The 144,179-nt window shown below is 43.2% G+C and overlaps 1 protein-coding gene across 1 annotated transcript; it reads left to right on the top strand.

Moving 5' to 3' along the window:
* The first annotated feature begins 65,951 nt into the window (after nucleotides 1-65,951).
* Nucleotides 65,952-140,439, top strand: KCNU1 (potassium calcium-activated channel subfamily U member 1). Its single transcript, XM_054019623.1, has 24 exons — nucleotides 65,952-66,008; nucleotides 67,869-67,980; nucleotides 69,515-69,590; nucleotides 69,944-70,019; nucleotides 71,006-71,176; nucleotides 72,824-72,915; nucleotides 74,652-74,762; nucleotides 76,270-76,375; nucleotides 76,816-76,898; nucleotides 78,212-78,281; nucleotides 79,078-79,233; nucleotides 83,440-83,552; nucleotides 83,902-83,970; nucleotides 89,292-89,378; nucleotides 89,515-89,615; nucleotides 94,402-94,501; nucleotides 110,544-110,643; nucleotides 114,174-114,398; nucleotides 114,983-115,160; nucleotides 123,749-123,826; nucleotides 131,913-132,052; nucleotides 136,789-136,983; nucleotides 138,815-138,921; nucleotides 140,257-140,439. Exons 1-24 carry the CDS (start codon nucleotides 65,967-65,969, stop codon nucleotides 140,435-140,437), a joined length of 2,769 nt encoding a protein of 922 aa, XP_053875598.1. The 5' UTR covers nucleotides 65,952-65,966; the 3' UTR covers nucleotides 140,438-140,439.
* Nucleotides 140,440-144,179: the final 3,740 nt, after the last annotated feature.

Genomic DNA, 144,179 nt, shown 5'->3' with positions numbered 1-144,179 from the left:
GACAGCATGATACTATCTATATAGTTACAGCTTCCTTCAGCTTCTGCCTTTCCTTATACTTTGTTCACCTGCTTTTTGTACAGCTGGTGAAGAATCACCTAATATTGAGTATTTACTTTCCAAGTTCCCCATTTTTGAATAATAAATCACAGGGCAAGGGTAATAAATCAAAAGCACATCCTCATACAGATTTCAGTGGAACAAAAAGCATCTGGTACACTAGAAATGAGAGTCTGTTTTAATTGATTATTCACCAAGAAAGTTTTCTTCATAGCATTAACACAATTAATACTTACATAGTGAATTATATATTCAAGCCACCTTACCAAAGCTAATCTCTAGTTCTCTCCCACCCATATGGAGTCTCATTTTTAGTAATAATTCTGAATATCTGTTTAGTGCTTTTCTTCAGTAGATCTCAAAATATTTTACAAGGGAGGTCAGTATAATTACCTCCCCCCCTTTTTTTTGTTAAAGATGTGGAAAATGGCACAGGGAGGTGAAGTCACTTGCCCAAGGACACCCAGTGGACCAGTAGCAGAGCCAGAAATAGAAACCAGGTCTCCTGAATCCCAGTCCAGTACTCTAAACCATTAGACTACCTTACTTCACATTAGAAGCATAATGAAAATTTGGTACACCGTAAAAGTTAATTTCTGAAAAATATGAGGTTAATGTCATATCAATTTTCATATTTAATTCAATCAACTTAAAAAAAAATCTGAACTGGAATGCTGCAGAAACCAGAGGACCTTGCCAGTGTCAGGTCAATCTTATCAACAGACACCATGGTCTCATATATTGTGCCCAGGAAGTGAGCTCTAGGGCCTGCAGATCTCAAGCAATCTATAAGCTAGTGGGAAATGAACGAACCAAAGTCCCTTTCTTGTGCACTTTAGAAGCTCAAGGATGGCATCTTTATGCACCTAAGTGGCAGTGAGATCTTCATCCTCATTTCAACATCACACCACAGTCTGCCAAAAAATGTAATGCAAGAGAAAAATAAAACTTGCAACATTACAGGGTAGTTACTTCCAACAACCATATGAAAATGGTAAAAAGAGATAATAATTAAATTAAAATTAATGATAAAATCTTCACAAGTTTATCAGATTCCTTTTTGTTTAGCCAAAGATAGAACAAGACTAAACTCGAATGTATACAATATATTACTTTAATTACATACATATTAATAAATATATTAATACAGAGTTACAGAAAGCAAAGTAAGGTGATATGACAGTCATAAAGTTAAATCTATGAATTTAACGTGGAATATTCCAACCTGTATCAAATAGATATAATAAAACCTAGTTCATTCATTTCTCACATCATAAAGTGGTGATTTTAGCAAAATCATCTTAGTTGAGTCTGTGCTATACTACCAGTATAAATCTTTTAATACAGGTCAACATGTAACTGGTAGAAGTAGAAGTTAAGAGTTTTCTACAATTATTACACTTTAAAAAGCTCAGTAAGGTTTAAGGGATCCCCTAATGCTGCAGAAATGCTAAATTCTTGAAAGTATCTGGAGATATCTTTATTCTGCCAGGTCATCTTCATCCCAGATTTTGAAATTTAGGAATGACCGTAAGAACTGAGGTAGCCAGGTAGATCCTGGATCCCTGTTGAACTTAAAATTCAAACCTAAGTGATTTCAAACACCTACCCTAAATTAACTTTCACACCAATAAAATTGCACCAAACAGACAACTTCAACTTTGCCCTCTAAATACATCTAATAATGTACATATACAAAAACATCTAAAATTTTCAACAAGTGACACTAAACCAAAATCTGAAAAACAGCCACAATCACAATTCTGCACCTCTACAAAAGTACTAACACTTCATAGAAAAATACCTACATAAAACATCCACATCATCATCCTCTAGCATCCACTTAATTCAATAAGCGTAAAAACCCATTAAAACAGCACTATTACCACGTACATCAATATACACAACTACCAAAAAATACTCTAACTGTTCTGACACAATAGGTGCAAAGTTAAAATTGAATGTGTGGCACAGTTTGGTTTGTGTGACCGTTTAAGTAGAGTAGGTGTTTGAAAGTTGTGAAGTAGGGGGAATAACTGCCAGTTTCCAGAATAACATTTAGTTTTGTTTGCTTGTTTTTAGCAATGTGTGAGAGATACAGAGCTTTAAAATTATTGTTAGATGTTAGCTGGAGTAAACGTTAATCTTTTCAACTTTAACCATTTTTTTTTTGTGGGGAGGAGCCTTGGAAGTGAGTGGAGAATACAAACACATGCCTTCCCTTCAGTTACATCTTTGCACTTAGAGTAGGAAATTATGATTTATTAATAATAGTAAGCTATGATCCTATAGTGCTTCTGTGTTTAATGTATTACAGATTTACAATTATTCCTTGGTACCTAGTGACAAACCTGTTAGTAAAAACAAAGAGTACATAAAGCATTAGTCACCCAACTATGTAAGTCACACACTTAAGTCAAAAGAATACATTTTCTAATATGTGTGTAACTGTTTTGCATATAATCAGGTAGTCACCTTGGTAAAACATACATTTTAAATACTTGATTATGTATCTACATGAAATCAACATTTAGATTCAAATAATTATTTGGTTATAATCAGTTCTATTGACAATTTCTCATTAGCCATAGGTAGAAACTTAGCTCAGTTCCATATGGCATCATAGCTATGGTACTGATTTGGTATCAAAAATGGACTTTTTCTGGGATGAGAGAAAGGAGAAAGATTAATAGTGTGCCTACTGAAAAAGGTTTTCGAACCCCCTTCAGGGTGGCCACCTACATCTCAGTGTTCTTAGATCCTTTTCAAATAGATCTTCATCTTTGAACAACTTGCTGTAGGCATCAGACTTTAAGAAAAGTAAAACTGAGTGCTTACTAAACAGAAGACCAAATCACCAAGCAATGACATGAAAATGACTCATGAAAGAATGGTAAAGATTAAATTTCATGAATTAAATAAAAAAATACATCCTGCTTTTCTACCAGCATAAGAAAGTATGATACACAAAAGCATACTTTATGGACTTATTAGTAAAAGACAATTTGAGAGGACATACATGATTATAAGATAAGATGACATATCAGTTCTCATGTGGCACAGGTAGCTACAGAACTGAAAGGTCATAGCAGGAAACCATTCTCCAGTCTTCATGCAGTGTTGTGATTGAGATTTAGAATTTGTTATATACTGTCTATTAACATTAATCAGCATTTGACAGGTGACAGGTGCTAGTCATTTTGTTCAATTTGTCCTTCCAATGCACTTACATATTATGGTGCTGGATATGGTGTAAACCTGAAGAGAAAACAAAAATATTATTTTAATGCCATGTTAATTATGCTACACAAGAGATATTTAATATTATGTAAGGAAATCTATTAATGTACTATGTTAGATGAATTTATATTCATTACGTGATTTATACTATGATTTACCTTTGAAAAAATTCAGACAATTATACTCTGCTCTCAGCATTTGTTTCCTTTCTTATTTTTCACAGGCCTTTAGCTTCTCTTTTCTTGTTTTTCGGTTGGGTATTTCCATTTTGTCCAATTCTCCTTAAGAGGATATTAAAAATGTGAAAAACAGTTATAGCAGACGTGAAATTCTATTTGAAATTCTAGATACAAATAACAGACATGTTAAATATTTAAAGACAGTACAAAATAAATTTCAAAAAGAAGTAGACACAAGGATAAAGTATTGATTTGGTTATTGAAAAAGGAGACTGATTTTCAAATTACTGGTAATGCTTTCAAGCTCTGGAATGAATCAACGAAGTGGACATAGCTATAGAACCACAAATGGAATAAATGTATATTCACAGAGAAAAAATCCCTCAAATGTAAAAGGGGAATAACTAAAACTGACTATCGGTGTATTTAAAGAAAAGAAACTCTGGATGGCACACTGGATTAGCACAATAAAGAGAAAACAAAAAGGCACAGGAATGTAATTAAATACACCCTATTTCAATACCAAAGGCTCCAAATTTCCTACTAATAACTATAGGACTAAGAGTTTCTCAAACTTTTTAATACAAGTACTGGCTTCCTTCTTAAATTGTGTCAGGGAGATCTCAGAGACAAGTGCCGGTCCACAAACCTGGTTGTTCAGAAACACTGCACTAAGCAGTTCAAAAGTCTTCACACACACACACAAAACAAACAAACAGACATGGATACCATAATGAAAGGAAACATTTACATACACACTTATTACAAAACTGACATGTGACCCTCTGTAGTGAGCCGGTGTGGCACCCCTCCGTCTCCAATAGGGCCGAGCTTCCTCCAACCCCAGCGTGGGAGGAGCCACCGGGTCCGGGGCCCGCCCCTCCAAGGTTACGGCCCCGACCCGGAAGTATAAAAGCCCGCCGGCAGAGTTCAGTGAGGCCCAGACCGCCAGAGAGAGCAGACGTCCTGGGCCGAGCTCCCACTTGGGAGCCAGCCGCAGGCCGGGAGCCGCCTGCTACCCCCCCCGCGCTGGTCGAGCCTACCTCTCGCCAGCTACCCCGAGGAGGACTGGCCAAGCCTGCCCCGTGCCAGCTACCCCGAGGAGGAGCCAAGCCTGCCCCGTGCCAGTTACTCTGAGGGAGAGTTGCCGGACCGGCTCCCAAGCCCCGCACCAGAGGAGCCAATGCTGCTGGACTGGCCCGAACCCGGAATCGCCAGCGAGGTAGGCCCCGAGGGGGAAAACGGAAGTAGCCCGGAGGTAGCCGACCCCGGTCCAGCTGCAGACGCCTGTGAGCCGATGTCAGTGTGTTTCGGTCAGGATACCCCACTGACCAGCAGCAGCAGTAACTGCTGCTAGGGCCACGGGCTGGAACGCAGTGGAGTGGGTGGGCCTGCGTTCCCCCCTGCCTCCCTGCTCACGGGTGGCAGGCTTCCCCCTCACCCAACGCTCAGGTGTAGGACCCTGGGCTTACCCCAACTGGTTGTCTGCTCAGCCCCTGCACCAGAGGGCCTGAACTCCTTAACTGCTTGTTTGCTCCGCCCCTGCATCCAAGGGCCTGAGCTGTGATTGTTTGTGCCCCTCCCTGACCCAGGGCCTGGGCCTGCTTAAACGGTTGATTAGCGCTCAGCCCCTGCGTAGAGGGACCTGAGCTTTGATTGTCTGCGCTATAGTGAGCCGCTGTGGCACCCCTCCGTCTCGGAGGGTAGAGCCCCGGCGCGACCCTACTACATCCTCCCTTTCTGAGCTTACCAGAAACAGTAGCTGGATATCGGGTCTCCAAAAGCCCAGTAAGTGGGGAAGAAAGAAGGAGACTTGGCAGCAGAATTCCAGGAAAGTTGGAAGCGCAGTACGAAGGGCCAGGACTCTGGACACAGTTACATGGGGCACCAAAAAAAAGTGTCTGATGAGACCTGTACCCTGTTTACAGGGTGCTTATTCAGAACAGTTAGCTGGATTTCTCCTAGTGACAGATCCCTGATTACAGGGCGGTCACTCGCCTCAGGCTGTGAAGAAAGCACAATTCCAAGACACCAAAGGGCCTCGGAGACTCAAACCCTAGTTACAGGGAGGTCAAGCTGCCCATGTTAGACAAATGGTTCTAATCCTCCAGATTTCAAAAAACAGATTCAACCTGTACCCTGATTACAGAGTGGTCACTGGGTTTAACCAAATAGCAGAGACCGTAACCTGAATTACAGGAAGGTTAAGCTCCTCAAAGTATCAAAGGGCTCAATATGTCCCATTCAGTAGACACTTGTGACATGCACCCTGACTACAGGGTCGTCACACTGACTAGTGGGCGTAATGCCAAACGAGCAAGTGGGCAAAGACCCGGACCCAAGTTACAGGGCGGTCACATTGCTCAATTTACCAAAGAGCTCAATTCCCTCGAAAGCGAGAGGGAGGTGACTTGCACCCTGGTTACAGGGCAGTCACTCTCACTAGACAGCTAATGGAGCATAATGTCAAAAGGACAAAAAGCAAACAGACCCAGACCCTGCTTACAGGGTGGTCACGCTGCTCAAGGTATGAAAAGGCTCGAGAGCCCCATACAGTATCATTACATGACCTGAGGCTTGGTTACATAGAGATTACTGTGTCCAGAGTCTCTTTCCTTCTCCTCCATCTCCAGTAATTTGTTTTTCTTCCTCCTCTTTGCTTGACACTTCTCAGACGCTTTATTCTTCTTGTGTTTGGAAGTGTTGGAAGTCCCAAGTTCTCCCAGCAAAAATCAGGTGCATTTTATTATTATTTCTGTTAAAAAACCTTTTTTGTACCATTTATTAGGTAAAGCAGTGTTTATTTAATTATTGTAAGAGTCTCATAGGAACCGACACATTTTATTTTTCTTAACATTAGTGCGGATTCTCTTCACTCCAGGTAAGTTATGCAAAAACATGAGCATTTCCACAGTGTTTAGACGCCCCTTCTTCGGTATCACCTTAGCGTTTCCTGTCCCTCCTCCAGCATCACCTCAGCCTTTCCCACCCTGGCTCTGAGCCCCCTCCGCTGTTACCTCAGCCTTTCCCGCCCAAGATCTGAGCCCTTCGTCTGGCATCACCTCAGCCTTTCCCGCCCAGAACCTGAGCTTCTCCTCCAGCATCACCTCAGCACTCCTCCCTACCTCACTTGATCTACCTCAGATCTTTCCCGCCTCAGCCCGAGCCCCATCCCCCAACTCATGCCACCTCAGGTCTTTGTCCAGCCTGCTACCTTGAATCCTCTTCCTCACCCCCTCCGGAGAAGTCGGCATTTCCTGCCTGAACATGAATCCCCCTCATGCCCTCACCTCTCCGTGCCTGGCTGGAGCCCTGCCGGCTGGTGCCCCATCAGACACTCCCCACCCCCCTCCTCGAGTTACCTCAGCCCTTCCCTCCGCTCGTACCCCCTCTCTGGGTTTGCCCCCAGCCGCCTCCTACCCCCTCAGCATCGTCCCTTTCAACTCTGCAGCAACCTCAGCGCCTCCTGCCTCAGTGCCCTGCGTCGCGCTTTACCGCCCAACCCACGCTCTGACTCCCGCCACCTCAGAGCTTCCCGCCAGAGCCCAGCCGCTTCCTGCCATCTCACTCCAGCCTCGCCTTTGCCCCTCCTGTCACCTCCTCACAACCCAGACACCCGCTCCTCTTTCTCAGGCGGCACCTCTCGCTGCTTCCCACGCCCCTCCTCATGGCACTTCCACCCCTTCCTGCCTCAGTCGCAGCCCCGTAGTTCTGCCCCCATGTGGGAGCCTGGTCCGAGCCCCCCTGCCCAGCCTGCGGCGCTTGTTCCATCTGGCACCAACCTTCCTGATGCTCCGGGGCAGGGGGCTCCTGCACAGTTCTGCTGGCTGCCCGCGGCTCTGAGTGCTGGGGCGGCCTCCCTCTGCCACTTCTTCCCGTTGGGCTCCCCCTTCCCTGAGGGCCTGGAGCAGCGTCAGCGCTTCAAAGACCAGGGCCCCCGCCTGGGCATGTGGCCCTATGCCCCTGTGCCCCGTCCCGGCTTGTGTTGCCTCCGAGGTTCTCTCTCAGTGCCGCCTCACAGTTGATGCCCGCCGTCCTCTCACTCTAAGTCCCACCCCGTGCTTGAGGTGACTCGGCCTCCCTCACACCGAACGCCCTCCCTCTCAAACCCATTCCCACCTGGTCTGATCCCCGCACCCTGGTGGCCCCGTGTGGGCTCCATCCAGCCCTCGTGCCCGGGGCTGTTTTGGTGCCTTGTGCCGTGGTGGCAGCGGGGCCCGTGCTGAGCAGAGCTGGCCCCATAGGTGCAAGGGGGAGAGCTCACCTCTCAGGCCATTTCCCACTGCAGCCCCTACACTGCGCCCACCTGAACTTTTCTATGGGGAGGTGGGGACCAAACCATTCCCTGCTGTCCCTCAGCAGCTCACAGAGCCTGCCTGCACCTGCTTCCGCACAGCATCTAGCCTGGCCCCATCCCTGCTGCCCAGGTTGTAGTACCAAGCCCACCCTGGCTTCCTTCATCCCCAGCACCACGGTGCCATGCCAGGCCCTTTGGCAGAGCCCATCACCAGCCCAGGGAGGAGTTGGGCCTCTCCCAGCCTTAGGCAGCGATTTCCCATTTGCACAGCAGGACTCCACTGATGGGAAAGAGAAGCCAAGAGACAGCGGCCAAGATCCTCCAAGGCTTTTAGGCCCCTCACTCCCGTGATGGCTAAATACCTTTGAGGATCTGGGCCAGTATGGGCAAAAGATACAGCAAAAGTTTTTAGTGTAAATAGATATCCCCTGCATGGGCATCAGAAAGGGAATTAGCTGCTTGCTGAAATGTGCTAAGGTGCTGTCAGCACATCAGTGTAGTGTGTTCTCAAGGTTATTCTTTTTATCCATAGAGGCTTAAATGAATCTTCTAGGCAAAAGACTTTCAACCTTGATTTAATTATGTGGATGTGTTTTATTGTACACAAAAAATAAAGTGCTTACAGTTTTACAATATATCTGCAAGAGACAAAATGTCATAATCCAGTACCTTTAATTTTAAACCATACTAGAGTTACATGGAAATTCTGTTCTTTATTCCCTCTTAAGAAATAGCATACACACACAAACCGTATATATGTGAATCTTTAGTGATAACATAAAATACTATTATAATAATCCCAATTGATAGCAGGGAATAAGTGTTTACAGAGGACATATGTAGATTAGTTTAAAAAATCACATACAAGATGGTTTGCAAACTTTGACCTTCCTATTTCAAATAGTAGCCCTGCCTGAAGTGTAGTGGAAAATAGGGTTAGAAAACAGCAGCTGAATACACATCCACAGGTGCCGCTTTGAATTCCTTCAACTTATCTCGGAATGCCTGTCATGTTTAGCTTACCTATTCTGCAGTTATATTATCAAGCAGAATTCAGCTTGAACTATAGATAATGGGTTGATAGTGTAATTTATTTGTCCTGCTGGTAGTTAATAATGGATTTATGGAATGACTTATTATGCTAGCCTTCAGTATTAAAATTGCATGGTATTAGAAGGACCTGTTTTCTTATTCTGTCCAAATGGCAATCCTCTGAATTCTCTTCTGTTCCCTTCCAACCTAACCCAAGGGATCACTTCCACAGCCCTGATTTACTTGTGCACCTTTCCTGGGTATGTTGATCAAGGTAACAGCCTGACAAGGAGAAGGAAATAAAGACACTTATCACAGTGCATACTGTGTGTTGCCTGATTTAAGCCATGTTAAAGCCTCAAGAATGTTTTTTGGTCCAAGGTAAATTACAGCCATTTACATTTGTACTGCAACCAGGCTCAAATACATTTTGCTTTTCTCCCTTGGATGATAAAAAAACAAAATGACAGGTGACCTTTGTGAAATGAGTTAGAAGATCCTAGTCCAGTTCCTCGTGGACGGGTGTCCAGATGACAGAAGCCGTCATTGAATTTGGCATTAATTAGTATTTTTTGTTAGCAGTTCCTGTACATTTACCTCTAGGGTGAAGTATGACAGCTAATTAAGCTAATGTATAGAGCTGGGTGAAGAACAGTAATTTTGCAGAGGATTTTACTATTTCAAAATCAGATTTCATTCTGGTTCGGAATGATAACCAAAAATTTTTGAAATTCTCTGTGAAATGGAATTACTGATCTCCATCGAGCTCTAACACAGCCTGGTGGGCTGCCCCAGAGCTGAGGAACCTGGGAGCCTTTGAAGCCCTAGATCTGCAGTAGTACAACCTGGTGGGGTGTGCTGGAGCCAGAGACCCTAACTGCCCTGCCTGGCGAGGAGTCACGAGCCTGGGAGCTGGGGCTACCACAACTTCCAGGCTCCTGGCTTCCCATCAGCCCACCAGGCAGGCAGCTGAGGAGCTGGGAGCCTGGGTTCCCCACATCCTGCCAGACGGTCTGCCAAGGAGCCAGGCAGGTTTCTGATGGAATCCTGCCTGGCAGGCAAAGGTCCATTGGAAACGTGCTTGGTTTCTGTTGGGATTTTGTCGTGTGGTTGATTTATATCATTGTAGCTGATCTGATCCAGTGGAACTAATCACTTCAGTAATGTAAGTATGATTTGGCTCAATGTACTGGACAACTAGCTCCTACTTTTATTTTTTTATACACACACATATATATAACTCCCTACAAATGGGTTTAATTTGGGTTCCCTAATGAGACTAGATGATAATGGAGACTAGGATGATGGATTTTGGAGATTCTCCTTTGTTGGCTACCATCTGGGGTGAAACATGGTTGCTATTTAACAGTGCACTTAAAAATCAAAATGTCTTTTGAAAATTGAATTAGCAGCTCCTAAGGGGAGGAGAGGTTGTGTGTCTGTGCGTGCATGTGCGTGCCCACGCACAATATATCTAGTGCTTAATGCTGGGAGTCAGGGCACCTGAATTCTTTTTCTGGCTTTCTGACTTGGACAAGTTTCTTGCCTTTTCTGTGCCTAAATTTACTGTAAATATGTTTTAACAGTACTTCCCTGCCAAAAGGGATATTGTAAGGCTAAATTAATTGTGTTCCTTTAGATTAAAGGTGCTATATAACGGCAAAATATTATTATTATTTGATATTCTGATGAGTTAAGTGCTTAGTTCAAGTTTTAAAAAGTTGAGGGCAATAATTCTAGATTTAGAGTGTGTGTGTGTGTGGTATACTTTACTTAATTTAAAATTTAATTAACTTTCAGCCTTTAGCAAGCAACAAATTGTTATAACGTAATGGTATCAACCTAATATTTTTGGCTTTGAAATTTCACTGTGTTTGAAACTTTATAAATATAAATACATTTCATGAAGTATTAATACTCCCAACTCCCAGAACAGGAAAAACAGGAGTAATGGGTAAGTAAGGGAGAACCAGACAGCATTTGTGCTTCCATGCTCTTAAAAAGGGGAGAACCCATTAAAAAAAAAAAAAGAAATAACTATCAGGACTTTTTTTTTTTTTTTAATCATAGAAACACTTCTATTAAAGAACAGAAAATCTCAGTCATCACAAAACCAAGACTTATTCACTGTGGGTGGGATTCTCCACTTGTTCACTTATATCACTCTTACACTACTTTCGGTTTACATCAATGAGTGAAAAGAGAATCAGGCCCTGTCATTCTTCCCTTCTCTTTCATATATACAGACAGAGAGACAAGGTGGGTGAGGTAATATCTTTTAATGGACCAACTTCTGGTGGTGAGAGAGACAAGCTTTTGAGCTTACCCAGAGTTCTTCAGGTCTGGGAAATATACTCAATAAAGGTGTAAATCTGTGTTGTATATGTACTACAAAAGGCATTACACACTCTTTTTTTTTCTAGCACTGGTAACAGTCCTGCAAGTCAGGCTTTGACGTTTAAAATAGCCCTGGGCAGATTACAAATCATTACAGATATTTTAATAATTCTCTGTAGCCCATATCTTAATGATACCTATCTGTATTTTCATTTGAGAGGCTCAGGAGAGAAATTAGGGCATCAAACTCATTATAAATTAGCATGAAAAAATAAGAGACACTTTATCTGAGACTGGAGACCTAGAAACTCAGAGAATGGAGAATCTCACTCCAGACAGAAAAAAATCTGCCTAATTTGAATGATGAAATTATTGCATACGAATGACGCTGAAATGACCAGGTCTAAAAATCTTCCAACCCAAGGCATGGGAGACAGACATTAACATTTGTTCCCCACATGATGAATTACTGAACAGGTAACTTGTTCTGAGAGACCAATTCTGAGTGAATTACTACAGCAAGTGTGTTTGAGCCTGTTTCTTCTCCTCCACATCCTGGATTTACTTTGGATGAAATCCTCCTTGACTTCAAAGGAGCTATTTCTGATTTACACCTATGTGAGAGGAGAATAAGATCACGGGAGTTAATGTTGCATGCATCTTTCATTTTAAAGGGTGAATGTGGATCTGAATGTTGGCAGAGTCAAGCTATGGGAATGCATTAGTACAGAAGAAACTTGGATTTAGAGCCTGATCCAAAGGTCATTCAAGTCAATAGAAGTCATTCCATTGACTTTAGTGAGGTTTGGATTAGAACTATAATCTGTTCCTTTCAAATAGATACATATAGTGTTTAATGTAAATGCTTGTCTTCATTTGTCAGTGTTTTTTTCTATATAGAACTGGGAACAGGAATCCAGGATTTCTGGGTTATCTACCTATTCTGCCATGCATTTGCTGTGTGATTTGGGCATGTCACTTCCACTCTGTGTTTACCTCAGTTTCCTGATAATGGGGTAATGTTACTTACCTCTTACAGTTCTTAATTAATTACAAGTTTTATAAAGTGCTTTTACTCATGTAAATAGCACAAGTTGGAGACAATAGTACAGTTCTTTGCAGCACCCTGTGAATTTATTGCAGCATTTGGAAAAGTCTGACAAAGGAAGTTCTTTATTAGGGTACAGCAGCCCATATCACATATGGCAGTTCTGACACATGCCTCCTTCCAAATTCAGATTCGGTTTCAGTAAGCCATGTAAATGGCATGGTCTGTGTCCTTTGGAGGTGATATTAGAGGCATCCTGAATTGACTCCTCACTTTGACAATGAAATGTTCATCCGGTGGGTTTACCCTGTGAGCAGTATAGTGTGCTCTGTGTAGCAGTCCCTTGTGACTCCTTCCTGGTGGCCCTGTATGCTTCTACAGCCTATACTGTTCTTCTCCAACTCCTCTGGGGCAATTCCCTCAATGTGAGGGCTGCTGTAGCCACAGAGCAAAAACCTCAAAGAAGCTTCAGTTCTTTACTCCCTCTTCTCTCCTGACTTACCTCCTGCATCCTCTCTGCTCTTCCCAGCTCCCCTCCTGCATATCATCCCACTGTCAGGGCTCATCTCTCACATTCCTCTCCTGATTTGCCCCCTATTTCACTTCTGATCATAATGGTCTCATCATGCATAATTTCTGACCCCACAGGGTTCCTAAAACAAATGTCTGTGGGGAAGAAAAGTCATCTACACCTTTCACACCTTAATCACGGTTTGGAGGACATGTGATGGAGGAGGAGAGGAGAAGATGTTGGTTGAGTTCTGGCCCAAGGTTCAGCTTGCTTCTTATTTTATAAGACCTGGTTTTCCCCCAAGCATGGAGAGGAAGCACAGCTGATATTAGAAACTAACTGAACTAGAGTCTTTCAAGCCTGAATGCACAGCCTGGCTAACACTAATCAGAGCTGGAAACAATGCAGTAATAATGCTCAATTTTCAAACAGCAGATTTGATTAGAAGGAAGAAATCTGTTCTGCAGATAACAGCATTTCCCAGTTCCATGTCAAACAAGGACTAAATAGCATGAGTTAATGAGCATGAAAAAGGGAGCATGAAATCAGGAAAGAACATTATCTGGCAGGGAGGAATCATAGTGGGAGAAGGAAAACAAGGTCCTGTGTGACATCACAGGAGGAGATTGTTTGTTTGCTATGGCACCCCATATGATAAGTATGCAGGTAAAGGATTCCTGGAGTACCATGTGTTTGTTGTCATTATTGTTATTTAATAAATATTTAGCCTACCCTATAATCGGGATCACGGGCCTGTAATTATAGTACAGAGCACGCATATGGTTGGTTCCCATCCAAAGAGCTTACATGTGTAACAACTTGGGCCTGAGGTTCCTCTCCATGCTCAGCATGGTGTGTCAGTGTGTATTCACCTCAGACCAGATCCACTCAGACAAACCACCAAGAACAGTTTTACTCTGTAAAGAAACAGAGAACAGGCATGGGCAGTGGGTATAATACGCCAAGGGAGGCTCTGCCTCCCCTGGCGCTGCCATGTCTGCCGGACCCCTGGTTGCAGAATTTGGCAGGGAACAAGTTTTTGCTTTATTATGTCCCATGCAGGTTCCGGGGCAGCTGAGGAGACAGTATTTTCTACTCAGCTTCCTTCGTTCATCAGTAATCTCTCTGGAGTCCAGGGAGATTACTGATGACCCAGGAAACTGAATAGCACATACCGCCTCAGACACCCCAGAACTTGCATAGGGCATATCAAAAGCTTCTTTGCGAGAGTGAGAGCTTTCCCCCAGGGCAGCTTGGGGTCTGGGAAGAGGAGGTGCGGCTGGCCCGGGGCTCCTCTGGGCAGGTGGGGAGTGGTTGTGGCTCTGGGGGCAGGGGGCTTGAGGCTCTGGCCAAGGGGGGTGGGAGGAAGGGGCAGAGACAGGGACTAGCCTTCCCAAAGGGGGGCTCCACCTGCTGCCCATGTGTCCAGCAGCCTCCTCTCTGCTTGCCTGCCTTGTGCTCCCAGCTTCCGTCAGTGCTGAAACTTTCCGCTGGGAGAGGAGAGGGTACTTCCTGGCAGGAACCTGGAAGTTCTCCCGACATGTTGCAGTTTGTAGTCCACACCTTGTAGGTCCCTCGACTGCTGTTGAAGCACACTGGACCTTGGGCTGCACATGCTAAGAAGTTCCTGGTGCCACACCTCAGTGCAAATATCTGTGAGGCATGATAGTGTATTTACTTGTGGTGCTCAGGAAAAATAAACACACAAGAACAATCACAAAGAAAAATAAGAACATAAGAACAGCCCTACTGGGTCAGACCAATGGTCCATCTAGCCCAGTATCCTGTCTACCGACAGTGGCCAATGCCAGGTGCCCTAGAGGGAGTGAACCTAACAGGCAATGATCAAGTGATCTCTCTCCTGCCATTCATCTCCATCCTCTGACAAACAGAGGCTAGGGACATCATTCCTTACCCATCCTGGCTAATAGCCATTAATGGACTTAACCACCATGAATTTATCCAGTTCTCTTTTAAATGCTGTTATAGTCCTAGCCTTCACAACCTCCTCAGGTAAGGAGTTCCACAAGTTGACTGTGCGCTGCGTGAAGAAAAACTTCTTATATTTGTTTTAAACCTGCTACCTATTAATTTCATTTGGTGACCCCTAGTTCATGTATCATGGGAATAAGTAAATAACTTTTCCTTATCCACTTTCTCCACATCACTCATGATTTTATATACCTCTATCATATCCCCCCTTAGTCTCCTCTTTTCCAAGCTGAAGAGTCCTAGCCTCTTTAATCTCTCCTCATATGGGACCCGTTCCAACCCCCTAATCATTTTAGTTGCCCTTCTCTGAACCTTTTCTAGTGCCAGTATATCTTTTTTGAGATGAGGAGACCACATCTGTACGCAGTATTCGAGATGTGGGCGTACCATCGATTTATATAAGGGCAATAATATATTCTTAGTCTTATTCTCTATCCCCTTTTTAATGATCCCTAACATCCTGTTTGCTTTTTTGACTGCCTCTGCACACTGCGTGGACATCTTCAGAGAACTATCCACGATGACTCCAAGATCTTTTTCCTGACTTCTTGTAGCTAAATTAGCCCCCATCATATTGTATGTATAGTTGGGGTTATTTTTTCCAATGTGCATTACTTTACATTTATCCACATTAAATTTCATTTGCCATTTTGTTGCCCAATCACTTAGTTTTGTAAGATCTTTTTGAAGTTCGTCACAGTCCGCTTTGGTTTTAACTATCTTGAGCAGTTTAGTATCATCTGCAAACTTCGCCACCTCACTGTTTACCCCTTTCTCCAGATCATTTATAAATAAGTTGAATAGGATTGGTCCGAGGATTGACCCTTGTGGAACACCATTAATTTACCATTAATTCCTACCCTTTGTTCACGGTCTTTTAACCAGTTCTCAATCCATGAAAGGACCTTCCCTTTTATCCCATGACAGCTTAATTTACATAAGAGCCTTTGGTGAGGGACCTTGTCAAAGGCTTTCTGGAAATCTAAGTACACTATGTCCACTGGATCCCCCTTGTCCACATGTTTGTTGACCCCTTCAAAGAACTCTAATAGATTAGTAAGACACGATTTCCCTTTACAGAAACCATGTTGACTATTGCTCAACAGTGAACTTATTTCATGGGCTATAATTATGCTGACTCACTATGAGTGTGAAGTAGCCATGCAATCATGGAGCCTTAAAATTTCACCTGTCTGCAGCGTGACTGCCGTTGAATTACACTGAGTTTTTGTAAAAAGGAGATATTCACTTAGTAATAAGGAGGTAGAATTTGTGAGCTCTTGAATAGTCATTCAAATCAGCAGAGGTGATAACCACACTCTGGCCTCCAGAGTTGACTCCATATTGCTAAATATCCAAGAGTTATAGTTAATCGATAACAAAAAATGTGCATGGATATTAAACATCTTGCTTCAGGGTTTAAGCCAATCTGTAACAACTAGAGACCAGGTTCAGGCCTAATGTTGGGGGTGGATTATCCCACATCTGCCTACTGTGGATTTCCTACATCTTTTTCTGCAGTATCTGATGCTGGGCATTCTAGGAGACAAGAATTCTATACTGTATCAGACACATCTAGTCCAGAATCCTATGTTCATCCATGTTAACACCTCTTCCTGATCTGGAGAAAATGCTGATGCTGATTGAGAAATATTGATTGGTCCCTACCCAATATCACTCTCTTTCTTTGATGTGAGAGCCCTAGGAATGGCATACTGCTAGGCATATATTAGGCCACCCACATATACCACTCACCAATGTCAAAGTGCCTCTCATCTGACCTGAAGGATCCACTATAAACCATGCCTTGACCTCTCCAATCGTAGTACCAGCACCAGTGACAACAGTTACAGTTCTGATTATGAGGTTTCTTTGCAGACAATTCTCTGGGAAGAAACTGAGCTGAGAACCCCAATTGAAACAACTTACCCAAAATTATTTCTATTTGAACAAGTGCAGATCTTTCAGAAAAATTTTCAATTTTGATTTAAACATTGTCAGTGATGGACAATACATCACAAAATTTGGTAAGTTCTCTGGCCTGTGTTATGCAGGAGGTCAGAACAAATTATCGCAGTGGTCCTTTCTGGCCTTGGAATCTATGAATCTATGAATTCATTTCACACAAGCCAGCCAAGAAGTAATCTTTTGGTACACAAACTCTTGGGCTGAAAGGATTTCTTTTACATGCCTTGGCATAAAGGCAAAATTACATCCTGTGAGATCCTCTGTATAGACCTATAGTAACTCCTCATTTAATGTTGTATTTATGTTCCTGAAAAATGCGACTTTAAGTGAAACGATGTTAAGCGAATCCAATTTCCCCATAAGAATGAATGTAAATTTGGGGGGGGGGTTAGATTCCAGGGAATTTTTTTTTTTGTCATAGAGTACAGTACAGTACTATAGTTGGGAGGTGCCCCCGCCTTACCCCACACAGGCACAGTCCACTGACACTGGAGACAATGAGGCAGGCAAGGAGGCTGAAGGTGCTGTAGGCTAAGAGAAGCACATTGCGCAGCAGCAGCGACAGCTTCCCCTACTCTGCAAGCACCAGGGGTGGGGGCTCAACCCTCAGCCTGCCCTCGCCACCCCTTCCCCCAAGCCCCAACCCTTAACCTGCCTCTTCTCCCTCCCTCCTCCCCCTTTACTCTGCATGCCTTGTCCTTGCTTCGCCCCCCTCCCTCCCCTTCCTCCTGCCCGCAGCAATCGGCTGGTTTGTGGCATTCGGGAAGCAGGGGAGGGAGGGGTGCGCTGAGACCTCGCTCCTCCCCCATCCCTCCTGAACACCGCAAGACAGCTGATTGCCACAGGCAGGAGGTGGGGGGAGGAAGGGGAAGGCGCTGATCCGTGGGGTCTTTGCCGGCGGGTGGGAGGCACTGGGAGGGGGGGCATAGGGGAGCTGATGGGGGGCTTCCAGCTGTGAACAAAGCAGGCAGCCAAATGACGTTATAGCGAAGTATTGCACAACTTTAAATGGAGCGTGTTCTGTAATTGAGCAGGGACGTAAGATCGAAACAACGTAAAGCGAGAGGACATTAAATGGAGAGTTACTGTATTTACCATGATTTGCATTGACAGGTTGCAAGGAGTTACTCTATAACATAGGAGATAGAATGAACCCCTGACAGGCTGCTGGACAGTGAAGGAATCTCACAATGAAGCATATGAGAGCAGGGGGAGAAAGTGGCTTCTACATATATTGTATATTAGGATACCATAAATAAAATAAAATAATAATAATAGTGCTGTGTATTACTATACTGTGTGTGTGTATATATATATATATATATATATATATATATATATATATATATATACACACACACACACATACATACACACATAATAATAATAATAGTATATACACACACCTGAAGCAATATGGTTCAGTGGGTAGTGCACAGTACTGGAAGTCAGGAGATTTGACTTGTATTTCCTGCTCTACCACCAACCTGCTGTATAATCTTGAGCAAGTCCCTCCACTTCTCTTGCCCCTCCCATGCTTTTGTCTGTTTAGATTCCAAGATATTTGGGACACAGACTGTTTCTTACTGTGTGTATGTATGGCACCTAGCACAATGAGGCCCTGATTTTCTTTGGGGACTTTAGGTGCTACTGGAATATTATTAATAATAACCCACACAAAACTTCCTACGGAGACATGCAGATTTATACATGTAGACTGGTAGTCATATAGGCTGATAGAATACATAAATATTGCATAGACATATTTTCATGCAGTATTTTACCCCGCTTTCACATTCAGCTACCTATCTTCTTCTTCACTATATTCATTCATTCTGAGCATAAGTTAAATCTGGAGATGTGGAACGCAAGATATCTCTTGAACACACTGCATCTATATTTTGGAGCTGTATGCCATGTGTGCAGTGTGTCTCTTTCATTCACTTCTTGTTGCACATCCATCCATCTTTTTCTATTATTTGTGCTGCTGCTTTTGATACAGACAACAAGCACCTTGTACATTGTCAGAACAGAAGGCCATTCTGATTCCAGCCTCTGACTCACTGCTGGCTTCTCTAGCAAGCCGGGTCACTAAGTGTTTATATGATTACTATGAAAGGAGAGGTTGGTGGCTTTTGTCATTCATTTGTCTCAAACATTCTACCATCCGCCTACAGTTGGCATTTCTTAATTTTGTTTGATAAAAGCTGAGGCAGAGACAATATCTGTCCAATTAGGGGTATATCCTTGAACATGCACATAAGCTTTTTGGGGGCAGTGACTGTCTCTCTGTCACAATGGTTCCCTGGCCTGTAGGTACTACAGTAATGCTAATAAATTATTTATTGTTATTAATATTATCTCCTACTTGAAAGGGCAAGACTATCTGCAGTGTTCTACATTACTTCTTTTTGCAATGGTAACATGAGTGAAAGGCACCTGATGGATCCTTTATTTACCCATAGGACTTGTACAGGCCTAATTTTCCAAAGAGCCCAGGACCAGATTTCCATGTGCTCAGCATGCACAATTGAGACCAAATCTACAAAAGAGCTCAGCTCCCATTTAGGCACATGAATAAGGGCTATTTTTTCAAATGGGTGCTGAGCTTGTTTGAAAATTCTGGCCTTACAAGGCAAAGTCTTAGCTCCCTCCACACTGTCCGTTTAACGTGCCTCAGCCCAGTCCTAGAGGGAACATTGCTAGAAGTGAAATAAATACACCTAGCCATGTGCAGAGCTGGACTATGTTAGCATATGGTCTTGTTGCTGTTACCTTCATCCTAACCCTGTTCATGCGCTAAGCCACCACAACTTCTTTCCCCACCCTGATAGGAGCATCTTTGCTGGCTTCCATTGTATGTATTAAAATCCCAAGCACATTTTGTAAGTGGAGGACAAGCCATTTGCTAAAACACCATCATAGTAACAACAGCTGGTTTTTAAACTTGTTCTTTCAGAAAAAGTAATAAATTAAAAAGTATTTTTTCAGCATTCCTGGCAGATCTGTCATCTCCTCCTCAATCCAAGTGACAAGTCAGTTCTACAATGGGGCTTCACAAAGTTCAAACCATATTGCATGGCAGATGCTCTGATACTATTATTCCGTAACTCTACATAGACTCCTCTCTGTCATCTCCTTCCCTTGAGGCAATTTATGACCTGCTCTCTGGTTATATTAGCATTATGTTATGGTTGCTTTAATTGTAAAGATGCATTAGCCTTACCTCTGGCTTAACCATTTTTTTCTGACTTTCACATCATACACCCTCATGCCATGTCCCTGCAGTTGGCTTGTTCCACACTATATTTTCTTATTAGCTCTAAAGTGATCGGTTTGATATATTCTTAAAAAAATCCACCTTTAATTCATTATTTCTGGTCCTTTCAGATTTAGCTTTCCCAAAAATCCCACAGCAGCAGAGTCTTTAGAAGATAACAATCCTGCACCTCTTTCCATTTTATCTTGTTTCCCAGTCCATCTTACCTTAAAATTAACATTGGTTGGCATTTCACTTGGCCTCCATTCTACATAAAATACCAGATGTTGTCCATCATCCTTATAACAAATCTTTAGAATTAGTGAGTCTTTTTTTTTTTAAGTCAGCTGTGATCTATGGGGTTGAACATGGACCTAAGAGAAAGGTGCTCTGGATTTGATTCCCAGTTCTGCCAGTGACCCACATAATTTGGGTAAGTCACTCAACCTCTCTGGGCCTCAGTTATCCCATCTATAATATGGGGACAATAATAATGCTAATCTACCTTTCCAAAGCATTTTGAGATCTATAAGTGAAAAGTGCTGCATAAGTGGAGAATTAATTTATTATTTATGATTCATTCTTATTGTTATATATTTTGATTAATATTCAAAATCTGCCCTTGATATACAGTATCTGTATAAGTCAGGTCCATTTCTTCTGTACAACAGTGAATGGTAAGTTAGACATAAAGAAGGCCCATTTGGTCATTTATTATTTGTGTTGTGGTAGCACTGAGGAGACTCAGTCATGGACCAGGAACCTATTGTTCTAGGTGCTGTATAAACAAGAGACAGTCCTTGCCCCCAAAGAGTTTATAATCTAAGTAGTCATTTGGCCTTTCCTGTTTAGCCAGTACAGGATTGTTCCTTATAATATATTATTGTATTTATTCTTACTATGAAGTTGCAATCTCCACTCAGGGTGCTGGGAGGGGGTGAGGGGGGAATGTGAGGGAAGGAGAGTAAGATGGTTGGATTGGAGCAGAAAGTCTCTTGTAATGGGTTTTTTTTCACAAGATTTAAAACAGGATGTGCTTGACACACTACAGAAAATGCAGTTTGGTGCGTCATTCCAAAGCACAGAACACCTGCTGAGTGTCCCAAAGGGTGGAAAACCTGCTGGGTCACTGCTGTGTATTAAGTTGCCAAGTTTGTTGCAGTGGTCCCAGCACAACTTCATGCAAAAGAATGGAAAGTCTTTAGCTGTTTGGAAAAAGAGCAACAGCAACAGAATTTGATTGTTGCCCTTTGTGCCTAGAAATCCTTTTCTGTCCCAGTGCCCCAGCTCCCATGTGTCAGGAGCTCAGCTGACTCTGGGCTCAGCTGCCTAGCAACCCAATGGTCTCGCAGGACCCAAGAAGCCCCCACTAATTGACTGCTACCTGACTGGAGAGAAGGGCCAACAGATCCAGTGAGTGTTCGTGTTCCATACTTGAGCTGTGCCAGACCTGCTTCCTGCTCTGGTCCTTGTGCCAGGCCTAGATCCTGCCATCCCCTGAACACCTGGCTCCAACCATTGGCTTGTCCCCTGACCACACCTCTGGTTCTTCCTTCTGGTTCTGCACTGGCCACTAAGCAAGACTCATGTTCTGACCACTAGATTGCAGCACCTATATCCTGGTGTGTGATACCATGCAACTGTCTCTCTGGGTCTTCTACTGTGGTTTGACTTGTGTATCTATGTAGACCAAAGGGCTGGAGTGAGGCTTTGCCATATAAGCAGTGTCTACTTTATGACATACCTCTGAGATGCACAATTCCTCCCTGCTTGCCTCCTTGCTCTCGAGGGAGAGGAAAGAAGTAATAATTTGCTGGCATGTTGGGAGCGGAAGGGGTGGAGCAGGGGGCAGTAGCAATTGTACTGCACCCACTTACTCCTCTGTGCTGTACCAAGGTTTATATAGTGCATACAAGGATGTCCATGGAGGTTTCTACTACCCCCTAGAGCTCTGTGCAGGAGTGCAAGCCTAAAGGCATTCTAACCCTGAGCTGTTTGGGGCAAACACTTTGTCTTCTTCTGTGCTTTATCCTCAGCAATATGCTATTAACAGTAATAATTGGGTGGGGCAGTGGCAGGAGTGGGGGAAAAACAGATCAATAATTACCATACTATGCTGCGGCTAGGAACGTGAGTTCCCAAAAGAAGACAAGTACCAGCAAAAAACATACAAATATTAAATGGTTAGGTAAGTACCATGTACAGATATCTGCCTCCAGTATCTCCAAAATCTTGTCTCTTTTGAGATAAATGAAGGTTGATCTATTATTTATGATGACCGGGTTAACATTTCTAAAACAAGCTTATTAACATTTATCTTTGGCAGTTCTTTGTTTCAGTTTTAGCTTTTTGAGCTTTTTTACAAAAAATTGAAGAACTCTTGTAATTTTCTACATAGTAATGGGTAGGAAATATGATTAAGATACTAGGTTGGGATGCATAAAGATCTATGCTCAGTTCCAATCTCTTTCCTACACTGACACTTACCACTGATATAATGCTTGTCATCCATAGATCTCAATGTGCTTTATAATGGAAGTCAGCATCCTTACCCCATTTTGCAAAATGAGGAAACTGAGGTGCGGGGACAGAAGTGACTGCCCGAGTTCATCCAGCAAAGCACTGAAGTCTCCTGAGTTGTAATCTCGTGCCCAAGCAACTATGCCACACTGTCAGTGTGGGTTAAGTTATGTAGGGCCAGTTTCTCAAATGTTAAGCACCCAAAATTGGATCCAAACTTTTTTTTAAAAGCACATCTCCCATTTAGGCACCTAAACAGGGCCAGATTTTCAAAAAATGCTCAGCGCCCAGAAGCTCCCCTTGTGAAATGTATAGTCAGATTTTCAAAAGATGACAGCACTCAACATGCTGAGCTCTTTTGAAAATCTAATCACTTATTTTGGAGTGTAAATGGGAGCTGAGCTGTTGGAAATCTGTCCCCTTGCGTCTCTAGTGCCTTAATTCTCCATCTGCAAAATTGGGACACCACCATTCTGTTTGTCTGTTTCATCTGTTTAGACTGTAAGTTTTTGGGGTTAGGGACTGTGTGTGTGTACGGCACCTAGTACAATGGGATTTTGTTTGAAATACAAATAATAATAAAGAATTCTGAAAGCTTAGTTCAGAAACATATCCAGTCTTGTTTAATAAAGCCTTCAAACACTTTGGATCAGCAAAACTGAACTGTATATCTAAGAGATGAAATGATGCTGGTGCATTTCAGCCCATCTCACATTCAGTCCTGAACAGAAGCAAGAAGCAAAAAATGAGAAAATACAGTTCTCTAAACTTTTTGGAAGTTTTTACTGAAGTTTTCCGGGAGTTTCCATAGAAGCTTCGCATTGGTTATGATTGTCTCTGAACTGCTTCAACCATTCCTAATTGAATCCCCCTGAACCAACCATTAAAACTGAAATTTAACATGCCGCCCTCCAGTTGATCTCAAGAATGGTATTATCCCATCAATTTCCTATCAAATTATAGTGCTTTGCAGGAATGCATTAAACTATCAGATCTTTCTCATAATGGATTTCTCATAGGGCTTTTAGTTCCAAATGAGCTTTGAGCCCAACTAAATCTCTAATGAAGCTGCTTCTCTCTCCCACTGCGCAAAATGAAAAGTACTGTAATCTGGGGACTGTGCAGCTTTTGTAAAGTTATGCAGCTATAGGTACAGGTTACTACATCTCAGTGAGTAACTGAGATGGAAAGACACAGTTAGCATTGCTAAATAGTGAGTTGGATAGGAATCTGGAGGCCTGCTGATATGATAAAAACATTGAACTAGTGTATGCTTAATATTCTCTTTCTCTCCTTCCTCTTCACAATCACCCCTAGGGGAATTCTGTAGGTATTTCTGGCAGCCTGGAGCTTTCGCCAGGTAATTATTGGGATGGGTAGCTAACGTAAATACTCCTGTTCCAGAGGGGATGTGAATCTTTCCCAATCAACTCCTGGCACCTTTAAGATTTTGGAAGTATTTAAAATGTAAGAAGTCCCAAATTGACAATGCAGATTGATTTAGAGTCCACTTTAAATCTCTGCTCCAGCTAGCAGTGTTAGCTTTATCACTTAAAAATGACAGCTATTTCTAAATGTGCAGCTATGGAGCCATTGCAGTTTTGCTGTCGGGAAAAAATGGAATCCTTTCTAGGATCCTGCTGGTCCATGCAAATTACAGGTTGCGCACTCCTCACATTTCACCTTCACTGGCAGCTTACAGCACAAGTGCTGCATATTTTTGGGAGCTGCAAACCTAAAAGAGACAAGGAAAGAGGGGGCTGTCTGCAGGATGGCTGTTGCATTTGCTCTGGGCCTGATCCTGCATGGTGCTGAGATCCCACTGAAGCCAGTGGGAGTTGAGGAGGATCAGTATGTCTCAGGAGGTGCTTAGCACCTCAGAGGATCAGGCACATTGTTTTGTTCTTATTGTAATGGTGACGGTGCTTAGTGGGCTACGTCCTCATAGGGGCCAAGCACCTGCAAATCACATGGGCTTCAAGGTTGTGCTCAACACTTTTCAGGATTTTGTCCAAAGTGCTGTATATTGCTACAGTGCTGTGCAAGCATTTAGGGCTTTATTGTACCTTTTAAGGCACAGCCCAGTGGTAGGGGCAGAGGCAGAATTCCTCACTGAGCTTTTGGGTATGCAAGAGGAGCACACTCATTGTTAAAAGGGGGCTCAGCACACTCCCTACTGTACACCCAGCCGGCTTTGCCATGACCTGATCTCCTCATGCTTCCCTATTCTCTGGAGACTGCATTTGTGCCAAGGGTGCAGCTCTGTATGCCTTTCCCCTTTGTGCTCATGGGGTCACAATCTGGACCTAGCTACCCTCAAAAAACACCAGAGAGAGAGCAAGGAAGGGAAACTTAGACACAGAGACAGAGAAGCTATTGCTTCAGGACCACACAGCTAGTCAGTGGCAGAAGAGATTGGACAGAGCATGGGACTGGGACCCAGGAATTCATGAGTTCTAATCAGCATTCGCTAATGTATGCATGGGGCTGGTAGACTGTACAATGTGCATCTACTGCATACTCCTACATGTGCATAGGCACATGTGGTAGACACAAGTACATTTACACATGTATTCTCAAAGTGAATGTAATGTGTAATAAGTGGAGCAGTGATGTCCAGTGGCTAGGGTACAGCATGGGATTTCAAGGGATCTGGATTCTAACCCAAGCTCTGTCTCTGACTTGCTTTAAAGTGCTTTCATTTAAACTCTCGAGGGGAGATTTTCAAAGGCACAACTGAGAATCAGGTGACCTTTCAATGAGCACGGGGAGCTTCAGTGCCCTTTGTGCCTTTGGAAATCTCATTCTGTGTCACAGCTTCCCCCTCGGCTAGATGGGGATAATGAAGAGCACTTTGCAATCCATAGTGACTAGCCCAATAGAACTGCTAAGCATTATTATTAGTATGAAATGATATATTTGATGGATAATGTGATCTAGAATATGTGCATTACATGAAATATGCAGTGTGTGGCAATACAATCAGGGGTAATGGGCATCTCATTTTTTATGGGTCCATTCAACAGACTACATCTCCCCTTATTGTGAGCTAGATAACAATCCTGCATTATACCAGCTCTGGTAACAGACATGCAAGATGGAATGATTTAAATCACTCTCCATGAAATCTCCCCAAGGTTTGCAACTGGTTTAAATGAAAAAAACACAAGAAAAACCAATAACAATTTAAAAACTTTTAAGTCAAAGCCATAAATTCCCCTCAGCTTGTTAAATTTGCAGAGGCATTGTGCTGTGAAAAGGGACCAAATTAAAGAGTTCAGTAGCCAGACAAATCTAAGCAGAGTCACCTATTAAAATATCTCTTAGCTGTGTAGAGAGCAGCACACACTTGACTCTTGAGAGAGGCATGAGGGGAGCATGCTGCTCTGATTTCCTTTCTGGCTGATGCTCAAAAGCATTCTCCACCAGCCATTCTCTGATATCATGAAGCAGGGACTTTACATCCTTGGGAGGAGAAAGTGCAACAGGAATCATCTGGATCATCACTGGGGAATGGATGCAGGCTCTCCAAAGTTCCACACAGAAGTTGTACACATTGAACTTAAACCGGTTTAGTTAAACCAGTGCAACTTCTCTGTGTAGACTTTCTTATATGAGTTTAAAACTAGTTATGTCCGTTTAGCTTGCAGCTGTAAACATAGCAAAATAAACTAAGTTGCTATGAGCCAAAACTGAAATCAGCATAAAAGCATTCACCCACAAAATTGCACAAGTTTAACTAAATTAATATTCAGTCACTCCGTTAGTTAAAATGGCACAACTCTGTGTGCAGACCAAGCTTTAAGAGCATCAGCCTTCACATCTTGAGCTAAAAAAACAGCTCCCTAGCTATCAGTTGTAGCAGACACATACCCTCTGTCTATCAGGCACAGGGACATGCAACACACACTGAACAGTGGTTTACATCAAGATGGGAAAATTGTGCAGTACCCCCCAATACAATCAAGAAAAAAACATACCCTTTGTCCTCTTCTGAGCTTTATCGGGGTAGGGGAGGCTCAAAGCACTTTGCAAACTTTGAGAAGCACAATAGCTCAGTGGATGAGGCACTCAACTTTGTTTCAAAAGGACCTGGATTCAGGAGCGGCACCAGGGTTTTTGGCACCCTAGGCGGGGGTCCTTCCATGCTCCTGGTCTTCGAGGCACTTCGGCGGCGGGTCCAGGAGTGAGTGAAGGACCCGCCGCAGAATTGCCACCGAAGACCCAGAGCGCAGAAGGACCCCCCATCGCCGAATTGCCGCCCCCCCCAAATCCTGGTGCCCTAGGCGACCGCCTAGGTCACCTAAATGGAAGCGCCAGCCCTGCCTGGATTCTGTTCATAGTTATGTCACTGGCTTGCAGTGCTGGGTGACCTGGGGAAGTCACTTCCTCTTGATGTGTTTCAGTTTCCCTGTGAGTAAAGTGGGCAGAATGATACTCACCCCCTACTTTAAGAGCTATGGATGAAAAGTACTATATGAAAGCTTGCTGTAGTTGGGTAAGCCTTGTAACAATGCCCTGTGAGGTGGGCATCAACCCCATTTTACATACAGGAAAGTGAGGTGCTTTGGAAGCCAAGATTTTCAAAAGTGACTAGTAATTCTGCGCACCTCAATTTTTGGGTGCCCAACTGGAGACACCGTAAAAGCGCCTGATTTTCAGGAAGTGCTGATCCTCCACCCTCTGAAAATCAGGCCTTTTTAAAGTGTCTCCAATTGGGCATCCAAAAATAAGGCACTGTAAATCAATAATAACTTTTTGAAAATCCTCCCAAAGAGGGATATTTCCAAAAGCAGAAATTACAGCTAGGTGCTTATTTCCCATTCACTTGGGCTGTGTTTACTTCAGCTTGATTTTCTCTAAGAGTTAGGTACTAACTGCCATTTGTGACTTAGACAATCTCCCCCTACTTGACTGACACATGTGGGAGTGGAACCCAGTAATCGTGACTGCCCAGTGCCATGCTCTAGCTGCTAGAGTGCTCCCTACTGAACCAATGCAGTTTGATTCTTTCCTTGCATGAATATGAAGGGACTGGTCAGTAATGACTGATGTGATGGCAACCTGCCAAATCATTAGGAAAAAAGTTTGCAGTGTGCAAAGCTCAGCAAGTTGGTTACATCAGCGTGGGGTGCAGACACTTCGACTCTATGATCAACAGCACTGGCACTTTGCTACTTCTCTGCTGAATATGCCTGTGCAATATGATCCCCTCACTCAAAAAAGCTAGAACCTGTACTTAACACCACCTGCCCCATATAACAGGATACCTTAAGCCTACACACATCAACAGCCTCTCTCTACATATTCTAGGAAGTTGTTAGTAGAGAGAGCACAGATGCAGGATATTCTCTATACAATATAACAGTGACACTGAGTTGACCAAAGTCACAACAAAGTTTTCTTGCAACGGTTAAAGGTATAACATTGTCACCGAAACAGAAAAGGGTTCACTTATGACAAACAAGAGTAGAGAACAACCCTGTAGACTGTGCACTCCGGCTCCTACCAATTGAGCACCTAGCATCCGGTGCAGATCAGCCATGGACTACATGGTGTTGCCTTAATGAACGCCACACTGGAGTTGGCTAGCTTAGAGATGTGATGATCAATACTGTGACTGTGGCAAAATATGAAGCATGCCCGTGATGCCAGCTGCTTTAGCATGAATGCTCTACTAGTGACCTGGCGAAGTGCAGTGATAGGGCAGCTGTATATTCACAAATGTGGCAGGAAGCAGTATGAGGACACAACAAGAAGTGTGAAAAACTCCTTCTCAGTCGACGTGTGTTATAAGTTGAGCATCTCTCCCTCAAACTGCTTTTCATAACAAGCTGTTTGGTACAGGCACTGAGCTCTTTCATTCTGCTGGTCCACTCATCAAGCTGACAGGCCCACTCATCACCGGGGTGATGTTCACCAAAATCAGGCATTCTGGACAGGTTTCATCTGCTCCATATTACAACCGGCTGTACTCACCTTAACGTTCAAAGATCTGTGACATGCTGTCACCTTATGGGAATAGAGGGAACCTTTAAACACGGGCCACAGGGCGTTGGTCCCTTGTAATCACTGTGGAGAGCTTTGCAGACTCTTTAACTACAAGAGAGTGAAGTAGCACAGTGCCTGTTCTGCAGCTTAGTGCATACCCAGAATGGATTGTGCTTTACTCCTCTCAGTCAGGACACAGTAGCAGGTAGGCTCTGGATAAACTGGAAATGGAACCAGGTACCATGAAGAGCTAGTGTGGGTATTCAGGCATCATTCAGTGTGTAAGCAGCTGACAGGTCTACTGAGGTTCATAGCCTGTGTAACCATCGAGCAGCTTGCTTGACAGTAATGCTCGGTGCAATATCCCATTATAACACTGGTTTGAGGCGGTCAGGGCCGGTTTTAGGCCAATTCACCCAAATCGGGACCCCCGCCTAAGAGGGCCCCGCTCCCAGCCAGAGCACGGCAAGCCCCGCGGCCCCGGCTGGAGTCCCGCAACCCCGGTCGGAGCATGGCAAATCCCGCGGCCACGAATTGGGCCCCGCACTTGCTAAAGCTGACCCTGGTCTAAGGGGCTGTTTAATTGCAGAGTAGACGTTTGGACTCAGACTGGAGCCCAAACCATGAGTGGGGAGGATCCCAGAGCTTGAGCTCCAGCCCAAGCCCAAATGTCTGCACTGCAATTAAACAGCCCTTTAGCCTGAGCCCTACAAGTAGAGTGACCAGATGTCCCGATTTTATAGGGACAGTCCCGATTTTTGGGTCTTTTTCTTATATAGGCTCCTATTACCCCTCACCCTCGTCCTGATTTTTCACATTTGCTGTCTGGTCACCCTACCTACAAGCCAAGGTCAGCTGACACGGGCCAGCGAGGGTGTTTAACTTCAGTGTAGACATATCCTTAGTTTTCTTCCAGAAACTGTGGCAGCCTAAATCAATATCCGCTTTGGAAAAGTTTGCTCTTACTCATTCAAATATCAACCCACCATAGTACCTTTAAACAAACCTAATTGACAACAGTACTGTCTGGGTTAGTGAATGGATCCAGGCAGTCAGATACTACAGGATGAGGGCCACGTGATTGGATGGAGGGATAACTGGACAAACAGACCACATGGCCTTTTCCCGGTGAAAATGTTATTGCTGGTATTTATTTTTTTCAAGTAAAGACCAGAAACTGAATCCTAATGACTTTGTCTAATTTTACATGCAGCCTACTTAGATTTGCATTCTGTTTGAGCACTGGAGAAGGTTCAACCCTTTGATGGTTTGATAAGATCTTTTTATAAACTTAACGTGCAAAAGCAGATACTGTATCTGGCTTTATGGTAATTAGCTTTACAACTTAATTAAAAATAGTTCTGTTAAAAAAAAATCAAGTACCTCCTGGTTTCTAAATTCCACCTTGAAAAGCCTCTTCATTCCTTCCTTCCCTGGGCTGCAATCATTGTATTTTAAAGACAAGCTATTTAAAATCTAAAAGCAGGGATGGAAGTGAGCAGAATGCAAAGTCTTCCCTTCTGGAGCCAGCTAAAGAGATTGATGAAATAACAGATAGTCTTTAACAAAATAGCAAGTCTACCTGACAGGAACCACACATCCATTCAAAGGGTAGAACAGCAAGAGTGATGCATTTTAAACATACTCCCAACTGGTCTGTCAGTAACAAATTAGACTTGTCACATTCTCCAAACAGATTTAGTGAGAACATTAACAATGTTAATGATCTGTGGTCTTAGCAGGAGAAAGAGGTTTGAGTCTAGTTCCAGGAAAGTGCAGAATGGATCACAATTGTTTTTTTGTTGAGGTTGTAGGGTTTTTTTTTAAAAAAATGTAACCAATTTCTTGGTTTGGAAACTTAGTGTAATTGGAAATAATCATTGTGGCTGAAATTCTACAAACACTTAAGCATGTGTATAACTTTACTCACCACGGCAGGCCGCATTTTCAAAAGAAGGCAACTCCCGACTAGGCACTTAAGTATGAATCAGATTTTCAAATGTTCTCACCACCCAATTCTGGATTCTGAGCTCTTTTGAAAATTCTGGCCAGTGTTTTTTTTTTTGTTTTGTTTTGTTTTGTTTTGTTTTTTAAGTGCAGCGCAGGGGCAGAGTGGTGTGTGTGTGTGTGTGTGTGTGTGTGTGTGTTTGTGTGTTGGTCAGTTTGGATTCATGTGCATTCCTACCAAGTTCTCAAGGAGGAGATGAAACAAATATATCATGGATTGATTTTACACATTCAGAGGTTCTTCAAGAAATAGGCTAAATATGTTTAGGGCATCCAGTGTCATATTGCTAATACTGATTATAAAGATTTGTATAAGTGTGGTCTCATTAACAGACCAGTGGCTAGTAATCAAAGTTTAGACACAACAAATCCTGCATCTTGGCAGGAGGTTAGACTAGATGACCCTTGTGGTCCCTTCTAACCCTATGAGTCTATGACTTCTGGTTTGTGGCTCTGGATTGACATTGACTTGCCATGTCATTGTGAGCAGGTCACAGGGAAACTGAGGCACAATAATTGTATATCTATAATGAGGTTTCATAACCCTTAGCTTATGGTTGTAAAATACTTTGAGATTCTCAGATGAACAGGACTACACGTGCTCTCTCTGAATCAGGAGAGCATCTCAATGCAGCACTATATACTTAACTTTAAACGTATGCTTATTGAAGTCAATGGGACTTAAGCACATAGCTAAAAATAAGCACCTGCTCAAGTTCTAGTCTGAACAGGGATAGATTTAGGCATGTGCTTAAGTGCTTTCCCAAACTGGGGCCTACATGCAGGATGTACAATTTATTCACATAACTTTACTAGGCACCATTTGTTCTTGAAATGTGTGACTCACCAGTCATATGTAATTTACACATGGGGCATTCTAAGGCTAAGTTGGAATATACTTGTGGCTGGAAAGAATGAAACCTACACTAGCCGTCCTGTTGTCCTGATGCGGCCATGAGCTCCATACAAGAAGAAGACTCTTCCCTCGTGGTCCTCCCTGAAGCAGTGGGGCTCAAGACTGCAAGCTCTTTGGGGCAGAGACTTTTTCATAAGTGTTCCTACAGCACCTAGTACAACAGGCCCTGATTCTTGGTTGAGGCTTTACAATAATAACTAACAATAATAGTAGACAATAATAATAATCTCTCAAAGATTTTTCCCATACCTGAGTCAACAGACCTCAAAATATATGAATAGCAGTCAATAGATAAATGTCCTGTATAGCCTTCCAAGCTGCTTAAAGCCCGCCGTAAAAACGAGATAACTTGCCTTTCTTCTTTCAACAATCTTATTACATAAAATGTTTTGTCCAAGGATCTAATTCCAGCTGGAGTCTTTTATAAGAAAATGTTTGTTGTCAAATATAGTAGAACACACACACACACAAATCTCTACCTGTTCCTTCTAATCTCCGGTAATTATTGCAATGATCTGGACTTAGAGTGCATAGCTAGGGGAAGGAGAGAAGAGGCTGGAGTGATGAGTTTTTCAGATTGAAGTCAGTTGGTAATTAATTCTGCAAAACAAATGCTGTAATTGCTAAAAAGTAATAAAACTTTATATTACATTAAAGAGTATAATAGGTTTTCTAAGAGGATTCTATTAAGGTTAGCGCTCTGGAAATATGCTATTTATAAATGTGAGCCTTGCAAAATGTCAATAGTTTGGTATTTACCTAGGAAATTAGGCAACCACATACAAAAATTAATAATTATATTAAAAAACACATTTAGAGATTCTCTCGTTAGTTAAATTAATTACTTAATCTCAATAGCGGGGGTGGTGCATAATGGCTCTGATTCCTGAAGCTCTGAAAAATAAAAAGTGATCAAGGGAAAATGGGAACAAAAAATGACAAGTTCTTTCCACCTGCTCATTTCATTTTTTAAAAAACGTGTGCTTGTTAATTTAGTTTCCAGTTCTGCTCCCAATGAAAGAAACAGCAACACTCCCACTGGGGTTGCAGAATCAGGGCTTCGGGAGCAGTGGAAGGTGTCCACCTATATGACCTGAGTAGAGGAAAGCAGAAGAGGCCCCTGAAATAGGGCATGCCTTGGTACAACAATTACCACCCTCCAAGATTGGGGGCATCAACTGAGTTCAAAGGTTGTGAGTAGTCAATAGCAGAATGCCAGTGAGTGACACCAAACTGACAACCCCAGGGTGAAAGACTGACAGCCTGTCTCCACAGAGCAAATATAGAGCAGTCTCCATGCCCATTCAGCCTTGGGACTCTTTGCTGAGACTGAGAGTCAAAGAGTGTGTTAATTGTGATGGGCAGTAATTTGTGTAACTGGGACACTTGTTCACTAGGAACGGGACTGAGACCCAATCACATGGGCCACCACACACTTATATAATAAGATAGTTTGGTCACCACTAATCCTAGCTTAAATGCATTTCTTAAATTGCAAGATCTATCTATCTATCTATCTATCGTTTGCTTTGCCAATAATTGCCCCATGTGCATAGAGATCAAGTAATGTATCAGTGCCTGCTATTTATGAAGAAACACAGAAAACTGAGATGCCAAGTCTGTTAGGAAGGTTAAATATATTCACGGGCTCCATAGTCATTTGTTCTGGGAACAATTCCATTGCTTCCTTTGCAGGTGTGTGAAGAAGCTTCCAGAAAATATCCCAAGTGCATCTGATTATTATTTGTTTAATTTGATTTTTTATATTTCCAACCAGTCATAACTTTAGCAAATGCAAATGCTTTTGTTGTTTACTGCAGGCATGAGCAAGTAGGTTAGTTCTGCATATGGGCTACCAACTCCATTGGTGTTGATCAGTTAGCTTGCTATGTTGTATTAAAGATGAAGCCGAGGTAGTAGGGGGCAGATTCTACTAGTCTTTGTGCCTGTGCACCCAACATAAACACCTTGCCAGAAAGGAAAGATGGAGGGAAAATGTTCTGCTTCAGTCACTGATCACATAAAATCCATGCTAGGACATAGGGCAAACCCCATCATTGATCCCATGCCTTGGTTCATTTCCTTGCCTGTTTGTGGCACAGAACTGACATGCTAAGTTGCAAAATGTAACCTGAGTGGGTGTAGCGATACACAAAAAAGTTAGTCATCAAAGCTACTTAGGCTTCCTTTATAACAATACTTTACACTTGTACAGCATCTGAAATTTTACAACTGTTTACAAACATTAATTAGTTTTAACTTCAAAACATCCCTGTATGGTAAGTAGGATCTCTTCACCTACAACTACAATGCATCTACCTCTGGTACTGGGCATGGCAGCTGTTTAGCAGAGTGAAACAATACCATGAAACACTTTAGGACAGGAAATGAATAATATTCTATCCACTTTGCAAGTACAGCAGCAGGGGGCAGAAGATGTTAAGGAAGAAGAAAACAGTTATCTAGAGAGGATTTAGGCTGGCACACTGAGGCGAACCCCCTATTCTTCCAAAAAGTGCCAGGGGATGCTCAGTAGCTTAAGGAGGCCAGAGTCTCAGTTTTATGTCTATGTAAAAGACAACACTTCCAGCAGGACAGTGTCTCTTTGCACCATTGCTAAAATGTTTGCACAGACAGAAGAATGACACACATATAGTAAATCAACACCAGTACCCAGAGGCGCTTTGGAAGTCCTCTGTGTTCAGAGTCTTACTCCCATCCTGCTTAGGCCCTTATTCAGTAAAGCACCTAGAACCAGATTTTCAGTGTGTTGAGTGAACTCTTTTGGAAAATCTAGTTTATGCAACCCTAATCCAACACCCTTGGATGACAGTGGGAGTCTTTCCATTGATTTCAGTGGTAGTTGGATCAGGCTCTAAAGACTATACATATCCTTAAACATGTGTGTTGTCCCATTGGAGCCATGGGACATCTCACATGCTTAAAGACACATATATGCTTAAGTGCTTTAATTTATAAGGGCCTTAGTTTTGGAGACTAGATGGAGAGGAGCATCATCTGGAAAAAACAACAGAAACTTGTGAGTTTAAGGAGTGTGTGTGATGTGTGTGTGTAAACGCATCAAAGCAGAACAGGAGGAGTGATTTACTGTTTTTCTGATTAGGCTTGGAGGGGAAAAAAAGCAGAGAGTCCTTGTAATACTGGAGAAAAGCAGAAAGAGGAAGCCAAGGAAGGAAAATTATAAACCACAGAACCCCATTCTGAGCAAACATATCATCCGAGTAGAATACCTTGTAGTTCTTGCTCAGAGACAATAAATGTTACAGCTTTAGCACTGAGGAGAAATGAGAACTGCCATTCCCAAAGGATACAGAATACATCTCCACATATGACAAGCAGTTAACATTATGGATAGCATCTGCCTGGGCTTTTATCATGATTTAAATTTGTTTTCCATTCACCAGGCTGAATTGCAGGAAATTATATTGAAATGTGTACAAACCACCGGTTACAAATTTTATTATAGCCTCTGAGGTGATCCTACTGCAGGGAGAGAAGTTTATGAGTGAACATGAGTGCAGGGTACTTAGTCACCTCTGATATTTGCAGTCCGGATTGGAAGGTGTAATTGATTTTCTAATAACAGGGAGAATTCTTGTCTGGAAGCATAGTATTGTGGCTTAGTCAGTGTCTAAGTGATGTAATCCGCATGATATAGTCACTGAACTGCTTTATAGTGTCTGGTTTGCAGGATTATTTGCTAACAGTCTTTCAGATGATGTGTGATGCAAGGGGCCTCCCAGCCATCAGGGTCATTAAAGAGTTCATGGTATTTTTCACAGGAACAAGGCTGTCAGGCCCTTTGAAAAATGTCACAGTCCTGGTGGGCAACTGTCTTACTGGGTAAATTCCAGAGAATATCACTGAGTCCCTATATCATAAAAAAGGCACTCATTCCTTCAGGGCACACAGCCTGATTCTCTTCTACTTAACAAGAGTGGCCTGAATTCTTGTTTACACTAAGGCCCACTTATCCCACTTCTGGGGTGAAATTGTTACCTATTGATGTCAATGGGAGTTTTGCCATTGATTCGAGTGGGCTCAGGTTTTCACCTGGCAATGGAAAGGGGCATTAGAATGGGTGTAAGTGAAATAAAGAGGCTTTAGTGGAACTGAGGCTTGTGCATGCCATTGATGTCAATGGTGTGACTCCTGATTTACATTGGTGTGAGCAAATAACTGGGCCCCTTGTGAAGTAAATGTGAGCCTTTACTTCATCCCACTGAGGTCTGTAGACAGCCAGGCACTGTACCTGAAAAAGAAGAGGTAAATACAATGCATGTTGAGAAATAAATAGGACTAGAGAAGGTTGCACATTCTGGATTGGTTTTGTTTTTAGTTTCTACATATAAACAATTCCCCACCCCCTCATCCCACCCCCACACACTTCTTTTAGAGTGACTATTTGGGTCAGGGTGAAAGTTGCATGACTGACAGAGTTGGAGAAGGACGCTGGTGCCTTTTGTTGACTGATTGATTGATTTCAGTTTCAGTCGCACCAATCTCAAACACCAGGCAACTTGCAAAATTTAAAAACCAGCACTATTTGTATATATCAAGAGCTGACTTTTCACTCTACAGAGAAACAAATGCAGCTCAATCAAATGATTTTCAAAAGACAGACTGTGAAGGGTCTTCCCATGGACTTTAACAAGCTTTGGATCAGAACCTATATAGACTGCACCCCTAAATGCAGCCAGTGGATCAATATTTGCATGTTCACATTTGGTCATAATGTTCTTATTGATATGTTACAGATTTACCATAATTCTGCTGTTGGCTAACTCACATGAACAGGAGTCAGGACTCCTGGGTTCTGCACCTGGCTCCCCTACAGACTTGATTGTGCAACTGTTTGCAGGGGTGGGGGTGAAGGTGGGGTGTCTATCTGTATGTACTTAACTTAGCACAATGGGATTCTGATCTTATTTGGGGTCTTAAGTACAATAATAGTGCATGCTATTTTCTTCCCTTTCCGGCTATACAAAGACAATGGACTCCCACAATTTGGCCTCTTAGGATCTGATCTTGCAAGTGATTCCATGCAGTCACTTGCAGCATCTGGCCACAACTGAGTTCCTCTGACACAGCGAACCTCAGCAGAGATAAACTCTTCAGTACAGGTTTGCAGCCTTCCTTTGAGCTTCTTCCTATAGCCTAATTCTCCCCCCCCACCTCTCCCAGCAATGGACAGGAAGCTGATAATGAAACAAACAAACACTCCCCCCAATGATTAACTGACAATGAGGGCCCAGGGGAAGAGGGCAGGAGAGAAACAGCAGAAAGCGTTCAAACACCTTAATATAAGGGTATGTCTACACTGCAATTAGACATCCGCCACTGGCCCATGCCAGCTGACATGTGCTTGCGGGGCTCAGGCTAAGGGACTGTTTAATTGCTGTGTAGATTTCTGGGCTCAGGCTGGAGCCTGGGGTCTAGGACCTTGCGAGGTGGGAGGGTCCCTGAGAGCAGAACACCTTTCCACCCGCTCCTGCTGGCATTGCTTTGTGGGGCCTAAAGAGAAACTGGCTGGTTGGAGACTCTGCCAAAAAGGCTTCCTTAGGGAATGCAGCAGCTTCACATGGCCTCTCGCATTACATATACCTTTGTCTTCTTAACCTTGGGCTCCTTAGGAGCTCCTCTGAGCAACCCACAGTATGTGGTATGGGCTTCAGTTAAAGTTATCTATCTAGATTTTTAATTGTATCTGAGCATAATCCAAAGTGATGAGTTTACCACAAAAGGCTGATGAGTTAGGTCTGTATAACGCATCCAGAGCATCTTAGATTGAAAAATCAAAGCTAGAACAATCGTGTGTGGATAGTTTTATATTTTGGCTTTTATGGCACACACTCATGTCATCCAGGGAGGGTGAAAATCCCAAGAGCATCTTGAGCGGATATCCTAGCTGAAAACAGAAGTGCAGACATAAGTACAACCAAAATTTTAATAAAAGTAACCAATTTCTTTCAAACCTCAGACAAAAGTTATCTGAGCCACTTGGTCTGTGACTATATCTTTGGGCTAGGGTGACCAGATAGCAAGTGTGAAAAATCGAGAGAGGGGGTGGGGAGTAATTGGCGACTATATAAGAAAAAGCCCCAAATATCAGGACTGTCCCTATAAAATCGGGACATCTGATCACCCTACTTTGGGTGCTGAGTAGAGTCTAGGCTATGGAGCTCTGTGGTGTCAGGGCTATGGAGTTCTTTGGAGTCATTGGGTTTATAACAAGCAAGCAAGCAGCTCTGCACCAGTAGCTCTCTGTACCCACATGTAGCCCCATAGCTTTTAGATTTGGTTGCTGCTGAAGGAATTTTCTCTTTGAGCACCACCTCCAATTGTTTATGTCTGAGTACAGGGCTCTGTGAAAAATTGCAGAAAAGTTATACAACCCAGTCACACCCTCCCCACTATGCCTCTTCCTAATCCAGCGCTGCAAAACCTTCCATTGTTATGGAAAGAGCTGTGGTTGCAGTATGAAACTGATAGCCAGGACCCCAGGCTGACATTTGTACATGGCTTCACCACCACATGCCTCTTTTCCTCTCTGTATAATGGCATAACAAGATATTGTCAGAGTTAATTATTTAAGGCCCAGTTGCTGTTGGTAAACTCTAATATGAGGAGTCCACAGTGAAGGAGGGACTATCCTAAGCATTTGCAAAATGCTTGATGGGATTCTTAGATGAAAGGCCTAGATAAGAGGGAAATGTTATTGTTAGGAATTGCATTGAACTGGGTTTCTGTGGTGGTTTTCTACAACTTGCTAGATTCACACTGGTGCAGAGACTGAGGTCTACACTTGGATTTCCTGGCCCCACCCACACCCAGATATGGGTTCTCATCACTATTCCCGCTACATGAGTTGGTATCAATATGGTTCTCATTCCTTGAGCTTAAAAACCTCCCCGTTTCATCTGCTGACAGCTTTATGCAAGCAGCTGTAAAGTTTTTTCCAGTGCTCATCTTACCTGCACCAGTGAACCTGCATCTCCTGCTACAGAAAGATGGATAGTGGGCTATATTTATATTTTGAGCCAGATTTATGCATGCCTCAGAACCACATGAAGCCAACCATGTAATAAAAACATGTATCAACAAATGTGAGAAATGTTATGCCAAGTCTTTTCTGAACCTCTCCATGTATATTTCTGATATTTCAGGTTTTAACCTTAAACTCATAATAGGCAGTTATCAGTGTCATGAATGTGGAAGGCATGAAATAAATCATGTCTCAAGTGAAATATACTTAAACACATACACACGTATATATGGATGTAGCAACATGTACACACATACATATATATATATAAACATTTAAATGCACATACATTCATGCATAAATATATGCACATACACACATATAAACATGTATATGTGTATGTATACAAGTGCATCCATGTAACACATGTATATGTACAGATATACACACAAATACGTATACATACATGTGTATACACAAGCATTTATATATACACATACATATTCTTACAAGTATAGATATATATTCACACATTTATTGAAACTGATCTGAGCCTTTCTCAATGAAATATAAAGTACTTAGGGGGAGAATATCTTTAACAAAAAGGTTGCTTTTCATAACCAGTTTAAAGCTCTGCCAGTAACTCTAGCATTAGTGCCAAATAAAAAAGAGAAAAATAAGATTAGGTTGCAGAGTGTAGAGAAGAAAAGTTTCTTTTCCCCCCCCCAGCATTAATCAGAAAAGGCTGAAATGCAGAATATCATTTCTCTTGAACAAAATTGACAGAATATAAATCACTCTTAATACCTCCAATCCTCCCAAAAAAAAAAAAAAATCCAAACCACAACCTGAACCAGGGAATAACAGCTTCTCTGCTTTGCCCACACTTTGTATGCTCCAAAGCCTCTCGTCTTGTCTAGCGATTCTGAATAATACAAGAAGCTGAGGCGTGTATATGAAACCTGGATTAATGTGTGAAATTTAATCTGTGGTTTGCAAGTACCTGGCAAATTTTGGGGAAATCAACTTTAAAAATTGCTCCCAAACAGGAACCAGGTATCAGATCTAGCCATAATACGTTGTTCATGACACATTCCTTCTTCCAGGCCATTCTTTTTATTCATCACTGAATTTAATGTTAGTGAAAGGTGGCAGGTGGGCACTGTAGAGTACTATGCAGACCAAGGTCTTAAATTTATCAGCACAACGAATATTAATCTTATGATGGTAGCTCCTAAAGGCCCCATTGGGGAAATCAGGATGGTATTGTGCCAGGCACTGTACACAGGTACCGAAAAGACCCAATTAGCTTACAGCCTCTCCAAGAGATATGACTGACAATCACAGGAGATTCAAAGAAATAAATGGGCAGGGGTGAGGGACAAGGTAAACAGTGGAAAGCTTTTTGTTGGCTTAATGAAGAGAAGTGTCATCAGAACAACTGCGTAGCCACCGTTGAGTGATTTGCAGGCATCTCCAGAGAGGTGAATTTTAAAGGAGGGATTTGACAAGGATACAATGCAGCAACTGCTTTTTTTTTTTTTTTTTTTTAACAGGGATATCTCTCTATGAGTGGAGGGCAACACGGGTGTGAGCATGAAGGTGCCTGAAAGAAAACTGGAATGAGGAGGAATGATCTTCAATTGCCACTCTCTCCGCAGTCATTGGTGAAGTGTGGGTGTGTGTGTGTGTATGTGTTCGTTCCTCATTTTTTGATCAACGTTTCCATACCCTGATTTCAGGGGAGACCTGTTGACAAGAATGCAGTGGCCAGAGAGGACAGGTTGTGCACCACGCTTCTGGGATACAAAGCTTACACTAGAAAAATTATTATTCTTCAAAGTTCCCCGAGAAACAAGAGTTTAAGGTGTTTAATGATTAAAAACCTGATGTCCTTGAATATAAAAGTCAGATAAAAGAACTGCCAGGGACCCTAATGCAACTGAAATGATAAACATAAAGGGAGCAATAATGAGTCAGCCTGAGGTGATTACATTCTCTAATTAGAACACATGTATCATTTAGGCATGTTAATCTTTGTCTGTCTGATGCAGTTTGGTTAGACTAACCTATATGCCATGTAAGTTGTTTTTCCTTTTATTAGCATAGCAGTACATGTAGCAGGCCAAACCATTACATGTATGGATGGTCTTCCAAATTACTCTGTTCTAAGTGAACAGCAAGACCAACAAAAGCATAATGGAGGAGGTTTTCAGAAGGGACTAAAGTGATTTAGGAGCCTAACTCCCATTGCAATTCAGTGACATATGGGCAGCTGACTACATTAGTCTCCTTTGAAACCTCACACCAGTATCTCTGGAGCAGGGAAAGGGGTTTGATTTAACAAAAGGACTGACCCAAACTTTCATCCCAAACCTCAAACTGAACATGATGCAAAACGTGTGCTCTTTAAACATTTCAAGTCACTCTGTGTAAAAGTAGGGCTACAGAACTGGAAGCTCAGCTGGTGTAGATCAGTGTAGCTCCACAGGTGTAACATTGTTGAAATTAATGGTGCTGCACCATTTACACTGGCTCTTGTCCCAGTTCTATGAGAGTCCTGACAGAAGACTGCTCTTAAATTACCAGCATTGCTTTCTGCAGCACCTAGATGCTCCTTGGAGGTTTCTTATGCCAGTACTCAGGAGGCAGGATCCTGCTTAGCCAAATACTTGCAACTGAATAACACAGACTCAGGTATGTAAAAGCTAAAGCACTTCTCCTGGATTCCTTGCAGGTGCCTCTGCAGGTATTACAGTACTAGACAGAATATCAGCAAGCCCCTCTTCTGGATTGTAACATCAGCATCACTGAAGCCAAATGCCTAATCATTTTTACAGTCTATACTGCTTTGCAGCCATGTTATTTAACAAACTGCTTGCCAGTTGGCCTGGTGAGATCAGAGATTGGCTTGGAAAAAGTAATGGAGATCCCACTAATAACATTCAGTGCCATTCCAGGCTACTTTAGGATTTTCATGCAAATGCTGGTCGAGTCTGGTTCTCACCAGCACTCTTGTCAATATTATTTACCCATTCTCCCCTGTTCCCCCCATGCTGTAATGACACTCACTCATTTAATTTTGACTGCTGAGTAGTTTGAAAATGAGATGATTCACTCTTATTTCTTTGGGATATTTAAATGTGGGTCCATATGAACTTCTGGGCATTTTTTTGGATGCAGAAGGATAACAAGGACCCTGCACCCTTAAACCCTTTGGTTCCTACTTTAACACTTGTAGCCATACCATCCTCCTCTTCTCCTGGAACAGATAACTATGCCTTATCTGCTAAGGGTACCATTAACATAATGACTTCTCTCATAGCACACTTCCCTACCATTTGAGCTTTGGTGCTGAGAGTTCAAACACTGCTGATGACCTAACAGTTACTGTGCTGTTACCTTGTAGTGGTAGTAGGTTGTTGTGCCTTCCTCACATGGCTAGTTCATATAGAAGATAACAAACACTTGACATCAGCTCCTTGGAGGCCTCACTGCATGTTTGGTTTAGATATTCTGCCTAAAGAAAAGTAGATAGAGTTTTATTGGAGCACAGTGGGGATTTCCCATTGGGAAATCTGGTTCACGTCAAAAGAGAAGTAAGAAAGTCAACGTTGTAATAAATAGCCTATGATTGTTCCCTGCCAGCCCAGTTCATAGAGTAACTAAAAGATATAGTATATTGTTCCCCAAATCCAGCTGTGCTCCTTGTCCACGGAACAGCATCCCTCTTCTTGTGCACCAAGGAGTAAATTCTGCCTAACCCACAATCACAGAGGGTCCTGTGCCACTGAAACTATTGTGAGTCTGCTGCGAAGAAGTTGAGAGGGAAAGAGAGGGGGTGGTCAAAACAGATGCCTCTGAGCCTGATTCCCCCTTCCCTTTCTGTTTGTTTGCTCATTCACACCCATGCACAGAGAGTGCCAGATGCTACTGGATCAGAATGGTCATGTTTTGACACTCTGCCCAGATGTAAATGATATCACAAAGTACAAAGTGATGGAGAACTGGTCCCTGGGAGTTAGGACTTCTGGGTTCCATTACCAGCTCTGATGCTAACTCACTGCATAGGCTTAGGAAATTCTCTCCACCTCTTCATGACTCAGTTTCCCCATCTGTAAAAGGGGGCAAAACTAACTCACTGCATAGGCTTGGGAAATTCTCTCCACCTCTTCATGACTCAGTTTCCCCATCTGTAAAAGGGGGCAAAACAATACCTCACAGGAGGATTGCTAGTCAGTGTTAGTAAAGTGCTTTGAGATCCTTGTACTAAAGGTGCTATTTTTAGTAATAAAGTTAGCAATAATCATAAAGGGATATTAAAATCCCTTTATCCACAAATTCCTGGTACTGTATGCATATGAAGGCTCTAGACCCTGTAGACTTAAGACCTAGCCAGCAGGGTCCAACTGAAGACTAAATGAGCAAGAGGAGAGAGAGAGAGAAACTTCCTCCTGGAGAGCCTGAGAAGGCTCACAGGGTTTAATTTGCAGCTTCGATGCCTCAGTGGATATGTGGAATGTAATCATAGCTCTGAGTATACACCAGCCCCTTGCAATGAACATATAGTAATGTGGTAATGAAGCAAGCAGGGATCTGGATTGACACTGACACTGCAGGTAGAAACCCCATAAAACTCAAAGGTGAAGGCAAAAATGAAAATACCTGTAGAAGCCCGTTAAGTGAGTTTGATGAGTAGAGTCCAATTGTCACCCAATAGGGTAGTAAGGATGGCAGTGGGGACAGAGCTCTGGGACTCAAGAGACATGGGATTAATTCCACTCACCCACAGATTTCCTTTGTGACATCAGGGAAATCACTTAATCCTCCCGGTGCCTCAGTTCCCCATTTGTAAAATGGGAGAAATAGCACTGCCTTAGCTTACAGGAAAAGTTAATGTTTGGCAGGTGCTCAGATACTACAGTGACAAGGGGCCGATAAACAGCTAGACAGAGGCTTCTCTTTGAGCCTGTTTCATCCATGTACCATCCTTTGCAAGATTCTTCTCTTATTCATAGATTCATAGATTCTAGGACTGGAAGGGACCTCGAGAGGTCATCGAGTCCAGTCCCCTGCTCACATGGCAGGACCAAATACTGTCTAGACCATCCCTGATAGACATTTATCTAACCTACTCTTAAATATCTCCAGATGATTCCACAACCTCCCTAGGCAATTTATTCCAGTGTTTAACCACCCTGACAGTTAGGAACTTTTTCCTAATGTCCAACCTAGACCTCCCTTGCTGCAGTTTAAACCCATTGCTTCTGGTTCTATCCTTAGAGGCTAAGGTAAACAAGTTTTCTCCCTCCTCCTTATGACACCCTTTTAAATACCTGAAAACTGCTATCATGTCCCCTCTCAGTCTTCTCTTTTCCAAACTAAACAAACCCAATTCTTTCAGCCTTCCTTCATAGGTCATGTTCTCAAGACCTTTAATCATTCTTGTTGCTCTTCTCTGGACCCGCTCCAATTTCTCCACATCTTTTTTAAAATTCGGTGCCCAGAACTGGACACAATACTCCAGCTGAGGCCTAACCAGAGCAGAGTAGAGCGGAAGAATGACTTCTCGTGTCTTGCTCACAACACACCTGTTAATACATCCCAGAATCATGTTTGCTTTTTTTGCAACAGCATCACACTGTTGACTCATATTTAGCTTGTGGTCCACTATAACCCCTAGATCCCTTTCTGCCGTACTCCTTCCTAGACAGTCTCTTCCCATTCTGTATGTGTGAAACTGATTTTTCCTTCCTAGGTGGAGCACTTTGCATTTGTCTTTGTTAAACTTCATCCTGTTTACCTCAGCCCATTTCTCCAATTTGTCCAGATCATTTTGAATTATGACCCTGTCCTCCAAAGCAGTTGCAATCCCTCCCAGTTTGGTATCATCCGCAAACTTAATAAGCGTACTTTCTATGCCAATATCTAAGTCGTTGATGAAGATATTGAACAGCGCCGGTCCCAAAACAGACCCCTGCGGTACCCCACTCGTTATGCCTTTCCAGCAGGATTGGGAACCATTAATAACAACTCTCTGAGTACGGTTATCCAGCCAGTTATGCACCCACCTTATAGTAGCCCCATCTAAATTGTATTTGCCTAGTTTATCGATAAGAATGTCATGCGAGACTCTTGAAATGCCCGTTCTACAGATGCAGGCTCAGGCATCTCTGTGGCTGCCCAAACTTTGTGTTTCCTTCTGCCATAACCCTAAGGGGATTGCCCCAGTGCATGTCCACCTCACCCACACCCCTATTTCCCCCAGTATGCCTACATGCAGCGGAGAAGTCCTGGAGGCAGCACAGAGCCGGCTCTGTTCAGGGCAGATGGTTTTGGCTTTATGCCAGGGGGACTCTACCAAGGAGGTCATGTGACCTATTTGCACTAGTGTAGCTGGCAGAAAGTAACTGGAGCACAGGGGGTGAATGTCCCCTTGAATGGGGTGAGTATGGACAACGGCAGCACAATTTTCGCCTCTCCTCCTTCTAGTGTAGAAGGGGGAATTTTCAATGTCTGCATAATGCAGAGATTGGCACCTTGGTCATGAGCTAAACCACATGCATGCAGCCTCGGGGCTTAGAATATAGGAGCTTTGGCTCCAGAAACATAGGCCCTGGAAAGGAAGGAAGGAGACTTTCCCTCAGATGCTCCTCAGGTTCCCTGCACCTGGCAGATAAAGGCAGTGGGAGGATGTGGGCCACATTCTGGAATTGCACAGGATGCTGCCAGGCTCTATCATAGGGGTTCTCAAACTTCATTGCACCATAACCCCCTTCTGACAACAAAAATTACTACATGACCCCAGGAGGGAGGACGGAAACCTCAGCCTGCCTGAGCCCCGCTGCCCCAGATGGGGGGGGGGGCAAAGCCGAAGCCCAAGGGTTTCAACCCCAGGTGGGGGGGCCTGTAACCTGAGCCCCAGGCTCCAGCATGTCTAACTCCAGCCTTGATGACCCCATAAAAATGGGGTCGCAACCCACTTTGGGGTCCTGACCCACAGTTTGAGAACCGCTGCTCTAGCACGCAACCTGTATTTTTCCTGGCTTTTGGAGGTGCCATGCACCTGTCTTTATAGCGCCACTTCTCCCAGTCCAGTCTCTTTCTTCGAGAGCCCTTCTCCATGCTACCAGAAAAGTGCTGCTAATTAGGAGCTGTGTCCGCCACCGTCCCTTATGCACTCAGTCTCCTATTATCCCAACACTTTTTGTACCCTCATTAGTTTTAAGAGCCCCCATCAGATAAAACATGATTTCCAAATCAGTGTGATTGAGCCAATCAGGCAGGTTGCATAAGGCTGTTAAAACCCTTTATTAGCCTCAAGTATCCCTTTGTGATGACTGCCGAAGCTGGGAAAGCTTTGAAGACCAATTGAAAGGAGATTGTCAAGGCCAGAGACTGGTGGACATGGTTCAAGATGCTCATGGAGGAAGAACAGATCATCCTGAGACAGGCCATTGAGAGCACTGAAAAATCAAGCAGATGGCATGTCCAGGAGCTGTCCATGGTACTGACCCTATATGCTCATTAAAGAGCCTGTGGAGCTATCTGCAACATTTGCGGAGTTCGCTGTTTTTGCTTTTTTAATGAAAATATAAGACTGACATTTTCAAAAGCCATCTTGGGGATTTGGAGATGATTACAAATAATCAAAATCTGGGGTCCCTTAGAAAGCTTTGAAAAGATCTTAGGGTTTACAAGTGGTCTCCAAGGGCACCGTGCCCATCCAACAGGTCATGGTAACAACCGGAAGAGGACTCAGAACCTGCTGTTCCTTAAAGCACAGGCCTCAACCAGCTAAGCTAAGAGACAACATCCATTAGCAGTTAGCAATATAGGGCCTATGACGTCCAATAGAGCAATTCAGATTCCTTCCAGTAGAGGGCAGTGGCTTGTTTACACACTGGCCACTCTGCAACAGTATTCTCACATTCCTCCTTAGAAGACACTCTTCTTGCCTAGTGTCCGGGCTCTAATCCGCCACAGAGGCAGCTGTGTCCCAGCAGTAGGTGCATCAATTGCCACCTGCTCATTCAGACAGAGCCTATAAAGCTGCTGGCGGCGGCTGGCTCTGGCAGAGAAGCAGCACTGCAGGAACATGAAGGATTATTATTATCATCAAGAGAAAATGAGAAACGATCTCATTCCTAAAAAATATGCCGCACTGAATATTCTCCACGCAAACGCGCTTGATCCTCTGTCACGTCGGGCAAGTTTCTCATATTAGGTAGAATAATGGCCTTTCTGAGGAGATATTAGTTGGTTATTTTCCTTTTGGTGCAGGTGGTGTTAAGATGAGAGGCCCTAGCTATTGCACTGTCAATTTGTTTAATGATTATTAGAGGAGCAGGTGATTTCTATTAAAGGGAAGTGACAGACTGTTCATTAGGTGTAGATGCATGTTTATTAAATTGGAAGCCTAGAGCAAGCAGCCGGGCTCATTCACATCCAAATTCCAGGCCGATCCATTTTATTTTGCACCTGGAAGGTTCAGAGCACAGCTAAAGCAGAAGCAGTTCACCAGGCAGGGGATGGGAAAAGTGTCACGTTCATGCACAGACGTCTCTTCTCTGCAAAATGGAGACTGAGTTGGGGAAGTACAGCCTCTGCAGCAAGTTTCCCCATTTAATTTTCCAGCATCCTAGAGAGAGGCTTGGGGATGGAGGGAGGGCACAAAGACGACATGAGGATTTTGTCTTTCAGCCCAGACCTTCTGCTACTGCTGTCAGGGTGTGTCCTGGCTCTTGACCTAATAGGAACATTGGAGTTATTCTATGGATCCATCTAGTTCAGCATCCTGTCTCTAACAGTAGCCAGCACTGACAAGAATTGTGCATGCGATGGACAATTATACCATAACCTGCCCATAGGAGAAGATTCTTCTCAGCCTCCATCAGTTAGTGCTTCATTTGTGCCCTGGAGCAGCAGAATTTATATCCCCTTTTTTCTTTTATCCACTCTAATGTAATGGTGGATGTTCCCATTATCCAAACAGAACTTTAATCCCTGTCAGTCCCGGCACCCAGTGCTTCAACTTTTGTTCTTCCCAGTCCAATACCAGATAATTAATGTGTTCCAAAATTAAATTTTTTCCTTTCAAGCATCTAGTTTATTAATAAGCTTACAGCTCGATCCATTAGCATTAGTGACACCATTGTTAGAATGCTGTGTCTGGTTCTGATGTCAGCACTTCCAATAAGATGTTGAACTATTGGAAAGGGTTCAGAAAAGAGTCTTTCCTTTGATAGATTACATAGGTTGAGCTCCTTAAATCTGTCACTATAAGGCAAGTTTTCCAGACCTGGAATCATTCATCTGGCTAAGGCCCTGGCTACACTGGCGCTGTACTGCGCTGCAACTTGCTGCACTCAGGGGTGTGAAAACGACCCCCCCCAAGCGCAGCGAGTGCAACGCTGTAAAACGCCAGTGTAATCAGCGCCTGCAGTGCTGGATGCTCGCTCGCAGCGCTGCAAGCTACTCCCCTCGGAGAGGTGGAGTACATACAGCGCTGAGAGAGAGCTCTCACAGCGCTGGCGGCGCGACTACACTTGCGCTTCACAGTGCTGGCAGCACTGCTGCAGCAGTGCTGTGAATTCCCAAGTGTAGCCAAGGCCTAAGAGGTGACTTGATCAGAGTCTGCAAGAACCTACATGGGAAAGAGGATTCTGGTAGTAGAGGGCTCTTAAATCTAGTAGACAACGGTAAAATAAGATCCAATAGCCAAAAGCTGAAGCTAAATAAACTTGGGACAGAAATAAGGTGCAAATTTTTAACAGAGAGAGTAATTAGACACTGGAACAATTTATCAAGGGAAGTGGGGGATTCTCCATCACCAGAAGCTTTTAAATTAAGACTGGATGCTATATCCCAAACAGAAGTTATGGGCTTGGTACAGAAATTACTGGGTGAGGTTCTCTACTTTGGGTTATACAGGAGATCAGACTAGATGATCATAACGGTCCCTTCTGCCATTAAAATCTATGGACCATTGAAAACCAGCCAGCCAGCCCTCCCTTCAAGGTTTAACAATTCCTCCATCTCTTCCCCCCAGGTTCTAGTCCTGACCCTTCCTGCTCTCTGAAGCTCTCTCACTGTGTGAAAGGCAGCCCCTCAAATAGTAGGTACCACTTCTAGGCTACGATCATGTGATCCTGATTCATGTGCATGTCAGAGCTGGGCCTCAATTCCTTGCTCACCCTGTGATATTTTATTTTTTTCTGAATCTTGTTAAGCTTCCGGCTCCAGGAATACAGTGCAGCAGTGAGTTCCACAGGCTAATCAGCAGTTTGCACATCTGATTCTAGAAGTCAAACTTTCTCTGCTGTGTTGCACTAGTGCTTAGATACTTCCGTGATGGAGTCCATGTAAGTAGCTAGATAGCACTTTGCCAACAGCCCCAATGACTAGCAAGAAAGAAGAAAGCATACAAGCTCCACTTATGGTTGGCCAGGCTTCAATGTGATGTAAAAAAGAGTAGCACTGGTTTAAAAAAATGGATTTTTCATTTCAGTTTTCCCAACACTGCTGGGAAAGAGGAGCCAATGTTTTTTAAGCTTAATGCTTTATAAAGAAATGTTTGTCCTCTCTAATGTCCTCTTTAGGAACGGAAGATTGTGATGAACTCTGTGTCTGTATATGCATGGACATGTGCATACTAGTCTCTTAATTGGATGAATCAGATATGCTCAGGCGTGGGTCATAGGTTCTATATTGTTAGTACCTAATGAAGATTCTCCTCTAGCCCAAGTGGTAAGGCTCTGTGATTTTGGAGAACGCGGACCTGGGATCTATCCTCACTGCTGCACTGAAGTTCTGAGTGACCCTATTTTGTGGCATGGTGACAATCATCAAGTCCTGTACAGCCACACAGATTTGTTACCGCAGAGATCATCTGACCATGGGAAATATGGTTAAGTGACTTAAGCACAGGCCTGGGCACAAGGGAGTCATAAGCAGATCTGGTCAATAATTTTTCAACAAATGTTTTTTCATTGGAAAATGCAAATTTGTCAACACTGAAATTTTTTGTGGGAAATGGTCAATTTCAATAAATGTTTCAACTCAATTTTTTTTTTTAATAAACCTAGTTTCCAAATGGTCAAAACATTTTGTTTTGACATTATCTGAACAAAATGTCTGGTTTGCCTGTTCAAAACAACTTTTAGCTAATTATAGTAGAGAAAAAAATGTAATGATCAAAATCGGAAGAAAATATTTTGAGTGATCTGAATGGAAACATTTTTTGTTTTGTGAAAATTTTCCAGAGTTTGACTTTTCATCCTAATTTGGGATGGGAATTTTTTTCAATGTCTCAAAAATGTTTTGTGGGACAGGAAAACCATGTGCAATTCAGATCTGCTTCTGGGGGCTGATCTCAGCTCTCCCACTGACTCCTTGAGTGGCCTTGAGTCTCTCTTTTCCTCAGTTTCCCCAGTTGCAAAATGAGAATAATACTGAATTATCTCCCAGCAGAGGAGGTTATAGATCTTGGATAATGTTTATACAGCACTTTGCACACAAATGCCATTCCCTCTCTGCTGGAAATGGGCTGCAGCCCATCTCTCAGAGCATTTCCACTATGTATTTAATTTTGTGTGTCCACATCAGTGAAACATAAGCTACAATTTACTTAAAAAAAAGAAAAGAAAACAAAAATCTGCTCTCCGGTAAGCTCCCCTTCCTGGATTGTGTACCTGTCACTGTGAAGGCAGGACAGTGCACTGCTGCATGCTAATAAATCACTTTCTTTCCTTCTGCAGCTCTGTACTGTTGCTGAGTGATTGTGATTTGTGACTGACTAAGTTTCTGCTCTGGGGACACTTGACTGAGAAATGAGCTGAAGTTGTGTTTAGCCAGCCCTTCACCCGGCTGGATGCAAAAACATGCAAATGCTGCCACCCGGAGGCAACACCTCCATATGGCAGCACAGCCTCTTAAGGCATGTCTACACAGCACACTTCTTTTGTTGGCATATAGAGTACATACACTGGTATCCCGCCCAGCACAGGTATAAACATCAGTGTAGATGGTGGGGCACTGCATAGGCAAGTTCCATAAAGACATGCCTAAAGCCAGTGTGTATATACCCTGTCTACACTGCTATTTTTAGCAGCTTAGTGTCCTGCTGCCTCCCGACTGCTGCAACCTATCCCTGCTGCAGGGAAAAACTCTGGCAGCAGGGAAAGCCTCTGGCACTTTCCTGTGACCAGAGCCTTTCCTCACCACAGGGCGCTGGCAGAAGGAAGCTGATGAAGTCTTTCCCCGCTGCCTCCCCACCACCAGAGCCTTTCACTCTTGCATGTAGCTATGCATACCAGCATGCAGTGTAGCTGTAGCTTGAGGAACAGGGAATGGTTTCGGAGCCAGAATAATGTCATTTTACACCCCACAGATTATAAACACACAGGTATCACTTCACTACTGAAATGCAGCTACCTCTGGAGTGGACGAAAGATCGGTTATCTCTGTTTTACAGATAGGAAGCTGAGGCATAGAGTGATTAAATGACTTACCCAATGTCACATAGTAACCTGTGGCAAAGCCAAGAACTGAGTCCTAACCTGGTGCCTTAATCTCAGGACCATCCTTCCTCCCAAGTGTTCTGTTTTAGGTCACCTGGGAGGGCATCTGCCTACAGTCTTTGATGCTTCTAGATTGAAACTTGGCTGCAGTAATATGCAGGTGACATACACAGAAAATCTTGCCACCAGATGAGGTTACCCCTTAGAGAAATGCCCTTGGAGAGTTCTAGTGATGGTAGATCTCATACCTGGCAGTTCCAAGCAGGGTCAGAACTTCAGACAATCTTGGACTGATTACTCCCTGTAACCTGTGATCTCAAAACCCTTCCAGAAAAGCCAGGCACGGAGAGAAGTTGTGAGTACACAGCCAAATTCAGCGTGTGTGAACAAAACACGCAAAACCAGGGGAAAGTTACTTAGCTTAGGACAATAGTCTTTTTATCTCCCTCTGGGAACTTATTTCAACAGCCTTCAATTCCTGGCTCAAGCATTTTGGAGTCTTAGATGGGTAGCTGATTGTAATTGTGGCGTGTCAAAGTGCAGAGGCACATACACAAATAACAATTCTGCCAGATGACAAACTGTCCAAGTACAGTCTTCACCATTCAAAACACGTCCCATTAGTTCCAATCACTCACAGTCCCTTTTGGCGCTCAGATGGGGGAGGGAGTATTAAATAATGACTGTACTTAAAGGCCACAATAATACATTCTGTGCCCACCAGACGACGAGTTGCTAGGCTGTTATTTTGCCATTCGCTTTTCATGAGCATGCATTCCCCCATTCAGGAGAAATCATCACTTTCACACTCAGCTGGCCTGATTGCATGAAGAAGAATCTGATTGCATTATTCATCTGAAAGACTTTAAAACTCTTGAGGAGCCCTAGAGCTTTTGATGAAATTATATTTCAGTGAGGTGGAAAAAAAAAAAAAAAAAGAAAAGAAAAAAGTACCGAGTTAACTGGTTGCATCTGAACCCAACTTAGCAGCTGCAGATCTGATGGCTGGGCCTGAATGGAAGAAGATGAGGTGTTGTTTTTATTGAGCAATTTATTGACTATGGCATATTGTGCTACTCCTCTTCTGTTCTTCTCTCCTCTGGCCAAGGCCTGGCTATGACACCAACCCTTCAAAGAATCTTTCTTATATCAGAATGCAATAGCTTGCCAGCTATTAGCTAAGGAAATGCTGCCACCTTTGGACAGAAAGGTAGAATAGCAACTTCTCCTGAAGAACAGCTGTGTGTAGATCACAAGTTTGTCTCTGTCTCGTCCACCAACAGAAGTTGGCTCAATAAAAGATATTATCTCACCCACTTTGTCTCTCTCATAGCCTAGCATCAAAACAGCTACAAGAACACTGCAAGAAACTTTTCTAGTGTCAATCAGATCTGCTTCCCATTCTTTCCTGGATGGTTGTGAAACTGAGGTCTAGAGCGGAACTTAGTTTTTCCTTAAAATATGTTGATGAAGAAGTTTAATAAACCAGTCTTCAGACAGAAGATAAAGAGAGTTCCCTTGTTCAATTCTGGCCATCTGAGCCCCTTTTCATCACCTCTTGTTTTAAAATACAAATGTCCCATTGTTTGTATTTCTCTTTGAACTGATGGACCCAGCCAAGAACTCTCAACTGATCACCCCTGCCCCAAATGTTATGGATGCCCCAAAGTTGAAGCTTTTCTGGATCCAAATTTGGCAAATAACCCCAATTTTTATGGCATTATTATTTATATTACAGTTATGCCTAGAGCTCCAGACTGAGATGGTTCTGTACTGAGAAACAGTCCTTGCCTTAAGGGTTTACAATCTAAATAGACAAGATGAACAAGGAATGGAAGAAAGGAAGGATTTTTCTCCCTGTTTTGTAGATCGGAAACTGAGGCTCAGAGAGACTGTGAGATGCCCCTTTTTTATACTGTGCTAGAGCCAGCAATTGAACCCTGATTTACTGAGATCCAGTCTAATTCTTTAATCACAAAACCATCTTTTCTCTCTATACTAATATTATTTATTAAGAAGAAGAAGATCAGAGTTTGAAAGTAGAATTGTTTGAAAGATTTTCAGTGAAAAAGCTAGGGGTTATTTATGAAGTGAACAGTACTACAATGTGTCAAGTATCAGAGGGGTAGCCATGTTAGTCTGGATCTATAAAAAGCGACAAAGAGTCCTGTGGCACCTTATAGACTTACAGACGTTTTGGAGCATAAGCATAAGCTTTCGGGGGTGAATACTCACTTCGTCAGATGCATGTACTACAATGTGTTATGACTGCAAAAAAAAATACACCCGTATCCCTAATAATAAGAGACATCTTTTTTGCATCTCCACCTCTTCTCTTCCTGTAACAGCAGTGACATCACAGTGCTGCATGTTGATAACGATGTCACAATGATACTACAAAAGCATAGTGTGTCTTAGAATGTCACAGCTGAGCAGTGGAGGAAGCTGAGAAAGAAGCAGGCAGAGGGAAATGACTAGTACTAACCTGCCTGAGCACAGAACCTTCTGTACAAAATATGCGCAGTTCGCTTTTATCCTCTCCTCTTTGTCAGTTTTCTTAGGAGGCCTGTTCCTCATGGTAGCTGCCAGGATAGGCAAATATGCTTACAATTTCATCTCCAAGTACATTCTCAGCACAAAGGTAAATATAAAGTCTTCTTGAAGTAGTGCATGTTTGGGTGCTGACATGGGAAAATCTACATTTTGGAAGTCCTGGGCCTTTTAAATTTGGTTACAAAAGAAAGGGAAAGGAAACTAATAGACAATCAGACCTAAAATGCAGGTGTCTGAATATTGTGGTGGGAGGAGATGCTCACAGTTTTCTACCCACAGAATAAATCCGCATTGGGTATATGTTCTACTGATTAATAGCAATACCTGTAGGACAAGAAAGAAGCCCGCAAATGTGGTAAGCTAATCAAAGTTAGATGATGCTTCAAGGACAATGAAAGTCCCAGTCCTGGGTCGTGTTGGGGTCACACAGAAGGGAAAAGCAAAGGGGTGAATCCTGCAGGTCAAATTAAAGCAACAACCCAGAGCTGGGATATTCCAAGGCATACGTGAGAGCAATGTTTAAATGATCCAGAGTTCATAGGTTGAATTCATTCCTGGCGCAAGCAGGAGCGACATCTCACAAACCCCATAGAAGATATGCTGGCTTACTCTTGGGTGAATTTGACCCAGTTTCCTCCAGTCCAAGGTTACAAAGGGCCATAACATAAGTGTTGTTGACATATGTCATCCATGAGAGCATAAAATACTCCCTCATCAGACAGGCCACTGGTCCAGGCAGTCCTGTATCCTATCCCAAACAGTGACCCAAACAGAAAGGCTAGCAAACCTAGCATAATGGATCTGGTCAAATTCACAGTGCTATGCATGGGGGTAAAATGTCTTTTCCATTCCCTGCAGGCAGTCAACTGATATCTTGAATCATGAAGTTTGATTACTCTGGAATACTGTTTACTCACATTTAAGTTGTGCAGTTATACGGCTTATTGACGGTGATAAACCTACGTGGCTGTTTGCAGGAAGAATACTTTCACTGCTTTCTTTTCAGAATAGTGTATGTGCATATGAGTATTTGTGTGTATGTGTTCTGTGTGTTTGCGCTCAGGTGAATATTTGTGGGTTTGGGTTTGTGTGTTGTGGGGGTGGTTTGTGGGGGTTTGATTTTCTTCTGACAATTTGTTTTCATTAGACTCCAAACAGTTATTAATTGACTATGCGGTCATGTGACTACCATGTGGCAGAGGAGAAACTAACCTATATGCTGTTGTGATGTGACAGTGGGATTCTGTCACATCTGACCAGCATGACTTCTAGCAAAGTGAAGCTCAGGACAGCTCCGGCCACCTCATCCAAGGGAATTCTTCCCATTAGCTAACCTGGGAGAGCTGCAGACTAGGCACCATCTAGGTTTTCTTTCTAGTCTGGCGTATTGTACTGGATGTATGTTGCAGGATCCCATTCAGTGGCTTTCATGATCCTAGCAAGCCATGTAAACTCTGGTACTTCCTAGGGTCCCAAACTATTTGTGTCACTCTTAGGGGGAGCACAAACAACGTGCTCAGTGGCTGCCCAAAACAAGACAAATTTCAATTCGCTGGAAAGGAGCCTTCCTGGAGTCAGTGGAGATGATGCTGTCAGCTCAAACATGTGTGGGGCGTGTGCTGGTAAGTGGATTGGTTGGCAGGGTTTCATCCCCTGCTAGGGATGATAAGGTCAGTTGAACAAGTTTTCTGAGACTTTTGTAACAAAGCGAAAGCCCATTGGTGGTGCTCCAGCAAACCACACACAACAATTCACCCTTTTCCTCTAACCAGACATGATTGGGCTGGGCGCGGAATCTGAAAAGTCTCCCTAAGCAGAAGGAACGCAAAATGAAATGGTAGATATTCACAACCCTGGGGTTACTCCAGGTCAGGATGGAGGCAGATTGCTGGGTCAGGTTGCATAGTCACTCTATCCTGTGGATAATCAAAGGGACTCAGACCTCATGGCCCCTGTACTGGCAGTCTCAGTTAAGGGGGCAAGCACCCAACGGGTCAACTATGACAGCAATTTATTTTTTTATTTAATGTCACTCCACTAGACTGAAAGTACCTTTTCCTTCCATCAAAGACCTTCCAAAGGGTAATGATCTCTGTTCACCAATGCAGATGATGATGACTGCAGAAGAAATGCCTGTAAATGAAGTGGTCTAAAAGTTATTCCAAATTAATACACAGAGAAACTTGCATCTACCCAATTTTTTAATATACACAGATCCTTAGATGTACCTGGGACTTTATTGCAGAGTGCTGCGTAAATGTGCATACTGCTTTACATAATCATAAAAGAAAACACATCTCCCTCCCAGGATGCTTACAATCTAAGTCAAATAAACATTATGAACTAGACAAAATCAGGCAAAAACCTGGACCATATAGTACTGGGAAGAAGATCCATCAACAGTCACCCTTCATTTCCCCAAATTCTGGGTCAAATTACTGCCACTTGTCATCAGAACTTATTGCCTTACTTATCTGACCTTACTCTGTGTATTAGATAAATTGGCATAATACATTAGACTTTACTGCAGCTATGTCGATTAACAACATCTGAGAATCTGTTGTAACTGATCTAAATTAAAACCCATTTCCCACCTTTGTCACAGAGCTCAGGTAACTGATTATTTGTTTCCTGACTTTCTCCACAAAGTCACAGATAAATTCCACTGGGGATGCTTTAGACGTGTTTTTGGAATCTATGTCAGTTTCAGACAAGCAAGTAACATGACATCTCCTGCTTGATGCCTATGTTTTTAGGTGATACTGGTGTTCCTACTGAGTATTGGATCCCTCATCATTTACTTTATCAACTGTGCCTTGTAAGTAGAATCTAGGCATTTATCCACAACGTTTATTGCTTCCTTATACATGGGAACAAGCTGTAAAAGCCCAAAATGATATATGTTCTTAAAGGGTGGTCTTGTGTCTACAAACACAGGCAAAAGGAGCCTAATAGAGTTGCATACCCAGCTCCTGCTGAATTTCAATGGGAGTTGGATGCCTAACTCCCTTAGGCTTATTTGGAAATTATAGCCTTATTTTAGGGAGGAAGTGGCCTTATAGTTAAAATCCAAAAATGGGACCCAGGAGTCCTGGGTTCAATTGGCAAGTCTGCCAAAGACTCCCTTTGTGGCCTTTGCTGAGTCACTTAGGGCCAGATTTTCAAATCAGTTCCCACCTAAGTAGGGTGACCAGATGTCCCGATTTTATAGGGACAGTCCCAATTTTTTCCCCCTATATAGGCACCTATTACCACCCCCCATCCCCTGTCCTGATTTTTTACACTTGCTGTCTGGTCACCCTACACCTAAGTAAAGTGGCCAGATTCTCCAAAGTACAGTGCTCAGCATCCTGGAGCTCCCACCTGGGCCCTGGAAATCACTTCTGATCATCTGACCTCATTTCTGGGGATGGAGCATTTTTTACCTCTGACCCTGAAACTCTCTCTGCCTTAGTTCCCTTGCTGAAAAACAGGGATAGTGATATTTCCCTGCCTCACAGGGTTGTTGTAAGAATAAATGTATTAACAGCTGTGAACTGCTCAGATGCTAAGGTGAGGAGAGGGCATATAAATAACTAGATAGATAATAGAGTCTCTTATAGCAAACTCCAAATCAAGTTGGCTCCAATTAAGAGTTAAATGATCTTTTTTTTCCAACTGCTGGTGCAGCAAAGTCAAATAATATCAAGCTGACAAAATCCAGCTGCTTCTCACATCATCCACAGCAATAAAGAAGATAGCTGATTATTCTACTGATGATGCATCGGGCAGAATAGAATCCATCTAGTTTCTGCACAGCTGCATTTGATTGGAATTGCTAATAAGAGTGAATCCCATTTGTGTCCATAAAAATCAACAGATTTGATGTTGAGAAAGAAGGGACTATGTTTACATGCAGTTGCTGTTCTCAGGACAAGACAGTGTAGAAATGTAATTGTATTCTTTGTGACATGCTCTGGTCTAAAAAGTCAGGTAGTGATAATATCCTCTTTGAGTTATCCCATTGAAACTCACCAATGAGAAGGTTATTGTTCCTAAGAAGACTCACACAACAGAGCTCTTGGTGTTCCTGGGCAAAAGGGAAAGAAAATGGGCTATACTTTAAAATTAAATGTTTGTAATTATATTGTAGTTTCACTGTAGTTACAATAACTAATTACCACTTATTCATGTCACCAGAAGTTAACTACATTACAGAATTACATTTTATCATCTCTTTGATTTCATACTTAATATGTGGATTTTTAGCTTTCAGGAACATTCATTATATTGTATTTACACTATAATCACCCACTTAGTCATACAGTTAAACTTCCAGTTTTGCAAATTTAGTAATAATTAGAGGTGCAAGAAAGCATAACTAAAATGTAATTACACTGTAATTGCAGTATAAATATACTCACCGAATTATATAATGCAACCAGAAAAGGAAAACATCCCATGAACATTCTTCTGCTCAAATTTCCTTAAACTGAATTCTTTTTTCTTTTCCCCTCATGGACCTAATTTTTTTCCAAACAATCTTAGGGCCAGATCTCCATGTGCTCAACACCCACAATTGAGGCCAGATTTTCAAAGGAGCTCAGGACCCAATGTGTTGAACTCTTTTGAAAATCTGGCCTCTTATTTTGGTGCCCAAATGGGAGTTGAGGTCTTTTTGAAAATCTGACCTTTGTAAACAATTTGACAGAAATAAAATAACTAGACTGAGTAGGAATCCTACTGTGGCCTCAGCAATCTTCACCCAAATACATATATCTTACAGGAAGTGCTCAGGGGTAAAAAATATATTAGTATGTAAAGCCTTGTGATCAATTTAATATGCCACAGCAGTGTTTCTTTTCTCAACACTTTATTTAGACGGCTGCACAACACTGGGAAAATAAAATGGAATGTTAAAACAAAATAAATAAAATATAAAAGCTTTGGAACAAACTGAAGTGAGTTCAAACAGCAAGGGTAAACCTCAGAAGCAGAATTATACATCAAGTGCAATCCAATATTGTGTTTAATCCCAAGACATCAGAAACCTGCCAAACAGTTAGGAGTAGCTACAGAGGGAAAAGAGTTTCTTTTCAAGAAACAAACAAGTACTTACTCTTATTTATATCCTATTCTCTCCATGAGAAAGTATACTAAGTTTTTAACTGGTTGACCTATAAGGCCAGGTTAGCTGGCCAGATCTCTCCAGCTAAGAATGCCCCCAACATGGAAGAGTCTTCAGCTGGCGCACAGCCAGCTCCTAAGGCAGCCCTCACAGCCAACTCTGGCATAGGCGGCATGCCAGAGATAGCAGGTGTGAGAATCTAGTGCTCTCTCAGGGTGAAATCCTGGCCCCACTGAAATCAATGGCAGCTTTCCCACTGACTTCAGTGGGGCTATGATTTCATGCTTGGGGCATGTCTATAGTGCAGGTGAAGGTGTGATTGCATCATGCATAGGCATACCCCTGGCTAGCTTTAAGCTAGTTAGAGTGAGTAACAACTGGCAGTTCAGGCTTCAGTCCAGGCTAGCTGCCTAAATTCAGGTCTGCCAAGGAGCCAGGGTATGTACTTGGTTTGCTAGCCCACGCTGAAGCCTGTGCTTCCATGTCTTCACAACTCCTGTTATCTGCACTAGCTAGATTAAAGCTACCACAGGTATGCCTACCCATGACACAATCACACCTTTGCTTGCAGTGTACACATACCCTGCAAATAAGTGTCTAATAAAATGCTATGAAAATGAAGTTCTTCTTCGAGTGATTGTTCACGTCCATTACACATTAGGTGTACGCGCGCCGCGTGCACGGACGTCGGAAACTTTTTCCCTTAGCGGCTCCCGTCGGGCCGGCAGGGCCCCCTCCTTCCCGCCAGAGCGGCGCCCCGCTCCAGGGTATATATATCCCTGCCGACCCGACCCCTCCAGTTCCTTCTTACCGTCCGTGGCGGCGTTGGAACAACTCTGTCTCTCGTCTGAGAGTGTCCCTTAGCAATAGTCATTAGTGTTATCTAGCAGTTATCAGTTAGTTTGTAGTAGTGTTGAGCCAGTAGTTAACAGCTCATTAGGGTACTTAAAGTTCCTGCTGTGGTTGTTTGTTCAACCCCGGCACCGGCCCTGGGCGGCGGGGCATGCCGCACGCCCAAGGCTTCAAGGCTTGTGCCACGTGCCGCAGGCCTATGCCATTGAGCGACCCCCACGCCTCGTGTCTCCGTTGCCTGGGGGAGGCTCACCAGAAAGACCGCTGCAAGATCTGCAAGGCCTTTAAGCCCAGAACTAAGAAAGAAAGAGACTTTCGCCTTAAGCAGCTGCTCATGGAGACGGCATTACAGCCCTCCACTTCGGCGGCACCGTCTGCCTCCGTGCGGAACGCCCCGGCATCGGTGCGGGAACCGGCGCCGGCGGGTCACCCGAAGCCCACGGCACCGACCCAACGGGGACATATACGATGCCGGTCGTCTTCGCCGGCAAAAGCGAAGGGCCAACCTAAGGCCCGAGGACGCTCCCCGCACAAGAGGGCGGCACCGGTGAAGACCTCGAGTGCCCGTAAGGCCGGTACGGCCCCAGCACAGACCCCGGTAGTGGCTCCAGCGCCGAAAGGCCCGTCAAGCCCCGGGATGGGCGCGTCGAGTGAGGATGAAGGGCTGGAGGAGCTCTTGGAACAGCCCTCCACTCCGGACACGTTTGAGGCAGCTAAGGACCTCATTGCGTTGTCCGTCGAGGCCCCGACACACGCTGAGGATGCTCCGCCGAAGCTGCCGCGCAGAGGCAAGCCGGCGATGGTGCGCCCATCACGGTTGCCGTCTCGGCACCATTCTAGGAACCGGTCCCGGTCGAGCTCCGCCTCGGTGGACTCCCGGTTGCCCTCGGCGCAGGAAGCACCGCAGCAGTCGGGCTTCAACAAGCGGTCGGCACCGACTCAGCAACCCAGCATGAGTCGGCACCGCGAAGTGTCGGCGGTACGTTACCCGATGCCGACCAGCCGTAGCCATTCCCAGTCCCGCGATCACCGGTACTGTTCCAGGTCCAGGTCGGCGAGACGCTATTCCAGGTCCTGGTCGCGGAGGCGCTACTCCCCAAACCCGGACCGGCACCATCCCACGGCTCCGCCATGGCCTTCCAGGTCACCGTCCGTGGTCTCGGGGACTGACTCAGACCGGTACGGCTGGTATGCCCATAGGTCACAGGCCAGCAGGGACTACGGCCATTCCCAGTGGGGCCAACCGAGCCAATGGCCATTCTGGACACCCTGGGCCTACCACCAGCAAGGGCCCCCATCGAGGGCCTCGAGATCCGAGCCATCGGGGTACCGATCCCGCTCCCCGCGGCACTGCCCGCCATCGTATAGGGAGGCAACGGTCTCTAGACCACCGGAGCGGGAAGGAGTGGACTCGGCACCGAGTACGGTGCCGTCCAAGTCCCACGCTGCGGGTCAGGCCCCAGAGGAACAACTGGTTGATGCCGGGTTGCAGGACAATGAGGATGGGCAGAAGGCCCCGACCTCTTCCTCCTCACCAGACGAGGCAGTAGCGGGCACACTGGTGTCCGGCCCTCCCCCGATTGACCATCGGGCACACCAAGACCTGCTTTGCCGTGTAGCCCTCAATCTGGGCTTGCAAGCGGAGGAGACTGTAGAACAGGAAGACCCCATGGTCGATATCCTGAGCCCGGAGGGCCCCTCCAGAGTCGCTTTCCCGATTATATGGACAGTACAGTCCAACTATAAGACGGTGTGGCAAACGCCGGCCTCCAGTGCACCGACTGCACGAGGCGTGGAGAGGAAATACTTCGCCCCATCTAGAGGGTTTGACTTCCTCTTTTTACACCCGTCCCCCTGTTCGCTGGTGGTCTCAGCGGTCAACGAGAGAGAGCGTCATGGCCAGCAAGCTCCTGCCCCCAAGGGCAAGGAAGCTAAGCGATTGGACTTGTTCGGGAGGAAAGTCTATTCATCTGGGGGCCTTCAACTGAGGATCGCCAATCAGCAGGCGATTCTAAGCAGGCACAATTTTAACTCTTGGGCATCAGTCGCCAAGTTTAAGGACTCCCTCCCACCTGACGCACATCAGGAGTTCACGGCCCTGGTGGATGAGGGAATGGCAGTGGCCAAGACCTCATTGCAGGCCTCCCTCGACTCAGCCGACGCTGCGGCTAGAACAATTGCGTCAGGAGTCGTGATGAGGCGTTCGGCGTGGTTGCAGGCTTCAGGTCTCCCACCAGAGGTGCAGACCACACTGCAGGACCTCCCGTTTGAAGGTTCGGGCTTGTTCTCCGACCAGACGGACGCCAGGCTACATAGCCTTAAGGACTCGCGAGCAACCCTTAAGTCGTTGGGTATGCACACTCCGGTGACGCAGCGTAAGCCCTTTAAACCCCAGCCACCGCAAAGGCAATACCACCCTCGCCCCCGGCACGAACCATACCGCCGTCGAGGCAGGGATAACAGGCGGAGACGTAACAATACGCCTAACCAGGGCCAGAGTCACGGCCAGGGCAAGCCGCAGCCAGGGAATAAACCAGGCTTTTGAAGCTACGCCCGAGGACAGCGTACCGCATTCTATACCGGATCCTCCTCTGATTTTCAAAGACCGCCTGTCCCATTTCTACCGGGCATGGTCGCGCATAACATCGGACCGCTGGGTCCTGCGCACAGTGAAGGCGGGCTATACCCTCCAGTTTTCCTCGCCCCCTCCCTGCCATCCCCCTTCCCCGTCCCTCTTCAGGGACCCCTCTCACGAGCAACTTCTCACGCAGGAGGTACAGACCCTTCTCGCTGCTGGAGCAGTAGAAGAGGTCCCACCAGACCTAAGGGGAAAAGGATTCTACTCCAGATACTTCCTGATCCCCAAGGCAAAAGGGGGCCTCCGTCCTATTTTGGACCTGCGTGATCTAAACAAGTTTCTGATCAAAGCGCGCTTCCGTATGGTCTCCCTTGGAACTATTATCCCATCCCTGGATCCCAGGGATTGGTACGCTGCCCTCGATATGAAAGATGCCTATTTTCACATCGCAATCAATCCGGCCCACAGGCGGTTCCTGCGCTTCGTGGTCAACCAGCGCCATTTCCAATTTACGGTCCTGGATCAGCACCACGAGTGTTCACGAAATGCATGTCCGTGGTAGCAGCCTTCCTTCGAAAGAGAAGGATGCGCGTGTTCCCGTACTTGGACGATTGGCTTCTCGCGGGCAGGTCGGAGGCCAAGGTCCGATCTCACGTGACGCTGGCCTTGCAGACGTTCGACAAGCTCGGCCTACGGGTCAATGTGCCCAAGTCCAAGTTAGTCCCCACACAGAGACTGGACTTCATAGGTGCGACCCTGGACTCGGTGGCCGCGCAGGCAAGCCTACCAGAGGCACGGTTCCTGACAATTCAGAGGGCCGTAAGCTCAGTCCAAAAATTCCCCACGACAACGGCAAGGTGTTGCATGCAGCTCCTGGGGCATATGGCAGCTTGCACACACGTGGTCAGACATGCTCGCCTAAGGCTCCGGCCTTTACAGTTGTGGTTCGCACAAACGTACCGCCCCAACAGAGACCCATTGGATCAAGTAGTAACAATCCCAAGCCAGGTGTTGGGCTCGCTCCGCTGGTGGCTCGATCAACAACAGGTCTGCGAAGGGATCCCCTTCGCTGCCTCACAGCCCACTCTGACGTTGGTAACAGATGCATCGGACCTGGGTTGGGGAGCGCACCTGGGGCAACTTCGGACCCAAGGGCTGTGGTCCAGAGAAGACAAGCTGCTTCACATCAATCTGAAGGAGCTAAGAGTGGTTCGCCTCGCCTGTCAGACCTTCCACGCCACCATAGAAGGTCACAGCGTGGCAGTCCTGACGGACAACACTACCGCCATGTTCTATATAAACAAGCAGGGCGGGTCCCGGTCTTCTCCCCTCTGTCGCAAGGCACTCCAGTTATGGGACTTCGGTATAGCCCATGCGATCCACCTCATCGCGACGTATCTTCCGGGGATCCAAAACGGCTTAGCGGATCGCCTCAGCCGATCCTACCGAATGCACGAATGGATGTTGAGGCGAGACGTCCTGCATTCAATCTTCCGGAGGTGGGGCTTTCCCCGGGTGGATCTATTCGCCACCAGGGACAACAGTCAATGCCCTCAGTTCTGCTCATTCCAGAACCTCAGCCAGGGATCATTAGCGGATGCCTTCACGATCCCGTGGGGAGGGAGTCTGAGATATGCCTTCCCTCCGTTCCCACTCATACACAAGGTTCTCCTCAAGACCCGCAGGGATAGGGCGACAGTCATACTCATAGCCCCGGCCTGGCCACGCCAGCATTGGTTCACGTCCCTGCTGGAATTGTCCATAGCCGACCCAATCACCCTCCCCCTCCATCGCGACCTAGTCACACAAGACAAGGGTCGTCTACTCCACCCGAACCTGTCTTCGCTACATCTCACGGCATGGTATCTCTCTGGCTGAACGATGCAGAACACAGGTGCTCTCACCAGGTTCAACAAATCCTCCTTAATAGTAGGAAGCCCTCTACAAGAGCGACCTACCTGGCAAAATGGAAAAGGTTCTCCCACTGGTGCGAGCCTCAACGCATACAGCCTTTACAAGCCTCAGTTCCATCAATCTTGGACTACCTACTGCACCTCAAGAATCAAGGGCTTGCGCCCGCCTTGATTAGAGTGCATTTAGCCGCCATTTCGGCTTTCCATCTGGGAGAGTTGGGGGTATCAGTGTTCTCCAACCCCACAGTGGCCCGATTCCTCAAGGGGCTGGAAAGTGTGTTTCCCTATTCTCGCCCGCCTGTCCCGGCGTGGAATCTGAACCTAGTCCTAACAAGACTCATGAGTCCCCCCTTTGAGCCCCTAGCCACTTGCTCCCTCACGCACCTCTCGTGGAAGGTGGCGTTTCTCGTGGCCATCACGTCGGCCAGAAGGGTATCGGAATTGAGGGCCCTCACTTCGGAACCACCCTATACAGTGTTCCATAAGGATAAGGTGCAACTAAGGCCGCACCCCAAATTCCTTCCAAAAGTGGTATCGCAGTTTCACATGGGGCAGGACATTTGCCTACCGGTGTTCTTTCCTAAACCCCATACGGACCCTCACTACCGCAGCCTACATACCCTGGATGTTCGAAGGGCGTTGGCATTCTACCTGGAACGGACCAGGTCGTTCCGCAGAACACCTCAGCTGTTCATTGCTATTGCGGAACGTATGAAAGGCTTGCCTATCTCGACACAGCGCTTGTCGGCATGGATTGTGCATTGTATATGCACCTGTTATGAGCTCGCCAATGTTCCGGCCCCAGAGATCCGGGCCCACTCGACTAGGGACCAAGCGTCCTCAACGGCCTTCTTGGAGCAGGTCCCTATCCAGGAGATCTGTAAGGCGGCCACCTGGTCGTCCGTGCATACGTTCACAGCCCACTACGCGATCCATCATCAGACCAGAGAGGACGCGATGCTCGGCCGGGCTGTGCTACAGTCAGTTGTACCTTGACTCCTACCCACCTCCAATGGTAAGCTTGGGAATTACCTAATGTGTAATGGACGTGAACAATCACTCGAAGAAGAAAGAACGGTTACTTACCTTCTGTAACTGTTGTTCTTCGAGATGTGTTATTCACGTCCATTACACTTCCCACCCTCCTTCCCCTCTGTCGGAGTCTCCAGCAAGAAGGAACCGGAGGGGTCGGGTCGGCAGGGATATATATACCCTGGAGCGGGGCGCCGCTCTGGCGGGAAGGAGGGGGCCCTGCCGGCCCGACGGGAGCCGCTAAGGGAAAAAGTTTCCGACGTCCGTGCACGCGGCGCGCGTACACCTAATGTGTAATGGATGTGAACAACACATCTCGAAGAACAACGGTTACAGAAGGTAAGTAACCGTTCTATGTCCAATAAGTTTGCCTGATTCAAAAAAACAATTTAATCTAGCTCACTAATGTTAATGCAAACCTGATATTACTTTATACATCCCAACTCACTGAGAAAGCAGAGATTTAAATTGCTTGGTGTGTTCTTAACCTATGGTTTGGGAAAATTCCACAACCAAAATGAAAGCCAGATCAATGGCCATTGCAGGTTTCTGTATTGTCTATAATGGATGTTGGATCAGGACCTAAATGTGTAAATGGGACAATGACATCATGCAGGTACACACGCATTTCAACTTTGTTTGTGTTAGACTCTGCCAGTGCCTCTCTTACATGGTGGCACTACAGATGAGTATGGATTAGATTAGGGGACTCAAATTTTGGGTCCCATTCCCAGCTCTGCCCCTGATTTCATGTGTGAACTTGGGCAAATCACTTAATCCCCGTGTCTCATTTTGGTTCTGATCCAAAGCCCACTGAGTTGAATGGAAAGACTTATTGACTTTAATATGCGTTGGATCAGGCTGTGAATCATCAAAAATATGGAGGAATAATCCCTAATTCACAGGCATCTTGCAAGAGTTTAATAAATTAGTTAGTCAAGCATTTGGAGATTCTTGCATGAAAAGAGCAATGTCAATGCAAATGATGACTTTTCCTCCCTTAGCCCAGTAGAGCACTACTTCACAGACCACACGCTTTCTATAGATATGAGCTTCAATGCATTCTTCCTCTTCTATTTCGGATTACGGGTAAGGGCACTTTACAATCAAGCTGAGTTAAAATAATAAGTACTTGGAAATAATTTAATAGCATGAAGGAACATGAAAGGACTATTTCTCCTCTCACCACAATATGAAGCAGAAATTAACTCAACTGAAATCAATGGGATTACACCAGTATGGAACTGGCATGAGATCAGAATCATGTCTCAAATTCCAATATGTAAGCGAGACTGGACATTTCTGATAGCAAGAGGGAATATGTCCCAATACCAGTCCAGGGGCATCATTACAAAGGGCTAGGTTTTGATATCCTTCATCACATAGTATGACATAGTATGTGACATTACTCCATACTAACCAAAATAGTGAAGTAAGTCATTATTTGCCATGAACAAGGTTATCAGAATCTCTCCCCAGCGTTAACAACTACAGTGGGATGATGGTCTGATTGTTATGTTACTGTACTGGGTATCAGGATTTGGGTTCAATTCCTAACTTTGCCGCAGAGTCCCACAGTGAGCTTAGGCAAAACATTTCACTGCTCTGTAAGATGAGGATAAAAATACTTCCCTACCTCCACGGGTGTTGCAAACTAAGTGTCGTTAGAGTTTGTGAGGCTCAGGTTCCATGTGATGGAGCGGGGCCATATCAGTACTGAGATAGATGTATCCCCTTTGTGAACCATGTTGCTGCTAATTAGGAACATAGGATTTGCCATACTGGTTCCAACCATTGGTGGCAGTGAGCAAAACCTGATGTTTCAGAAAAAAGTGAATCATTTCTTAATGCGGCAGACTGACTGTTCATTAAAGAAACTTCCTTCTTGTCCTGACAGCAATGTCTGTGCTCTGAAGCATGAGATCTGATTGCCTTAGCTTAGCTTTTGTAGCCAAGGTACAAATCCCCGAATCGGGCCCTGCGCCTAAGAGGGCTCCGCGCCCAGCCAGAGCGCGGCAAGTCCCGCGGCCCCGCTCCCGCAGCCAGAGCCCGGCAAGTCCCGCAGCCCCACTTACCCCGGCCGGAGTGCGTCAATCCTGGCGGCCCCGCTCCCCCGGCCGGAGCGCGGGAAGCCCCGCGGCCCCTATACCCTGGCCAGAGCGCCACAATCCGAAGTGCCGCCGAAGACTCGGAGCACCGCCCGGTGAGTACAAGCCCCACGAGTCGGGCCCCGCACTTGCTAAAGCCGGCCCTGGGTACAAATGTTACCAAGGCTCATAAGAATTTTCTGTCTTTCTGTTTTTTAATCTGTTTTTTCCCTCAACCTGATAAATTCTTAAACCCTTCTGCAGCTCCCACTGTGAACAATGTGATCCTCGCCCCTAATCCTGAAACCATCTAGTCAATTAGCTAGATTTCACCTCCGTTCTCTCTTGCAAGGAGTGGATCATAGTCTGCATTTGTTAAAATACCATTGGCTGCACTGATGTGAAATGCCCTTAGTTTTTGGCATTAGAACTCTGGCAAAGCTTTTAGAAAATACGATTTTCCTTATGACAGATTTGGGTAGTGACGGCTGTGGGTTTTGCCAAACATTGGATTTTCTAGTTCAGTGTCATCGGCACTTAGATTCCATGAGAAAAAAAAAGATGGGTAACTAGATGTCAGTGGAGATAGGGAGTTCATCACTATGACTGTGAGATGATGGACCAAATCCTCCTGTTTAAATTCCATTCTCCACTGAAGTCAGTGCAGTTCAGCTATACTAGGGATTAAGTTGCTGCCAGATGCCCAACCTTAAAACACTGGGAAACGTTCATTGGGTGCCCACAGGGTGGAGAGAGAGAAAGCGGAGCTAGCTGCATTCTGCAAAAGAAGTCTAATTTCTGCTCTGATGTGCTTCAGTCTCATACCCTCCTCATGCTCTTTGACTTTGCCTGTTTTTTGTAGTTCATGGCAGCAAACAACAAGCTGAGATTCTGGCTCGAGCTCAACTCCATCGTGGACTTCTTCACCATCCCTCCAGTTTGTGTTGCCTTCTATTTAAAGAGGAACTGGCTTGGTAAGTAGGACTTGGAGATCTAGTTCCCCATTATTGTTATTTCACGTCTTGTTCCCAGGATTATTTTACTTCGCAGAGGTGAAGGCGTCTTCTTATCTTGACTTTCCTGCACTATGGAAACGGCTGTTGTGTGAGTGGGGGCAGAATAAGGCCCTAAGGGTAAAAGCAGCCCCTACCGTCTCCATGAAGAGAACTGGCAGAAGTCCTATGCACCACTTAAGTTCTGCTTCAGCCATGCTTATCTGTCTGTCTAGCTTTTAAAACCATGCCCATCCAGCATCTGAGCCTCTGGATGAGGTGTTCCTCCCACGAGGCATTCAAATGGGAGAGTACAGTGCTTCCACTATGGACTGACTTCCGTGCCCATTCTGTGGTGAAAACCTCAAGGCCTGGGCCTCATTTACGCCTCACAAAGGGCCTCACAATACATACTGGGTCAGTCCAATGGTCCAACTAGCCCATTAACCTGTTGTCTGACGGTGGCCAATGCCAGGTGCTTCAGAGGGAATGAACAGAACAGAGTAATTTATTGAGTCCCCCTGCCGTCCAGCCCTGCCTTCATAGGGTTGCCAATCCTCCAGGATTGTCCTGGAGTCTCAAAGAATTAAAGATAAATCTTTAATTAATAAATTTGTTAGTCTCTAAGGTGCACAAGTACTCCTGTTCTTTTTGCGGATACAGACTAACACAGCTGCTACTCTGAAATCTTTAATTAAAGATTATGTCATGTGACGAAACCTCCAGTAATATGTCCTACCACCTACTTTTGGGATTGAAGGTTTAGAGACACCTGGAGCATAGGGTTGCATCCCTAACCATCTTGACTAATAGCCATGGATGGACCTATCCTCCATGAACATATCTAATTCTTTTTTTAACCCAGATAAACTTTTGGCCTTCACAACATTCCCTGGCAATGAGTTCCACAGGTTGACTGTGCGTTGTGTGAATAAATACTTCATTTTATTTGTTTTAAACCTGCTGCCTATTAATTTCATTAGGTGACCCCTAGTTTTTATGTTGGGTAAAGGGGTAAATAACACTTCCATATTCACTTTGTTTCACGCCATTCATGATTTTATAGGTCCTCTATCATATCCCCCCTCAGCTGTTTCTTTTCCAAGCTGAACAGTCCCAGTCTTTTTAACCTCTTCTCAGATGGAAGCTGTTCCATACCCTTAAACATTTTTGTTGCCCTTCTCTGTACCTTTTCCAATTCTAGTATATCTTTTTTGAGATGGGACGACCAGAACTGCACGCAGTATTCAAGATGTGGATGTACCATGGATTTATAGATATGGGAACTTCAGTCCTTATATTTTTGTATAATACAAGCCCTATCTTGAGGGCTTAAGTTGAACTCAAGAGGCACATGGTCCTGGAGCCAAGTTTGATATGACATTGGCTACAGATAAAAACAGAAGTGTGCATGTGTGCTTACACACACACACACACACACACACACACACACAGACATGGTCCTGTTGCTAGACATTGTTTTTCTCTGTCCTTTTCCTTTGCTGTTTTCCTGCAGGTCTGCGGTTTTTGCGAGCACTCAGATTGTTAGAACTTCCCAAAATATTGCAGTTTCTCAAGATCACCAGGACAAGGTAAGTCAAAGTCTGGTCAAGTGATGTCTGCCATGTATCATTATCTCCTGGCTCCTGTATTTTGGCTGGCTTAGGAAATGGAGGAAGTGGGTGTAATACACTGCTGGACAATTCTGATCCAGGATTCCATGTGTATTGCATCTGGCCCATGACCCTGAATCTGAACTGTGCAAACTATTCCATATCCAACTCTGTGGCTCTGGCTGATCTATTAAGAAGGAAGAAGGAAAATCAAAAATATTATGCCCAGTCGGAGGTCTCTTGCAAGAGGCAGATGGAGTCATGCAGGCGGTTGAAACTGTAACATAACTTATGCAATGTCTTTAATGAGCTTTTCCCCCTCCTATCCTCAGTAATTCAATCAAGCTGTCCAAATTGTTAGCTGCAGTTCTCAGCACCTGGCTCACAGCTGCAGGATTTATTCACTTGGTATGTACAGTTAGTTCCACATCCTTCCTGGATAACCATAAAACAGTGCTAAGGGATTTTCTCTTTGTACATTTTGCTGGGGGAATGTAGATGTTGACTAGGGAGAGATGGGACAGGAGTAGATATTGGTCTGAAAGACCACTGTAAGGGTCTGTCTATATTACAGAGGTTGGACCAGCATAGCTACAAAGCCCTATCTATGCCAGCATAACCCCATAGGGTAGACAGCCTACATCAGTGGAAGGGTAGGGGCACCGCCTCCCCAAATGATGGTAGCAACGTTAATGGAATATAGGACAAACAGGGAAGCAGTTTCTTCTTAGCTGCCCAGTGGCAAGCTGTGCCTTGGCAGGGGACAAGGGTGAGGTGGATTCAGAAATTAGTCACCCAAAGGAGTAGGGTACTTTAGACATCAGCTCAAATCCCTAATGCAGACGTTTTGTACCTGAGCAAAGCAGAATTTACACCAACACAATTTGCTTGGATGTGTTACCAGATTAATCTGCACTGGGGAAAGCCCCATTTTGCACTGCTGTCGCATGTCTGCATCAGGGGGTTACATGGGTAGCTATGTGGATGTAGCTACAACAGGGCACATTTCATTTATGTTCTTTCTGGCAAAGAGGTTCCCCAAACCTAGCTCACGGGGCAGATGAAAGTGAGGGACTAAGCCCTATTATATATTTATATATTGGAACGGGGCAGCTGGCAACTCATCCAACTGGGATATCAATGGCAAAGGATTATTATGACTCTTACTAGGAAATAAGCAGCAGATCCTATAGCAACAAAAGTGCTTGTTTCATTCATGGGAAAATAGAGAGAGAGACAGCAGCAAGATTTGCCACTCAACCAAACCTTTCCAAGAGGCATTGACTCTTTCAGAATGGGCTGAAATGTATCCATGACACACTCATTAATTAGAGATGGACCTGAACCAAAATCTTGGATTAAAACCCTTTCCTACCCTTTTATAATTCTGGCAGGTGGAGAATAGTGGAGATCCTTGGGTCCACCATCAAAATTCCCAGTCCCTGAGCTATTTTGACTGTTTATACTTGACAATGGTGACCATGTCCACAGTTGGTTTTGGCGATGTTGTGACTAAAACGTCGTTGGGTCGTATTTTCATGATTTTCTTCATCATCGCTGGTCTGGTAAGAAACCATTATCTCCTTTCCACAAGTGGCCAGTTCTCTGGAGTTTAATGCAATGACAAGATGTTTAGTTGATTTGAATGCCAACATGCCAACACCAAAGCTCAGGGTTCAGCATTTCTACTGTGATAGATGTTGGCATGACTAGCAGTAGAGCAGGGAACTGCATTCACTTGCCTTTCTCACCATACAAGAAGCAGGGGACATTCAATGAAATCCAAAGGTGTCAAATATAAAATGGCTAAAAATAAATATTTTTTTTCTGAACAATGAACAATTAGTCGGTGGAACTTACTGCCACAAGGTAGCATATATATCCATCCCTTTTTGAATCCTCCTAAGCTCATGGCCTTTATCTATTAACAAGGATACCCAGGATTTTAATAGCAAAAATATTGCAAGTGTTTAATATATTAACCCTCATGCTTCAGGGCACAAGCTTTGACTAATCAGAGTTAGGAAAATATCTTATCTATTTATATGTCACTCATCACTGTTGTATCTGATCACCTCATAATCATTAATTAACTGAATCCTACAACAGCCCTATGAGGTAGGGGACTATTATCCCCATTTTAAAGATGAAGAATTGAGGCATAATGGTAGATTAAGTGATTTGCTCAAGGTCACATAGGGAGGTTATGGGTGAGGTGGGACTAGAACACAGGTCATCGGACCCCTAGTTATATACCTTATCCTCTAGATCATCTGTCCACCACTAGAGTAGGCATCTGGAGGGTGTGTGTCTGTGTGGAGGAGCTGCCCCCGCTCATAATTGCCAACTGCAGGGATTCTTGTACTTCTCTTTGAAGCAGCTTGTATTGGCCAGTGTCAGAGCTAGGATACTGAGCTAGATTGACCCCCTGAAATGAGCAAGAAAATTCCTGTATCGTACATGTACCCAATGGGCATTCCCCCAGTCTTTATGATGACTGTAGGACTATCAAGCCTTATTGTGAGCTTCTATAATGACTCACAATTTAGGGTCTGAAATTTAACATGGGTGGGTGAGATGGGGTGTTCACTCCACACCACGCCTGAAGGGGTTAACGTGGCTCAGAAGAGGACTAATTAACTTAGTAGGCTGCACATAGGGGGAGACTTAGGCTTTCCTGACAAGCACTAATTGAAGATGGAGCCCATCTGGGCAGCAGTCAATGAGGGCTTGTATAAAACCAGGGGGCTTGTATAAAACCAGTCACTGTCTGGGCCTAGTGACAAGAGAAGGAGGAAACCCAGGGGGAGGAAAATCCCTGGGATTCTGACCCCTGACAGAAAGGTTTACCCAGAGGGGTGGTGGAGAAGAAAGCTGCAGAAGGAGGGCCTGGGTGTCCTAGCCACTGGGGAAGTACAACAGTCTTGAATCGGAAGACTGCCTGGAATGGCAGCTGGTCTGGTGAGACTTTGTTACCCCAGAAAGGGAAAACTATACAGTGATCTGGCCAGAGGGCCAAGCTATGAAGTGGAAGCACTGCAGCTTCTAGAGAGCAAGAGGGGTCATGGCATGAGCGACCAAAGGAAATGGGTGTCAGAATGGACAGAACTAATCTCCAGACACAGCCGCAAGGGGATGCAACGAGAAGTACCCTTGGACAATGGGAAAAGCAGAGATGTCTCTAAGCAGGATTGTATTTCTTGACACTCTAGGTCTTGTTTGCAAATTTTATCCCTGAAATTGTGGATATCGTTGGTGGCAATCAACAATACCAAGATTCGTATGAGGTAGTGAAAGGGAGAAAGTAAGTGTGATTGTTTATATTGTCTTTGATCTAATCTGTAACCTAACTAGTAAGCTTCTCTTTGTTTTGCAGAGGAAATAAGGAAATATATGAATCTTCACAAAATAACTTGAGCCAAAGCCTGAAACTTTCTATCTTTCCACCCATCCATCTTGGCCCTCATCACCAAAGTATCTGAGTGCACATCTAGTCAACAACAGCTCTCTTCAGGATGAGTTTTTTTTCTAAGGATATGTCTATACATACAGCGCTGAAGCGTGCAGTTGTACCAATACAGCTGCACTGCTGCAGTGTGTGTGTGGTGAAGACGCACGATGATGAAGGGAGAGAGCTCTCCTGTTGGCATAAAAAACCCACTTCCGCAAGCAGAAGAAGCTACGTCGGCGGGAGAAGCTCTCCTGACACCATAGCACTGTGCCCACAAGTGCTTATGTCAGTGTAACTTGTGTCACTTGGGGGTGGTTTATTCACATCCCTGAGTGCCATAAGTTATGCCAATATAGGCTGTAGTGTAGAAATAGCTTAAGAAGAGAGGAAGTATAAATTACAAATAGATGAGTCCTATCATTTCAATTAGCCCATCCCTTTCAAACAAAGCAGGATTGTTCCTGTATATTCTTCAGTGCTTAGGCCATTCTATTTTTCAGTAAAACCGGTTGACATTTTTCAAATTTCAGCGAAAAATGTCATTGACATTTTAAAATATCAACCAAAACGGGGGGGAGGGGGGGGAGAGGGATTGTCAGTAGGCCAACATTTTTCAGAGTTTGAGTTTTTTTTTATTTTTAATTAAAAAATACGTTAATTTGCCTTGACCTGTTTGTCAACCAACTCTGTTTTTCACTGACTCAAGTGATGGAGCTCCCAGCATTTCCTTGGGGGAGTATCCCACTGTATTAAAGAAATCACTTGTAACATTTTCTCCCTGATATTCATTTTAAATTATTTTTGGCTTAATTTTACCTCATTACTCCTAGTTATACATTCATAGACTGAGAGATTTTAATGCTAAAAGGGACTAGTGTGATCATCTACTCCAACCTCCGGCGTGACATAGAATGTTACCCAGTAATCTTGTATCAAGCCCATAACCTGTGGTTGAACTAGATCATCTCTTTCCGAAAGACATCTCTTCTTGATTTAAAGGTTTGAATTGACAAGAGTCCACTATATCCTTTGGTAAATTGTTGCAATGATTAATTACCCTCACTGTTAAAAATGTGCATCTTATTTCCAGTTCAGAATTGTCAAGCTTCAACTTCCAGTTATTTGGATTTTGTTATGCCTTCGTCTACTTGACTAAAAAATCCTTTACTACTTGATATCTTGTCCCTGTGTAGGCACCTATAGACTCTGATTAAGTCACCTCTTAAACTTCTCTTCAGTATCCCCCAAACCCTTCCTAAATGAGTCCTTTTTCTCTTTGGTGTCTACACCATTTGAATACTTGTAAAGGGTTATATATCCCCCTTGTTTACAAAATAACTCTTCTAACCTACAGGATCATGATATATAGAATCACAATCACAACTACAGATACGAACAAAAAGGCTTCCACACAACTTGAGTTCCAACTTTGTTGCCATATTTACCCAGGACCACACTCTGTTTGGAACTCTGTATTGAACACAGAGACATCTCGTGGCTAATTAATTGTTACATACAATGCCATGCTTATAATAAGCACTCTACAGGTTTCAAACATAACAGAGAGTTCTCTGAATCTCTTTCTGTAGGTACATTGTTGTCTGCGGCGATATCACTCTTGAGAGCGTGACAGCTTTCTTAAGAAACTTCCTGGCCCAGGACACGGGAGATATTTGCACTGAGATTGTCTTTCTGGGAGAGTAAGTATTCCCACTAAACATTTCAAAGTCACTTCCTAAGCACAGTTGTTTGGGGGAGCTAGAGGATACTTTTCTTGCCTGGTGGCTTTGGGCAAGGGAAGTCACATTGTGTAACTAATTAATGGGAAATAAGAGCAGAGAGTCATGTGAGACCTTCCCACCTTGGGAAGCTTTATGATAAAATCTTCTCTGTGCTAAATGTTTAATGAGAATAAAAATGTTCTCCTTTTTGAGTGTATCTTGCATTTTGGACTCACTCTATATGACACTCTATGACCCACCCAAGGATCTCTTGGAGCTATCTGGCAGAGGACACAGGGGTAAATAAGGGTTACAGGGTCTGGTATCTACTTATTGTCAGAGAATATCATTGAATTTCTCTAGTGAAAGTCTATGTCACACTGCTCATCATAATCACAGAGACATGTTTGTATGGAAAATGTTAGGAGTTATGTATATACAATAAAATATTATATACAATATATATTATATATAACTAGGTCTGTTAAGACAGGTCACCAAAAGGTGATACATATACTTCTGTCTGTCAGAGGGGAGGAGACATTTATCTCTCTCTGGCTGGCCATGTGCAAATTAAGTATTGCATGGTTCACAATGGACTCCCATTTACAGTCTGAGCAAAATGAGTGGGAGTGGGGAGGTGATTTTGACTCTGGAGCACTGATGAGACTGGAGCTGGAGTAATGCGTGCAGTTCTGGCATCCACATTAATCTAGTGGAGAAAAGCATAATAAGAACCAGTAGTTGGAATTTAAAGCCAGACACATTCAAATTAGAAATGAGGCATAATTTTTTTATGGTGAGGGTGATTAACCACTGGAACAAACTATTAAGGGAAGTGGTGGATTTTTCATCCCTTGTTTTCAAATCAAGACTGGATGCTTTTCTTGGCCTTAGCCAAACATAAATTATTGGGCTGAATACAGGGGTAATGGGGTGAAATTCTCTGGCTTGTGTCATACAGGATGATCAAGATGATCTCAACTTCCCTTCTGGTCTTAAGAGCTTCCTGGCTCTTTGAGCTCTGGTCAAGTGAAAAATTCTCTATTATTCTGCGAGGGAAGGTTGGGTCCCGTCTCTTGTATTTCGAGTAATAGTAAATGAGAGTGTGGAAATGAGTTAGGAAAATAACTGAGTTTAAGGGAAGGACGTGACCTGAAGTGCACAGGGAGGAGAGAAACGGACCTATGGTTCCACCTGGATGCAGATTACAGGATCAGGGCTTTAGCAAGTTTTGCTTTCTGCTTCTCTTGCAGTACCACCATGCTGCAGAGTGCGGCTGCACTCATTTTAGTGGAATAGTACTTCTTTAAATTCCATAACACTTAGGCTGTATAAAACCTAAATTATGTGCCTTTGCTGATCTGCCAGTGTCCCAAAAAGGCACATAAACACAGGACATTTGGGGGGGGGGGGGAAGGTCAAGAACACTGTTATTAGGGGCTGATCAGCCTTTTTCTTCTGTTCTGAATTTTTTATCATGTAGAACTCTTCCTAGTCTAGAGCTGGAAACTGTATTCAAATGCTATTCTGCTTATACCACTTTCTTCCATGGCTCTGCACTGAACTATGAAGATCTGAAGAGAGTTGCGGTAAGACTCCTTTTTCCATCCACCATTTTCTTTCCAGGAGTCACCATTTTGAAAATCCAGGCTCCAGCTGAGCTCCATCCAGCCAAATGGTTAGATTCTGCTACTACTAGCATTGATTAGAACCTTATTCAAGCACTCCCATGTATTTCAATGAAACAGTTTGCAGAGTAAGGTGCAACTCAGTGTGAAGAAGGAAACAAGAATCTAATCCTAAATGTTTGAGTTTAATGGATTAAGACTTAGAATGATGGAAAATGAAAATAAATGACAAAACTGAATTGGGACCAATAGGCCTTAAAATAAGCATATAAAATGGTTCTAAGAAATGTAGCATTTATTGGAAAGTAGAGATTCTTGACAATAAGTCAGCTAAACACAGGGGATTATTGTACTTCATGTGGAATCAAACCCTGCGTCTGCTTTTCTCTCCTGAGAAACAGATGGGATCTGCAGATGCTTGTCTGATCCTAGCAGACACTTGCTCTTCGGACCCTTATGTTGAAGACACTTCCAACATCATGAGGTAGGGTGAGATCCTCCAGCATTCTCTTTCTGTATCTGAGTGATGTTAGCACCTGCAAACACAATGAGTGGACACAAGCAGGAGCAGAATGTGTTTGCTGAGAAACCGGTGACAGGGTAAGCAGAACCCTTTTGTGTAAGAGGACCAAGGAGGCAGACAGCTCTCTAACCTCCCAAACCCCACAGTGGACGATGTTTTTGCTCTCTCACCCTCATGAATACTGTTGCAGCTCTCAAGGGGACAGGTACCTTTATCCTGAGGAAACAGTCTCAGATGGGCTCCCTTGGGCAGTGATTGCATTAGCTCTCACACAATAAGCGTGATTAGGCTTAGTCAGTACTTGTATGTGAGAGTCCTAGAGTGCATGTAGATGCTGTATTATCTGGTGCTGGTGATTCAGTAGGTGTGTTGCTCCTCTTCAGAATCATTACAGAAGTACTGTTCCGGCCCAAATTCCAAGCTAGATGATTATTTACATTTTGTGTTTGTACAGTACCTAGCACAGTGGGGTCCTGGTCCAGGACTAGGGCTCCTTGGTGCTACTGCAATACAAATACATCATAGAATACTTGCTGCCCCCTGGAATCCCCCCTGCAGCTCTCAATGGATACAGATCTGATCAGGGATGCTGGAACTATGGGTGCTGGGGGTGTGGCAGCACCCCCTGGCTTCAAGCGGTTCTCATCATATACAGGGTTTGCAGTTTTGTTCAATGGCTCTCAGCACCCTCCCTGGGTATGATTGTTCCAGTGCCACTGGGTATGGTTCTCCACTTCTTGTCTGATAACATTGTCAGGCACCGCTGCATTTCAATGGGGAGTGAAGTGCCTCCCCCGCTATAGTTGAAATATCAATTTGTTGCATTTGTAAAACATCATTTGTGGGAGAGGTACAATGGGAAAGTACTATATGAATTATTGTTCTCCCTAAGCCCACCTTCTCTTCCAGCACCAGACAGTGGGCGGGGAGGAAGCCTGGGGTTGGAATTATTCCTTTGCAGAATTCTAGATCTTTGTTTTCAGATAACAATTTTGCACACACAAAAATCAGAAACTGACTGTAGTTTCGCTGGAGGGTCCCCCGCAGTTGTCCCCACCCCAGTCCTGATTCATCCACAGCAATGCGATCCAGCTCTGGATTTCATCATGTCCAACTGCTTCCACTCCTGTGGTCGCTGCGACATCCCATATCCCTGGCAGGTCTCCACTCCCCTCTCGCTATGCTGTGAAGTAACCACTGTGGTGAGGCTTTGAGACCTGAGGGCATTTCACCCAGACAAGGCACATTAACCAACAGGTATATTTTTCACGCAGGGCTCTGTCTGTCAAGAATCACTATCCAAAGACGAGAGTCATTATACAGATAATCCAGTCTCATAAAAAGGTAGCCCAGTAGTTTTGTCAGTTTAATCTTATTCCTTTAGTGCTGCTCATCATGGGTGAAAGACTGGCCCCACTGAAATCAGTGACTAAGTTCCTATAGACTTCTATAAGACCAGGATTTCACCCCATAGATTTTCCTCCTTCCATTACTACCATATCAAGTGTGTATGTTAATGTTACTAAATGATAATAACTGAATCTTCTTCTCTCGTGCACATTGTGTGCCATCAAAGGGGCATTGGTAGACTTTTTGTTTTAAAAATATATGTTTAGGGTTTAACTCTGCATTGTGTGCTGTCCCCATCAGAAGTGTTGCTCAGCTGGCAGAAATTTATTTTTGCTCTCCAGCAAAGCTTCAAGTATTAGTCATAGCAAGATATGGGGGATCAAACTAGAAGGACAGTTAGTCTGATCCACTTATGGCAAGGTGAATTAAGTGAAATTAGTGATTTTTTTTTTTTTGGTGCCTCAGTGTTTTGGTGGCCAATGTGAGACCTCTTAAAGCTGCCTGATTTTCAGAAAGTGTTTAGCTCCTTTAAGGTTTTTCAGGTAGGGCACCTAAACCAAGTGGCATCCCAAATCTCTACCCCTTTTAAAAACTTTGGCCTAGAGCTGTTCACCATCTTCATTACTGGTTTTGTAAACATTTTTAGAATATTGTTATTTTGAAAATTTCAATAACTATTTTTTTCAAAATCAAAAAATGGAGACAGAAAAGGCAGTTTTTATTTTATAGGAACATCATGTACCTGCCTGTCTTGACCCTCACTTGTTTTCACTATCTTATGCTGAGACAGGTATACCTGGCAAACATCCCCAACTGGGACTGGAGGAGAGGAGACAGCATCATCTGTTTGGCTGAACTAAAACTAGGCTTCATAGCACAGAGTTGCTTGGTCCCAGGCTTGTCCACACTCCTAAGACGCCTGTTCATTAGGCAAAAGAGTACCAAGGTAAGCCCTTCACTTGTCCAAATAATGTGAATGACCACTGCAGGATTTTATCTGACAAGTGTGTGTCCCTCATTTTAGTGGAAGCTGTGCCTGGGTATTTTCAGGCTCATCTTGATCAAACTGGACTTAATCTGGCAGGGGAGACTAGATAATCTAATAGGCTATTTTTATGTAACACTTGAATGTAGTACCACAGGTCTGCAATAATGCTTTACAGCATGGTTAAAGGTCTGGATCCTGATTCTCCTCTCAAGCCAGTGTAGCTTTGCTGACTTCACTGGAATTACCCCTGATTTGAACTGACTGATGACATAAATGAGGTGAGAGTCAGTCCTGGGGTAACTTTTCCATCCTGTGTAGTTAATACCCTGCTTCTCACAGTGCAGGATCTCTCTGTGCGCATTAATTTTCTGTCTTTGTTTTATTCTTACAGAGTTAGGCTATGTCTATGCCAGGGGTACTACAGCAGCACAGATTCAACCCTGTGTCTACACTGTGGGTTAGGATCAGCATAGCTACGGTGCTTAGGAGTGTGAACTTTTCATACCCCTGAGCACCATAGCTGTGTGTTTTAAGTGTGTTTTAAGTGTTGACCAAAGCTTAGGGCTTGTCTACACAGCCCTGCAGTTCAGACAACAGGGGAATGAAAAGCAGTGTGCACCAAAGTGCTCTAGTGTAACTCTCCCAATTGCACACTTTGGGTGTGAACTAAAAGGTAAACAGGACTACATTAATGCAAAGTAGGAACCTTTTAGTTCGTGCCCGCAGCATCCACATGGGGGAGATACGGCACAGCACTTTGGTGCACACTGCAATTCATACCCCTGAAGGCTGAGCTGCTGGACAGTGTAGACATAACCTTAGATTCAGCCTTTACAGAGGGACAGAACAAGCACTGAACCACTTACACCCTCCAAATAGAATTTAATTGGAGCTTAAGTGTGCACAGGACTTAGGTACTGTCTAGGGTTACCATACATCTGGTTTTTCCCGGACATGTCCGGCTTTTCGGCAATCAAACCCCCGTCCGGGGGGAATTGCCAAAAAGCGGAACATGTCTGGGAAAAATACCGGCCGGGCACCTCCTCTCCCGTGGCTGCTCTGCTCCTCCCCTGACTCAGACTTCAGCTCTGTTTAAGAGCCGAGCTGCCCGAGCCAGCGCTACGGGCTTCGGGCAGCCCCCGTGCCTCCGGACCCTGCGCCACTGGAGCAGAGCAGCTGGAGCCCGGGAGGGGAAGTGCCCGGCTGGCGGCTGGGGTTCGGAGGCACGGGGGCTGCCCGAAGCCCGTAGCGCTGGCTCGGGCAGCTCGGCTCTTAAACAGAGCTAAAGTCTGAGTCAGGGGAGGAGCAGAGCAGCCGGAGCAGGGGAGGAGAAGTGCCCAGCCTGGGACGCAGGGTCCGGAGGCATGGGGGCTGCCCAAAGCCCTAGCGCTACCAGCTTCACAGGTTTGCCGGGCAGCCTCCAGACCCTGCGCCCCCGGCTGGGTGCTTCCCCTCCCGGGCTCCAGCTGCGCTGGGGAAGCGCCAGCCGCGGCCGCAGGGTCTCAGGGCTGCCCGGCAAACCGTGAAGCCAGTAGCGCTTGGGCAGCCCTTTTCGCGTGGCTGGGAGGGAGGAGGGGGAGTTAGGGCAGGGACTTTGGGGAATGGGCGGAGTTGGGGCGGGGCGGGGCCGGGGGTGGGAAAGGGGCAGGGCCAGGGCCCCGTGGAGTGTCCTCTTTTTTTATTTTTTAAATATGGTAACCCTAGTACTGTCCTTCTGCAAAAGAGTGAATACTAACTAATATGCTCTCCTGATCTGTCCCTATTAAAGAAGAAAAATTAACAAGTAAGTTATTAACTTTTCAGTACACAAAATTGCTCGCAATTCTTAAAGCCAATGCCGGAAGATGTAATAAAAAGAAATAACTGTCAGGCATTAAGTTATTTAGAGAAGCCTGATGTTTCCTCGTGCTGCAATGGATATGTTTTTACTATCACCTAGTGGCCGTTTGAGATGCCTTCCATAAGTGGCTTCTATACTAATTGAATTTTCCTCTATTCTAGATTAGAACAGTGGCAAAAGAATTATACCATTTCTGACTTCTGATACTTTTCATTCACAGGTTTTGCTTATACAGATTAAGTGAATGGAATATGAAATAAATATAGGTCTGGTTCATACACAAAAGTTGTACCTAAAACTTGTTGGAAGATTTTTGACTAACCATATTTTCATCAAAATATGCTGTGTCATCAAAGCCAAAATGTTTTGAAAAAATTAATTTATTTTTGACAGTTTTGATGGGAAGGTTTCTAATGTGCAGGGTTCTCTGCTGACCAGAGAAAAAGAGAGACCCACATTGAAAACCTGATGCTTTGCATTGGAAAACAGATGTTTTGACACAATTCAATTTCACAAAAAGTTGAGGTTTTCGTTTTGTTACAAAGTGGAACAAAAACAAATTCTGAAATCTCATGTTGCAAAACAGAATTGTCGTCCTGTGGCCTGCTTTAGTTCTTTAACTATACTGGGATAATTAAAGTTGAATAGATACAACACCTCTAGCAGGGATGCTGTTGTATTGGTATAAATGTTTCCTTAGGTATGCTGGTATAAGCACTATTTTTTTATTTGCTTATATATGGCATGAATAAATACAGATTTACAGGTCCTAGCATTCAAATTTATCACCTTATATGACAAGGATAAATCATGCATGCACATTGCACATCAAAGTTGTGAAATAGGTTACAAATGCAATAAAAAATAAGGGATTCAAAAGATTAATAAATGGAAGGGATGGGGCGCCGAAGACGCTCCTCGCCTGGGGCACTATTTGGTCTAGGGCTGGCCCCATATTAGCCACTTCAGCTTCTGCTTTCTTCGGTGGAATTTTTGGTGCTCTGCACTTCTCAAAACCAAGGTTTCTCTAATCGAGCATCCCAGAACAGAAGCACTCACAGTTAGTAGCCACTCTTAAAAATCTGGAGTGTACATAAAATTATTTTAGTGTGCAGCAACATGGACTGTACATAAGTTAGTAAGTCAAGTGCATGGCTCCTGGATGTAATACAGTATATTTTCTACTAGTCACCTTTTTTAAAAAATATTTTTGCCTTTTCCTTCCAAGAAAAAATCGTATATGTGATTTATCAAGTGACAATGGAATACAGGTTAGATATAAGGAAGCGGTCCATTATCAAACAGTAATTATGGCCATGGAATAAATTGCCCAAGATATTAGTTAACTATTATTAACTGTTCAAGCTGGTTAGGAAATTTTCTTTCCTGCAAAATTTTTCAGTTGTTTAGTTTCCGATCAAAATTTCTGTTTTTCTGCTTGCCAGAAAAACAAAAACAAAATTAAAAAAAAACTTTTTTTTATTTTGTTCTAGGCAACCCTGGAAGTCTTTGACAATCAGCATTTTTTGCCAAAATTTCCATTTTGTCAACAAAGCCATTTTCCATTTAAAAACAAAAAAACAACCTTTTCATCAGAGAATTTTCAAACAGCTTCATTAATTGTTTTTCTTGGCAGGCACTAAGATATCATGGTGATGGGTGGCAGTATAAAACCCTAAGGACTTCTTTGCACTAGAAAATTTTGCTATTTTAACTATACTGGTATAGTTAAAGCAGCATCGCCCGTAGGATGGACACAGTTATCCTGGTTTAAAGAGCCTATACTGGTATTGCTTATTCCAATTGAGGAACCAAAATAAGCAATAATGATATAAAGCACCTTTATAGCAGTATAATTGCCCCTACACTATGGCTTTTACAAGTATAACTATGCCAGCAAAAAAAAAAAAAAAACCTAACCAACATACTTACATCACTAAAACTCTTAAGAGAAGACTAGCCCTACAATAGATAGGTAAACAGAGTAATTGTTATTGCAAAGTAAAGGAATTTTTGCTCAAAATTATCAGACTCTGGAACTTCTTTGTATATTTTCGTCATTATGTGACTTTCTCCATTTTTAATCCTGCTAAACAACCAGCCTCAATTAATGTATGAGTGTGAAGCGTTCAGATCACTTATGGTTTAACTTGGCCCATTATTCTAAGTGCTGCTCATGTGGCTGCTGCAGTAGCCAGTGGGTGTCACTGAATTCTAGTAACTGTCAGGGTTGCCGCACTAATATATAATCGTGGCCAGAGGCAGCCCAGTATTACACTGCCTCTTTCGCAAAACAACATTTGCGCCATGGTTATTTGTTTTAGGTGAAGAGAAAAGGCCTGCGGCACAGGAACGTTTTTGACGGCAATGACTACAAAGTGATGACTCATTGGCTCTCCAATGATTTTGTGGACATGACTTTTCCAGACGTTTGCCGGTAGGTAGGACAGAGTTCACTGTTACTTCCCTGCTTCCCTTTTGAAAGTCAATCCAGAATAAGGTAGGGTGTAAATTTAAAGTGAATTAACTATTCCTGATTAACTTCATGTGTTGGAAGCTCTTATTCCAGAACCAGAACATCACCCATGGAATTAATTAGGAATAGCTATTCTGGAATAATTCTGTGTGTAGATGAGCTATTAGGGCCTTAATTTGATTTCACTTAATTCACTTCCAAAGTGAATTAAGATGAGCTGAATAAGGACACTCTAATTCTGAATAAAAGTGTTCACAAGGGACTTAATGCAGTTTAACCAATCCACTTCAGGCCTGTTTCCTTTCCCCAGGCTCTGCTTTGTGAAGCTGGACCTTGTGCTGCTCGCAATTGAATTCAGATCTGGCGTTCATGAAAACAGGTGACTAGCGAAGCTGCTGATCTATTTCTTTTAACAAGAACTTGTCTATGTAGTAACCATTCCCAGCCCCCTTTGGATGAAATTTGTCCCTGGGCAGACAGCTAGCACAAAGTCTTTGCATAACATACACCCCACTTCAGCCCTATTTTGAAGACATATGTGAGATTAGTCTTTGGGCTGGACAAATGCAAAGGGATGAATTTCACCCCATATGATTAGTTTCCTCTTCACCTCCAGGATGATCAGCAGAAGAGGCAAATGAACTTCTGTTTTCATTGTCCACTCCTGTACTGAAGTGACTGCCCGTCAGGGCCAGCTCTAAGGTTTTTTGCCGCCCCAAGCAAAAAAATTTTTGGCTGTCCCCACCCCAGCCCTGGGCTCCCCCCCCCCCCGCACCCCCCTGCTGCCCCAGCCCTAGGCTCCCCCCCCCACCTGCACCCCCTGCCGCCCCAGCCCTGGGCTCTCCCCCCCCCCCCCCGCACCCCCCTGCCGCCCCAGCCCTGGGCTCTCCCCCCCCCCCCCCGCACCCCCTGCCACCCCAGCCCTGAGCTCTTCCCCCCACACCCCGTGCTGCCCCAGCTCTGGGCTCTCCTCCCCCCCACCTGCACCCTCCTTCCGCCCCAGCCTGGGTCACTGGTAACTTGCTCCCAGGGCGGGTCATTCAGCAGGAATTTTGGATGTGCACAGAACACAAACAGGATTGGTTCCCATATGGTTACAGAACTGCAGTAAAGTGGAACAATTTTCAGCTTGTGTGATTGTAGGATATCTGGATGCATATTATAAGACTGTCCTCCATAAATGAGGAAAAGTTGAGGTGCCTTTATTATTCTTTTGTTCCACTCTTTTTGTTTCTATGGGGAATTTGCCAATGCAATATCACTGTCTTCCTTTTAAACAAATAAAACTAAAAAAAAAAAAAAGGCAATGGCTGTTGAAAATAGCAATTCCAGTCCTAAAAACCACTGGGAAGCATTTCTTGCTCAATTTTATCCTACTTTTTCTACAGCAAGTTACAGTGGATCAGTATATTTGATTTGGGAGAAATGAAGTAACAGCTGCCCAAATTGAGCTTGAGCACTCCTGAATTTTGAGGTGTTCAAATCTGGAAGGCAGATGCTAGATTCCCTTTCTGAATATTAGCTAAATCTGGAAAGGAAAAGTCAATTTCTGCTTCCATGGCTCAGAAGTGGAAATCTTCCTCGTGCCTGGTACTGTATTTAAAGCTGCCCAGGTCCAGTAGAGCCTCCCCTCCCTTACTTTTCATTTTAAATTCTAGTGGGATCCACATACCTCCCTTGCTAGGCTTCAAATAGAGAGGGGCACTGTCCATTTAGTCCACCCAATTCTTTCTTTGGGGGCTACAAGGTGAGGTCATATGAGTATCAAGAATCCAGTCTGGGGATGTCTTCTGAAGGGGGTATCTGGGCCAAAGCCTTCTACTCCTTGGGCATACTTGTTCCCCATTCACAGTGCCAACCCGCTCTAGCAGTGAGCTCTCCATTCACAGCAAGCTGCAGCATGAGGTTTCAGCTACCATACTCCCTCCCCCTCCCTTTCCTGTTGATAGCGGCCAAGGGAATGCTGGGAAATGTAGTTCTTTCCCTGCTCCAGGGCTGGCTCTATAGGCAGGGAGCTAACCAAGGAACTACAGCTCCCAGGGGCCCCTGTTGGTTCTCAGCGCCCAGGCTGGATACCTGCCGGCTGCCGCCCCTGCAAATGGGCTGCCCCATGCACCTGCTTGCTTTGCTGGTGCCTAGAGCCGCCCCTGCTGCCCATTCCCCAAAGAAGAATGGATCCCGCTTTGGATCTGGGTGACTCTCTTCCCCATCATCCTCTCAGATCTAATCATCGATAGTGTATCATGATTTTATACAGCATTTTTCATCCATAGATCTCAAAAGACTTTACAACAGAGGTCAGAGTCATTATCCATATTTTATGGATGGGTAAACTGAGGCAGAGATGTGAAATGACATCCTCAAGGTCACTCAGCAGGCCAGTAGCAGAGCTGGGAATAAAACCCAGATTACTTCATTCCTAGCCTTGTACTCAATCCATGAGGCCACACCACATCACATGTTACTTGATAGTACAGACTGAGGTAGTATCAGGAGGAAGTGGCTCTAAAAGCCTCTGAACAGTTCAAACTCAGGGAGCCCTCGGTGGAAGACACAGCATTTCCTGCAAGGGGCTGAGTAGAACAGGTTGAAAATGTTTTTGTGCAGAGAAAAACACTATTTTGTTGAAAATGAATGTTTTACTAAAATGTATTGGTTTTGGCAGAAATGTTTCTCAAGCCCAGGATGGACTATAAGAGCGGGACCTTCCCCAGAGCAGCCAATTGCTCAGTAGTTAGCTAACTCACCTGACTCGTTCACCTGCTGATTTATTGCTTTTAACAAGGACTCAGCTCAGAAATACCAATCCCAAACCACATTGGATGAAATTTGCCTCTGGACCGAGAGCTAGCACAGGGCCCGTGAACTACTTAGGATACGTCTATAATGCAAAAAAAACACCCGCAGCAAAAAGCTCAGGTCTACAGACTTGGGCTTGTGGAGCTTGTACTTTAGCGTTAAAAGTAGCCAAGTACATATTCCTGGTCGGGCTGGAGCTTGCGCTCTGAAACACGATGAGAGGGTTGGGTCTGAGAGCCGGGGCTCTAGCCCCAAAGGGAACATGGCTATCTTTAGAGACATCACATCCGCCCAAGTTTATAGACCCAGCCTCTGAGACTTGCTGCCATGGTTTTTTTTTAATTTTTATGTATGTATTTATTTATTTATTTTTGAAGGGTAGATGTATCCTTCAATCCCGCTTAAGCCATGTTGCAAGACTTAAGTGAGACTCACTTGGGATATGACCTAGGCTCAAGTTCCTGATCCACAATAGGGATTAGAACCAGGGTCCTCCACATCCCAGTTGAGTGTGCTGGCTCTTCTGGGACAAGTTTCTCGCTTTTTTTTTTTTTCTGTTTTTGCAAAGAATTTCAAAAGGTTTTGGTTTCACTCCAAGTTGGAATGAAAACAAATTTTGTAATCTCCGGATTTTTTTTCAGCCAGCCCTGCTACTGAGCACTCTCATCTCCCACTGGCTTTATGGCAGATGAAGACTGGCAGCACTTCTTAGGTTCGGGCACAAAGAGAGTTGTGGTTTTCTTTGTGTTGAGGGAGGAGGGAAGGTCCCCTGAATCAATATGTGACTTCCTCTCTATAGCACAATTATACAATAATGACTGGCATAGTGGCCCTTTTCCCAGCCAGTACAAGACCACGGTACCAGGGACATGACAATGATGACCATGGACAGAGACAGGCACATGGAAACAGGAAGTGTTCAGCATATTAGGCCTCACTTCATGGTCTTCACTGGAATCTCATGTGTAAACTGCAGATGTTTCTCCTTGATTTGGGGTGACCCAGCTCAATCTGAGCCCATTTCTTTCCATCACTAATAGAAACACTTCCCTAGGTTTTAACCTCAGAAGTTGCCAAGGTTCCTCAACTCCATGAAGTGTGGTCACAAAGGTATAGTCTGTCAGTGCTGAAAGCAGAATCTGCTAAAATCTGAAGCTGATCTGGGCCAGAGCCAGATAGTAGTCCCTAACTGCTCTAATGATGAAATGCAAGACACACGAATAGGGATGCTGGAATTGGCTGAGAAAAGGGGAATAAGCCAATGCTGCAGATTTTAGAAAACATTACGAAATTATCCAGAAATGAAGTGTCTTCGTGTTTTGGGGAAACTGCTGAGAACATGAAAAGAAACACAGACAACAAAACAAAGGGATAGAGGAGAGAGAAAACTGCTAAAGATACCACAGGACTGATTTCCAGAGGTGCTGAATGCTCACAACTGTGAAGTCAGTGAATGTCATGGGTGCTTAGCTCCACTGCAAGTCAGTCCCTGGGTGAATCTGGTGCTTCTGGCATCTGTAGGGAAATAATGGGAATGAGAAAGAGATGACGAGGGGGGAAACTCTTTGGGGCAGAGACCATCTTTCTGTTCTGTGTTGGTACAGAACCTACCACAATGGGGGCCTTGGTCCATGGCTGAGGCTTCTAGATGCTGCCACAATAATAATAATAATAATTTATAAGGAATATGTTTTTCTTCTGACTCAGTTGTTTGTTCATTAGTAACTGAGCAACTAAAGAGGAGAAGGAGCTGAGGGGAGGGGTCCTCTTCCTTTCTGGGTGGGAAGTGAAAAGATGAATCCTTATGTGGCTGTTCCCTGCTCCAGCTGTACTGCCAAGACCCATTAAAACTGGGTTGAAATCAGTAGGATGTTAGGATGTCACTGGTACATCCAGCAGCTGAGCAGCTCTGCCTAACTGTATCTGATAAATTTAGTAACACTGCAGGGGGATTCTATCTAGATGTACCTAGTACTTATAGCAGCACAGCAGGCGCATGCTCTCTGAATGTGCCTGGGATGTCCAGGTGTCTTTTTCCGGGATGTAATAGTATGTTTAGCAACGCAGCAGGTGCATTGAACCTGCACATCCCTAATATATTTAACAGCACAACGGGCATGCTTCAATGGAAAGTATTTGGCATTCTCATCAACACAGTGGGTGCACCTGGATCTATCTGGAATATTCAGCCACTGCAACTAGACTATGAATTTATCCATTACATTAAAATAAATGTTTTTAAATTGTTTGGAGAATGAAAAGAGTTGTTTCCTATAAACTTAACAATCTAACAAACATTTAAAAAAGATTTTAAAAACATTTTAAAAAACATTATTATATTGTGGTAATTATATGAAAATTGGTCTTGTCATTAAGATATTAGATTGGGACTCAGGAGATTGGGGTTTGAGTCGTGGCTCTTCCACAGATTCCCCACGTGTCCAGGTGTCCAGAGGCAAGTCAATCTCTCTGCTTCAGTTCCCCATCTGTAAAATGGGGCAAATAACACTTCACTTAATGACAGGGGTGTTGTGAAATTTGAACACAACAGTCATAGTGAGGTGGTGTATAAGTGCCTCGTACACTGTAAGGTAATAAGAGACCATTATGACCATCTACTCTGACTCCTTGCAGAACACAGGCCAAAGAAACTCACCTAATAGATGCAGACGATTGGAACAATTTACTGGGGGTTGTGGTAGATTCTCCATCACGGAGAATTTTTAAATCAAAGATTGGCTGATTTTTCCAAAAGATCAGCTCTAGGAATTGTTTTGGGAAGTGTTAAGGCCTGTGTGATACAGGAAATCAAATTAGATTATCAAAATGATCCCCTTTGGCCTTGGAATCTGTGAATGGTAATTTACCTTGTTTGTTTGTTTCCAAACTGTTTTCCAATAGCATCCTGGTCAACCCATCTGCACAGATAAAGCTCCATCGAAACACAATAGGCTTTTTTATTGCCAAATCCAAGGTGGAAGTCAGAAGGTAACTTTCCATACTATCCTACAGTAAAATAGTTCTAGAAAAGTAGAGCTTTCAAGAGTTAACAAATGCATTTGGATCTCTTCCTCCACTCCGCTAAATTTAATCCAATTTCTCCCCATTTGCTTTTGTTGCTCAGGGCTCATTTTTACTGTAAAGCCTGCCATAGTGATATTGATAATCCAAAGCTGATTAAAAAATGTCACTGCAGAAGCAGATCTCGGACAAGATCCTTTTCAGGTAATGTTCTGTTCAGACTGGGTTTCAGTTAGAGGAAATAGGAAGCAGCTAGCTAATTCATACCTGATTCTTAGGTTATTGAGCCATCCTCTTTATTCTGTCTGTGAAAACATAGGTTTGAACATTACCCTTTATCCTTCTGAAAGATTGAAGCTGAATTGCATACAATTTATTGAGTGCAGATCTTTCAGATGAATTCTCAGAAGACCTTTAGATCCCATCTACTCTGACTGGACAGTAAAGGTTCCTGTTGCATTTTTATAAGAGCCACATCTCCTTCGCCAGAATTTCCCCTATGCTCATTGTCATACTTGGCATGGGCTGCTGCTCTTTAACTCCAGAACTGGAGTCTGGGGCAATTGCATCTCATTGGTGCTAGATGCGTATAGTTTGTGAGGTGCTTTGGTTTGAAAGGTGCTACAGGATAAACCCAGGGGTCCTTACTCAGTTTGTACTCAATTCCTGTTCAGGCAAAACTCTCATTAAAGTCAGTGGGAATTACCCTAAGTAAAGGTTGAGTATGACAATGAGTAAGGATGTCAGTATATTACTCTATATAAGATACTATCATCATCATAAGACTAGGAAATAATAAAAATGAAGGCAGCAAAGATGTATTTGAGGTTGAGCAAGGATGTATTATAAGATTTAAGGAGTTTAGGCTAAAAATTGGGAACGCATAGATTGGATGGGAAAAACTCCTATTCACGATAATGTCAGTGCAACAGTGGAATGGCTCATTCCCATCCCACCCCAAATTCCCTGGCACTGGAAATGGGATGTACAGCCTTTCAGTAATATGTCACCTGCTGAAATCTACCCCAAGTAGTAAGTGCAAAGTCTTTCAGTCCATTGGTTCTTCATTGGCTTACGTGAATGATTTGATGGATCTCAGTTCATTCCTTAGTGGATACCTGTCCATGCCAAAATGTACATCACTTTGGTCATTACTAATTAACACCCTTCTTGCTTCATAGATTCATGGAGTTCAAGGCTAGAAAGTACCATTACATCATCTAATCTGACCTTCTGTACATAGCAGGCCATTAAAATTCACCCACTTGTCTCTATATTGAGCTCAATAACTTGTGTTTGACTAGAGCACAACTTGTATTATACCACCATGACCAGAAAGGCCATGGAACTGTGATACTCTCCTATTCTCAAAAATAGGATATTCTCTAAAAATAGAATAATGTTGAGCTCCGTTTTGGTGGCCCTCTGGAGCACCCATGCACAGCAGCTATACATACTGCCTGAAATTTTCAAAAGCAGTCTAATGGAAGAGTTGTGTCTAAATCCCCTAGTTTTAGTGAAGAATGTATATGTAAATCTAGACTGTTTTGAAATTCTCAGCCACTGTGTCTGTGTCTTGGATATAGGACTTTTGCTGTACACAGCTGTCAGTCAGGTATCTTTCATCAGCACTCAGCAAATTCACACACACAAAATATATATTTTAAATTAAATCTCCTTTCAGCAGTAGATGGCAGCCAAGCCCCATTATTAAATGTCTGGCTGAAGTGCACAAGGCTGAGATAAAGGAAAAACTCATTCATAGAGAGTCCTCAACAAAACAGGCCATATGAACAAACACAAGCATGCTGACACCTGGAGGATTCCATGTAGGAATGTCATTTATAAAGAGAAATCGTAGCCCATTTTTCAGTCCCACATACTTATTAAAATAGATGCAACTAAAGTCCCCCAAAGCCAGCTGATTCCCAGACAGAAGCTTCTGTATAATACAAAAACATCTCAAAAAGAGTCATCAAGAGACAGATGGACAGACATTGACACTAGAAGAGCTCTCACACCTGATGACTTTTCCTTTTCCTTCCTGTGCAGTTTAAGGCGGTTGGATGAAAGGGCAAGATGGGAATTTAATATAAATGTCGCCTGATAAAAAACAATTGTTTACAGTTCTGCACCAGATAGACTTCAGGGAAACATGTGCTTCAGAGAGATGGAAGTATTACCAGACATAAGAACTTGCTGTCAGTTCCCCCTAGCAAAGGTCCTGATTTGTATCAGTTGAGAATCTGCCCTTATGTGAATTACACAGGGAGTCTGTGGCAAAGCCAGCAATTGAACCCAAATCTCCTGGCATACAGTCAAATGCCTTAACTTGAAGACCATCTTTCCTCAGACTCAGAGGTTTCTCAGATGACTGTTTCTCCTGAAGCTAGTTAGGCTGTTTTTATACCATATCTGTCTTGGCTTACCATACTTTTATTAAGCCTGATCTTCTGTAAAGGCTGACAGCTGCATGCTGTGCCCTCAGAGAGCTGTTTTCTTTCCCACCCACCTCCTGGAAAACAAATCCCCAGATAAGGAAACATCAGTCACTTGGATAAACTGAGACAGGACACTGTAAGTAAACAGAGGCTGGTAGAATGGCAGGTAGAGCTATCTTGTTACCAGGAGTAAATGCACCTGCTTCTAACACACCTGTGTGGTACAATTGCTACTTATTAAAGTTGACAAATGGCCCATGCAAAAAAATGTTCCTTTTCTGCCAGGTATATGTTTCAACTCATGAGACCTGATGTTGTAACTCTTCCCAAACTGTTCTAATCCAACTGAAAGAAGGAAATAAAGGTTTCCCCTATCAGACTGTGCAATGAAGAGCTATGCAGGTCTGAATGCCTCTTCAGGCCAAGTTCCACCCACATACACACATGGGACATTTTTGGACACACATAACGTAGAGATCTTTGCTGAGCCTCCTGTCAGGCTCTGACAGTCATAGGAATGTAGAGTGGAAAGGCAGGCGGCAAGACAGAGACTCTGAGAAGCAGTGGGCCAAATCTTGAGACCTTTGCACAGTTGTTACTCAGCAGGAAGGACCTCAGGATTTGGCCAAGAGAGGATTAGATGGAACATCAGTTTATTCAGAGAAATGATACTCTAGTGGTTAGGGTGCTAGTCTGTGACTTGGGAGGCCTAGGTTAATTTCCCTGATCAACTGCCGACTCCCTGTGTGACACTGGACAATTCACTTGATCTCTCTGTGCCTCACTTCTCCATCTGTAAAATGGACATAATAACACTGCCCTTTTTCACAGAGTCCTGTGAGGATAAAAAGGTTCAAGACTGTGAGATGATCAGACAATTGCGTGAGTAATGGGGTCCATATAAGTGCCTAAGACAGATTCACTTTTCCCTCTATGACTTTTATTTCTAATCAGGCGGAAGAGATTGTCTGGAGCTCTTTCTCTAATCTAAGCGTAACTCACCCATGACGAGCATCCCCCACTCTCTTCCCACAAAATGCAGTTGAACACCCAGGCATAACAGGCTGTGCGAATGTGTATTATACCATAGGACCTAAGGGCTTGTCTACATGGGGACAGTAAAGATATGTCTACACGGAGATTATACTGGCCTAACAAGTTTTTTTTGTTGGTGCAGGAACACCACCTTCCCAAATGAAGTTAGCTGTGCTGACGGAAGTCATCTTTCATAGAGATAGTTGTGTTTACACTGGGGATTATGTTGGTATAGCGATGTCAGTCCGGGGTGTGTTTTTTTTTTTTTTTTTCACACCCCTGTTCGACATAACTATGCAGTTATAACTTTTTAGTGTAGACCAAGCCTCAAGAAAGTTAATCTGAATTACCTTTAAAATGGATTAGTTGAACTAAATCTAATTAAATCCATGTGGACAGTCTGATGCAGAATTATAAAGTGGCCTTAATTTGGTTGATTTTATTTCACCTTGGAAGTGAATTAAACTAAACTGAGCAGGCTACGTCTACACAGCTCCATAGTGTGAACTGGAGGGGTGTGAATGGCAGAGTGCACTGAAGAGCTGTGCTCTAACTGCCCCAGGTGGATGCGGTTGGGGTAAACTGAAAGGTACCTTGTTCATGTTAATGTAGTCCTCCTTCAAACTATACTATAGCGTATAGTGTGCACATGACAGCCATATACATGGCCAATACCCCATAACTACCAGTTAATGCAGTCCTCTTTCAGACAGGACTTTATTATGACAAACAATGTACCTTTTAGTTCACACCAGCAGCGTTCACGTGAAGCAGTTAGAGTGCAACACTTTAGTGTGTTCTGCAATTCATACTCCCACAGTTCACACTGAGTTACGGTATAGACAAGCCCTGAGTTAAGGCCCCTTTAATTCTGAACGAGCATGTCCACACAGGGTTTAACAAATCCACTTTAAATTCACACCTTTGTTAATTCAGATTACTTTTCCTGAGTGTCCCTATGCAAACAAGCCCTTAGTGCATGGTAAAGATATTCACCTTTCAATGAATAAGACAACTTAGCCGATCTAAAGGGAGTTGGGTTCAGATCCCTGAATCAAAGACACTGGAAAAGTCTGATTTAACCCAATGGTATATAGCTTGGAGTTTGCATTACCCAAGAATACATGGGAGGGTCACCTGTTTTGGGGGGCAAAATTTGGTAGTTTTGAGTGAGTTTTACTTTTAGTTTTTTGGTTTATATGAATCCCCTAAAAACCACAAACAAAAAGATTTATTTGAACAGCCCTTTGGAATGAAATCATGAGTCGTATGTAGTATTAGTCATGTAGAAGGTTATCATGTACATACTATACACATACACCATAATATAATACTGTGCTTTATTAGCTGTGTGGTTGTTTGGCTAAACAATTACCCAAACCCCCATTCTCAAGCATTTGTTAAGCCCCTGCAGAACTCTCATATGGCGCGGTGGCCACTTGCAATCAGCATATAAATACAACCAAGGGATATATAAAGAGAGGTAAATTCCTTTTCACTGCCTTTTTTTTCAGACAAGCTGAGGATTCCTCAAGAAACACTGTACCTTCCAGACCGAGAGCCAGTAAAGTCGATGTCTCTTGGGGTTCTTCCTGTTTCAGGTATCACTGCCAGGTAAGAAATTCAGAACTCTTCTTGGTCTTGCTACTGCAGTGAATATTTGTGTGGGAGATGAGAATGGCAGGTGTTTTCTTTCAGGATGGAATTAAAAACCCTTTGCACCTACTACTTTTTGTGGCATTGCTACTGGTTTTGATTGCAATAGATGGTTTAATGGCTCCTCCCTGCCTTGATTAATTGAATGGCCTCGTAGAAGCTCAGTTCAGCCCTACACACATCCAGCTTCTCAGTCCATCAACCCATACTCTCCTCAAAGGGCTCAATTCTGCAAGATGCCAGGCATTCTGAACTCAGCACCTGACAAAAAAGTGCTCAGCACCTTGCATGCCTGGAAGGTTTAGCAAATGTGGACTCTGGTGCAGCATGGGAAAAGGATGATATAAAGCTGAATGGCTTTGAATCCCAGAGAACCCCCTGACAGCAGTCCCACTTGTCTAACCTAAGCACCAGCCTGAATCAGTCTGCTGACCATAGTGGTGGCAATACCACCAGGGGAGACCTTCCCAGGTTTCACAGTCTAAATTCCTCCAGCTGTCTCCACTGGATATATGGTCATCAGAAGAATTTGAACATGGGCACCACACTAGAGACCTCTCCTGCAGGGATTAAAAGAGTCACTCCAGTTAAGCTAGATTGTGCTACCTCTTACTCACATTGAGTAGTACTTACTTTCCCAAGCAGTCCTACTGACCTTCAGTGGGACTGCTTATTGTGTAAGATGCTACTCAGCCAAGTAAGGGGAATCACTATCTGATACTTAGCTGGCAGCAGTAGTAGGCTGTTATACTGTGATGAACCATGCACTAGCGGGGGATGGAGCACATATTGGCCAGAGTTGTTATACAAGGACTTGTGGGGAGTACACAAGATCCTGGCCAGGGAGGAACACACATGTCCATGCCCATGCATGATTTTGCTTAGTCATAGCAGGAAAGTCCATTAAATGTAGATCAGCGTCTTCCATTGTGAGTTAAGTATTCTTTAATGGGCCATTCACTTGAATAGTTCCTTCACAATGTGCTGGCTAAATACCATGTGGGTGCTACCCAGAAGCAATCAATACATGCATAATCATAGCATAATCATATTAAGCAAATCATAACTTTTCCATTGACACCTTACTTGACACACTTTGTATAAGATTTGTTGCAATTATATAACAGTGGTAACAACAATGATCTACATGGTCATATTTTAATCAGATATCGTCACACAATCTTTGTCACTTTCCTTCTACAAAGGCTTGAGATCTAAGTCGGTTAACAGTTCATGAACACCAGAGACCTGGAGAAAACAAATCTTAATAAATACCCCCCCCCCCCCACACACACACACACACAATCCTTTTGTCTGTTTTGACAGCAAAGACAAGCATTGGCATAACAAAAACTCCAGGGTCTCCTCTGGGTAGCTTTGCAGCTCGGCAGCTGTCCCCAGCACTTACATAGGATCAGAACAATAAAACATTGTTCATTGCTCCTGCTCTACAACCAGTTAGGTCAGTTGTAAATATTGGAACTGCATAGTAAACACATACACACACGCTGTTAGACTGTGCTGACTCGTTAAATATAAGTGAAAACACAATTAATTTATAACACGTCTCTTTCCCCTTACATCCCACAACATAATTTACAAAAAAAAGAGCCCTCACAACCTGCTGAAATATCATTATTAAAATGTGCCTGAAAAGTCAATTATGCCAGAGGGAGGTATTCAAGAGAAGTGAGTTTCCATACTCTGGCATTACACCTTGGGGATTAGGAATTTCTTATTTATTTATTTTTCCCTGCGATCTTTGCTGCCGCTTAACGAAAAGGAACACAAATTTTACTAGGAGATGTTCTGTAATTCCCTGAAGATGCGGCCAAATACGCAAATACATAATTCCCTTCCCCATCAAGATTCTCCCTCACCATCAAATCACAAAAGAGGCAATGATGTCCCATCTAGCCAAGCCATCGTATCCTACACAAGGTTTTCGGATGTCTAGATTTAAATGCCACCAGGGATTAGACTTCCACTGCTTCCCAAAGGAGGACATTTTACAATGTTACAGTTAGTAGTAGTACTTATTATTGGCATTATAATAGTGCCTAGAGACTCCTATTGAGATCAGGAGGCACTGTGTACACACATAGTAAGAGACAGTCCCTTTTAAAAAGAGCTCACAGTCTAAATGGAGAAGACAGCCAAAGTCTCAGACTATGCGACAAAGTTTTGCTGGCATAGCTATGTCATCTATGAATGGGAAAAAAGCATACCCCTAGCCAACAGAGCAATGCTGGCGAAACTTCTGGTGTAGACACAGCTATGTCAACAGAAGAGTGCTTCTGTCATCTTAGCTAATGTTGTTCTGGGAGGTGGTGTGGTCATGCCAGGAGAAGAACTTCTTCTGTCTGCTTAAGCTGTGTCTCCACTAGTGGGATCTGCTGGCATAGCTATGCCAGTGAAGGCTCTGTAGTGAAGACAAGCCCAAAGGGAGGGGCACACAGAGAGGGGAAGTGATGTGCTCCTGACAACTCTATCTAGCAGAGTGTGTATCCGCTTTGTGAGCTTGGGCACAACAATTCCGTGCTCCGGTAACTTTCTTCTCTTCTTCTTTGGTTCACGTCCATATTCTCAGCAATGACAATGGGGCCAAATGAAGTCTTTTCCATTCTTCATTCAGTTTCTATTGTCTAATATTCCACAAGTGTTTGACCCTGACTCCTTGGAGGGCCAGGCATGACCTTCTCTAAGTGGTTGCCACCACTAACTACTCTCGCTAGCTTTAGCATGCCAGCTGAGGTAAAGTACCAGGGTGTGACACTGCAGTGTACATGCAGCTATTTGGACCCACTAGTGAGAGCTGAGTGAGTGGCCAGGACCAACTGCAAGCAAACCACCCCCTACAGCTGTGGCTGCCTCCTGTGTAGGGGCACTACCGGTTGAACTCACTCCGTACATCCTTAAAGTCACTTTCCAGGTTTCAACATTTGGTTTTGTTCTGCACTGGAATCAAACAAAACCTTGTGCATGTCTTTGCAACAGTGGAATTGAGTGAACATGCCTGAGCGTTTCCATCCTGGGCTGCTTAGTGAGAGGATGACTATCACACTCCATAGCACAGAGGTTAGGTTAGGGTAGCGGCCTGCAATGTGTACAACCCATGTTTATATCCCTGCTCTGCACCCCAAATGCAGCAAAGCAGGGATTTCAGCATGGGTCTTCCACATCCCAGGCCATTGCCCTGACCCCTAAGCAGTAGAATGTGTCTCCCTGGCTTGAGCCCTGGACCAAAACCCTTCTTGACAAATTGAAATGTCATCGAACTAGGGATCCTTTGCACCTCCATTGGGATTTTAAAAGAGGATCTATGGAAATTTAGGAGCCCAGCTCCCAGTGATCTTCAGTGGGAGCTGGGTACTTAGCTCTCAGATGCTCCTTTGAAATCCCAGCCCTTGTGTTCATGCACAGAAGTGCTCCAAAAGTTTTCCAAACTGGCTTAATACCATTAGGAGTATGCTCTGCTGCTGCAGCATTAGAAGCCACTTTCTCTTGAACCACTGCAGTGCATATATGGACACAGACTAACTGCATTGGTTCACATTGTGTACCAGAGGCTGTTCAAAATCTTCAAGATGCACCACTTCTGGGAGCTATGGTCAGAACTTTAGGATAGATGCCAAGAGGGCATTGCAGTTGAAATGATTTAGGGACAGTGCAGTTGTGGATGAGGGAATATGCAAAGGGTCTTAAACCAATTCATTCTAGTTAGTGTAGATCTACTGAACTGTTCATGCTTAAATCAGTTCAGTTACAAATGGCTCTATTCCCTACTGTAGACAAGAACTTAGAGATCACATTACCCCTTGTTTTTGAAGGTTGCAGGACTTGGGGACTTTTAAAGCACTTAGTTTTAAGCACTCCGTAAAAAAGGTGCTCAGATACCACTAAAATAGACTCCATCTAAGGAGTGAGAGAGAGAGAAGGTAGAGTAGGTACCCCCCAAAAAACAAAAAATTCAGGAATTTTTAAAATATGTTAATACATTTTCAGAACTCTTGAAATGTCAAAATCAGCAAACTTTTTCACTGCTCAAAAACTTTTCACTAGCTTCATATTTAGTCAAAAACTCTATTTTTTTGATAAAACACTTGTGTCTATATTTGTCGGAAGAGGGTTCTTTGTCGCAAAATGTATTTTCAATTTAAAATTTCATCAAGAACCTGAAATTCAGAAAATTTCATGGAGGTCCAGATGGAGGGAATAGGGCAGGGTCACTAACCTCAAAACCCACCAGGCCCAGGCCTTGCATAGATTTTTGGTTGCATGCAGAGCTCTGATTAAAGATTTCTTTTCTCAAACTACACATACAAAACTCAAATACACACACATACACATTTTTTCACCCAAAATAGATCACCAGGAAGTGGGTCTTTATATCCAGGAAATTAACTTAACTGGTGCCATTTCACAAAAGAAATTCTATAAAGCTGGGCTATAAGTGAAAAATAAAAACCTGTTAGGATCCTGAGACACTTATGAGTCCTTCCATCAATACATTTCCTTTACTAGACATGGTTTTTCCACATGTTCTTGCCTATAGGCATGACAAATTTAATGGTGTATTTTTTGCTGAGTTGATGACTCTTGTTTTTCATTCCTGCTCTGTTTCTAGATAGGTACTAAAGAATGTTTGTGCATAAGATCCCATATTGCGGCTTGACTGTGCTGTCTCAGGCTCCTTTTTGTCCTGGTTGGGAGATCGTTTAGCCAAACAAAGGATTAATAAAAACTGAATGAGATGAAAGGGAAAACCAGGTTAAAGAACCAAATTTTAGTTCCTCTTTAATTGAAACTTATCTAGCATCTGGATAATTGTTCCTAAAAACCTGCTGAGTTGCGAAGCCTACGTTAGGACTTGTCAGTTTTTAATAAATTTTAAAGACGTAAGATCTTATTCTTTGATGCTACCCATCACATCTCAATCCAAAGGCAAGGCAAAACAAAGCAATAATGCTAAGCACTCCAGCATTCAGCTAATCTGGCAGAATGCATCGCGATCTTTATGAATGTGTGTGAGGGGCTGTGCGGGAGCTCGCGAAAAGGTCACTGGTATTTTTGGAGCAATAAATCACATAGGGGAAAGATTTGCATTTTGGCTGTATAACATCCAGGGCCGGATTAGAGAGAGAATACTTTGAAGTAATATTTCTCTGCTGACTTGTTTTATTAGCTTCCTTTAAACATGTTACATTATTGCTTATAGAATTTCATTTACTTGGATTGGCAGCTTGATAAATATGTCTATTGGCGATGATTTGGATTGCTCTGGGCATTAATATTATTAAAACCTGTCACATGGAAATGTCTGAAAGATGACTTACTGTAAAGATTACAGCATGAAATAAATCATACAATGGTATTTGTTACCGTTTATGGCCTCTTGGAGCCGAGTCAATCCCTTTTTATGTTGCATTATTTTTCAAGTTTTTATAGCCTTATATTATATATCGCTGTCAGAAATGAACAGATGGGGTGTCAAACACAAGCCTTCTGAATAATTCTCACCCTCGGGTTATTTGTATGAAGGACAAATGTAAAACTGTGTTCTCAAGAAAAGGGAGATAGATAGAGGTGGAGAAAGTGTTGTTACAATAAGCAAGATCCTTTTTGTCAGCATGCACTGTGTGCTTTTAATCCCTACCTGGCATTTACCCTGAAGGAGCAGGGGTTCTGGGAAAGTTTAGCTGCCTGTGTTTCAGTCAGGGGGAAAACCTAACTTACAAGTTAAACAAGTTTCACTTTCCCTTTGTTTTTCTGTTGATGGAAATGTCAGTGGGTGTTTAAAGCCATAGCGCAACCTCAGAGGGTTTGGATAAACATGAAAAGTTTGGATGCTTCTCCATGCCTCTTTTGTCTAGGAAATTTTGAGCCTTCCAATGTCATTTGGAAATTGGAATTTTAAGAGGAACAAGGAATGAAAAACAAAGTTAACCGTTCTGACTGGGTTTTTGGAAAATGTTTAGTAGGCCATTTGTTATTTCATCCATGTTTTCCCAAATCTTGTTTTGAAAATCTGATTCGCCGTATGACCTTAAATGAAGAGTGCTGGGAGACTGTGGGGGAAAGATGGGGGTGGGTAGACTCATGTGAAATTACCAAGTGTGTGGTGTTTTTTTTTTTTTTTAGTATTTGTGAACCTGATCTAAGGCAGGTTTTTGTTTTGTTTTGTTTTGTATTTTGGGAAGTGAGGGTATTATTTTGCATTTTATTCTTTACCATAGAGTGGAGTCTATGCTTCATGTTGTGTATTAGCAAAAAGTCCTTGTCTGTGTCAAGAGGACAGATTAGATAAATTGATAGATAAGATCAGCTGATAAATGCATATGCAGTTCATTGGACTTATCTGGACTGAAGAAATCAGGCGGGATACATTCAGCTATATTCTCTTTCTCTCTCCACAACCCCTAAGCCGCAGAATCCTGTAAGGGAACCCAACACAACTCAACCTCAGCTCCAGCAGCATTTTGTTAGTTCCTCTTTTCCTTTATAAAAGATTTTTTGAAACGTCCTCATTTATTATTCTAACACAGCACCGGGTGAGTGCTTGGAGCTCTGATGTCTTTTTCAGCTTAAGGATAACTCAACCAATAAGCCTTAAAGCTCAACAAACCAGTGTATGAGACATTAGAGCCTGGATCAAGTGGTGATATGGTATAAGAGACTTAGTGACAGCTCTAGCTGTGCAAAGAGTGCAAAAACTGTCTAGAGATGCCTGGTTTAGTGACATCATAAATCTGTTTACATATAAATCTGGTTCATTTACTGGTACCAAAACACAAGTACCAAATTTTTGCATAACCACTAATGAGAAAATGTCCATTTGCATCTGGAAATTTAAAGACATGCTATAATTTATAGAGGAGAAATCCTGTCCCCATTGAAGTCAATGGGAGTTTTGCCACTGATGTCAATGGGACCATGATTTCACCAACAATTTACTTTTTGACTTAAACTCAGCTGAAATCTGTAAGTTGGCCTCCGTATCTTCTTGTCCCTGCTCTCCAGACAGCAGGACATGCAGAATGTTATGCACAAAGAGGTGACAACTACATCTGTGTGGGAAATGTTTTTTTCTATATTGGGAAAATATTAGAAATTTAGAAAAAAATGTTCATTTCAAATCAGGATGAAAATTGAAAATCTCAAATTTTCACAAACCTGTGAAAAACTGAAAAAAAAATGGTTTGGGTTAATTGATACATTTTATTTAGGTAATTTAGGAACATTTTGTTTCAATCTGGATCATTAAAAAATACTATAATTAGCCCAAATTTCAAAAGGAAAAGTCATCGTGAACTGGGAAGTTAAAATTTTTTGTTTCAAAAAACATCAAAAACTGGACTTTTCAAAGATTTCTAAACTATTTTTCCAAATCATTTTCAAGAAATTAATCGAAACAAACCCTTTCCTGCAAACAGTTTCAGTTCTGAGGAATCAACATATTTTGATGCAAAAACAGTTTGCCAAAAAATTCCCAGCCAGCTTTAGTGCTATTTCAACCCCTGCTGTCTGCTGATTTCCTTGTTTATTCATGCATTTCACAGTCCAGTACAAATCTCCCTTCCTTGTTTTTAAAGATGCCTATGGACTTATTCCAGCCAACCTCACAGACTTCATCTCTCTCAGCTCCGCTTGCCATTCTCTTCACTCTGTTTCTTTCTCTCCATCTTGCCACTGTTGGTGAGAGAGCCTTCTTCTCTGCAACTTCTGCTACTCCCTGCATTTTCCTACCTCTTTTCAAATCTCATGTGAAAGCATAATCTTTCTCTCTCCCCTAAGCCTCTTTATTCCCTTCTCTCATGTCCATTATCAAGCCTTTCCAAAGAGTTTTGGGCATATACTTACTATGCAAAGTTGCTTTGCACAGCGTAATGAGAGTTGTTCCCACCATATATTGCTCACTCCATTTCACATTGTACAATAGTATTATCGCTTTAAGACTTTGCGTGACTGACTGTGTGAGTTCTGAGTGCATAAGGATAAGTTTCATAATTAGCTTTCCCTGTGAACTTGTGCAAACCAATCTATTTCTAATTTGGTCAGCTCCTGATTTTTAATGAGGGTGCAGAGAGTGACTGAAGTCTCTGGCAGCATGCACTTTGTATTTTAATTACCTACAGTAATTCTGACAATTACACAAAAGTCATAAATCATATTGTAATGATCCATTTAAAAAAAACTGTTTACTTACTGTATGGGGATTTGAGTTAAACAGGTATGCGGTGGATTAACAACGAACTTGAGCTCCTTGGAGTACAAGGCAGCCATATTTTGTTGGTTGAACTGGTGCACTGGCATGTGAGAAATACTGGTAGGAAGCCTCTTTTACAGGGCCAAGTCCTGAATTCCTTAGTCTGCCTGGGTGGAACTCAGTCCTGTGCAGAGGGCTAGCCACAAGGCCTATGCACCGCTGAAGCACTCAAAATAGTGCCTACGCAGGACTTAAATGGTGCATAGGCCTTGTGTGGGGTGAATTTCACCTTCTGTGCTCAATCCTCGCTCAATAAAACTCCTCTTTGTTTCACTGAGTCCAAACACCCATTACTCCACCAGGTATGTCTCCCTAAGAGAGAATGATTGTTTTGTATTGAATTAAATCCACCCCAGTGCAGAAAGCCAGCACCAGAGCTGCATGCCACTTGTAGAGGACTCAGAGCAGTCCGTCTCACATGCTAGAGATTCAGTTAATCTAAAAATCATGTGGTATGCTGCTGTGTAGCTGGGTCCCAGCTTTTGCTGGATATCGGCCTTACTGAAAAATCACTCCTATCATCGAAGATCTTGACTAACCTAAGTTCTGTTCTTTAGATTATTTTGCTGTTAATTATGTCATGATAAGTGGGGGGAAGTAGCTGATGGCACTAAGTTACAAATTATCCCAAATGTTCCCAGTCACTATTCTCCTGCAAACTTTGACAGGTTGGAAGTGATTAGTACAATATTGCAACACTCAACATGTGTTTACAAGACAGTGATCTGTTCCACGATGGCTTCCAGATGTGTGAGTGTGTGCAATTTCATAATTCAACAACAGATTCTGTTGCCCTCCACAGATCCCCCATCAGGCTGTTCAGAAGCGCTGCTGATAATTAAATTAACACGCTAAGTAGCCATGCAAATTCTGATAAGCAGTGACCAAAAAAAAAAAAAAAAAGAGGGAACTGTTGAGAAGCTCTCAGAAAAACGACAAGGTTGTCATTGGAGATTATTCGTCATTATGACCAGATTTGTTTTTCCCTGTTTGCCAAGTTCAACGTTGTTCCTTCATATATATCAAGTGCTTCGGGATTTTAATTAAATAATTAGGGGTTAAATTCTGCCACCCGTGCTCAAGCTGAGTAGTGCCTTACTCTCTGATCAGTCTGACCATCACCGAGAAAAGCCAATGCTGAAAGTGTGAGTAGCAGAATCTGGCCCTACTTTTTTAAAGTTAGCATCCGCCCCATTCTGATTGACAATGGGCTTGAATCCAAAACTTTGCACTGTAAATATCTGTGATCATTTTCCATCAGTACAGTTGTGTGTAAAGTTCTCTCGTAGTATAAAACCAGCCAAATATGGGTTTTTCACCAATTTCCACCATAAGGCAAACCACATCACTTCTTCAGCGGTATACCTTCAGAAGTTTGTGCTGTGAGTGAAAGGCAATTTTCCTCACCTCGGTGAAAATCGTTAAATTTAAATCAGTGGTACAGTGACATGAAATAAGTTGGAATGCAGGGAGGGTGGGAAGGAACCAAGAGCAGGACATCACAGGGAACAGTAGTTTTGACACAGTGCCGTGTCAGGACAATACCCCTTCATTGTGATGTTCTGGCTATCACGGGTGATGTCACAGCTGGTGAATTGAGTGTATCTGTGTGTGTGTGGAGGCGGGGTTGGGTCCCAGACTAACCTAGTTAGGGGCTGCCAGAGTCCTGAAGCTGATGCTACTCTGAGTTAGTGGTTTGCCATTTTAAACCATCTCTCAATTGCAATACGTTATACATAGGTGTGGGCGGGACTGGGTTTTTAATGGCCCTACAGTAACCCTTGGGAACTTCAGCAGAGATCTCAAAATAGACACCACTCATAATGAGCTATTGTTTTCTGTTAAAACAATTTGCGGACACACACATTCAATCTGCAACTGGGGCGTCTGGCTTTCTTGTGATAATGGTGTGGTTATTAAACACGTCAGTGCTGGAGTTATGGCACCTGGCTTTTATCTGCGTGCTGCACAACGTGTCCTTGTACAGTAAAGTGCTAGCAACCTTTCTGAGGAATCTAATTAGAGTGGAGGGCAGAGAGGGGACATACAGATCAGACGACAGGCTTACTAAAGAAGGTCAAACAGCATCATAGTGTTTAGAGGTGGAAAGGACACATGAGAGCACCTAGGCCATCTCGTCAACAGTGCAGCATTGTTACCTATTGTACATTTGCACCCATGTTTTGTTCACAGAGTTGCTAACTCATGATTTTATCACAAATCATGTGATATTTGGTGTTTTTATTAAAGCCCCAGCTCCTGCAGTCATGTTATTACATGAGACTTCTGGCTTTTCATTTAAAACAAAAGTTGCTAACCTTGTGGTTGCAGAGAACTTTATTCTTGTAGTTAAACATAAAGCAGCTGGCACAATGCTGGTGCTGTCTCAGGCTATGTCTACACTACAGCCTATGCTGGCAAAACTTATGTTGCATGGAGGTGTGAGTATTTCAGACCCCTGAGCTACGTAAATTCCACCAGCATAAGCGTTTGTGTGTACAGCGCTATGTCTGCGGGAGAGCTTCTCCCGCCGACATAGCATATGCCGTTCGCGGAGGTGGGTTTTTTTATGCCGACAGGCAAGCTCTTTCCCATCAGCATAGAGCATCTTGACCAGAGCGTCTGGTACAGCTGTGCTGCTGACGGTATGTCTCAATGTCGCCTTGCTGTGGCTTAATGGATGATGTATTAGACTGGGAGTTAGAAAATCTGGGTTCTGATCTCAGCCCTTCTATCCATCTAGTGTGTGACTGTGGGCAAATCACTTTCCATCCTGCCTCTGTCTTGTCAGTTCATATTGAAAGCTTTTGGGGGCAGGGACTGTCCCTATAGGTGTTTGTGGACTACAAATAAAATTGTCTGTTGCAACTTTAGTGGTACCTATATAACTCCACTCACTTTACTAGGGGTTGCATGTATGTTGTTAAGGAGCTGTTTGGTTCAATGGATATAATTACAATACTTTTTTCTAAAATGCTTATTTTTAGATAGGTTTTACTTGTTGCCCGATATGTTTAACTGTTTGTTGGAATACTATAAATAATGATACTTTGCAATTATGCATAGCTCCTCTGCATACATCAATTAATTACACCTCACAGTTCCATGCAAAGTACGTAAACCACTTTGAGCCGTTATGATGGAAGTGATATAAATTAATCTGTGACGATGACTAAGCAGTATTCTCACCATGCAGCCATGGCCATGAAAGGAAGACTGGGTAGCAACCTGCTCAGGCACAGGCAATTTTTGCTTTGTGTATGAAGCCCCATTCCTCCTTGAAGTACAAGACTAACATATGTGCAGTGCAATATCTGGGAGTGATTAAAAAAAACAATAAAGAGGATTCCCAAATGGGATGTGAACTGAATAGCCTATATTCCATGCATTAACTCATTCATGAGCTTCAACATGCAGAAGACAATGGTACGATGTCCAGGCTGGTGAGATGAGGACTTTCCAAGCTCCAGCTGTTGAATCAACCTGCTTGCTTCATTCAGGTACCCAGAGATTTCTTCTGCAATGGCCCCTCAGGGATTTACAATGTGTGTTAGTTGTTCAGGCATAATCAAGAAATTTTTCCATCCCCTGCTAATGGTAAGATGCTTTGCATTCAGTCTTATGTCCTTTTCCTCTCCTCATTACAACACTGGGAGACAGAAGGCAGCATTGCGTCCTGAGGATTTGCAAAGGTTCTTGGCTTGCCGAAGCCAAGGGAATACAAGTAAGCAAAGAACTCAGCAAACACCAAAAAATCTGACACCAAGACTCACTTCAAGCACATTCTCCTATGTGAGAATGAAACATCCAAGGTCATAATGCTGCAGGCTGGGGATTCAAAAAAGATTTCAGAGCTTTTCAAAGACATTGTGAAGGATTTAAAGATAGCTTATCAGCAGGATGTTGTTGGCAGTTGAAGATATGATAAAAAGGCTTCCATTCCCGTCTTGCAATGCTATAAACAACTGTTAATCACTTACGCTAGTTCAAAGTTCTCATATGAAGTTTGAAACATAATGGATCTATCTGTCTTCTAGCATACCTCGGAGCTGAGGTACTGATCTAGTGTTCACTAAGACGTGACTGATGGGTTTCTGTTACAATTTTGATTATGAGTTGATACAGGAAAAGAACAAACTTCACTATCAAACTGTAATTATCTATCTACCATCATTTCAACTCTGGACTACCCGTGATGGCTGCCATCCTGGCTGACACACAGGGGATTAAATTGGGGACCTCTAGAGCTGAAAGCACAAGTCTTTCTACGGCTTGGTTAAACAGCCAAGCATTGTCAGGTGAGGCTATAAAAGATTCATATTCTGAGTGGATCAGGCACAGAGTGGGACTTGGAAACACACCCACACCCACACACCCCCTACACACCTACATCCCTACGCACTCATCCACAAGTGGGATATGCACCTATCTCCAGATTTTCAAACATTCAGCACTCACAATTGTGGCCAGATTTTCAAAGAGCTCAGCTCCCATTCAGGCATCTAAACAAGGCCCAGCTTTTCCAAAGCCACTCACTATGCAGCAGCTCTTATTCTGACACCGAAAGCCAGATTTTCAAAAAAGCCCAGCACCAAACATTCTTAGCCCTTTTGAGAAATTTGGCCCCAACAGTAAGTGACAAGCTCTTGAAAAGCTGGCCCTGAACACTTTTGATAATCTGGCCCTAAGCATCTATATACCAGTAAGACTCTTTTCCCCACTTTCAAATTCCTAAGATCTCTCAGTGTAGGCTGATTTATTCCTCTCCCGAGGAAAGCAGTTTTCTGCAAGGATCATGTCATTTGCAGAGCATATGGCAGAAGGGAACCTTAGTTAAAGAATGGTGAGCTAAATTACAATCCCCTTTGCTTTGGCAAGGACATCAGGTGGATGCCTTTATGATGAAGTGGGTTTCTTGTAGGTTTTTTTTTTTTTTTTTTTTTTTTTTTCATCTCAGGGTTCCAACAGGTGTTTCCTCCAAGGCATATATGTTTCCTATAATATTGAAATGAAGGGAGATGTCACCCATGACAGCTTGTGTATATAGATGATGGTTTTATTATGATAGAAAACGGGTGCACTGATTGATTGGTAGAGTTGAGTAGAGTAAAAAGAGCTTGTGAGAAGACTGCTCCAACTTTCCAAAATACCATTTAATCACTGGCTGGGATATTCATTATCTGGGCAGCAGGGAGGAGGCCTTGAATACTTGGGAGGAGCAATATGGCTAATGGACAAAACTGTCTTTATTTGGCATCAGACTGTACAGAGACACTGGAGAGATTTAAAGGGATGCAGGTTTATTTATTCCCCTGGATATATCAATTGCTGTAGACAGTTCTGTTTAGACAATCTCCCTGTCTCATAACACTAGAACGAAGGGAGAGAAAATAAAATTGGAAAATGAAAAATTTAAAACTAATAAAAGGATTTTTTTCCCATGCAACTTGTAATTAGACAGTGGAACTCACTGCCACAGGATGTCATTAAGGCCAAGAATTTAACAAGATTCAAAAAGGGACTAGACATTTACATGGTAGCAATAATATCTAGAGTTTTAATAGTTAATAATAATTAAATTTGGAAGAGATATAAGACCTTATGGTTCAGTGTTTAAGCCAGTCTCTAAAGTGAGACCATCACGGAGGGCAGATTATCCCATATCTGACACGGGTGAGGGTTCTTGCACTTTCCTCTGAAACATCTGGTGCTGGTCCCTGCTGGACTGTGCTAGCTAAGAGGGAACAGGGTTAAGAAGGCACTGAAGTTCTGCAATGGAGCCAGCTCTCTGACTTCTGATTAAAATTAAACTCAGCATGTGTTCTAATGTCTTGAACATGTCGCAGAAAAGGCTTGCGGGCTGCTTGGCAAGCTGCAGTCATTACAGCTTTGCTCAGTGCCATTAATGGACCCTTTGTGGCTTTTATATTTTGCGTTGGTCTTGTGATGGGTGAATGTTTATAAAACCTGGAAACATGTTAAATTATAAAGAACAAGGCAACCCATTCTAATGAGGACACCCTGAGGCTTTGTTATTACTTCCTTAGACTAAGGTTGGTGAGCTAGCAGCAGCCAACTGGAACTTCCAGCCTGGTCTTTGATGTGGTCTCCTGTGGAAAGAAACAGACTCAGAAAGGCCCTGCAAGCCTCATAAAGGAATGTCACCCTTTCCTTTCACACCTCCCTCCTGCCCCTGCAACACCCTCCCATTCAGTGAACCTCATCTTGCTAATTCTGTTTTGTGTCAGATGAGAGATTACTGACAAATGGTCTACACCAGCAAGGTATGTCGGTTAAACTGCGTTGTTCACCATGAATGATGTAGTGATACCAACCTAATTCCTGGTGTAGACTGTGCTATATCAATGGGGCTGGGAGCTTCTCCTGTCGACATAGCTACCGCTTCTTTGGGAGGTGGAGTACCTACGCCAGTAGGAGAAGCCCTCCAATCGGCGTTGGTAGTGTCTTCACTGAAGCACTACAGCGACGCTGCTGCCTTTTAAGAGTAGACAAGCCCTAAGACATGTAAAATATGAAGGGCTAGTACCTCGGCTGGTGCAAGCTCATGTAATTCTATGGAAGCAATGGAGCTATGCCAATTTATGCTAGCAGAAGATCTAATCCTGTATGTGTTGTTGTTTTTTTTAATTCCCCCATTATTGTGGTCATTACAGTCATAAGGTGATCAAGTAGATTTTGTACCTGACTTGGTAAATGTTCTTGATAATTGTTCAAGGTTGATTTTACCCCAACTTTAGAACCAGAGAAAATCGTTCTGAGTGAATTATTTATTCAACACATTTCACCTCTTTTTCTGTTCAAGACTTGGCTGTGATCAGATAGTGATTTTCTCATAATTATCTATCATTCAGAAGTATTCTCTAAATAATTCTTGAGGTCAGAAACATCACAACAATTTGGCATTCAGAATTTAACCTGATTGGATATATAAGTCAGATGGTCTTGTTTCTGCTCCCTGATTAGATGAGCAGAACACTTTGAAGCACAACTACATATTTGAAATTTACTTTCTGTCAATACTCTGCAACATTGTCCTGATCCAAAACTCATCGAGTCAATGGAAAGGTTCCTGTTGATTTCATTGGGTTTTGGGGCTAGACCAGGGTTGCATAAAAATCGCTCTTTCCATGAACATCCATGCTGATGAACTCGATGCTTAGAGCACGAAACAGCCACTAGAACCATCCATATAATAATTCAAAGAAATATTTGATGAATAATGTTTTCCCTGCATTTGCTTGGCTCTACACAGCACATTAACAAGAGGAACAAGGAGTCTAGTGGCACCTTAAAGACTAACAGATTTATATGGGCATAAGATGCATCCGAAGAAGTGAGGTTTTTACTCACGAAAGCTTATGCCCATATAAATCTGTTAGTCTTTAAGGTGCCACCAGACTCCTTGTTGTTTTTGTAGATACAGACTAACACGGCTACCCCCTGATAATTAACAAGAGGATTCATCTAAATAATACCCTCTTGTATTCTCTAAATTGCTCCACCATCACTGTAGCCACGTACCAGCAGGGACAAGACAGGACTCTTGTGTGTAGTGTACAGCTCCATACAACTGATCTGCCTTGCTACAGTGGGACTGACTAGCCATGAGTCAGACAAAGATGGGTTCTTGCCAACAGGTACAAAGATCATTTCAATGTGGCTAAACTGTCACCATGACTGCGATGTAGCTGATCAGTTGCTCTGTCTATTTAGGACTGCAGCTCTCGTGATAGAAGAGGATAGAAATGCTTTGCTGGATTCAACAGGAATGTTCCACTGGTGCGAGGCTGTCCCATTGGAACAGGCTATCCTGGTAGGTGTGGTGTAATTAGCTAGGCTGTATGGAACTGTTATGACTGCTTCAGGGGAATGCCTTTTTAAATATCTAAGGGCTCTGCTGTCTGCAGAGGTTGGTACCCACGGTGTACTCAGTGCCGAGGACACATTCACACCTGCACTGTTCACTCACTCACTTTACTTGTGTTCTTTCTTGTTCTCTTCGGATACACTGTGCCCTTTAGACACTGATCTATGCTACGAGACCCTGAGGGAAGCTCAGAGGGGGTTGAGCCTCAGGGACAGGTGGGAATGAGAGTGTCTGGAAGCTGTACCATCTGTGAGGGTGGTTCCATCTGCTCCTGATGGTTATTATTATTAGTATGACAGTAGCATCTAGAGACTCCAACCAAGACAAAGACCCCATCATGCTAGGCACTATACATGCACACAGCAGGAGACAGTCCCTCTCCCAAAGAAGCAACAAGGAGTCTGGTGGCACCTTAAAGACTAACAGATTTATTTGGGCATAAGCTTTTGTGGGTAAAAACCTCACTTCTTCAGATGCATAGGACGAAGGTATACTCAACATGCAGAAGACAGGCATAGGAGTGTTATCCCCATTTTACGGATGGGAATCTCAGGCTGAGAGCAGCTAAGTGACTTGCCCAAGGTCATACAGGGTGTCTGTGGCTGAGCTGGGAATTGAACCCCAACCTTTCTAGGGCTATATGGGGGGCACAGAGAGGGGGCTCTTTTTAATATATCTCTAATATACTACATAATCGTTCTCTGGCAAGGCCTTTCCTATGCAGCAGGACTTGAGGGTGGGGAGGCAGCTGGTTCACTAGAGGGTCCTGGCAGGTAGGCAAAGGGGAAACTCATTTTCAAATATTTTGTTTTTAAAATGACTTAATTGCAAATTTAAAGACTTTCTGTGTTCTGATTTTACCAGTCTGGGAATCTTTAAAACTTTCTTTTTTTTTTTTTTAGTTCGTTTATTTACTATAAGTGTTAGTCTTTTAAAAGAACAAAATTCCATTTAGAAATGGCAGGCGGTGCTCTGAGCTGCCAGGATGCTGAGAGGAGGCAACCAAATCTTGCAGTGAGGTGATCAAAGATTTCATCAGACATACAGAATGTTCAAGCTGTTCCGCCAGCTGGGAGACTTGCAGCAGGTTGGAATTCATGCTGCTTGAAATGCAGCATCCTCTTTCTGAGCATGTAAAAGGATCCTATAACCCATCAGTCTCCAAAATAGAAAGGGATAAATATCCGAAAGGCCTGGAGGCTCAGGTCAGATAACCCAAGTGTAGCATTTTCAAAAGCACCTAAGTCACATTTTCAAATCCTTAGCGTATGTCTACACTTGGGGCTGGGGCTGCAAGAAGCCTGAGGTGCTAGCCAACAAAGCTACGTACCTAGTGTCTCAGATGGATATGTACTGGGGTGGTGAGCCGCTCCCGTTACTCATGCTATGCTCCTTTTAGTGCACTAGCACTATCGGAGCTAGCACCAGTATGATTCTTTAAGCTGGGAATTACACCTCAAGTTTGTAGACTTGTTTCTCCAAAATGACATTCCAGTCCCCGTTGCTCACTTATTATACCATACTTGCTCCTGTTGATCTAGCAATTGCATATTTCCTTCTGCAGATTCCAGCCGCCATAGTTTTTCCAATTGTTCCTATAAAATACACTATATAATAGATTGTGTTTCTTAATTGTTTAGCTCCATTCAACAAACTAATCATTGGACTTAAGGCATGTTGCATTAAATACAGCTGAAGGTTTCATTATTCAATATAAACTAATCCAATTAGTAAGAGACAATCATTTAATTTAGTTATGATTGTAATATCTCATCAGGAAAGTTTCCTCTGCCATAATGCTTTTGTTTCTCTGGGAAGAAAAGCGGTTGGGGAAAGAATGTTATGAGGACTTACTAATTTGACACCTCATTGGCTAAGGTGGACACACACCATGTACATTGACAGCTCTCGACTGGTTAATGTGGACACACACCATGTACCAATCAAATAAGGCTTCCTCAGTCACATCTCATTACTTGGCACCTCGTCATGCAGCGAGGATGATGCAAACAACGGTGTAGTGCGTCACAAGGAAACATGACGTCACAGAACCAGAAATGCAAAACCCAAATATACATCTGGTCAAAAAATAGGGAAACAAATTCCATAACATGATTGCTCTGCCTCTCCCCTGATCTTTGTGATTTAAATGAGATGACAATGATTAACCATGTCTTCCTGTGCATTTGTACCTTGCCTTGCACAATGGGGCCCCAACCCTGAAATTAATAGTAAATACATAACTGGATAAATATGATCCTATGCAAATAACAAATTGGCCAAAGTTGTTGTTGTTATTAATCATATTGACTGCAGTAGTGCCTAAGGACCAAGCAAGAATGGGGGCTCATACACAAACACAGGGTAGCAAACACAGCATGGGGAACATGGTATAAAACACAAGCAGAGAGAACAGTGTGCAAGCAGTAGGTGTCATGTTAGTGCTACAATTTAATGTGTGTATGTATTTATTTATTTATTTGGGGGTGGGTTTGGTTGGGAAGATATCGGATAAATGGACAGAAAAGAAGGGAGCAGGGATGCTGAAGGGAAAGGGCTTGAGGGGGACACAGATCAGAGGGGCAGTAAATCTGAGGTGAATAGACTGTGAGGGAGGGGAACAAAGAGGTTTTAAAATTGTGTATGGACACCACTGCTCTCTACTGGAGGGACTAAGAACTGCTCCACTGTGCATTGTAGGCCCTATACTGCTAATAGCTTGCTCCAAGCAACACTGTTCTGTGCTTCTGGAGCAAGATCATTGGAGTTCTAATCTCACCATTGCAATGAAGTTCTGATTAGCCATGATATGGAACACACAAAACCTTAGCACTGTAGGAGCAGCCAGTGAAGTAAGGGTGGAGAGCATCCCTTTAAAATCCAGAACCCTGGCCGAGCACAGCATAGGAATGGGTTCTAATCTGGTGTCTGGGTAAAATTCTTCTGTTTGCAGCAATCAGCCTGTGTTTTCTGACAAGAAGTTGCAAGCTTCATGGAATATACTGCTCATGTGTACAGAGAGGAGCACACTTCACAACAATATATGTGTGGGTGAGGGGGAGAGATTTTGACCACAACTTCAAGGTGAACTTTCAACACTTAGTGAAAAAGTGCCTTGTATCTGTAATGTCCTGCACAGCTAACAGGACCTTACTTTTTAAAGGCTCACCAGAAAGACTCATAAACACAACACTGCCTGGTATTTATTTTACTGTCTTAGAAGACTGTAGGGCTCAGCAGATACTATTGGGATTTGAATATGTAGCTTGCCTCACCCTTGTAAACTATCTTCTCTGCTATGTTGTATTCCTGCCTCTGAAACTTTAGGGGAGTGAGTCTGGACTCAAAGAACTTATGAGGAATTGTTTCATTTTTTACAAAGTCTGATTCTATGGCAGGGGTGTTATCCAGTAAGGAAAAGGTCCAAGAAAAATGTAAAAAACTAGCAGCTTTGGGGCTGTTCTGTTTTAATTTAGAAGCACCAGGAACAAACTACTTCACCTCTGCATGATCATATCGTGGTTTGTGTCTTTGGAGATACTAACTCAACATTGATTGGGCTGCGGAACTTTGTGATGCCTTTACGAGCCAGTAACTTCACTTACCAGGAGCTGAAAGACATTGTCTTTGTCGGGTCTCTGGAATATATGAAAAGAGAGTGGAAATTTATCCAGAATTTCCCAAAGCTGCTATTATTCCCGGTAAGAATTTCTCTGTTCAGTCTCTCACTTTCTCTCTCTCTCTCTCTCTCATACACACACTCGCACCATTTTTAGACAGTTTTAAAGTTCAATATGTTTTTAGTAACCATGTGCAACACTCCAAATTTGACACTTTCCCCTTATGATGGGACTTTGCTTCTTTTGTCTTCCACTGGATTTTCCTTCTGTAATTCTGTATTCTCATCAGAGATGGACAAATTCATTCAGATCCAACAAGAACTTAATTGATCCTCTGCCCCAAACTTGAACCTGAACCCAAAACTTTCTTGACAAATTTTCACTTCTCCGAAGTTTGTTTTCTTTTACGGGTGCCTCTGCACTCTCTGGTTTCCTGCAGAAGCACAGAGAACCTGCTCCCCACAAGAAGTGGGAAAGTATCCAAAATTTCACAAGAGAAGCTCAAAGCTTTTGCAGTTTCTACTTCTATTTCTGGACCTTCACTGGTGAGAGGAATGTTGGAGAAGTTTCTGAAATTTGTTTGCTTATCTGAACTAAACCTATGACCCTTTAATGTTCACCCTTCTCTCAGTCTCATACTCCAATGATCTGTCCTTTTTCATCAGGGCAGCGCTCTCTCCTGTGCAGACCTGAGGGCAGTTAACATAAGGTACTGCACCATGTGTACCATCCTGTCTTCTAACCTGAGGGCTTCCACCAATCCAACTCTGGTGGACACAGAAAGCATCTTAGCCACTCTTAACATCCAGTCCATGCAGTTTAAGTGCAGCTCAACTGCTGGAGGTAAGAACTTCTCAGTTATGTAGATGGGCATCTTGATGTGATGAAGCAAGGGAAAATAAAATAATCTCTGTCTCCTCTCTCAAGCAGTAGCATTAAAAGAGGAATATTTCAGTTTACTTCTGCATAAACCTTGGCAGAAGACAAATTGAAACTAATCTTTCATTGAAAGGGGTCAGGACTTTGCACTAACACCAGCCACGATGGTAACATGCACTTTTTGTCGGCAATTTTAAGTTTTTTCAAGGTCCGACCAGTGACGGATTGTAGGTTGAAACTCTTGCCACAATCCCTGTTCTGCTTTGTCCAACATGAAAAAGTAAAAAATGCAGCCACTGCCCTCTGTCTGCCTTAGTACTGGTGTCAGATTTGGTAGTAATCAAGGGACACAAGGAAGCAGTTCCCACTTATCTTGCAGCTTTGAGGTGAGGGGCACCAAGTAAGAGCAACTCCTTGGCAAGGGTCAGGGAGAATAGGAATGGGAACTCTCACCAATGGGCAGTGTGTATTGGGAGATATACCTACCACCACTGCTAGGAACAACCATAGGGGCATAGGTGTCCCACAAGCCATCCTTTGTTTGCTAGGAAACCCCAGGCGTAAAATAATTGTAAAAAAAAAAAATTAAAAACAGAGAAAGCTTAAGTAATGAGGTGAATCAGGGAGTGGGGAAGGACACTTTTCTGCTTGACAAGCAGGTGTTTAATGGGAAGGAAAACTAGTAGGTTTCTTGGACCTATTCTCCACGTGCTCAGAGAGCCACCCAGCATGTTATAGCAAAACACGACAGAGTCAAACTGAAAAATTTTATGAGGAATCATCTGTGTCCTCTCTCTCTCCACCACCCGCTGGGCATTGCCCCCTATTTACCACTGCTCTGATCACTGACCTATCCCTCCAAAAGATAAATACATCAATGACTCTTCCAAATTCAGAGCAATACTTTGGGTTTCCACCTTCTGAGGATGGGAAATGGGGGGTGCATCCATGCTTACTTCTGAAGCGTTAGTAGCTTCAGTTTTGTTTGCAAAAGCCCATGTGAATGGAGCTAATGGGCAGTGGTAGATGGCAGATGCATTGTACACTCCCTAACCTTCAACACAGGTAAGAGATTTGTATGTTTCCCCATGGGGGATTTGGAGGGGGGGGGGGGGAATGTTTCATCTAAACAGCAGTTGTAGCACAGAACTGCCATGGAAGCAAAACATCCAGTCCGCAGAATATTTATTGCATTTCTCTTCCTCCCTTCATTTGGCAAAGGAGCCAAGATTTGTCCTCCTCTTGGGAAAGGAGAAGTATTAATTAACTGAAAACGGGCTGAGAAATATATGACTCTCCTAAGTGTTTTCCCCATACTTTATTATCATTCACAAGGCTTTTAAAACAATGGCTGTGCCAAAGGAAAGATTAGAGTAAGGCAGAGACACGTTTTTAAATAATAAATTGACAAAACAATATGAATATAGGATTAGAAAAGAAGAAAAAGTGACTAATAAGGTATGTTTGAGTAAGAGGTACATGTAGCTGAAACAGATTAATTAGTTAAAAAGCAATTTGTACATAGATATAAAGTTAGATCTATAGTTATAGATCTATATATTCATCATACAGATAGATATAGATATTGTGTGTGTGTATATGCATGTATATATGTGTACATATATATATGTATACACACACACACACATACATACACACACACACACACACACACATTTTAGAAAGATACAAACATTATATATAATGTTTGTATCTCTCTATCCATAATAGACAGATATAGCTACTGTACATACATCTTTGTAGGTACATATGGCGATAGACAGATAGATAGGATGGATAGATAGATCTACAGGAATAAAAAGACATTTCTTTCTATCAATCACTGGCTCTCTTCTCTTCAGCATTTTTGCCTTAATCACCAAAACCTGTGATAAGCAGAATCCAAACCCCTTACCTGCAATAACAATAATAGAGAAAAATAGAAAAACAACCTTTCCCACCCCATCTGGGCAGTTTCCTCAAGTACATTTTTACCCACTTCTTTTGGAAATACTTCTATAGCTTTGTCTATCAGAAGATTTCAGAGCCCTTTACAAACTTTAATTAACCCCAACAAGCTCCCAGGCCAGCGTATTATCAATGTTTTACAGTTCTTTAAACAGTTCTTTAAACTGAGGCATAAAGAAGTTAGGCAACATGGCCCAGGTCCTCAAGGTATTCAGGCATTGTGGGCTAAATACCTTTGTTGATCTGGGCCCATGCCAACGGTCACACATCATGTCAGCAACAAGGCAAGAATAGATCTCAGATCCTCAGTCCTTGCTTTAACTACAAGACTATCCTTCCTCACACCATGTAGCTTTCCAACAATTCTGTTGGGAGATGGACAGATGACAAGATGATTTGTTCCATGGAAGCAGAGCATGTGAAATAAGATGCCTCTGATTTCCTCATTCATTAAAATGACCAAGAGGGATGGGGGGAAAAAATCTTATGTCATGGATAATGGAAAAACTCAGTCAATGCTCAGCTCCAGAATAGGAGAAGCAGGGACACTGACAAGAGTATAAGGAATCAGATTGCTTCTCTGGGGAGGGAGAAAAAGGCTAGTAGTTAGAGCATAGGAGCGAGAGCCAGGACCCCAGGTTATGTTTCAGAGAGGGAGTCTAGTGTACTGGTCAGAGATGGGACAATTAAAAATCAGGGCTTCTGGGTTCTCTTCCTGACTCATGGATAGAGTGTGGGCTAGTGGTTAGAGCAATTGAGAGTCAGGGCTCCTGGGTTCTATTTATGGGTTTGGGAAGGAGTGGTATCTAGCGGGAAGAGCAAGAATCCTGGCATCAGGTCCATTCTTATCCTTACCACTGACTTGCTGTGTGTCCTTGGGCAACTACCTAGCCATACTGTACCTCAATTGTTCATCTCTGTAATCATAGTTATAGGATTGTTGTGAAGCCAAATTAATTACAGTTTGCAACATGCGTTGAGATCTTTGGCCAAGGGGCAGTGTGGAAATGCAAATTATTCTTGTTTTTATTACTCATTACTGTGATCAGTTCTTTCTAAAAGAATAATTTGAATAAAAGGAAAGAGATTCTGTCACCACTGACTCAAACAGCTTTGATATCTTCTGACAAAAGACAGAGTTCCCCAACATGATCCCTTTCTATCTATTCTAGGTTTTTCACTCAGGTATTTATAAGGTGCCTCTCTCCTAACTCACTTTTTAGTGAGTTCTGGATCCCTAAAGTGACTACAATCCCAATTTCGTAAATCCTTGGCTACTCAGTTAAGGCCATTTCTCAGATTTACACTGTTTTCTGCGGACAGAAAAGTAGTATTCACTTAAAGGACATTATCATCAATAAATAAAAACCCTTTTTCCCGAGCCAGCCATTAAATCTGTTTAGTGATTCACCTTCTGAGTATAAATTAGCTCTTTCCTCTTTCAAGGTTCATTAGATGTGTTGTTAAAATAGCCAGCCCACTTTCTTCTTTCCTGCTGTAATTATTTTTAATTATAGGCCCAGATCCTGCAGCTGGGTCCACCTATAGGAAGTCCCTGCTGATCCAACAAAAGATTGAGGCCATATTTTACACTACTATCGGGCTTTTCATATGAAGATCTCAAAACCGGCTTATAGACATTCACCCCCTAGGAAGAAGTAAATTATTATTACACCCCATTTGCAAATGGGTAAATCAAGTCACAGAGAGGTTATATGGTTAGTAGCAGGTTATGAACTAAGATGGAGAGAGGTTGGAGTAGAACCCAGGTGTCCTAGCTCCCACTGCTATAACCGCTTGATTCACTTTTTCCTCTGAATTATTTTGTAGTAGTCCACCTCTAAAACCAAAATAGTGGTCAGTAAAGGTATCGGTGGTTAAAGGCAGGAGACACAGTAAAAAGATGTTACTTTTTTGAATGACTATTTCTTTTTAATAACCTCACATATAAAAATGAAAATTCCCAGCCTTGCTGGATCAGACAGTCCTGTACTCGAAAGCTGCCCTTAGGCTGTCTGAAGAGTTTAAGGGCTCACATTTTCAAGGGTCTCAGGCCCAGATAGGTGCGTACTAGGACTTTAAAAACCTGCTAAGTAGGTTAGGTATCCAGCTCCCATTGATTTCAATGGAAGTCAGGGTTCAATCCATGAAGTAACTAAGGTACCTACGCGTTAGGTATCTAAATCCCCAGGTGTGGCACCAAATCTCCTGCTTGGCTGCCACCTAACTTTGTAGGTACCTAAATTCACTCAGTGCCTAGCTTTCCTCTGTAAAAATTCCCTATGTGCCTAAGCTTTAGACCCTGGCATTCACTCACTGCTTCTCCACTGTCAGTGCTCTGCCACCTATCTCCCACCAAAACCTCAGAGTGACTCCGGAACTGGGGGAAGATAGGCATCCAGCTGCCTAAGTCATGTGCAGGGCACAATCCAGTAGGCTGCCTCTTAGCACATCTACTGGATTGGGTCCCATTCAAAAGCCAGCTGGAGGAGGAGGTAGTGGTACCCACTTTATAACTTTTAACTTATGTGGGAGACCCAGGTTTAATTCCCTCATCTGTCAGCAGGGAGAAAGGATTTGAATAGAGGGTGTCCCACCTCTCAGGAGCTGGGTCTAACCACTGAGCTGTGAGATATTCTGATGTGGGGCTCCTTCAATGTCTCCTGCTGAAGCTGTTCCACTGTGGATAAATAACAAGTGATTGGAGTAGGGAGACAGGTCCTCTCCCATCTTCCAGGTGGATCCCTAACCACAATACTATAGGGTCATTCCCTCTTTCTCTCTGATTGTTCCATGGGAGGAGCAGGGCTTAGCACCTCTTCCCCTCTCCCCCATCTGCTAGCTTAGGCAGCGGTCTGCCTCACATGTTGGCTTTTGTGGCTCACATTCTGAGGTACCTCTCTTTCCCCGTGTATTGTTAGTAGGGAATCTAGATGCCTAACCTGGCTTTATGGATCACAGTGTTGTTCCTGTGACTTTCTAGGCACTTAAAAGTTAGGTGTTATAACATTCAGCATTGCAATGCCTAAGTCCCTTCATGGATCCTACCCTAGGTGGCTAACTTGCTTAGCCACTTTTGAAATTCCCAGTAGGTGCCTATTTGCATATTTAGATATCTATATACTTTTGAAAATCTGGCCTCAAATGCAAACTAGGGTTGATCTTTTCTTTCTCTACAAGCATTGTTACAGCAGGGCCACTGTGTGTGGTGCTGAAGGGCTTAAAAAATCTTCTGCAATAAAATTCTAGCAGGTAGATCCCTGCTGCTGAGGTAAACTCAGGTGGCATTAATTGAGGGGGAATACTTCCAGGTGAAACTGCTGAATAATGCTAGCAACTAAGGAACCTGATGAGGTCAGCTAGTGATCCAAATATAAATGAGGAAGGGGGTTTTCTATTCTATGTCTCCATTTTGGTGGGGGGTGAGGGGGAAAAGAGGTACGCTTGTTTACTTGATTTAAGCCAAGTAAAAGAACTAGAAGGGAGCGGGGGAGAGAAGAAAGTCTCCAGAGATAGAGGATGTCCAAACAGTTTGCCAAACTCAGCTAATGTGAGGCTGGTAAAACCATTCATTCAGGGGCTCTATCTCAAAAGATCCCTGATCTTGCAAATGCTTAGATGCATGTTTAAGTTTAAGATGCAAATAGTCCTATTGACTTTCTTGGGACCACTATGTTCTTAAAGTTAAATAGTGCTTGACCTAGACTAGGGAAATTTGCACCAGTCTATATACAACACTATAGCTGCACTCCTACAAACCCCTAATACAGCTCCCTTTTTTTTTTTTTTTTTAAGGCTTTGGAGGAAGGAGTGGATGTATTTATAGGCAGCCATTTTCTTATTCAGTGATTTTAATGTGTGGAGTAGGTGCCCACAGCACAGGATAGATACCTATAGTTATATTTTGGAAGCTTGAGATGAAAATAGTAATGTAGACCTGTTCCCCAGTAGAAGCAAATCAGGGCTTCTACTGTTGCAACCCACCATGGTAACTCACTGGGATAAATTGCACTAGCTTGTACAAGCTCCATTTTATACCAGTGCAGCACATCTAGACTGGGGGTTTCACTGGCATAGCTTGACAGTTGCAAGACAAAATTAAAAAAAAAAAAAAACACAGTGTAGACAGAGCCTTACTGTTCACAGAATTGGGGTCAGGGAGGAGACATGTAGAAGATAAATAGAGAAGCAGAACTAAAGTAAGTGCAGGGGAACCAATAAATAGTCCAAATTAGTCCATCTGAAATAAGTGGGATTGTAGCACACCCATGAATGCAGGATCCCTTTTATAGGGGAGGTGGGGTTCATACCAGAGAACCAATGACTGATGAAGACCTGTCCCTGGTTTGACCCAGATTGATCTTGGGGACCAAGAGTAGAAAAGCATTGGCTGACAGTAACTATTGGTCTGGGAAATAGGAGGCGAGAGCATAGATTATGAAGATCTCTCTTTAACATCATCATAATCTGAGGAGCTAGCAAGTACAGAAGGGACCGATTTAAAATACCTGTTTATGTATGTTATGAAGCAGCAAACTTGGTTTAAAAAAAGACAGTTAAAAGCTGGACTTTTCTGTGCAATATTTATCAGTTGCTGATGGACTATTCAATTACTTGGCTGGACATCTAGTCACCTTACTGATCCGGATTCTCCATCATGTTAAACTTTGCAGCTGTAAATAAAACCACCCCATTTCAAACCCACAACCTTGCAAAAGTTGGACGTTTGTCATGATTTTGAGGCAGAAGTCCTAGGTTCCTCAAAAGTTAAGTGAACATTGCCTCGTACGTCAACATTGCAGCTATATGATCCGAGTCTGGAGTTGTAACAAAGCCTGAACCAGTCATACATCTTGTGGCTTTGGATTTCATCATAAACATTTCAGAGAGCTCCATCTGAGCCCACCACATCTCTTCCACACATTACCTGTCCCAGGGGTATACAACTGAAGAGCTCATAGTGAGCCAGACCCCCATGGAGGTCAACATTATTTACACCCACAGGAATGACCATTTATTAGGGTCAGCTTGAATGCCAAGGACTCCTAGTCTTTCCCATGGAAACTTTTAGGTTTTCCAGTAATGCTGTAATTATCACCCTGTCATGTCACAAAGTGAACAGGTTGGCAAACCTAGGTACTGAACTAAATAATCTGTGGCATAGTCTAAATATATAACAGTAATTAAGTCTGACAACTTAATATGCTATTGAAATTCAAATGTACAGTAGTAATCTACAATTAAGTAATCTTTTGTAATAGCACCCTGCCAGTTTGTAAGATTTCAGGTACAGTGCTGTGTACTGTTTGGTAGCAAAAATATTGACATAAGGAAAATGTATCCAGGCAATGATCTGACATACATTCAAATCAGCTACCACACTATGTGGAAAGATAGAATAAAGGCAATAATCATTTTCAGGCATTTAGCTGATGTCACCAGCAGATGTTCAGAAATGCCAGTGCATGCCCAGGAGGTGCTTTTTGTGCTGCTTCTCTGCCCCACATTTCAAATGTTTTTGGGCAGTTCTGTCACCTGAATTTAGGAATTGTCAGGATAGATTAGACCAGTGGCCCATCTAGGACCATATCAGTGTCTAGACAGAGAGAAGGTTCAATGCGTTTTACTTCCAGACCCAGATAATACTTCTGTTATCCCTGTTTGTTAAGCCACTTTATATAGGATTTGTAAGAGAGATGATTCACTATCCAATATCCTGTCTCTGACTGAGACGAGACCCTGCTTTTAGTCAGAGTCCCTAGTACAGTTTGGATTCTGCCATCTTTACTTGGAATAATGCCTTACTCAATGAGTAGTCCAATTAATAGTCACCTACTCAGATATTACAGTGATGGGCACTAATATAAGCACTTAGATGTTGATTGATAGAACATAAGTAAGGGAGGCAGAATCAGATCCTATCCAAACAAGAGATGGGGAAAGCAGACAATCTAGCACAGTATCTGAAAACTGTCCTTAAATAAAATGGGCCTGGTTTTCCTCTCACTTCCACCGATGTAAATCAGAACTAATTCCTTGAAGGCATCCGGTTAGTGTAAAATAAGAGGAGAATCAGAACTAATGTTTTCCAGGAGGCCTTCAACATGTCCTGCTTAAACCACTGGCTTATGTCTTGAGTTCCAAAACGCAGGCCATTTTGCTTTCCCCCTTTTCACTTTTGCTGCACATGTCCTATCCCATTTCTTTACAGCCTCCTTCAAGGGAAAAAAAACCCTCGGAGTGCAAATTGGCTCACTAGGGGCTTTGTGCCTAACAACACTATTACCAGCCCCGCTGCTCCTCAGAGGGTAATTATATTTTAGTTATGATGTCAATAAGTGGCTCCCAGGAGAGCTTTTCTTTTTTAATCCTTTGAAATTCTGAGTGAATAAAATGCAGCATGGAAAAGCAAACCAAGGCAAGAAATTTTCTATTTATAGGAAGTGCTTTGGGATTTTTACATTACAATGACATTTTTTTAGGCCTAGGTAAGTGCCTTTCTGCATGTGTCAGTCTCTGAACCATTGTCTTCCTGCCTTTACCTCTCTGGTCTCTCCCCGTGTTGTTGTTGACTGTTTCTGCAGAGGCAGTTGGCAGAGTGAGAACACCGGAGAATGAATCGGAGCCAAGTTATAAAAGGATCCCCGTCATCACAGAGCTGAGTAAGTTATTCTTTGGGAACATATTTCACACTAGCGATATGCGTACTGCATTATTTATTTACCCCAGGCCCCCTTTAAAATTCACAGACAAAAAACAACAAGCACTGCATGTCCAAGGAGCATTAAAAGGGTTGACTTAAATGTTAATTTGGTGGCTTTGAAGAAGTCAGGGGAAAAAAACCTATAACAGAGTATTACAAAATCCCCAGTGTGTAGTGAGTCTATTGACGAGAGAAAGGATACCCTGGTGGCTATGCAACTGACCTAGACCTCAGGAGATGTGGGTTCAGTTACTGGTTCTACTGCAGACTCCCTCTGGGACCTGGGCAAGTCCCTTAATCTCTCTGTGCCTCAGTTCCCCATCTGTAAAATTAGGGCTAGTAACACTTCCCTCTTTCATCTCATTTGTACTACACTGTCACCTAGAGGTCTCAGCCCACTGTCCAGAAAGACAATCCCTGTACCAAAGAGCATGCATGCAATCTAAGTACTGCCTGCCTCACAGGGATGTTCTGTGAAGATCATTCAGAATGACTGTGAAGGATTCAGACACTGCTGTGATGGGGTCCATATTAGTCTGGAGACAACTTGAGAGCTCAGCGCATTTTAGTATCAGACCCAGTGAATACGTCTGTCCTTCACATCCCATATTGTTCAGCCACTCTGGATTTCATTTATAACAGAGACAACCCACAATGCTTTTTCATGCTACTCTTGGCAGTTTCATCTTCATCCCCTGGTGATTACATACTAAATCCATTAATTAGAAACATGTGCAATGATTAACTGATTACTAGTAACATAGCAGGCAGTGTGACACCAGAGTGGTATGGCTGGGCTGCTAGTCTCCAGGGATGCGGATGTTTAGTTCCATTTAGAGTGCTGACACAAGGCAGTACTCATCAAATTAGCATAGTGTGTCGCTAGGCGTTCTGACTGGGCCCTGACTCCCTCAGCCACTATTTTGTTTGACACGATCCTTAAAAGTGCCAGGTGCACTGAACAACTCAGTGACAGTTCTGTCAATTCCAGAACCACCCTCCATTCATAACTGAGCCAGAACCAATGACCTACCCTTCCTTCTTGTCCATCTGTAACCATCTCTCAGGATCATCGCAGCACTGCTTATGGTAATCCTTTCAAAGCTGGATCCCCTGAGGCGGCGGTAGGAATGGCTGAGATGGTTTGAATAGGAGGTTTACTTGTTTGTCTGAGGTTTGACAATAATGTTGTTTTGTCTTATTTATTTATTTTTTATTTATTGTTTCTCCTATTTCCATGCTCCCCTGTGCTTCCCAGTTCCAGCTGGGGCAGGAAGTAAAAGTACGGAAAAGCTCCAAGGATGGCTGTGGTGGTGCTGCTTGTGACCTGGTAGTCATTACACTTGGAGTAACTGTTAATGAAGAATCCGGAGACATATTAGAAAAATAACAAAATTTCTATTAGGAGATTCTATTTGGCTGAGCTAATTGAAACTGCACCAGTTGGAGAGAGAGAAAAACGTAGCTCTCCACAGAAACCCGATCCTCCCCAAAGCTGCCCAAGGTCCAGTGACTGTACATTCTACCCATATAGGTCTCCATCCCTATAGTATATTATCAGCTCACATCCATTAATTTCATTAATTTACCCTCGCAACACCCCAAGATGTAGGGATGTATGGCTACCTCATCTTACAGAGGTAAATGAATGAATAAATGAGTAAATGAATTCTTTGCAAAAGTCTTCACTGCAGAGGATGTGAGGGAGATTCCCTCACCTGAGCCATTTCTTTTAGGTGACAAATCTGAGAAACTGTCCCAGATTGAGGTGTCAATAGAGGAGGTTTTGGAACAAATTGGTAAATTTAAACTATAATCAGTCATCAGGGCCAGATGGCATTCATTTAAGAGTTCTGAAAATACGAAATTGTAGAACTGCTAACTGTGGTATGTAACCTATCACTTAAATCACTTTCTGTACCAGATGACCTGGAGGATCGCTAATGTGACACTACTTTTAAAAAAGACTCCAGAGGTGATCCTGGCAATTACAGGCCAATAACCCTAACTTCAGTTCCAGGCAAATTGGTTGAAACTATAGTAAAGAACAGAATTATCAGACACATAGATGAACACAATTTGTTGGAGAAGAGTCAACATGGCTTTTATAAAGGGAAATCATGCCTCACCAATCTATTAGCATTCTTTGATGGGGTCCGTAAACATGTGGACAAGGGTGATCCAGTGGATATAGGGTACTTGGACTTTCAGAAAGCCTATCACAAAGTCCCTCACCAAAGGCTCTTAAGCAAAGTAAGGAGTCAAGGGATAAGAGGGAAGGTTCTCTCATGGATCAGGAGCTGGTTGAAAGACAGGAAACAAAGGGCAGGAATAAATGGTCAGTTTTCAGAATGGAGAGGTGTAAATAGTGGTATCCCTTGGGATCTGTGGGACCAGTGCTGTTCAACATATTCATAAATTATTTGGAAAAAGGGGTAAACAGTAAGGTGGCAAAGTTTGCAGATGATACAAATTACTCAATCCAAAGCTGACTGCGAAGAGTTAAAGGGATCTTGCAGAACTGGGTGACTGGGCAACAAAATGGCAGATGGAATTCAGTGTTGATAAATGCAAAGTAATGCGTATTGGAAAACATAATCCCAACTATGCATACAAAATGATGGAATCTAAATTAGCCGTTACCACTCAAGAAAAAGATCATGGAGTCATTGTGGATAGTTCTCTGAAAACATCCACTCAATGTGCAGCAGCAGTCAAAAAAGCTAACAGAATGTTGGGAGCCATTAGGAAAGAGATAGATAATAAGACAGTAAATATCATAATGCGACTATATCAATCCATGGTACCTCCACACCTGGAATACTGCATGCAGTTCTGGTCACCCCATCTTAGAAAAGATATATTAGAATTGGAAAAGGTACAGAGAAAGGCAACAAAAATGATTAAGGGGATGGAACAGCTTCCACATGAGGAGAGATTAAAAAGACTGGGACTGTTCAGCTTGGAAAAGAGACAACTAAGGGGAGATATGATAGAGGTCTATAAAATCATGACTGGTGTGGAGAAAGTGAATAAGGAAGTGCATAAAGAAGTGCTATTTAACCCTTCAAATAACACACAAGCCAAGGGTCACCAATGAAATTAATAGGCAGCAGGTTTAAAACCAGCAAAAGGATGAGATAACAGGCTCTGTGGATGAGGGGAAAGCAGTGGACGTTTATTCCTTGACTTTAGCAGAGCTTTTGATACGGTCTCCCACAGTATTCTTGCCGGAAAGTTAAAGAGATATGGGCTGGATGAATGGACTATATGCTGGATAGAAAGCTGGCTAGATCATTGGGCTCAACAGGAAGTGATCAATGGCGCCATGTCTAGTTGGTAGCCGGTATCAAGTGGAGTGCCCCAAGGGTCGGTCCTGGGGCCAGTTTTGTTCAATATCTTCATTAATGATCTGGAGAAGACGTGGATTACACCCTCAGCAAGTTTGCAGATGACACTAAACTGGGAGGAGTGGTAGATATGCTGGAAGGTAGGGATAGGATACAGAAAGACCTAGACAAATTAGAGGATTGGGCCAAAAGAAATCTGATGAGGTTCAACAAGGACAAGTGCAGAGTCCTGCACTTGGGACAGAAGAATCCCATGCACTGCTACAGACTAGGGGATAAGTGGCTAGGCAGCGGTTCTGCAGAAAAGGACCTAGGGGTTACAGTGAATGAGAAGCTGGATATGAATCAACAGTGTGCCCTTGTTGCCAAGAAGGCTAATGGCATTTTGGGCTGTATAAGTAGGAGCATTACCAGTAGATCAAGGGATGTGATCATTCCCCTCTATTCAGCATTGGTGAAGCCTCATCTGGAGTACTGTGTTCAGTTTTGGGATGTGGAAAAATTGGAAAGAGTCCAGCGGAGGACAACAAAAATGATTAGGGGGCTGGACCACATGATTTTTGAGGAGAGGCTGAGAGAACTGGGATTACTTAGTCTGCAGAAGAAAAGAATGAGGAGGGATTTGATAGCTGCTTTCAACTACCTGAAGGGGGGTTCCAAAGAGGATGGATCTAGACTGTTCTCAGTGGTACCAGATGACAGAACAAGGAGTCATGGTCTCAAGTTGCAGTGGGGAAGGTTTAGGTTGGATATTAGGGAAAACTTTTTCACTAGGAGGGTGGTGAAGCAGTGGAATGGGTTACCTAGGGAGGTGGTGGAATCTCTTTCCTTAGAAGTTTTTAAGGTCAGGCTTGACAAAGCCCTGGCTGGGATAGTTTAGCTGGGGATTGGTCCTGCTTTGAGCAGGGGGTTGGACTAGATGACCTCTTGAGGTCCCTTCCAACCCTGATATTCTATGATTCTAAGTACAATGCAGAGTCAACCTTTGGAATTCATTGCCAGGGGATGTTGTGAAGGCCAAAAGTATAACTGCATTCAAAAAAGTATGAGTTAAGTTCCTGGAGGATAGTTCCATCAATGGCTATAAGCCAAGATGGTCAGGGATGCAACCCCATGATCTAGATGTCCCTAAGCCTCTGATTGCCAGATGCTGGGACTGGATGACAGGGGATGGATCTCTTGACAATTTCCCAGTTCTGTTCATTTCCTTTGAAGCATCTGGCATTAGATACTGTTGGAAGACAGGATACTGAACTAGATGGACCATTGGTCTGGCCCAACATGGCCGTTCTTTTGTACAGAAGGAGATCTGAGGTATAGAGAGATCTCATGACTTTGCTTAAGGTCATGTAGGGAGTCTGGGGCAGAACCAGAAATTGACCCCAGCTCTCCTGAGTCCCAATCCAGTGCCTGAGCCACAAGACTATCCTTATTTATATCCTCAAAACATCTTACCTATTGTCCTGATGCTGCCTTATCACAGCTTAACTTCCCATAGGTGCCAGGAAGCAGCAGAAATCATGAAAGAAGGTTGAGCTCTGAGGGTTCCAGCCTGATTTGATCAGTGTTCTGTCCCATGTCTTGGTACTGCTAGTTTGGAAGTGATTATAAAGCTTAGGTTTAGGGCATGATGCCTCACTTAGATTGTAAGCTCTTCGGGGCATTGACCATCTTTTTGTACAGCACCTACCACCATAGGGTACTATCCATGACTGGGATTTCTAGCCAATATTGCAATAGAAATAATAATCAAATAATAACACCTGTCCTACCAGCATCTCAGACCTATGGACCACTCTGACACTTGAATTTCCCATAGTCATGCTTTGATATTCACTTGTGCTGTGGTTTGTTTTTTTTTATGTCTCTGGTCTCCCAGCATCTCAGAATGTATTGAGCAGGCTGCTATGATCCAGCCCCACTGAGGAGAGAATATGTTGTCAAGCTGATGGCTTGAGACAGGCAATGGACCAAGTGCACAATTCCCTCCAGGATTCCATGTGGCAGTGGAGGGGAAAACACCTGCAATCAGTTGACATGGCTTTGCACTGTAGTCATGTTAGATCTTTGACACAGTAACGAATTGAGGCCAGTCCCTTAGCACATGCTTCTCTGCCCCCACTGTGGCCTAGAACAGATTGGGAATCTGCAGACTCAGGGGTGTAAGGTAGGAAGGCAAATGCCCTCAAGAGTTTAAGACCTGAAAGCACAAAAACAGCTGTCTTGCAAAAAGTCCGTCATATAGCCCTCAGTCCAGTGACGCACTTATGCCTGTGCCTACCTTTAAGCACGTGACTAGTTCCAAGCCAATGGAGGAATTACTTGTGTGCTTAAAGTTAGCCATATGCATAAGTGCTTTTTTGGATCAGGTCTGTGGCTAACCTCTGGTCACTGCTGGGTACGACATACCAGTGTCAGCAATAGGACATCCATTACCAATGTTGCCATCTACCAAAGGCATCTTCTGGATACCGGTCACACACCGCTCAAAACCTGCCAAAAGAAGCATCTTAGTATCCCTTAATATCTTAGACCCTTAGTATCTTTGGGTGAAATCCTGGGCCAACTGAAGTCAATGGGAGTTTTGACATTAATCTCCATGGGGATGGGATTTCATCCTCTGTCTTTTAGATTGCCATCTCTTTTGGGCAAGGCTTGGCCTTTGCTCTATGTCCGTACAACACTTAGCACAATGGAGTCCTGACTGTGATGGCCTCTAGGAGCTGCCACAATATAACTGGTAAATAGTACATTCCTAGGCGCTCTTCAGTCACCACCTACCAAATGAAGCCCATTACAGACTCCCAGCTCCCACACAGGCATAAGAAGACATCAGCAGACCCAATTTCTACATTGAAAAATGCTCTCCAGGAACTCAGACCCATTGTATTAAAAGTAGCCAAGCCATTTCCTCAGGGTTCTCATCAGCAATATGATATCTCAATTGATTCAGCATTGCCAAGCTTGGCTGGCCTCTGCTGTAATTACTGTGAGATCATGATGATATCCCTGTGAAGTACTAAGCTTGCCCTCTCCTGGCACTTGCTGAGCCATGAGGCATGTTAGACCAAACCACGGGCTTTGCAGCGCCAGCATAGATCCTGAGTACCCACGAAGGAAATAGACATGGATATAGCTGTTGGAGGATCATTCCCACATCTGGAGAGTTGTATTACTGCCCTTATACTCTGATCGGCTGCTGCTTTTCCCTGACTTATGGGGACATGAGGAGGAGTATTCAAGGAAGGGAACTAGCCAAACCAGCCACCTCCCATCAGGCTGATCGAAAGCCCATTGAAGTCAATAGAATGTCTCACTGAGTGCCATGGGCTTTCGTTCAGCCCCAGGAACTGGCTGACAGAGCTTGGATTTCCAACGCAACAAACTTCTGATTTGCTCAGCTACTCCCTCAAACGCAGGATGACTGGACATTCCTCTGAAGTTACAGCAGCTAGAAACCCCTAGCACAAGAGGCCAATAAGTGAAACAAAAACATAGACACAATAGCAACCCCCCTAAATGGGAAAGAAAAAACAAAACAGGTTGTTTCAATCTATGCTAGTATGTCCATGGTTTTTATACCCAGATTCTTAAGGGTCCATCAATGGAGCAATGCTGATTTATACCAGTTGAGGGTCTGACCCCCGAAAATCTAGGTTTGGTTAAATTTCTGTGTACGGAATACATTGGCGTTATCATTCAGCAGAGTCACCAGGTATCAGAAGTCTTTCAACAGCAGTGTGAAACTGGCCAATTTTAGTCATCTGCTTTAAGTATCTGTTCAAATGCCTCCTAGCTCTGCAGGGCACAAAATACATTAATCAGTAATCACAGAAAGGTTACTTGTTAAGGTTTTATTTTTAATGGAAAAAATGGGTTCTTGGTCTTCATTCCTTTGCTCATTCTGTCCCACTCCAGCTGTGTTGCTGTCACTCATCAACATTCTCACTGGCATCACTGGAATACTAGCATATACCTAGTGCATTCAGCAGCACAGCAGGTGCCTTCTGCCTGGATGGTTTTACACAGTCAATTAAAAATAAAAAAGAAAGTTAAAGCAATGCCATTTTTTATTATGAGGATTTCTTCAAGAACTATCTGTTGGCTCTTAAATATGGGCAAGACTGACAGACGGCCTAACGTCCCACCATGTCCAATAACATAAGAGCTGGTGGAGCGGGAGTTTCAAAAAATTAACTAGACACATTTAAACACACAGCAATTTTTTTTCTTTTTTATGATTGTATAATTAACCAGTGGAACTCACTGCTACATGATACTGAGGCATTATGGGTAAAAGTTTCGAAAACATTTAAGTGACTGGGAAGCTAAAGTCCCTTTTTCAAAAAGTGACTTGGGAACTTAGGAACCTAAGACTTAGGTCATTTTTGAAAATGGGACTTTAGTTCCTAAGTCATTTGGGTGCTTTGGAAACTTTTACCCCATGTCACTAAGGTCTGGGTTCTTGGTGTGATAAGCTTTTGCCCCAGTGCACAACTGGTCAGGTTCATTAAACACTTTTTTTCTCTTCTTCCTCTAAAGCAAAAAGGTTTTGGCTAGTGCAGGAGACAGGATAATGAGCTGGGTTAGATGAATCATTGTTCTGTTCTCATCCTGTATGATAACTACAGTGTTTTTAAAATCTTTAGTGTTCCTTCTTTTATTTATTTATTGACTGATTGATTGATTCTACAGATGCTACATCGAATGTCCAGTTCATTGATCACCACATTAGCAGCACCTCTCAGATCCCAGGACAGGAGCTGGATCTCACCACCACCTTTTCCAGTGGAGCTATCTTCTCAGATAGCTTTTTGGATTCTCTCTTGTCCACTGTAAGTACATCACTGACTCCTGTAACTGGTTGCCTCATAAACAACTACTCGCTAGGACAGGGACAACCGATCAAGGAACATAGCAATTACCATATGGAATAAATCCACTAAGTCTCCCATCCTGCCTCCAAAAACAGCCAATACCAGCAGCTTCAGACCAAGGTGCAAGAAACCCTGCAATAGGCAGTGATTGGATTAGTTAGAGCTTGGCTTATGCCCTAATGCAGGAAGGCTTATAGCTCTTCCAAAACTCTTGTATATTTTTAATCCTTTACATTTTATAGCTCTAGATATTCCTGTTATCCAGAGAAATGTTTACTCCTTTTTTGAATCCTGTTCTTGGCCTCAATGATATCTTGTGGCATTGAGTTCCACAGGGTTATGGGAATCCGGAGAACCATAAGTTCCAAGAGACATCTCATTCAGCGCACACCATTATCAGCACTTTCATTCTCTACGCCCAGGGTTCTCAAACGTCATTGCACCGCAACCCCCTTCTGACAACAAAATTACTACACGACCCCAGGAGAAGGAACCAAACCCTGAGCTTGCCCAAGCCCCACTGCCCTGGGTGGGGGTGAGCCCAAAGCCTGAGCCCCATTGCTCCAGGCGGGGAGGGCAAATCCAAATCCCAAGGGCTTCAGCCCCAGGCAGGGACCTGTAATCTGATCCCTGCCACCCAGGGCTGAAGCCCTTGGACTTCAACTTCTGGCCTGAGCGGTGGTGCTCGAGCTTCGCTTCAGCTGCAGGCCCCAACAAGGCTAATGCCAGCCTTGGCGACCCCATTAAAAGAGGTTGTCCCGACCCACAGTTTGAAAACCGCTGCTCTACGCTATATAAATAAGAGTTAGCTGGAGAGTTATTTTATAGTGTTTTCATTAGAGGTTTTTTTTTTTTTTTTTTTTTTTTAAAGAATCCTTACTTGCTGTAAAAGATATTTAGGGTTAGTTTGACACTTTTTTTAGCATGATTTAGATCAGGAGCAAGTTCTTCCTGTGAAGGGAAATGTATTAATTCAAACCATCATTACCTTTGACACCAATTGGACCCTTTGTTTGAAATCACAATAGTAATGCCAAAAACTGCATGGCCCATGAAGACTCAAACTTCTTGCTCATCCATGGGAGGGAGGGACAGGGGGAGTGGGGGAAGGTACTTCCAGGTCCGGCTTAAGATGCATTGGTGAGCTGAAGTGTGGGGGGAAATTTGCACAACCACTACCCTGGTATAACTGATGTGGGGATAAACAGAACACTTCATTCTCCAGGGATGTCCGTCTGGCACCAGCATGGAAATTCAATTGGGCTGGATTGCAAAGTGAAGTCAATGGGAGTCATTCTATTGACTTCAGTGGGCTCTGTATCATGCCAGTGGTATGTTTTCTGCAAAGAGATTTAGGTGTACAACTAATGCTACATGTGTTGCCACAATCATAAACCCTATGTGGTCCAGATGTCTGCAAGCCACATCAGATTAGGACCCTTACAAAAGAGGTAAAGTTTTGAACCTGCAAAAATTGTTGGCAATGACTCTGTATAACATTTGTATCTTTAAGAGTGTGTTTAACATGGTAGATGGGATTGAAAATATAAGGAGAGCAGAGAGAACATGTCAGTTCCCCGCCCCCATAACATACGCATGTTAGATTGCTGACAGAAGTGAGTGATACTGATGGTAGTGACACAGATGATGGAAAGTGTGGGGCAGTTAAGCCAACATTTTGTCAGCAAGACAGCAGCTCAATTCATAATAAGTCTGCGTCTCCCGAACTGGCTGCCCTTCTTTCTTAACTGTGCCACCTCCCATCCCCCTCGACCTTCGGTGCTGCAGGCAAGTTACACGTGACTTGCCTTGGATTCAGGTGTAACAAGATACTGCTTGGGTGGCAGTTTTAAAGAAATTGAATAAATACACAGCAAACCTCTTGAAGGGATAAGCAGTCCGAAAAAAAAGAGTGTCAAGTCCAGTTATGCTTTCCTGAGAAGGCTCCAGTGTTAGGAAAAGTATTATATTGCTGCTAGTCACTGATATGTCAGTCAGCCTGACTGTAATTAAGGATTGCTGGTGTCAAGTGTAAAAGTAACTTGAGATCTAGCATGACCTGTCTTAAAGGATAAAATTTCACTCAGGCTTCAGATCCCAAGTCAGTCCTGGAATGATCAACTCTCAGGTCTAATTTTTCAGCAGGAGAATGTCTTTGGTCAGATTCAGCTGGTCATTAAATGTAGAGAAGGAGGAAAAGAGACATGATATTGTTTAGTCAGGCATAGGGCTGGGAAAAGCAAAGCAAGCAAATGAGAATAAAGACTAGAGGAAAGCATTCAGCCATTAAATATCATCTCCGCTTTCCCATCATTGTGAAGATCTGCTGAAAGTTCCTGGGTTTTTGAGGCTGCCTGAGAGCCAACTTGTTCTTTTCCTGTAACTGGAAAGGACGGTGCTAGAGAGGCCAGTGTGGCGGAAAAGCAACAACAGTAGATTCCGTCAAGTGAAGCATAACCCCCTCGGAAGTCCAAAGTAGAAATGGCTCTCGCGCTAACCTGATACTTGATGGCTAGCTGGGCAGAAAAGAGCTATATAGTGCAAGAAGAGAGAAAGGATGGTTTTGTAGTTAAGGCACTAAAAAGAGAGGGGCAACTCATGCAGGGCCAGGTTTGCAAATGCTCAGCACCTACAATTGGTCTGGATTTTCCATCATGCTTAGCACCCAATGTGGAGTTGATGGGACTAACTGGGTAACTGCTCAATAATGTGAGACTAGGGTTGACAGCCTGTCCTGTCCTAGGCAGTGGCATTCCAAGGGCATCCACACTCTTCAGGCCATAACCAAATAACAGATGGAGAAGTCAGTAGTGTCTCCCCCTTTCATCACAAGAACTTGGCTCCTTTACTGTGAGCTTGGAGATCCATTTTATGCACGCTGAAACTTGCCTGCTTGCATATACTCTTACACATCTCTTTACTTGTTTTGCCCCTTTCAAACTTCTACAGTATAACTGAGCAAAGAAAGTACAGAATGAGGGTGACATGCAAATCCTATTAATTCACCCAAGTATGGAAATACAATTCTTTTGATGTCAAAAAGTACAGCAACGATATGTTAAATAGCTCAGCGCTCTTCAGTTAAATATGTAAAATGCAGATTCCTCTGGAGCAGTATCACTTCAGAATAACCCTGCACTAGAGCTCCTTACTTTAAAAGGCTGATAATTACTCTAACAGCATTATAGCCTTTTGCCCAACAACGTGTTCATATGTTCTTAAGCGGATTTGAGTTTAGCTTGGATTTAGTAACACCATTCCTTCTCCACAGCTTGTTTAGTTTTTCCTCCTGAGAATGCAGGTGACAGATTCCATAAGATTGCTACATGTGGGAAATGAGTTTTTGAGAAAGAGAGTAGAAATTAAATTATTTGATGCATTGAGATTATGGACAGAGGGAATTGATTCAGATAAACATAAGAAAAATGCTACCCTTCACCCCATTTGAATTTGAACCACACGCTTTTTTTTTTTTTTTCATGTTTGCAAAAGCTCAGTTGTCTTCCCCATCCCCCTACATCCCCCCGTTTCAGGGTGTGCTTTACTGTTTCTCCAGAGAGCCTCCTTCTCTAGGTTAAATGGCTGGTCCTGATTCTCCTTGTGGAGTTGCTTACCTTGTGAAGAGTGTGTTTCAGAAGCTATCTTTCTGAGCTGGTAGTATTTTTTGCCCACTATTATTGGTATAAATGAATTCACAAAGTGTGAGACAATAGAGGATCAGGCCCACTCCGTCCTGCAGAGTTTGGACTATACACTTATTAATAAAAAGTATTCTATTTTGCCACTCTAGGGTGATATTTTGAAAGCTCTATGTGTTAGTTCTGTCTTCACTAGTCTTCTTCCAAAACAGAGGGCCCATGAAACTAAAGCGCCCTGCATAACTTAAAAAAATATAGCCACATAATTAGGGTGCTGTATTTGGAATCAGAAGACCTGGGCTTTCTTTCCATTACTATCACTGACCTCTCTGTGACCTTGGGCAAGTCTTTTCACTACTTGCTGCCTCTGTTTCCCCTTTAACCCATTGTCTGACTTGTCTATTTAGACTGTAATCAGAGATAGATGGGAATTTGTCAACTAAATATTGTTTCATTGGAAAATACAAATTCATCAAAACCAAAACTTTTCTCAGAAAAGGGTTAGTTTCAATGAATTTCCTGTTTTGAAAAAAATTTAAAAATAAAAGTTTCAAAATTGCCAAAATGTCCCCTTTTTGACATTTTCTAAGTGAAGTGTTCCATTTTTTGACTCCAAACAACTTTTTGTTTAGAAATTTAAGATAATTTATTGCAAAAAGCATTTAAGAAAATAAAAAGCTCAAAATTGAAACGAAATGTTTCTGTTGATCCAATTCAATTTCACACACTCCTCCCTTAGATTTCTGGTTCATTAAGATTGCTGAGATTTTTTTCATCTTTTGTCCTGATTCAGGACAGGAATTCTTTTTCGTTTTCATCTAATTTGTGGAGGAGGGGGTGGCATGGCTGGTGAGGTAGGGGGGAGAAGTCCCATTTTCTGACCAGGTCTAATCAAAACACTGGAGCACACACTGTGGAGAATAATCCTGCACTGGCAGGGATTGCTGTACTAGAGATACCCAAAGGTCATTTCCATCTTAAAGTGATAGGGTGATCGCTTTTGTCAGCCTGACAAGAACTGGAGGTTTTCCTGTCTGATGTAACCTTCCTTTCCAGACCTACTGTAACCACCACATCTTGGCTCTGCTCCAGACTCTGGTGACGGGTGGGACAAGCCCTGAACTGGAGGAACAGCTAGCAGAGAAGAATATGCTGAGTGGCAGTTTCAAAAGCATGGCATACGTGGCCCCCAGAGCTAGGTGCAAACTTGCGCTTGTGCCACTGTCCAAGAGACTGTTAACGGATTCCCAGGTGAGTTATAGCACAGTCTTGGTAGTGTTGCCCTTTGTGGGCTTGGTTCTGATCTCACACTGGTGTCAATTAGAAGTAACTCCCCTGAAGTCAATGGAAACCCAGTATTGAGAGTACAATCAGGTCCCATATCACTATCAGTGCAGCAGTGTGAACAGACTAACCTGTGTATATGACATGTCCTGTATCTCAGTGTTTTATGGGGTAAATATTTCATGACCTCTCACTGAATAGTGAGTTGGTTACCAGGTGCAGTCAGTAAATAGCTCCTTCCTTATCCAGCCTCACCACCTATGCAGCCTGATGCCAACTTCTATTACTACTTGGCAACAGTGGGCCAGATCCTCAGATGGCTGTAAATTGTCTGATTTACACCTGCCGAAGACCTGTTTCAGTACCACTAAGATACAAGTGCACTTAGTTTGGGCCACACCTGTATCGCAGGATAAATCGTCCTGCCTCTTCAGTCTTTTGTATTATGTCATGTGCTGACAAGTACCATTGCATACAAGTGCAGGGTGGCCTGAGGGTTATACGGCAACACATTATGCAACAAGCACCATTTCCACTCCATGAAACAATGTCACTAACTAAGGAATAGCACAGGCTAGCAGTGATGCAGGATCAAGAGTGGGACTCAAATTCAGATGCCCGTGTGACACAGCCCTGAGATAGCCCATGAGTGGCCAATGGTGACCGTCTCAACAATATCCTTTATTTTTACAGCAAGATATTTCGGAACTTTAATAAGAATATGACGAGATACAAAATATCCCATGATTCACTTGTGTAGCTGAGATATTGGCTGTCCTAATATGATATTTAGTATCAGAGGGGTAGCTGGATCTGTAAAAAGCGACAGAGTCCTGTGGCACCTTATAGACTAACAGACGTATTCGAGCATGAGCTTTCGTGGGTGCACCCAGATGTGCCTGACAAAGTGGGTATTCACCCATGAAAGCTTATGCTCCAATACGTCTGTCAGTATATAAAGTGCCACAAGACTAATATGATATTGACTCTCTGGCCTCCTGCAAGTCTCAGAGTGAAATATCACTTGAATCACCCTCTATCAACTTATCCTCTTGTTGTTCTCTTACCAAAATGCTGGTGCCTACTGACCAGGGCCTGGCTTAGATGTGTCTCTTTCTCTTCCAAAGATACCTGGCTTCCTTTGGCCCTGATTGCTGTCCACGATCATCTCTCCAGTGGTCATTATTGTCTCCTTCATACAAATCCACAAGGGCCAATGGAGGGGGGTGGGAGGTGAGGAATCCTGGCATGTACCATGTACCAAAGCTAGTGAATATGACTCTCAAGGCTAGGCAATGATCATCCTTATTAAGCATTTTGAAAACCACTCTCCAAATTAAGGCCTTGATTCAGCAAAGCCCTTCAATCAATGGGACTTAAGCAAGTGCTTAAAGTTAAGAACCTGCTTATGTACTTTGCTGAATCAGAGTCTAATTTCTTTGGCTTGGCTTTTCTCTGGCTGCTGAACGTGAAACACAACCATTCCCACATGCTCTAGTGGAGATATAAGACTGAGGTGACATATGTAAAATTCAGGATCATTAAATTGGATCTGAATCTGTGACTAAGGATGTCAGATATCCTTACTTAATATTACTTAGATTGTAAACTCTTTGGGGCTGGGTCCTTTTTTTATTCTATGGTTCTACAGCACTAAGCACTATGGGGTTCTGGTCTATGACTGGGGCTCCTCGGTACTACAGAAATACCAATAATAATAAATCTGCTAATCGACTGATCTCACCAGAGGGCTCAACGACCACTCCAGCTAAGAGTACTTTTTGTTCTCTCACTGCAGGATTCCTTTGGAGACATTTACTGCAAAGCATTAGACTTGTTTGGAATCCTTTGCTTTGGACTCTACCGTCTGACAGAAGAGCCCAATCCATACAGGAATAGGGAAGTGCATTTTATTTGAAATTATGTTTTATATTTACTTTGGTATGAGCTGGGCAAGAAAGATCCAAAAAATATCTGTTTAATCAATCATAATCATAATGCAGCAATTATTTTAGCTGGTGGGAAAGGAGATATAATCAATTTTGGAGTGCTCATGAAAATAAAGGAGTCACAGCATTCACTAGTTACATGTGCAGTGCAGGCAGATGAAGCTTTCATGTGGCTCTAACAAGACACCTAAGTCTTGATTTGCAGCTCAGATGCTAACCTTAATCTTAAACTAGAGCAGCCCCATCTGTTCCAGTGCTGTGCCTCCATGATATCCTAATTCTGGTCCCTTCCCCAATTCTGAGTCAAGCTAAGCACCCTTGTTATGGCTCTGGGTATCCCCTGAACAGAGACCTTTAGACATATCTAATTCTGTGGTGGTTACGGTGCCTACTATGGGCTAGCATGAGAGACAAAGATGCTTATTTAATGTCTGATTATTCTTTACATGTGAACACTGGCCGTTAGCAAGAGGCCAGAGTGTGACATTAGTGGGGTTGTCCAAATTCATAGATTCCACAGATTTTAAAGTCAGAAGAGAGCACAATAATCATCTAATCTGATCTCCAACATGACCAAGGCCAGAGAATCCCACCCAGTGATTCCTAAAATGAGCCAAAAATGTTGGTTGAACTAGAGCAATTCTCTTAAAAAGACACCCACTCTCCAAGTGATAAAGCACTTTATCACATCCCTTGGTAATCTCTTCCAGTGATTAATTAACCTCACTTAAAAACTTACATCTTACTCCTAGGTATAAATGAGGGCAGAAGAAAGCCCTGTGAATGGTACTGTATAGTATGCATCTTCTAATTCAGGGGGTGATAACCTTCAGCATGAGGCCCAACAGGGTAATCCGCTGGTGGGCACGAGACAAATTGTTTACATTGACCGTCCACAGGCACGCTCCCACGCAGCTCCCAGTGGCTGCGGTTTGCTGTTCCCAGCCTATGGGAGTTGCGGAAAGCAGTGGGCTGCAGAGACGTGCTGGCTGCCGCGTCCCACAGCTCCCATTGGCCGGGAACAGTGAACCGTGGCCCCTGGGAGCTGCAGGGGGTGGGGAGCCTGCAGACAGTCAATGCAAACAAAATGTCTCACGGCCCGTCAGCAGATTACCCTGATGGACTGCATGCCAAAGGTTGCCAACCCCTGTTCTAATTATTCAAAAGGATTTTTCAAGTGCAGTTAGACATTGCAAAAAGCTGATATTCCCTAGCTGTCCTGAGCATTACTTAGCAAAGGTCAAAGGAGCCCACACAGTTGTTGGATTCTCATGTTCTGGTGCTTTTCCAGGTATGTAATTGCTCGTCCCCCAAATGATTTCAAGATGTTACCTACGGATATGCTGTTTTGCGTTGTCCCATTCAGCACCACAGCAACTAGTGACCTGTCAGTTTGTGAGGAGGATTTTTCACCAAGGAGGCATCAGAACCATATGGACAGCTCCAGAAAGCAGAATGAAGTATTATTGTGATGTATTCCCTGGAAATAAAAAAGAATGTATTGGTTACTAAGACCCCACAATGAGCTTTCTTGGTCATTTTTTCCTAGGGATGTAGCAGGCAGTTTGAAATGCTTAAACACTGACATGAGCAACTGTGTAACCACTCAGGCTGGGATTTTCAAAAGTGCCTACAGAAGTTAGGCATCCATGTTAACCTTTGACCCATGACCTGAACTCAGATGATCAGGTAAATAATCATTTACATCTTAGCAAGCATCTTAACTCTTTCTAAATTAACACCAATGAAACTCAAGTTCTCATGCAAAGTAGGAGTAAACAAAGAAAAGTAAGGATTATTTTCAAATAGGCTTTGCAGTAGACCTGGGGCACAGTATTTAGCTTGGGGCCTAGTAGTAGTAATTCTTAGAATGAGGCCACATTAGGCCTAATGTAAGTTAGCATACGTAAATAACCTTGGGTTACAAGATTTAGCAATATGTATCCTGTGATAGACTGTTAGACTGCAAAGGCTGTATTTAGCCAGACTTCCTTAATGTCATTGAACAGAGAACCTTCTACCCTTACGACAATAGTGGGAATACCCAAAATAGATAGCCCAAATGCCCAAGTATAGACAAGAGGTCGAGACTTAATCAAATATGGTCTCAGAAGTAGGTGGATGTAAGGAATCGGGGCGTAAAGGGGTATTGAACCTGAGCCTTGGCAAGAATTCAGGATGGCAGGATGGTGTCAACCTTAATGTTTTTCTCTCCTTAAGGGGAACCCACAGCCCCATGGATTCATGAGTATACAATATGTGGATTCTGCTGCTGTTTGTGTTTTTCTAATTTTGTGATTTTGCTTATAATGATCGTGGTATTACTAAAATTCATGAAATCTTTGTGTCTCACCAATCATCTTCTTCATAATTAATCTCTAAGTAGCCACCAAAGAAAGAGGCTGTTATTAGTGACAAGTGCATTCTGCACCTCAGATTAATCATTAGGCTACACCCCGCTTGCGGGGAAGTTCAATGGAAGTTGGGCTCCCAGTTCCCAGCTCTACCTTTGAAAGTAACCCATCTGTCCCCAATTAGCATTACCCACTTATTACTGACAAGGTATCTCCCCCTTGGTTCGCAGGCCACACACAGAGCTAAGGCATGTAACAGTTTTCCCTTCTAGACAGAAACAGGGATAGGAGAGGGGCAGAGCCAAGCATAGCTATCTGCTTCCCTTCTGTGGAAGATGGCATGGAGAGCTTGGCCCTGTGCCTGTTAAATCAATGGCAAAACTCCCATTGACTTCAATGGAGCAACAGACCCAGAGGGAGCACCCCAGTGCATTCCTAATTGTGAAATACATGTTTCTGATTTGTCTCTCTTCCACTCTGTCTTCCCCTCTCATCTTTCGTTTACCATCTCATTTTCCCCTTTCCCTTTATTTTTGAGCTTTCTCACAAGTAAATGTAGGATATAGATTCTTTGAAATATACTATGTGTGGTTAGACTATCAAGCCCAGTGTTCTGCCTATGGCCAATACCTGATACTTCAGAGAAGGTAATCTCCACCTCCATCTTATAGGTGCCAGTTGTGCCAAGGGGGAAAAGCTTCCTTGCCTGGCTAGCTGCTCTTCTCAAGTGTAAAACAACAACAGCAACAAATGGGTCAGCTGGAGGGCTAAGGATCTGGGCAAAGGACAGTTGAACAAAGAAGTTCAAAAAAACCATGACAACTAGAGATGCTCAGGAAAAAAGGCTAGAGGACCAGGCCTTTTCTCCCAGAAAATATTCCAAGTTCCTCAAAATTTGAAATTTCAAAATGTTTGTTTTTTTTAAATAAAAAATAAAAATTCAAAAAAAGGCCAACCAACTCTAGAGATGGTCCAAGTGTGGGTATGTGGAAGGAATTTTTGTCATTTTTGTTTGGTTTTGCTTTACTTTTTGGGTGAGAGATGGATTTTGAAAATTAAATTGTTATTAATGTTTCAAGATATTGACGAGCTCAAATGCTAATACCACACCCGGGGAGAGGAGGAGCAAGATAATATCTTTTCTCTAAGAGGAGGCAGAAGATACCTGAATCTCTGCTGAGCAATGCATGGAACAGTCATAATTAACTACTCTTGGGAGATTAGTGCTTCTTTACCATGCCAAGGGAGAAAAGACCTAACAGTTCAAATACTCTAAAATACTCTTCTCATGCGAACACAACTGAAGATATTGCTATGAAATATAAAAACTCAAAAGGAACTTGTGGCATAAATTAGGCTCTGTCCTTACATTACAAAGTCAGCCAAGGGAAGGAAAAAGGGTGTTGTTTTTTTTTCCCTCTTCCCCTAACGCTAATTAGGTTTGAAAGACTGCAGCTTGAGCCCAGCCACCGCATGCCGAGAAGAAAGGAACCCGAACAGCTGAAGCAGAGTTCAGACTAAACTAACTGCAAGCTCCCCAGGGACGTCACAAGGTAAACCTGATAGTCTCTGTCATTTACAATCATTATCAGGCAGCCGACTCTGTGTAATTTTACTAGGGAGCCAATTAACGGCTCCCTGAAGCTCAGGAAGAAAGTCTTAGTCCTTTTTCTATTTTAAAGGGGGAAAAAAGGTTGAATTAAATGAAGGAGTGTGCCAGGTCTCTCTGGCCTATGCAATGGACACATCCAAGCTTACACTGTTATTGAGAGGAAGGCTAATGAACTGAACTGGGATTCAAGAGATCTGGGCTCATTTCCCGGCTCTGCCACAAACACTCTGTGTGATCAGGGCAAATCACTTAATCTCTCTGACTTAATTCACCATCTGTAAATTAAGGATAATAATTGGCCCTGTGTCTATTTAGATTGTAAGCTCTTTAGGACAGGGTCTATCTCTTACCATGTGTAGAGCCTAGCACAATGGGACCCTGATCTAGGATCCAAGTGCTACCATGATAGAAATAATAATAATATGCATCTAGAGACAGGCTTGAACCAACACTCCAGATGGACAGAAAATATCATAAAGTCACTATATAAATCCATGATGTGCCCACACCTTAAATAATGCATGCAGTTCTGATTGCTCCATCTCACAGAAGATATATTAGAATTGGAAAAAGTACAGAGAAGGGCAACAAAAATTATTAGGAGGATGGAACAGCTTCCATGTGAAGCGAGAGATTAAAAAGACTAGGACTATTCAGCTTGGAAAAGAGACAAATGACAGGGGGATATGATAGAGATCTATAAAATCATGAATGGTGTGACGAAAATGAACAAAAAAGTGTTATTTACCCCTTCATATAACACATGAACCAGGGGTCACCCAATGAAATTAATAGGCAACAAGTTTAAAACAAACAAAAGGAAGTGTTTCTTCACAGCGCACAGTCAAGTTGTGGAACTCATTGCCAGGGAATTTTGTGAAGGCCAAAAGTGTAACTTGGTTCAAAAAATAATTAGATAAGTTGCTGGAGGATAGGTCCATCAACGGCTATTAGCCAAGACAGTCAGTGATGCAACCCCATGCTCTGGGTGTCCCTTCACATCTGAGTGCTAGAAGCTGGGATTGGATGTCAGGGGATGGCTCACTCAATAATTCGTCCTGTTCTGTTCATTCCCTTTAAGCACCTGGCATTGGCCACTGTCAGAAGACAGGCTACTGGGCTAGATGGACCATTGGTCTGATCTAATATGGCCGTTCTTATGGGACCATTCCTGAACTTTTGGGAGGTCTTGGGTTTGGAGACAGATCTGAGCTTTATGACTCAGACTCAGCTCTCTTGGAACAAACT

This window comes from Malaclemys terrapin, chromosome 2, assembly GCF_027887155.1.
Source record: "Malaclemys terrapin pileata isolate rMalTer1 chromosome 2, rMalTer1.hap1, whole genome shotgun sequence".
NCBI classification, from domain to species: domain Eukaryota; kingdom Metazoa; phylum Chordata; order Testudines; family Emydidae; genus Malaclemys; species Malaclemys terrapin.
The sequence above is the reverse complement of the archived record's forward strand: the minus strand, read 5'-3'. Positions and strand labels throughout refer to the sequence as shown.

Coding starts and splice junctions, on each gene's coding strand:
- KCNU1 (XM_054019623.1), top strand. CDS start 65,967: ATGAGCTTCAATGCATTCTTCCTCTTCTATTTCGGATTACGG. Junction 69,591..69,943: donor CTCAAGATCACCAGGACAAG/GTAAGTCAAAGT, acceptor TCCTATCCTCAG/TAATTCAATCAAGCTGTCCA. Junction 89,616..94,401: donor TCGGACAAGATCCTTTTCAG/GTAATGTTCTGT, acceptor CTTTTTTTTCAG/ACAAGCTGAGGATTCCTCAA.